The sequence below is a fragment of the Puntigrus tetrazona genome, chromosome 11 (genome assembly GCF_018831695.1).
Source record: "Puntigrus tetrazona isolate hp1 chromosome 11, ASM1883169v1, whole genome shotgun sequence".
Taxonomy (NCBI): domain Eukaryota; kingdom Metazoa; phylum Chordata; class Actinopteri; order Cypriniformes; family Cyprinidae; genus Puntigrus; species Puntigrus tetrazona.
In genome coordinates, this window is record NC_056709.1 from 15054665 (window position 1) to 15166177 (window position 111513).

A 111513-nucleotide genomic window follows, 5' to 3' on the forward strand; every position below is an offset into this window, starting at 1 on the left:
TTCCACAGTACATGTCTGGAAAATCATGGTATTGCCATACTGTCTAATTTTCTATGTGCCTAAAAGCATAGATGTCAAGATCTAGAGAGCATTACTGAGGTCTTGAAAAAACTATTTTTGTTTTCGCATGTCATTAGCTTAAAAAAAAGCAAACAAAAAAGTACTAATGCATGCTTTACACCTTTGGATGGAGGACAAAGAAGGGTACCCGTCCTGCCCGTAGAGTGACGCTGTGCTTTAAATACTAGAGTTGAAACCTGCACTGCAATAATGACCCACAGCTGTACAGAGCCGCTCTAAGCAAGGACAAGCCCGGACTTTAAAGAAAACCAATTAGTCTTCAGACCTGTCTTCCCTCGTTATTATTCCTGCTCTACAGGGGAAGATGAAAAGGTCAATTACACTTTGAAGTCGTGATTAAACACCATCTAGGGAGTTTTGAGATGCATTCTTTGTGCTTTTATTCAGCATTCAAAATTATTCCATTTTTTAGGCACAGAAAAAAAAATACTTTTAGAGTTTGAATGTCAGAATGAAATATCAGCGTGTGCCAGAGGAACGACAACCGGCGTTTATAGTGTTCTTTAAACAGCGGATCTGGTTTCCACACACACACACACACACACACACAGTCCATGAACACCTTCACACACGCTACATCCGTTTTAATTGCTGGACATTAGGTCAGTTTCTGTAAAATTGTCCTTGTCCCTGCATGCATCAACATTATAACCAATTAAATCATTTGCCTGTTATGTGCACATAAATCAGCTTCTTGCATATCTGATGAAGCTTAAGTCCGAAGAAAAAATAGACCATTGTTCTATAACTGCTGAGAGAATCGTTAAGATTGAAAATATGGGTCATTCTCAGAATACGTGTGTCCTCTGATTTACTTCTGATATTCAACTCCATCACATTATTTGATAAATTGGATATTTAATTGTTTCCACCTGTTTTAAGATTTAGGTTATCAGTAATTTAAAAGGAAATTGATCATGAAGACTGGAGTGTTATTGTGATTTCTTTCTTTATTAAATTATTTATAATAATGTAGGCCAGTATATAATGGTAAAATTGAGTATTTATGCATTATTAGCTGTGTAACATTAAATGATTATCGGTTTATTGGATTATCGGCATCAGTATTTAAATATGTAAATATTTACATTTAAAATATACAATTTATTAACTAATGTACATTTCCCCATGCATCGTTACATTTTAAATTTATATATATATATATCGAGCAACAAAGAAAAAACCTTTTACATTTAAATCTTTTTAATTTACATTTCTTAAATCTCTTACATTTTTAATACATATGTTTCCGAGAGTTTAACTCTAATTTAAATAGAAAATATACTAATTTTAAGGGGAAATTACGGCATTGTTTAGTTGTCATCTCATAAATAGTGAGTTGTGGGAAACCATATTTGCTGATTAATGCATTCACAATTCAGAATCCATAATGTTCAACGCTACAACATTTATATTTTAATAACATTAACATTTAATATTTGTTAATTATGTTTTAATCCTGTTTCTACAAATGTGACAGTTTATGAGAGTGGCCCACATATTCTGTGAATTCAGTCAGTACATGAGGAAAATTAATAAATGTGTAAATAAGAAAACTATCCTATGAAAGACTTAGCCGCTGAAACATGACTGAATTGAAGATCACGAGCGCAGGGGTGATTTATACCTGAACAGGCTAATTGGTCACCAGACCAAATTGCAGGATTAGATTACAAAAAGAAAGTGTTTTCTTTTTCTTTTCATTTCTTCCTGATGATTCTTGCTTGTCGATGTATCAGGCATGTTTTTTTTTTTCCCGAACTGTTTTAAATGTGATCTCCTTATCAGCAGTCAATCGTTTCAGTGGCGCAGACTTAACAGATTGCCACATCTTTAAAATGGAGCTCATGGATCATATCTGATGCTAAACGTGCACAGATAAAGCGTTCTTAGAAATGCAGTAAAAGGGCTCAAATCAATGAGGTATCCCACTTCTGAGACGGCACGTCTCGGAAGACGAGGTCGTTTAACCTTGACGTTAAACGCTAAATATCCAATTTATGTTGGGAGGAGAGCGCAGCAGCGGGGGCATCGTAATCCTCTCTGACTGAGAGATGAATGCTAGTGCAGCTTTAGTGTGGGTTCAGGGGTGGCAAAGGAAATCAAATTCAAACACCTCCCTCTCTCTCTGAGCGAGAGCTTGTGTCTTTGAACACTTTTAGAGTGATTGAGGTTTACAGCACAGAGAAGCGAGCCTGTCACTCAAAGTCTTAATGTTGTCCGGAAGGAGGAGGGCAGCGTAGCGAATGTGAGGAAGATTGTAATGAAGTTGGTGAAGTGCAACAAGTCGTCACAGATTGCTAGGGCCCGGTTAGTGCTGCATATGCAAACTGTCTCAATCTTATACACTTATCAGCGGCAAAAATTGATAGGTTTGTGTGCGGACGGAACAGAAACAGGCTGCATTGCTTTTACAATTATTTGACCAGAATATCAATAGAGAGGTTTGCTTTAAAGTTTACAAAATTCGCCATGTTTTCAGCTCATGTTCTTTTTATGTGATGTAGAGACATTAAGAAGATTAAGTAAACCAGTGGTCACAGAATGTATTGATTTTAGGAAAAAATGCACTTATTGGAGGATTTAAACCCCTGACATCTGGCAACCACAGCTGTAAAAGCTTGTGGAGACTTATCAACAGTTGTGCCAACTTAGCAATTTTGTTGCTAAATTTAGCAACTTTTCAGACTACCTAGCAACCTTTTCTCCTAAAAGCACCTAGCTACAAATGTAACAATTTTTTACAATTTATTCTCAGACTTTTAGCAACATTTGATGAGTGACTCATTGCAGTTAGTTCATTCAAAAGGCACACATTTTCCACAAAAATAGGAAACCAAAGATGCCAAGCAGTACACACATCATTGCAGCGGCTTATGTATTTGGTATCGAACAGTATCTTAAGCACTAAAAGGTGAATTGGCACCCAAAGTTTTGCAGCAGTGTGTACTTGGCCATTGTCGTGCTTCCAAAATATATCAAGACTCCCCAAGACCTCTGAACCTGTCCCTTGGCATTTCTTGCACATTGCTAGCATTATTGAGCTGAATTGAATTAAACTTATTTGAGCAGAATATATATAGAATCCCAATGTACATGTTTGCCAGTGTTTTTTCAGTGAGTGCACTTGCACGTGGTTGCCAGGTTGGGAAGATCAAGTGAACCAATGGGGAGAAAATGTATCGATTTAAGAAAAAAAGCTCTCATTGGAGCGTTCAAACTCTTGACATCTGGCAACCACAACCATTACAGCTAGTGGAGATTTGTTATATATGTGAGATAATGAAAATGCCTAATTAAAATGATTTTTGCGTTAATAACCAGCAGGCGGATCACGATTAAAATATGAAGCCCTGTCTGAACTGAACCAACACTGAACTGACTTGAGTTAAATAACAACTGTTTTACAGCAGAATCTGTAGCTGAGATAATAGTTTCTGCTCTTTTCTTTTTATCACTGTGAAGCTATTGACATTTCCTTAGATTTTATAGCTTGCGTGGCTGACTGCTTTTTCGAAAGAGTAGCAAGATGGCAGTTTAACTGCTTTTAAATAATCAGTAAAGTCTTAGTTTTGATTGACCGTCTGAGTTGACGCAGGAAAAACAAAGAGAGAGAGGAAAAAAAACCTCCACTGACTGACAGACACTCACATTATCCAGAACAAAATAAGCATTCCCTAGTCGCTGGTTTGTTCATTTTTATGGTCAGGTGACTGGAGAATAGGTTTTGCAGGTTTGACAGGTTTGTGGCACAGAGTCCAGAGGGAGAAATTACTCCAGTATTCTGGGTCTCAATCGTAACAGCTCAGCACTGAGCAGATCTCCAGTTAATCCTGACAGGACAGGAAAGCTCACGGAGACAGCTCTATACAGCACCGCTCACTGCACATACAGTATAAGTGCATTCGCCAACCCACCTACAGACACACGCAGAGCTTAAGGAGAAATCGCTGAGTCCGCCACCCTAGCTGAGTGTCAGCGGTTGCTGGTGTCCAGGTCTGCGCTGTAGGCCTGTCATCCTCCAGTAAAGAAGGGCAGTGGGCCAGGCTGCTGCAGAGAGACACGCCACATACATTTTTCATTACTTTTAGCAGCACGAGGCAAGGGGCTCAGATACCAGAAAGGAAAGTCAAGCAAATACGATCAAAGAAAAATGCAAATCTCACTACAGAAATTAATATTTAACAGGAGATTAATATTAATATGGGCACATTTGTTGTTGGAGTTTTCATTTTGGCTTTGCAGCGGTTGCTAGGAAGGTCTGGTTTTGTGTATTTTTATTTTCCAAGCTATTTTCTGTGTGTGTGTGTGTGTGTGTGTGTGTGTGTGTGTGTGTGTGTGTGTGTGTGTGTGTGTGTGTAAGGTTGGTGGTTTATCTCATATTAAACACATTTTGAGTTTGATTGCTGCTATTTGTTGCTTAAAGGGGTTTTTTTCATTACTTTTTTTTTTTAGGAAATACAGCGATTACATCACCACAGTACAGAAATACCATCCATGAAAAACCATAATCATTTACTAAACACAATGGTTCTTTTAAGGTAGTCACCTGAAAGGTTATTTTATAAACTGTTAATGGTTTTGTATCCCTAGAAAAAAACCCCCACTATTTTGAAACCGTTATGTTGAAGAGTTTATGGATCCTTTACACTGCCAAAAAAGATTCTTCATAGGAGAACTGAATGAACAGAGGGGAGCTAAAAATGGCATCACTGTGAAAACTCCCTTATTTTTAAGGTTGTACTGGACAGACATTTCAAAAATGTGAAGAAAGAAACACTATGATGTGACAAAGAAATATTTCTCTGTTACTGTACTTAGGTCTTTGTTCAAATTTATGTTAGTGAACTTGTGATGGTCTTGCTTCTGTTGCATAAGATGCTCTTTGTTGGAGAACTTATTAAAGCAAAAAGGTTTCAACTTACGATACTGAGAATATAATGACAATAGTTTTATATATACATGTTTAAACACAATGTTCAAAAATCTAATTTTTATGAATTTAATACTTTTATTCAGCAACATTGGATTAAATTGACCAAAACTGATGGTAAAGGCATTTTCTAATTTGAGAAAATTTCAAATAAACACTTTTCGTCTGTTTTCAGAATTGATGATCATAATTATGATAAATGTTTGTTAAGCATATTAAAATTATTTCTGACGGGTCATAAAGGAATAAATTACATTTTTAAAAAGTATTAAAGTAGAACCAATATTTTAAAATTGCACTAATATTTCTAATACTAATAATACTACTATTTTACTTATACTAATACTATTTGAATTATTTTTCATTAAAACATTTCATTAAACAGCTTTATAATGAGAATTCCTTATTTGGTGGCTGTTTGCATTGGATTAGAAGAGTTAGAAGACAGAAAATGAGATTTTAATACAAGAGCGAATCATACCTCGGCATCTGATGAATAATATTTCAGTGTTTCTTTGCAAATTATGAGGCACACATCTGTGAATGATTAATTCTTAATGTCTTTATCTCACAATACAGAGCGTATACAATCATAAATCTGATGTGAACTGAACATGGCCCACTAATCACAGACTGTCTTTGAGACTTCATTTGAATATGACTGTTATGTACTTTGTAAACAGTGTTGTTGGCAGGAAAAAAAATATGCTAGTCACTTACTTGGCTGTAAATTGCTGCTCTGAAAGTAATTAAAATAATTGCATCATCAAACATTTTGTTTCCCATCTTTCTCAGATGTTTTGACACTTAAATGAACACATCTAACATAATGAAATCCTTTAATGATTTCTTGTAAACTTTTCAACAGTTTCTTTAACTAAAACATCATCAAATTTCCCCCAAAACTATCATTTAATAAGTTATATGAAAGGAATGCTATGGGTTCAAAACAAGTTAAGCTCTATGGACAGCATCTGTTACAGAAAATCATTTTGATTCATCCCTGAGTTTGCAACAACAACCAAAAATCACATTTATAGAAACTCTATGGGGCAAGACATTCTACAGGGTTTAAAAGCAAAAACATGTTTTACTATTATAAGCTTTAAAATGGCCTACAGTATGTGTGTGTGTGTGTGTGTGTGTAGAGAAAAAAAAATTGTGTGTGTTTTCTATCTATAATAACTTTTCTATAATCTAAAACTTACCTAAAGATCTTTTGAAACACAATTTTCCTATTATTTTATATTTCAGAATTTATTTTGACTGTAAAATGTATTATTTTGTTTTATTTTTACTTTTTGAAATGCCAACACTCTTAAGCATAATATTTAGAACAAAAAGATATATAGATAGATAGATATTATATATACACGCCATAGTCAAAGGCATTTTATATTACATTATATTGCACCACCTAAATTTCTTATAAATATTTAGTAAATTCAATAAGTAAAATTCCATTTCTCTTTTCCCATCATGTCTGGGTCAGAAACCCAACCTTGACCCTGCGTCTGGTCGTCTGAGCATGAGCGTCCCCAGGGCCGCACTCCCGCACCCTTGAGGCCTGACCGCAAGGCTCTGTGGCACATTCCTGTATGCTATCGCCTTCCACAACACGTCACAGTAGCTCCAAAACTGCTGGGAAAAAGATTCTCTTGTGCTTTCACCCCACACCAGCTCCACCCAGCCCCCTTAATTCAGCTCTAACCAAACACCTCCACACTTCCCCCTCACCCATTCATTGAGGGCGTCACTTATTTATTTTCATTACATCTCCAGTGACAGCTGAGCTTTGATCGGCCAACACCGCGTGGGCCGGCGCGCCCGTGGTGCCCAGGTGCTGAGTGAAGCCATTTCCTTCGGGTCTAATTTCTTACCCCACACAGCCCCGTTTTTGTTGAGACTGGACTTCCAAGCCCGACTCCATGCAGAGTGTCCAAATGTCCCAAGCCGGATTGTTGAGAATAACTGATGGTCGCATAAAAGTGCTGGGCTGAGATGGAGAAGACCTCTTGCCTTGGTTGATCCATATGTGACTCCATTTGTGTGGGATTCAGATAAGTGTTCGTAAAAAGTTACGATTTGAACTGCATTCAACAGCATGCTACTACATGAATATTTGAGATCCACCGCAATTGCTTTTAAAAACCACGTCAAGAAGTTCTGTGTTCAGTACAAAGACTCGTATGAAAGATGTCACTTAAACCCGTGTAGCAAAATCTGTACCAGTAAATCAGACTTACTCTTGTGGTCGTCTAAGTGGCTTATTTCTCCTGACCGGGCGCCATGACTTCATTCTCATGTGACGTTCTGAGCTGGAGGTCTCCACGTTTCCAAAGATCATAGTCAAGGTCTCTCAATTCATCCGGTCTCGCTTTTAAGCCAGATTTTCTTCACACATCTGTCCTCGGCTTTGAAAGCAAGGTCAGTTGCGTTCTTCGGAATACAGAGTTGATGCTTTAGAACGTTGCACCGTTTGACCCAGCTCTTCAAACAAGCAACCTGGTAAGCAGTCAGAGACTCACTTACCCTTTTCACAATTAGTTTCACAGGGAAAGCGGCAGCAGGAAAGAAATACTTCAAACTCACTGGAACACGCCATATTCAATCATCCTTAACCGCATTTGTAATCTGGGAATGAGCTTTCTTGCTTTTATAATACCTCAAGAGAGGTCTTTTGTTCGAAATTATTGAGGGGTCTGCTGGGAAGGTGAAAGCTAAGCTCGCTCAGAAGGGACGACTCTTGTCGGGACCACCGCTGCGATTCTTGCCAGCCTGTTTCGTCCATTAGCTCTGCTGGGCCTCCACCACGGGAACCTCGTGTTGCATTTACTGCCGTTCTCACCACGGGTCTCCCACCGGACCCCGGCTTCCACCCTGACTCTCCTTCTGCTTCAGGAAGGGGGTGGAACGACGTTCTTCTGTAGATGTTATCTTTTCATCCCAAGTTTTTTCCTTTGACCCCTTTCTCTTCTCTCCAGCTGCGAAAGTGTTTATATTAAAGCGTGCAGAGAGCTCTCCCAGAGGTGTTGTAATAATTCAGTGTTACAGTGGGAAAAGGGGATATTTAATGTTTAGAGAAAAAATTAAAGACAGAAGGTGAAAAGCATGAAGATAAAGGGGTGTGATCAAGTGATCCAGAGGAGCGAGGTTGGTTTTTCTTGAGTTAGGCTTGATGAAGCAGCAGTACCGGTAGTTGAAACAGTAGTTTGATTACTTTGTCGGGCAGAAGTTTTCTTTTAAGATGAAGCGAGCAATGTTCTTTCTCGGTGGACTATTTTTCTTAGGTTACTGAAGTTAATGTGGTGTACAGGGGTCGTAATACGGAACCTAATGTAGAAATAATCCAATATTTTGTCATGTTGCACTTAAAAATGCAAAGCTTGCATATAATCACTATGTTTGGGATTTTTTTTTTTTTACATAGTAAGCAAAGTAGAACACATTATGCAGCAATAAATGTTTTGCATGGCCTGAGCAAATTGTTAATTCGTAGAGTGATGTCCAGTTATCGTATTAGAAACTGTTAATTACTGTGACTTAGTCGTTAAGAATTAACTGTTACTGTATTGTACAATGCAAATACATACTGTATCGTATACTACAAATGGTTTTGGCAAGTGCGGCAGGTTAATTGCCCTTCAAAAAATAAATAAATAAATATAAAAAAATACTAATCCAATATTTTGGTCATGTTTTCCAATTTGAATATCTCAAAATCTTTGAAACAGATTTACACGAGAAGCAAAGCTGCATTAGATATTAACACCATAATAGGTTCATAGATCATAGACTGTCTCTGAAATACGAGTGCATTTTGTCTTACTGTACTGACAGATGCATTCTCTAAAAAAATAAGTCTTAATATCTTAGTGCTGCTTCTGAAGTAGCTAAATGTGTTTGTTCCTAAAACTTTTAGGCTTTTAAACTGGGGCAACCAGTAAAGGAGACTAATTAAAAACTTTAGAAGTCATTTTTCGTAGTAACTTTTAATAGGTACTATATTCAATGCCTGATTAGAAATCCTGTTGTCTGAACCGTCATTAAAACCTTATGTTTTTAAAATCATGTGGTAGTATAAATGAAGACCTCCTTTGATAGTTCAAAAGCTTACGTATGGCATAAAATATATAGAACTTTATTTTTCATTCACGTTATTTTTTATATAGTTTTTTTATGATTATATTATTGTATTATCTATTTATCAATATTGACAGGAATGGAAATGCTACTGTTTTCCTGGTGTTATAAACCGAGTACCCCCGAGGTAAACATTTGCATACAGCTTGCATACTTCCAGGGGTGTATGTGCTAGTTTGGGGAAGTTCGGCTCCTTGGGTCATCTGGGTATTCTATTCATACAGAACATTTGCATACTGGGCACGGTATATATGTAATGCATATGGTGCTATGCTGTTCTAAACATCGCCAACGAATCCGTGTGATTTTCTTGTCAAGCATGCAGTTTGTTTTTGTAAAAACGCAAGCGCTCACAGCACAGCGCATATATATGTGTGTGGTGATTTTCTCTTTAAATACAAGTCCGCTCACTGCTGGTGAATTCTCTCTCAGCTGCTGTCCTTCAAACAGCACTGTTGCTGCTTGTTCAGGTGAACAGTGGCTTGGCTTCTGCCGGCTGAATATTAGATCCTCAGGCATTGGGAAGTGATCCTATTAAAACAGGCCGTGGAATGTGCCAGTTCTCCACTGCTGTCTCTTCCCCAAATTTGACTGACAGCTGGTAGGGCCCCTTCGCTCTCAGATGCTTCGAGCTGTCAATCAGCTGTCTGTTTTGCCCCACAGGTCGCTTCCTGTCTCCTAGGATTTGTGTGTAGTGCTAATGTTAATGCTAATGTTAAAACAAAGGCAGCGTATTGGCTTCTTATTTTCAGCACAGTGTAGCCAGCGAGGAATTTGGATGTGCCAATATTTTTGTGTCTTTTCTGAAAGCAGAAAGACCATCCGATGACAAATACACATCCTTTTTCAATTAAAAACGAATGCAATACTTTATATCTTTTGCAAAGGCTTTAGAAGTGAAATACAGGTTAAAAATAACGTGAACACAGATTTCATAACCGCAAACATTAACAACACGAACTTTCATGACCACTTTTTTTTTAAAGCTACCGTGGCATAAAAGCTGCCGGATGCAGTTTATCAAATTAATATCATTTTTCATGTAATTAAAAAATATATATATATTAAATAGTATACTGCTCCTGAGAGAGAAAGAGGGAAGTAAATGCAAAACTTTGAGAATTATTAAAAAATAGTTTTCGTTTGACTTGAGCTCGGATTTTGTAAAGTTTGTTGCCTTGGGGACAGCAATAGTAGGCACACACAGGAAGTGTAGAAATCTCCAGGTGATTGACACAGTGAAGCATTTCCTGATGCATGAGGTGCCATACGCCAGCAGTGTGCCAGCATCCTTCAGACTAAAGACATTTTTATGAGGCTGTGTTACATGTGACCTGCCCACATACTTAACATGGGCCCACAATGCTGTTTCTCCCTAAAGTGCACTGCCTCGGCTGATGTGTATCGATATAAAACACCTGATTTGAATATGTCAGCAGCATTGCCGTCCTGAACGTAATTTCAAGATGGCAACAGCAAATTTGAATTATTTAACTTCACACTTTTGCTTGTATGATAACCTTCTTTCACGTTTTGAGCTTATTAGTACTTGTATATTGATTGCATTTAAAGGAAGCTGGAATCCAATCAGCCCTCTGCCACATACCAACCATGAACCATTTCCTCTATTGTTCATTCCTATTGTTGATTCTTTCATAGAAATAGCCATGTCTTATAAAGTGCTTCTTCCTTTGCCTATTTGCTTGCCTTCGGTTTATGACCATTTTGCGTGTCTTGTTAGATTACTGAGTGTTAAATTTGCCTCATTGGATGGAAATCTTTTTACTATTTAGCTTGCCTTCTTTCTCAGCACCATTTCTGACCTTTAAGATTTATTTAACTTGATAAACTTAAAGTTTACTAAACTTCCCATCTTTGGATTCTGTCTTTGCCTCCATGTTGAATCCATCACACATATTACTTGGCTTGATTTATTTAGTAAATTGTTGACATAGTAACAATTATGCTATGTTTTAGTTTATTTTTTTCATCGTTTACTAAATCATAGAAGATGTGCATCCCTATCTCGTTACCCGATAACAATGACACACGACATTCTATGTCATTTTACACTTGTTAGAATATTATGTGCTAAACTAGCAACATGCTAACATCACACTATATTAAAGAGTCAGTTCACCAAAAATTGAAACTGACTGAAAATTTAAAAGCTACTTGTTGAATAAATATTTTTTTGTTTTCTTTAAGCACAAAAAGTATTTTCACAGCTTCATGACATTTGTCACTGATGTCACATGGACTATTTTATATCCAAATACTACCCTTTTTGTTGCCTTGAACGTGGTAGTTGTTTTGCTGCCTATGCGGGGTCAGAAAGCTGACAGATTTCATCTAAAATATCTTCCAAAGATGAATGCAGGAACAACATGAGGTTGAGTAATTAATGGCAGTTTTTTAGGTTATTTTGGGTGAACCATCCCTTCAATATCAACCGTGTCCCAGTTGTTATGCTAACATTCCCATTGTTATTTCTGAATGAAAGTTTTTTTTCCTCCTTCCAAGGTTAATGCAACATTTCATTTTATTACTTTGCTAATATTGTGGCATTTCCTTTAAATGTCCTCCGGACGTTCTGTATCAAGTAATAGCATAAAAAAAATACAAATAAAAAACATGTCTATCCAAACCTACGTAATGTATTATGTATTAAGTGAAGAGCACTAAGGTCTAAACAACATCGCACTGTGTTTCCTTTTACTGTTTAACTGTCTTTAAACACAGAAATTTTTCAAAATATCTTCTTTTGTCTTCCACAAATGAGGGAAACTCATAGAGGTACAGAACATCACGAGGGACAGTCAAGGATTTTAATTTGAAATGAACTGTGAACTGTCACGAGTGTACAGTGCTGTCTAAACATAGTGCTCCAAATCACTCACCGACTGTAGGATGTTATAGCAGTTGTCTAGATTTTGAAAAAAAGCCATAGACTCGAGTCAGGTGAGAACGCTGAAGTATGCACTTGTTGCATCTGTCATTTCGCTCGTATGCGACCTTTTCAACATGCGCCGCGGTAATTAGCGACAGTAGCTAATGCAGCGTATTCCGTATCTACTGTACGACTCTTTCGGCTAAAACTGTATGTACGTAATGCTAATGTTGCTCCCTTCAAGAGCCTTAAAGCACCGCTGTCAATCACGGTTCCCTTTTGATGCAGAAACTCATTTGGATGGTGTAAGGAAATCTCTTCGAATTTGTTATCACACACACACACGGATAACTTTACCTCAGCGGGACACTCCAGAGGCTTCCAATTACACCCGCTCTCACCTCTCATTAGGATGCATTAACAAAGAGTCCAGACTTCGTTTAAATAAAGCAGATCCCGAAGCGATAAAGGCCGGCCCAGCGTCCGCGGCCTGTGGGGCAGGTGTGAGGCCTGATCCCAGCGCTCCTCGTGGCCTCTGTCACCTCTCCACTCTCTCCTCCACAATGGAAGCCCTCGGACGGCTCTGGGGAGCAGCGGAGCGCTCAGCAGCCATTGATCGCGTGAGGTGGAGGCAGCCGTGTGTGTCATTATTGGAATGCAGTATTCCTCCTCCTGCTTTTCATGTCTTCACACTCGCCGAGCACGCCATCGACCATTCTCTCAGCCGCATTACTCTCTCCAAAAGAAAACCAATGTGCCGCCAGAACTAAACTTGAGGAAGTTTCTAAAGTCCACCTGCCTCGCTCATGCTTACCTTCCTAGTTATCCATCTCTGCCGCCTTTTTCTCCCTTTGGTTGTTGTTTAGTTTGAACTGCTTGAGGCGGTGTCTTGAAAGATGTTCTATTTGTTGTGCGAGTGTTCAGCGTCTTAAACTCAGAGCTGACTTAAAGTGAAAGTACTTGCCACCCATTTTCTTAGATTGTGCTGACAAGTCAAAATGATAAAAAATGCTGTTCTTTTGCATTTTGTTCGTTTCTGCTTCATTTGTGAGCAGCTTCACATATTCAAAACGGTGGTATTTAAAATAGGGCTAGCTAATAGCCTACTATAACTGTATAAATGTTAACACTGTGACCTAACTAAACGTGACAGCACCTCAACGTAATTTTTCACGTTTGTCTGAGTTTTTGTTCTAACTTGCCAGGACTTTCTTATTTAGAAACAGTTTCTATTTACACTATGTCGTGGCTGGAACAACATGCAAAGTATTAGATAAGGTGATTATAGGCTCTATTCAAAGATAAACGTGTCTAATATGAGTTTAAATATCATTTTTGGTGACTGTATAGCCATTCTGACAACACATAGTTTACCTCAGATCTTAAAAATAAATTAAAGCAAAGATGTCCATTAAAACAGTGAACTGCGAACCAACAAGTGTAAATGACAAATATGCTATCAGTCAGTCAGTATGTACTTGTAAAGATCTCAAAAGCTTTAATGTTTATGAATTAGACGTATATTTGTTGCTTTAAGAGAGAGCCCGCCCCCACACTCTTCTGATTGGCTGTGATATTTGATTGATTTTGTTGCATCATGGAAAGACAAAATGGTTGTCACTGGAATCTTGTGGTGTCGCGTGTAGTTAGAACACGGTGATAGTGAAATTAAGATTGTATTTTCCAAGGCATGAGAATATTTCTCATTTTTATTTTAACTTGGTAAATCAACTAAAATTACAAAAAGAAATAAAATTACACAAAAACAGCAAAACTACTAGGATTTTGTTGAAAATTGCTACTTTATCATGGAAGCATAAAAGATCTAATTTAACTTATAAACAAAACCATAGTAGTATCTCAATGATACTAACATGACACTTGCTGAAATGGAATCAGGCCTTTTTAGAATTTTAAAGTTAAAGTTTTGCATTTACTTTTAGTTTTAAATATTTTACTACATCAATTTAAAACCGAAAAATGAAATTGTGAATATTGGAAACGAAATAAGATTGTGACGTTTCACTCACCTTCCATTTGTTCCAAACCTGTATTCATTTTCTAAGCAGATAGACACACACACACACACACACACTTCCTTCAACTATTTGGTTAGCAATATTCTTCAAAAGATCTTCTGAAACTCGTACAGGTTTGGAACAAGTGCAGGGTGAGTAAATGATGACAGAATTTTTATTCTTGGGTGAACCATCCCTTTAATATTACCACAAAAAAAATCATAAACTGCTTGAGAGCCTTGTCAAAACTTGTCCAAAAATCTGAGAATGTTCCCCATCGGCTGGTTAATACTATGGTACCGAATACTTCTACTATACTATGCACTGTAGTATTTATTTGAATCTCCAAAGTACCTCAAAGAGCCCTATGGAATTATTACAGTGCATGTCAAAAAAACTCTACTTCTATTTTCTGTTAGTGTTAGCAATTCCCACCCATACAGAAAAAAAACTTTTCCGAAAGTTTTAGCGCGAGTGTGTGTTTGTGTATCCCTGAGTGTATCCGAGTGCTCATGTGCCAAACCTGCCTGAATTTTCCTGCCGGCGCTGTTGTCTGATACCCCATAAACCCTGTCAGCGGAGGCAGCAACCCCCGCCCGACCCCCTCCACATGGTATTTTTTAAGACTAACTCTGCACTAACCCAGGTGCCAACTGCCAAGGCCTGCCGCATTGCACAGTTACTGCACAAACCTACTAATGATTCGCTTTTTTTCCCGCCAGAGCGTTTCCTCCCTCCATTAACCTGTCAATTAGAGCTCAGCTCCAGGGCAGCCCAAAAATCAGCGCCGGTAAACGCACACGTGGGAGAGGTGGGTGAGTGGGGGGGCTCGAGGAACCGACTGTGATTGAAACCCACTCGTCCCCCCCCTGCTCTTCGGACCCGTCCCGCTCTGCTCCCTGGGCTCCGGCTGCCCTAACAAGCTCTGACACGCGGCGCTGAGCACAGGAGCAGGCCTGCAGGGCAGGGGAGGAGTAGCGCTATGCTCATTGATAATCAGGTCTCGTCCCTTGAGCAGCGGTCAAACAGAACAGAGCATCTCGGCCTGCATGGCTAATCCCACCCGCGCGGCTCCGCTGCTACACCTGCCTCGTTGTCAGAAAAGCGTCGGTTTTGTAGCCCGTTATGTCTGCTGCTCCGTTTAATTGGTTTATCTGTTTGCCGAAGTGCATTAGCGTTCTGAGCCTGTGCACTCTTGCGGATGGCGAGGTTTTTGTTTGTCTTCGCCGTTATAATGGACTCGCATTTTATCTCATCGCACCGAGCCGTTTTCGGCTGTTTTCTTTGTTCCGCTAATTGGGAGAAGATCTGATTTATGTAGGCCAGTATCCAGATTGGAGCTTTGATTATGGCATTGCTGATTATTAAAATGCGCGGCTCCCAGCAAGGCAAAGCCGAGCGCGACACCTTAGAATGATAAACAAGATGACATTCACTTAATTCCTCATCCATTTCGTGAGCTTTTGCTGATAGATACTGTGGTTAATTGGCTGCGTCTGATTGAAGTGTTTATTATTACAGTAATTATTAATGCTTGAATTAACTTTTATTTGTACTATATTTCCATTTTCTTTATAATTCAAGCATTTTGTTATGTGGTTTTGTCATTTTTCTATTCGTTTCGGTAATTGTAGTACTTTTTTCAGCCTTATTTCAGTTACCTATAATGATTCCCAATTGATTTAGAATGCAGTTTAACTTTCTGATTCTGTACTTTCTTATACAATGCACTGAATCGAATTGAAAGTTCATGAAACTGCTTCCAAAAGCATTTAGTGTGCATGTGTTACAAATTATTCTTTCGTAAATAACAATAAGTTTTTAGGAACCTTACCATTTGACATTTTATAAATAGTCACAAATAGACCATTGGCTGATATTTGAAGAGACTTGACATTGATGCTGCCTTTGTATTTTTTTTCCTTTCCATGTTGGTCAAAACATATAAAGATACAAAGTCATATTTTAAGTTTTCTTTTCAATGTTCATTTGTAAATGATTTAATTGACTTTGCAAGGTAACCTAAGTTTTCAGGTTTAAGTAGTTTTTGTTTTCTTAATAACCACACTTTCTGCTTCCTGCACTTTATTCTAAACCGAGTAAATCTGAGTTTTTTTTTTACTGTTTATGAAATACATGATTGAGTATGCAGGTGTGCAGTATTTTTCACAAATATCATAAAAGATTAATTCATGAATAACATTACATTTTTTAGAAGTCACACCATTTGACATTTCACAAGCTAAACTAGTTGACATGTTTTAGGCCATACTAACTTTGCCTTGTTAAAAACCAAGCCAAATATCTCTTTTTTTTCTTTTTTTTTTAAGCCTTATTGACCTTCACATTGATCTTGCATGTTTATTTCTTTGAAATAAAACTTTTTCGAATATTTATAAGATATGCTTTACTCCTTATTTGGTTATTTTTTCCAACATTACTACTATTTCTAATAAAAATAGTTCAATTAATACATAATAATATGTAAATAATTAAACACTTTAAATGCAAAGCAGTTGTATTTCCCAGTTATTTAGTACGTTAAGCCCTCCCAAAAATGTCAGGATGAATTTTAGTTTAAAAAGAAATGTGCCCATCAAAGAAGTGATATTTTATAAACTGCATTTCTATTAGATAAATTAATGAATTCAATGAATGAAAGGACAACAAAACTTGTCCACTGTTTGCACTGTTTTCTTCAGAATCTGATCAGAAACAGTATGTCATCCTATGCTGTTCATCATGAACACTGAGTTTTCGGATGTCCTTCTCGTTTGGCGTACTGCTATTCGTTCTATTTAAGAGGACGGTGCACTTGTTCGGACGCATGGATTGAAGTAAAAGGCCCTCCTCGATGTGTTTTGAGCCAAACCGTCACAGACTGTGACACACTGAAACATACATGTTGACAGACAGCTCATAAAACACACACACACACACACACACACTGCAAAGGTATGATCAAGGTTCAGCCTTGGATGTTCAGACAGGTATGGAAGCAGGAGCTCTGGTCCCCAAGGCTTGAGGAAATCTGGATGTACTTTCTGAATTATTGATGCAATGTAGACTATGCATAATGCAAAATACATGTGCTGGGGAGACCTGGGGCAATGCTTTGGAGGCAGGCAGGCAGGCTGTTTTCAGCGCAGCCAAAATGGGCACTAGATCCCAGTTTAGAAGCCTCACCTGACAAGACCTGCAGCACTAAAGTGAGTACAGCTCATTGTGCTGTAGAAAGGTTTATGCCCACTGTACAGCTTCACACTCCAGCCATTAGATATAGCATAGAATACATTTGTGGTATGGTTCCGGCCATCAGATCATTTCTATAGTTGGCGTTTTTTGTTTCTGTAAGAGCTTGGGTTTTGTGAACCAAATCTGAACAAATGAATATTTCAACACATGACTTAGTGCTTCTCTAGACAGCAATAATTTACCAGGCAATTCTGTTCCATTTGTTCCATTCACATCGTTTTGTTTGTTGTCCTTGGCTGCTTTATTGTATCATACAGTCTGTTGGGCAAATCTCAACTTTTTAAAATGCATCCAAACTGTAAATCATTCAAGCTTTTATTGGTCTTTCTTGAAGTTGCTTATACTATATATTTCAACAGACCCTATATTTGAAAGGAAAAACTAAGTCCGAATGATTGGATTTTTGGCTCAGCAAATGATAAAGTGGGTGGGAAAAAAAATGACTTATTGAAAGAGATTTGCAGGTGGGATTTTTTAACCACATAGCAACAACCAACAAAACATAAATTGTAAAAATTCAAAAACCTAGCTGCTGTTTCTGTGATTTGTTTGGAGTAAAAAAAAAATGTATCAATTTTTACTTTTACATTTCAGCTGTCATTTTAATTTTAGTTAAAAGCTTTGTCATTTATAGCTGTGTTCCTGTTCTTTTTACTCATTTTTGTACTTAAAACTACTTAAAATGACAAAATAACTTGTTTAACTTGATGTGTTAAAATTCAAACGAAACCAAATCTGAAACAAAAATGAGTAAACACTATATAGACAACAAAAACCGATAATGGTTTACCTTATGCTTTTCTATATCGTGCTTCTGTAAAAACACCCATCATTTGCGATGACAGGCACTGCTCGGGTTCGGATCCTGATTGTGTAAGAAAACAGCAGAAAGGGAAAGGCCAGTGGTGTTCGTACACTAATTCATGTCAAGCACACAGGGAGCAGACGCACATGCAGACAGTATTAATTCCAACCCAGAACTGTCTATGAACTTTCTTTGACCCTCTCCATTTAAATGCACACAAACCCAGACAGACAACGAGACCATCTCCCTCCCTCTCTTCCGGCAGACGCCAGCGCTTTGATTGCCTATCATGAAAGCAAATATGTATACCTTATAAAGACATGCCCAAGGTCGGAATAACAACACATAAGGGTCCGATCTCCATATCTGATAGATTATCTTACAATGGGGCATTTCACTTCAAACCTAAGATATACATTTATCGAAGATGCTTACAGGGCTATATTAAGTCATATGTATTGATTTTTTTTTTTTTTTTTTTTTTTCAAAGATTCGTCTAAGAAGCACGTATATAAGACGTGTTAAGAGTAGGAAATGTCCAAAGATTGTGCAGAATAAACTTCTTCAGGTTTTTCTATAGGGGTATAATGATTTATATTTTCATTTAAAAGCATTGCGGTCCTTCCAGTGCGGCTGAATTAATTTTGAAATGTTAAAACGTTTTTTTTTTAAGTAGAAACACTATTTGAATATTAATCATTTGTAATCCAAAGGTAAAAACGAAAATAGTTGTTTTTTTGATGTATTTGTAATCTATAACAATGTTTTTACATTTATATTTCCCAACTTCATTTTCATTTTTATTTAGATGTGTTTTAAAAAATTTTATTAGTTTATGTAGTTTTTATTAGTGCCAAACACTTAATTAATCACATCCAAAATAATCATTTCTGTTTATATATGTATGTGTACTATGTATATATAAATACATACAGATGCATGTATATGTTTAAGAAAATGCTTACATATTAAATATGTTTCTATATAATAGAAATTATATGACTATAAAATGTTTACATATAAATATACGTAAATATTTTCAAATTTTATGATTCATGTTTTGTATTTATTTATACATAATACATATATTATGTAAATAAAAACTAATTTTGGGTGTGATTAATCGCAATGAATCTTTTCTCAATTTAATCAAGTTTTTCATGCATTTTTTTATATTAGTATTATTAAGTTGTTGATTTTTAAGTTGAGATTCTTTGCAAGTGAACCTCTCCTTTCAATAAGTCGGCAAGATTCATATAAATACATATCAGAATAAAAAATTGAGCCCATTCTGAACATGGTTTCTGAATCAAACTTAAAAAGAATCTGAACTGTGAATTGAATCAGTTCACTGTTGACACAAATATTCAGACAATCTGCTTTTTTACATTTGAGAACCATATCAGAAAAATAATGTGGGAAGCTTTGATTAATTCTTTTCATAAAATAATACCACACTAAAAGTAAATGCACTCAGTTGTAATTTTTTCGTTTCAATGCATTTTAAAGTAAAACGATTCAAACTTCAAATTCAAACGACTGAAAGATATCTTCATGATCCAAGAATCCTATCTCTACCACGGACATTATTAATCATCATTCTAAAAATGAAAAGATGTAATGCAACTTTTTTTTTTTTTTTTTACCCGAGAAATATGAAAATGAGGAAAGTTTTTTCAGCTGAAGAAAAATGAAGAAAAGTTCCTTCATTTGTCTCCCCGCTAAGACCTGAACAACCATACAGCCATATTGAATTGTGGGACAGGAATGGCATACAGCAGCAGAGAGCAATGCTCTCATTAGGGACGGAATGTAATAAAAAAGATGATGTCTGCGGGGGAAAAACAAGCCCTGCTGGTCGATACGTTCCAGCGAGCGAGTGTCCCGTTTCGGTTGATGGAACGTATTACGATGGAATACAATTTTAGCTCCTGCATTTTCTGAGCATCCCTGGACGCCGAAGGTGAATGCCGATGTCTGTGGAACAACTGAAGTGTTGGAATCTTCAGAGCTTTGACGGGATACCCGAGCAGGTCACATCCTGTTTGTCAGATTCAACGCTTTGCCCTCTTGTGCAGCGGGACCTCTGGGTCCCAGGCTCTCAACTGGTGCGCTGCAGGCGGTCTTGAACAACGATGAAAAACAAAGCTCAGTGCAAGCAATAAAATTGGAAAACATAAGCAGAATAAATAGGACGGTCAGATTTTAAATTGTATGCAGTGCATATGTGTGACATACCCACCTCTGAATGTCAAGCTAAGAAGGCTCCGAGATGATGCATCCAAAGAAGTGCATCTTAAAGGGACAGTTCACCCAAAAATCTCAATTCTGATTAATCACCCTCATGTCATTCCAAAGACGCGGGATCATCGTTCATCGTGAGAACACAAATTAAGATTTTTTTCCATTTAATCCAAGAGCTTTCTGATCCTCCCATAGACGGCAGGTTCGCCCCAAACCTTTTTTCTCAACCAAAAAGTATTCTGGTTACATTCCGACTGATCCGTATGGACTATACTTTGACAATGTTTTTGGTATCAGGGATCAGGATCAGAAAGCTCTCTGATTAAATCCAGAACATCTTAATTTCTTAGTTTCGAAGATGAACGGTCTTGACGTGAGGGTGAATAACTATTGACAGAATTAAAAGTTTTGAGCGAACTATCCATTTAAAAATCCCAGCTTGGACTTACAAAAATATGCATCTCTTTGCACTTTTCATTGCAGTTTCATAGAGAATTTTTTACTACAGTAATATAGGTAAATATGGTTGTGTTTTTATTATGTTGCTTCAGAAGCGTATTGCAACAGTTCAAAATTTAAATATCCGTGGATTGTCGCTAAAAGCTGCTCTGTCGTGTTGGAAATACGCCCTTCACCAAATCCAACCCTAAACCTACCTAGTGCTAACAAATTCAAAACTGACATAAAAAGGCAAATATGCTGATTTGATCCGTTTTGTAGAACCGTAGTTACGCAGGATTCAAACCAGACCTCCTGGCCTCTCAAGTACATCTCTGTAATCCGTGAGCCGCCCAACAAACCTGCCGTCTTTGAAAACCCATAGATATGAAGGTGGTTATGTGTGATGATAACATTCAAAAGCATCAGTTTTCAAATCTCCCAGAATATTAATATTGTTGTGAAGCCATAACACAATATTCTTCAACGTGACAGTGCAGAAATTGCGCTTTATTAATCAAAATTGTGTAAATTTGTGTGAAAAGAAAGTTTTACTGCCTGGTCATTTCTTTTGGAAACTGTGATATGTACTTGTTGGTTTGTATATCGTGTGTCACTAAAAAGTGCGCCCAAGAACGCCATTAGACCAGGTAGAAAACTCCAGCTAAAGGGTTATTGTTCTCTATACATGTGACCAGTTTTATTTAGCTTTATTTCAAGTCCACGTTAGACATTCTACTAACTATAAGTAACTTTGTAACTAAATGTCAACTAGCTGTCTTTAGCATATTAGTAGACCATTTTTATTTTCATGGTCCCCAATATACGTTCTGAGGTAATTGCAAAGTTACTAAAGAAGAAGTTAATAAAACTTATAAGTTAGTTAATATTTGACAAATGGATTAATAAAAGCAACTGTTTTTTTGTGGGGGTTTTTATGCAGTTTGTCGATTAAAAAAAGTGATAGCAAGAAATTTAACATTACACATTCTAAAAATGTATGAAATATCAGTTTGAAAAATATTTTACTCATTCAGTTTGTACATTTGAACAATAACCATGAGCAAATCTAAGTCTTCCAATAAACGTTCTGGTAACACTTTATTTTAAGGTTACACCTATTAGTTGCTTATTAGCATGCATATTACTAGAATATCATACATTTTTAGCGCTAACTAAGCACATATTAATTCATTTTTCTGCATGACTTCATTCTAATCGTACCCAATACCTAAACTTAACAACTACCTTACTATTAATAAGCAGCAAATGAAAAGAATTTATTGAGAGAAAAGTCATATATAGTTAAAAATCGTTACCTATCCTAAAGTCTTACCAAAGATCCATTTTTCTTTCTCAAAGGATATTTCAGTGATTTACTTCTTAGCGTGAAGAACATTTCAATAATCTAAAGAACATTTTCTTCCACTATAAAAGTCATTTACGCACATTTTCCATGAATGTTAAAGATTCTTCACGGAACCGTAGATGCCAATAAAAAAGCCTTTCTTTTTAAGAGTTGACCACAATGTGTTTCATGTGGTAAATTACTGACTAATCACTAAAATTCAAACACATCAAAACCTGTTAATAACTATACATACTGTTGAGTTTATATAGCTCATAATGCTATATGTAATGAATTGTCCAGTTTGTTGCTAAACGGTTTTGATAGCGTGTCGAGAATCACTGCACTAGTTCACATTTAACATCCTCCCATCCTCTGAAAAACAAGTTGAGAACATAAAAAAACCGAAAAGCGAATGTGCACCTTTACACATTTTGATGAGAAGCTTTTTTTAATCCGCAGCATGTTGTTATTGGAGGAGGATATCAGATGGACGGCAGCAGCTAGAACAGAGGTGAAAAAGTTACCCAAACAAAAGCAGAACCTCATAAATGTGTCGGCTGCCTGGCAGCAAAGTTCAAAGAAATTATGAGTGTGGAGAAAAGTCATTTTTTCTCATACAGCCCATAAAGCTTTGCCGATGCAGAGATTGCCTGCAATGTCATGCGCTACAGACGTTGGTTAACAGCATGAGGATAAACAGTAACACTCAAGGTGTCAGAAGAAGAAAGTCGACCAAGAACGTGCAAAACATATGCAACTCTGCCTTTTAGCAGCTGATGGAACGTTCTTGCAGTCGAAACCTTTATTTAACGATCATCTTGATGTAGCACCTTCGCCACGTATCTCACGTAAGCTCAGGCCTTAGACTGGAATTCTGTGGAAAAACACGCTGTCCTCATCTCACATGTAGAAATGCACACTCTCAACCCACATACAGACAGATGTCCTCTTTGATACATCGCTCATAATAAGTGTGGCTCATTCAAGTGCGTCAAACTTTTAACAAATTAGAGAACCAGAGCAAAAGAACACTTCATTTCCCAGAATGCCCTGTTGAATTTCTGGAGTTCTGGAAGAATTATTCTCCATATGAGAATAGATTTTTAATCATAACTTTAAAATATTTACAAAAGTGAAGGTATTTTGAGCATTGAAGATGTTAACACTCAGTGTGTGTGTGTGTGTGTGTGTAGTATATCATTCATTCGTAGCTGGTTGCATTAGTTCTTGGTTTAGAATTCTTCAACAAAGACTATTTTATATGAAAAAAAATAAAAATAATGAAAAAAAAACTTTTATAACCAACCAAAAGTGGGCAGACATTGTTGCAATTGACTAGAATTCAGTAAATTCCACTTGTTATAATTCATGTAGTACGGGACCATTACAGTTATGGATGATAACTGATAAAAGTTGTTATAGTTAACTGAAGGTAAAATGGAATAACACTGGTCTAAATTATATATATATATAAAAACATAAATAACTAAAACCAAAAATTCAGATAAAAGTATTATAATGTAGTATGAGGAATTTGTATTTATTTTAAGTGTTTTTAAAAATTTGCAATAAACAAAACTCTCTGTGCATATATACTGCATGTCAAAAAATAGCTTCGCTTCCTCTGTATTGAGCGAAAATAATAGACCAGGTTGATTCTAAACATGTCCTTTGCAATGAAAGAGCACTTTCTGAGCAATAAAGTCCTCTGGGTCAGAATGTCCATTTAGCTGTGAGTAATGATTCACACCGATATTGTTGTAACACAAAGATACTTGGTTGACATTTCAGTATGTTTTCAAGAAAGCAGAGAATCGGTTGTCACCGTGCCATGCTTTCATTGATCCTCAGAGTACGTGTCCTAGTGTCCTGCTGCGCTCTCTCTCTCTCTGACAGCAGATTCTCTCTGTGAGCAAGTGACAGCCGTCGACTGAAAGCAGATGCCGGAACATCTTTCCGCTCTTGTTCTAAGTCACCTTACCCTCGTCGTAACAGATTCCGCGTTCCACTTTCCTTTATTCACTTGGCTCAGATCATCCCGGGATGGCAGGCCGTCTAATGAATGCATAAGACCCCTTCAAAGGCATTAAGAGAAAGCCGTGCCTTTACGATATATTTTACTGCCAAGCCTATTTGGAGACATTCCAGAGGCCATTTTCCCACATTAGCTGAAGCTACAGCCAGATAGTTTTTTTAATTTCTCTTTTCTTTTTTTCTTTTAGCACCATTTGTCCTGATTGTTAGGTGATGATAATGTACTGGCTGCAGTTCAGGTAATTAGGGGTAATTTAGCTGAGACACTGCCCGGCAACAATGCAGAGTTGTTGTTTTGTTTTTTTTATCCAAGAAAACACATCTATAACAGATGTTGTAAATAAAGTTTTGGAGAGACTAAAAAAAGAACAACAGTGAACGTCTGTCCTGATTGGTGATGAGATCATATCATTAGATATTCGCCGTCTTTGCCAAGACCACCAATTCTGAAAGACTGAAAAACAAATGAACGTTCTGTCTTCATTTACTACTCCTCAGGTTGCTCCGCAGCTGTACAGGTCTCTTTTTAATGTTCGCAAAAGATTTCAAGGCAGTTGCTGGTCCGCATTGACTTCCATAATATGAAAGAAAAATAGTATTTAGGTCAATAGGGACCAGCGACTACTTGGCTACTAACTTATAAAAATATATGTTTTGTATTTTGCAAACGGAAGAAGTTTGTGTAGGTATGGAACAACCTGAGAGCAAGTAAATAATATCCTGGTCTCTTAAAAATACAGTACCTCTCTGCACTTGTTTCGATGCAGAGAAATGTCCACTAAACCACGCAAGTTCAATACGTTAACCCTGGCACGTTTTTGTGACGTTGATGTAGGCACATATTGCGGTTCAGGATGCAAATAGCCATGAAGTTAATCGTGTTGGAAATATGCCCTACATCAAATCTAACCCTAAACCTACCAGATAGTGTTAACAAATGCTCGTATCAAAGGGCTTTATTGATGCAACCGTGCCATTTCAGCGGATTTGGACTGTTTTGAGTCATAGTTACACAGGGATCAAATCAGAGCTTTTCAGAGCTTCGCTGAGCAAACCTACCTTCTATTAAAACCCATAGATATGAAGCCGGATGTTTGTGATAACATACATAACATATAGTCATAACATGACAGTCTTCAAGTAATTGTGCGAAAATCATGCTTTATTAATCGAAACTTTGTGTGAAAAGGAATAAAAGATGTTTTACTGGCTATGGCGTTTATTTATTTCGGAAACCGCACTGATGTGCTTATTAGTATGCATTATGTGGCTCGCTAAAAAGTGCACAAAGGTATGTTAATGCCATGAGAGCGGGTAGCATAATTGAATTTCATTTTCTGGTTAAATATACAAGTTTTACTTTCCCTCAGATCCTTGGAGTTAGTCAATATTTCGGGTCATTTTTGAGGGTCATTGTGCTGAAAATTGTGGTGAAAAGTAGTTAAGTAAAAAAAATAATTATTATTTATTTACATTTAATGGCATTTCGCTTAATAATGGTGTTCATATAGCTTCTCTTTAGTACTGTTTTGTTTTTAACAGTATGTGATAATGGTACAAAATATAAAAGATTATTGGGTATACTTAAAAAAAAATTATTAAATTATTATTAAAAAAAAGTATTTATTCTAAACAGCAGTGCATGCACTAGTAACACTAATTTTATGAGTTCAGTTTTGTAAAAAATATGAAGAAAATTTCTGGTATTGCAATATAGTGCCTTTTTTTTACTGTAGTATCATTACAGTTTTCCTGTCATAATTACAATGTTTTGTACAGTCTGCTGTGCATTTCATGTGACCTTAGCAACATAAAAACAAAAAAAAACAGTAGTTGGTTGTGCACCGGACAGTCTCGTCCTGACTTCCTCTTCAGGGCTATAGAATAGGCTACCAAGAAGACCACATTTTAACAAGCTAAATCCAGTTTGTTGCAATATAATCAAATATATTTCTTTAAACAAAAAATCATATAGATCACTCACATTTAGCAAACAAGCGGAAGACGCTTCAATTCCAGTTAATCGATTCAATGGGAAAAGAATCCTTCTGGTCAAAATGCTCCTTTCATTATTAGTCTTCCTTAAAAAATCGGTATGCCTGTAAATACTGACGGATGTGGTAGGAATAAGTGTGACGTGTTCAGAAGAGCAAAGCATCTCTAGGGCCTGAGAGTTGGAGTGATTTTAAAAGCATGCTAAAACTCAGCTAAATGCGGCAATCAATACACCGCTATACATAGAGAGAGAGAGAGAGAGAGAGAGAGAGAGAGAGAGTGGAAAAGAGGGACGTGACCTAACTGCTCTATAGTCCAGAGCTCTTCCTTTGATTCACTGTTTTCCCAAAAGTGCTCATGCGGAGCAGGAATGATTATATGTCTACTGATTGCATTACAAAGGCACATCTGACTTAATGTGTACCAAAACAATCTTCTCACTGCTCCTCATAAATTCTTCAGCTGGAGAGGTAAACAACCTCCAACCTTTACTGTTGAGAATATCGCTTGTATGTTTTTTTTTTTTTTTTGGACAACAGTTGGTGAGAATCAGGAAGGAGACATTTTATTTGGGTCAATGGTGAGATGCGCGTGATGTCAAAAAGGAAAATTAGTTTACCATGTATGACAGCTGTTTGGAAGAAGCAGCTTAATGTAAAGCAGCGCAGCTGTAAAGTAGGAAGTTGCAATTCTTAGAATTGTTCTTTTAATAATGGTATAATATTGATGTAAAATAGTGAATGAATGCTTTCTGAAACTAATAAAAAAATATCTCACTAATTACTCTTCTGAACTTCTGAATGTTTTTAAAACAACTCTCTAATGCTTACCAAAGTTGAATTTGTTTGGTTAAAAACGCTGTAAAAAATGTTTATATTTTTGGATAATTAAAGTAACACTTTAACTCGTACTTTATTATTATTCACAATGTTATGGCAGATCTGAATTTAGTCTTTTGCTGTCTTGTACATAAATAATAAGAAATCATTTACGATGGAATGATTTTCATTTATGTAATTATATTCAGGTTTTTTTTTTTTATATAAGTACAATGTAAAAACATGTATGTACACAATATGTGCACTGTATAAAATTATTAACTTTAATGTAAGTACATGTAAAACTTACTGTAGCCTAAAACAAGTTCAGAAAACAAGAAAGCCATGTTACTTTGTCAATTTTACGTGAAAGGCATCAGTACATCATTTCCTGAAGTTTGCATGCATTATTTAAACTTTATGAGAAAAGAGCTATTGTTTAGAAATCATGTTTGGCTGTTGGTGAGAAGTAACTTGAGCTGCTGCAGATGGTTTCTTGGACTGCATGCAGGAGGGTGCTTGAACATCGCCCGTCCTGTGCGTTAGGACAGCAGAGGAAGTGGAGGTGTGACGTGGGAGTACTTGGAAATGCTGAATCGATTTTGGTTGGAAATCTCAAGAAGTATTCCGGATGAGTCGTTAAGGTTTGATTGCTTACTCCAGCACTGAATTGCAGTAGTTAAAATGAGACCAGGAAACAGACCAGGGCCCGCACCAGAATTTGAGTAGTTTCTCTGGTAGGAAAAGGTCAGAAGATGTTTTGCAGAAGGAGTCTTGATTGTGGCCAGCGTGATCTTGCGGTTCTTTCTTTGCGGGTGAGATGTTTGAGTTGTTTATTAAAACGAGAAGGTGGTTTTGTCTGAGATGGACGTAATGATGGGCGTTCATCCAGGTAGAGGTTCTTGCCAAGCTACTTTTATTTGTGATGATGCCTATAAATGTAAATCTAAGTTTGTCAGACACTTAAACTCCAAAACAAATTACATATCTGAATCTGGAATGCGCTTTCCCGGGGAACCGAAGCACGACTGCAGTGTTCATAATTAATTGAGCTACTGTCTACACATGAATGAAAGTAGAACCCGTGACACAGTGGCAGATGAGACGGTACTTACAAGACGTAAATAATAAATTAACATGCGGGTGAACTGTCAAAAGCGGCATGGGGTTGTCAAAAAGGTCGATAACAAAGCTTGTAGAGGTACCTGAGCAGTGACGGACAGAAACACATGATCCTGTCGTGCTCTTGAGTATGTGTTTGCTGTAAAGAGCACAGGGTTCGAATCAATTGGCTTAGCTGCAGAAGAGCTTGATGTGCTATTGGCAGTGTCAGATCTCCACGCGCCATCAGGGAGAGTCAATAACAGTCAATATGCAACTTTCTCAAATATCCTGTATATGGACGCGTGGATTATTTTTAGATATTGAATACTACTCTAATTAAGATATGCATATGTATACATTTTAAAATTAATACCAGACATGACATAAATAAATAACGACTAATGATGAGAAACTTTTAAATGAATATATATATATTATATATATATATATATATATATATATATATATATATATATATATATATAATATGTGGTAATATATATACATATGTGTTTGTGTGTGAGAGAGAGAGAGAGAGAGAGAGAGAGAAATAAAAAATAATAATTATTAATATTTAATTATTAATAATAATGTTACTGTTTTTAAAATGAGTTCACTTTTTTTGTCCTTTTAATGGCCATTAAGTTATCACTTGTACCACCTAATATTTTGAAATGTATACAAATAATAATAATTCAGAAAATCTTCACATAAAAAACACTCACTATATATATTGATAATCCAAAGACAAAAATGTAATGTCAGCGCTTTATTGCTTTTATAAAATGGAAACTAAAATAAAAAAAAAAAACACAACTTCTAAATAAATTGATATTTTAATATCATTAAACTGACCATTAAGTTGATATTGTCACGTCAGTTTCAAGTGTGAATCTTCCACTTCAATTTGTGCAAGGGTAACATTTGGCCTTCATATACTGAACATATGTTTTGCATCATAGCTGTAACTATATTGTGCGTTTTAGCATGACGCTGCGTCTGAACTATCCATTTCATAAAAATTAAGCAGCCCTATACAGTTGAATTTTATTGTGCTACGAAGGGATCCACTATTTCTTTTAGACAAAACTTGGCATGTTTATATGATTTATATTATTTTTCGTTGCGGTGGGAAAGGTGTTGGATCAAAATAGGCCTCCGTAACTGTTTTTCCTGACTCTGTGCTGCCAAAACTATTAGTGAAGTTCTGGCCTGTGGTGGGCCTCTGGGGGCCAAGACAATGAGATACAGGAGCTGTCAAAAAAATACCAAGAGGCCCTCAAAGAGAGCTGCGTATGCACTTATGTGTCCTCGCTGAATTAGTATTCCAGACCTGGGTGCTGATAAAACTCTCCCAGTCAAATGATGATGGCCAACTTTTCAATATAATAAGATTACATTTTTATTGTTTCATCTATATGTGCCTGCTTGCTTGTTTTGCCTTCGGGATAAACTCTAATTTGTTTTGATACACTTCTGAATATTTCTCAAATGTGATTTTAAAAAAAAAAATATATATATATATATATATATATATGAAGCCGTTCTTTTTTATCTGTCACATCATTTAGGCACTTTTATCCAAAGTGACATATCACTCGCATAAAGCGATGTTACAACATTATGTTATTCATATATAGGAAAATGTGTCTAGCACCTGTACAGCAGCTGGCTGTATGACAGACCTATGATCTCCACATGAGAGCCACGGCAGAGGAATTTATACAAACCATTCCCAGGGAGTTTCTCACTGTTACTAATTTTAGGATACAGTAATTATGAGAGGCTTTTAAGCGCAGCCAAGTACCCTGGCTATTTGAAACGTACTCTATTTGTTGAAGGTTTGTGGTTCATTGGCGAACAGATGTTGCAGGGCCCACATGATTAACACTAATTGTTCCAGATGAAGAATAGTCTAAATAAATGAATGCGCGAATAAAATAATCTCCTAAATTCAAATGGTTTGTGTTAGGAACAGAAATGAACTTTTCCATCGAGGGGCCCACTGGAACTGATTTTTTTATGAACCTTTGTAAGGGTCATTTTTAGTTATTCTGTAGGTATGGAATATTAGACTGTAGAATAACTTGACTGGGCAAGCATTTAATGATCTTACGCTTTCCACGGATGATATGCATACGTATGAACTCATTTAGACCATTTAACTTAGTGATTGATATATGACAAGACTTTCAAACAGCATAAATCTACCAAAACACCTAATCACTGGCTTTTAAATGTATTTGTGTTTTTCATCAAATGCTTAAACTGAACCATCAATCAACTACTAAACTGTAACCAAACAAAAGCCTCCTTTCACTACATAGATGGAACAGAAGCTGCATTTATGTTTACTCACAGACTTTTTAATTCTGCTCTTGTACATGTCTTACAGTATGAATGAAAACCGGAACTAATTATTATACATTCCTTATTATTATTGTTTTTTTGGGGGGGTGGGGGCATGCAATGTTCCGACTACAGAAAAAAGTGATTAAAATGATTTGTTTACGGCTTTTTCGAAGTCTAATGGAGAACAATGATTTAGATGCGCAAAAAAGTTTTGCAAACCTATTTTCCTCATTAAAGTTACAAGAGCACCTCTGAACACGCAATCCAGGGAGCCGTTTGACTGCAAATGTTTTCATATTCAAGATATGCACTGATGGCACATCCATATTAGTGTCCAATTGAAAATAAAAATGTGTTGTGTGATTTTGATGCTGAAACTATATAAATGCAAATGGGCGCAGGTCCTGATGGGTGTTTCCTCTCCCTGAACATCTTTCAGTCTGCCTGACTGTTGCACTGAGATTCGTGAACAATTTGAACAACCAAATTGATTCTTTTATTATTTAATTTCCATCTGCTTTTAAATGGCAGTCAGCTATTTTTCCAGAACGAGAAAAGTCTGATATTTTAGTTCTCAGAAGAAATGAATTTTCAATATTATAATGGCCTTTGAAGAATTAGTCTAAACAGCAAGAAAATTGTCTGAGCCCTCCATGTATTAACTTGTTTATGAAATAAAAGGGCTAAAAAGATCCTGTTACACGCATCTTCCTCTGGGGGGCAGACTGTAACTTATCTGACCATTAGCTAGAAACCCCTCTTAAAATGAATAAACAGAACTATAAATAACGTACAATGTAAATACTGCTATAAACGTAAACACGTTGTCACTGAATGTTTCAGTCGATGTTTGATGCATCTGTTGGTTCTTGTTTTTCAATGGACTCGACAATGAAATGCATCCCCTCATATGCATCTCCTTTGGTGATGGGAAATGGCAATGCATTTCTATTACAGCCCCAGCATCTGTTTGCAGTCAGCCTCAGGTGCCAGTGTTTAATTTAGTTTACCACTCTGTATCTATTTATTCTGCTCCCGTAGCTGGAAAATTGATTTCCTTGCTTTGCACTGTTCATTATTCACCAACCAATGAGTCTAAATGTGCTGAAATAAAACATGAAACACTTGTGGAGTTTAATTAGCTCTCTTTGCACTTACCTTCCTGTACAAAGTGACAGACCATTCGAGAGGAGAGAGGAGAGGAGAAAGGAGGAGGGAAGAGGAGAGGAGAGGAGAGGAGAGGAGAGGAGAGGAGAGGAGGAGAGAAGAGGACAGTGGAGGAGAGGAGAGGAGAGGAGAAAGGAGGAGAGAAGAGGACAGTGGAGGAGAGGAGAATGGAGGAGAGGAAGAGGAGGAGAGGAGAGGAGAAAGGAGGAGAGAAGAGGACAGAGAGAGGAGATGGAGAGGAGAGGAGAATGGAGGAGAGAGAGAGGAGAGGAGAGAGGAGTGGAGAGAGAGAGAGGAGGAGAGGAGAGAAGGAGGAGAGAGAGAGGACAGTGGAGAGGAGAATGGAGAGAGGAGATGAGAGGAGAAAGGAGGAGAAGAGGACAGTGGAGGAGATGAGAAGAATGGAGGAGAGGAGAGGAGAGAGGAGAAAGGAGGAGAGAAGAGGACAGTAGAGAAGAGGAGAAAGGAGGAGACGAGAGGACGGTTGAGGAGAGGAGAATGGAGGAGGAGAAAGGAGGAGAGAAGAGGACAGTGGAGGAGATGAGAATGGAGGAGAGGAGAGGAGAGGAGAGAGAAAGGAGGAGACGAGAGGACGGTTGAGGAGAGGAGAATGGAGGAGAGAAGAGGACAGTGGAGGAGATGAGAATGGAGGAGAGAGAGGAGATGAGAGGAGAGAAGAGGACAGTGGAGAGGAGAGGATGGAGGAGAGGAGAGGAGAATGGAGAGAGAGAGGACAGTGGAGGAGATGAGAATGGAGGAGAGAGAGAGAGAGAGAGAAAGGAGGAGAGAGAAGAGGAGTGGAGGAGAGAGAGGAGGATGAGAGGAGGAGAGAGAGAGAGAGAGGAGAGAGAGAGGACAGTGGAGAGAGAGGAGGAGGAGAGAGGAGATGGAGGAGGAGAAGAGGAGAGAAGAGGACAGTGGAGGAGATGAGAATGGAGGAGAGGAGAGGAGAGAGGAGAGAGAGAGAGAGAGGAGAGGAGAGAAAGGAGGAGAGAAGAGGACAGAGAGGAGAGAGGAGAATGGAGGAGGAGAGAGGAGTTGAGGAGAGGAGAATGGAGGAGAGGAGAGGAGAATGGAGGAGAGAAGAGGACAGTGGAGGAGATGAGAATGGAGGAGAGGAGAGGAGAATGGAGGAGAGAAGAGGACAGTGGAGGAGGAGATGAGAATGGAGGAGAGAAGAAAGGAGAGGAGAAAGGAGGAGAGAAGAGGACAGTGGAGGAGATGAGAATGGAGGAGAGGAGAGGAGAGGAGAAAGGAGGAGAGAAGAGGACAGTGGAGGAGAGGAGAAAGGAGGAGAGAGAGGAGAATGGAGGATTATTGCATTATTATAGGATTTTGAGTTTTCTAAATGTGTTTTTGGGATGTGTTTTGTATTAGCAGTGTATTTAAACATATAAAGCCTTGATGTATGTAGATCATGATGTCAATTAAATAACTGTTGTTTCCAGTCACTCTCTTTGACATGTCATGTAAAAGTAATTCTGGGTAACACTTCCAGTCCCGGCTGCCTTTAATGTGCTCTATGAATCACCACCAGCAGCAAACATTAAAACCAGCCCGAGTCCCATTTACAGGTGCGACGAGTCCCTCCGTGTGAGCAGTAAGCACGGTCTGTGCTCCTAAAATGTGTGAAATATTTTGTATACTTGGATATAGTCCCTAATTTGAGCAAAATCCTATTGTGCTTTGTGTTTTTTGTTTAATCATATTTTATTCTTGCCATTCCAGCTCCATCATGGCACACAGACCGACATCAAAACATTCCCAATTTAAAAGCTCAAAAAACAGCCACGGCTTTCCTCAAAGCATACATGAATCGCCTCTAATGGACCTCACACTCATTTACAAAGCTTGTAAAACCTCTGGAGGGATTTTCTGCATCAAATTAGCCCGCGCAATTTGAGGCACTTACAGTGGTCTGAAAATGTGGTCATTTACTTCACCGAATCCCAAACAGATGAATCACCGAGGGTGATAGGCCTTCAGAGCCAGTGAACTTACAGTGGGTAATGTCTTTAATAACACACTGCAGTCATTTAAAGGTCTTAGTATTTCCAGTCTGGCTTCAGGAAGCAAAAATCCTGTTAAGCAAAGCATATTTGGAAGTGCAGGAGGAGTCCGTGTCATAATTAAGGCCATGTCTCGCTCTCTCTTTTCCCGCTCCGTGTGCAAGAGTCACGCAGTTTACGGCAAAATCCTCAGCAGCTGCCACTTAATGGGAGGATTTTATAGGCTTCTGTCTCTACCAAACATAGCTGTATACATTTCAGGTTTCGGCTGCAAGAGGGTCTGTGGTTTGGTGAATTCAGGGGGTGATGTAACTTTTTGCTTTATGATTTATGGTGCCTCATAAACACATGCATGTGGCTTTAAGTACACACAGGAGCGTTTCACGCTGCACTCCAGAAGCTGAACCAAAGGGAGCTGCGAAGCACTCTCCATGTATTGGTGTTTGCTTCCATCTAGTGGTCGAAGTACAAATTGCACATGAAGTTAAAGATACACTTTATAGTTTACGCTTTATAGATAGTTAGCCCAAAAATTCACAAATCTTTACTCATCCTCATGTTGTTTCAAAGCTGAATGAAACTGTCTCTTCTGTTTAAGACAAAAGAATATATTTTGAAGACTTCTGGGAACCGAGCGGTTGGTGGTAGCCATTAAATGTACAGTAAAGAATTTCTTTTAATATGATTTTATATGATTAGCATTTTTAGAGCGCAATAATGAACCTCCACGGCAATACAGAATTACAGGACTGGTCATATTACAAAAAAAGCAACTGATCTGCTTACTGATGCAATTTCGTTCCCTTTACAATAATTATGTATAATAGCAGTATACAATATAACAGTATAATTATGTCTATTGCTTTACAGAATATAGAAAGTGTCCAGCTTTTTACAATATTTATACTATTGTGTATTGTGATATCATATGGACTATTAATTGTAAAAAAAATTCTAGTGCTACTTTTTAGTCATATTTCATGTCTTGAAAATAATTATTGCGTTTTAATGTTCCTGACTACATCTATTTGTAACTATGTCCATTTCCTCAAAGGCAGTTGTTCGGCCGACACATGCGACCTCCAACCTGGATGTTTGCTTCATGGGTATTTGTGTGTTTATTTATGATCCAAATCCCCTCGGGGGAATAATTCCAGACTGAGATTCCTTCCAGCAGCAAACCGGAGATAAACGAGAGCCTAAATAAATATATTATCGATCAACAGGTACCTGCATGTGTTCAATAACATGTGCTGCTATGTTATTGAAATATTAAAAGAAAATGTTATATAGTAAATACTTTAGGTCAAAGGCTAAAGGGTAACAAACAAGTCTGCTGATCCCTGTGATAGAGCACTAAATGAACATTAGAGGGCAGCAGTGAGAGCAAGTTTGGAAGTATGACAACCAAAGCTTACTAAAGCTGCGAAATTGGACTTTAATTATTCGCACCTTTTCCTTGGCTGATACCTCATGCTGCTTTTGCCGCATATCTAAACCGTAACAACCGGTAATGGGGTTCCTCAGGGGTCCGTCCTTGGACCTCTCCTCCTCTCCATATACGCTATATCGCTACATCACTATCCAGCTGTTCATTATATCACCGTCCTAATGTCTGATGACCAGCTGACCTACAAAGACAGCCCTAGATCATGCAGGTTAGCACTGCACAAGTTCAGAAAGATCAAGCCCTTCCCGATGGAAATAGTGACCAGGCCCTTGTCCTTTTTGCAATGCTCTTCTGCCTGGAATTCTGTAATGCGCAATCAGACCTCTACAGCAGAATGACTGGTCTTCAACGAGCCCAAAAGGACCTACATCACAGCTGGCTTTAAGATATCGATGCTCGCTTACAGATTAGTCACGGGTTCAACCTTCTGCCTCCGCTCACTCTATATCCCCACTTAAGATTGGTAAGTGAGAAACGTCTCATGTTACCATCGCAGAGAGGCGCAGAACAACTTTTGAAATCATTTTCATTTACTGCTCCTCGCTGGCGGAACGATCTTCCCGCCCTCATCCAAAATGCCAACCTTTTGGATTGAAGTGTCTGCTTGATTAATAAATGCGAATCTAAATATGTCGGTGTGCTAGTAAGTGTGCCTCGTGTCTCTCATAACAGCAGTGTCTTCTGTGGTGTGCATGCTGTCCATACGGCTTCTCTTGATTGAGCTCAGTTCAGTCCTAAGGGTGACTGCACCTGTGAACCATACTTGACAACATGTAAATATACACTAGGTGACAAAAACACAGTTAAACATGGGCTTTAATTAAAAAAAATGTAAGAAATCGGCCTTAATGTGATGGTTATGGTATGTTGCTATGCTATTGATTTTGAGAACCGCTGTCTGATTCTGAAAATGTATTAAAAAGAAAATATCAAGATTTCAGAAACAAGTGAGCGTGATTTACTGAATAGCCAATCCTTGGAGCCATATAGACTTCGAAGTATTGACAGGTGGATCGCGATATTACACATCTAAATTTGTTGATTAATGATAATGTTAATGCCGGGATTATTCATAATAACAAAATTGCATATGTATTGTAATTTAACAGAATATTATGTGGCAAATCAATGCGGGTCACCACGTGTTCTCTGGTGCAAACTCAGTTTGCTTAACGGTGTAAGATCCTAAAATAGCGGAGTTACACTTAATAAATTTAAAAATCTCTGGGACAATTTATGAACTGTTCATTTTCTTGACGTGGTTGTTATTTTTACATCAGTTATTGTAGCTCAACTTTCTGTACTTTCAAAAAACAAAAACTCCACGAAACAGTTTGTAAACACTTAATATGGGACGTTTATACAGTTCTGGCCATTTTTTTAATCAATTGTCCCACAGATTTGGTTTATACCACCAGCAAAGCCTCATACAGCTAGGACGAAACTGAAGGTCGGAGCTGTCCGCGGTGCTGAAAAGCATCCCCCAATAGTGGGAGATTCCTAAAGTTTTAAAGCCGTTTCAAAGCTTTACAGTAACTTAAATAAATCCAGTCAATGTTAAGACCGGTTCGATTGGCGTTTTCGATTCAATTGAAAGAATCGGCTCATTAGACTCGTTCGCACAGGAATCGTTAGCTGCATTGTAAGGTCGTATTTACTGAACAGAATCTGCTCTTATGTGTGCTTTGATTTACTAAAAAGAAAATAGTCATTAGACATCTAAGCTCTAAAATCTGAAAAATCACTAATCACGGTAATTAATTTTAAAGAACCGGTTCATTGGAGTCAATCTCTCGTCGGTCGACGCCGGTCACGCCAGAAGACGATGAACAGCACGCTCGACAAGCAGTAGCCTATTTCTAAATAAGAAGCAATTCTCAGTTCCCAGCCCTAGTGATAGCAGAAGCACATTCGTTATTTTGATTGAATATTGCGCTTCCCAATTGCAGTGCGCAGTGAAAGCCAGGGATTGGGAGAGAAGCCGAGAGGGCGTGTGTGTGTGTGTGTGTGTGTGTGTGTGTGTGTGAGCGTGTGACAGACCCCCTCCCTTTCTCCACCCCTTCCCAGCACAAACAGCAGTGTGATATTTACATTTCAAACGACATTTACTCCATCTTCATCCCGCTAATTCACAATGTTCAGCTTTTAGAGAAGCGTCCGAGGCACGAGACGCTGATCCGTTGTTTTTTTTTTGCCGTTCTGGCGAGGAGCAAAGCAAGGAATCGCCCATCGCCCTGTCGCTTGTGACATCGGGAATCGCAGGATTATGATGTTTTCTTGACTGTTGTGTGCCGTGGGAGGTTTTGGTTATGAGATCTGTGACGCCCGCCCGAAGCTGAAGAGCCACTTCGAAAGCGGCGTCTTTTATCGTTCCGACCGAGATTATTCCGGCAAACCGAGCAAAAATCATAACGCATCTTCTCGTGAGCGCGGAATATCGATAGGTCAGTTGAAATAGGCTGAATTCGGACATCGGCTCCGGCCCGAAGCAGTGATGCTCCAGTGTCTGGACTGACTTTTAACATGCGCACTCAGACGGAAATGGAAACCTGGACATTTTAAAACCATTGATCGCTTGAAACCGAATCGTAAGCGTAAACTTGCAACCCTATCACAGGTCAAGCTGACACCCAGATGTGAAAGCGATCGCGTGTTTTTTGGGCTTCCCTGATCTGAGGGATTACTTGTATTCGTTATAAGAGCAGAAGAGTGTTCGGAGGGTCCATCATGCCCACCTCTCGGTCCGGCGCGTGCTCGGTGGAATACTGGGTCGATGGCTCGCGCCGAGATGCGACAGTGGAGGATTTCTATAACATGGGCCCAGAATTAGGCAGGTAAGTGCATTACTGCATCCACTTTACAATCATTTTGATGACGTTGTGTAAATACGTACATTCACACTACGTACCTATGATTTTATTTTTGATTACATGCCGATCTGTATTGTTTTTATGGCAATGCCGGTTCATACAAGTATCTGTTAAGTGTTCTAGAACCGATATTTAATTGTATAATTGATATAGTGCTTTTGGGCTAAAGAAAGAAAGAAAGAAAAACATCATTGTAGCCCATCGTTGTCAGAAACTGACCGATTATCGGTTTGAACAATGTTTATTTTATTTTATTTTAATTTCGTGCAAATATTAACACTTTGTACTTAGTTCTCCTGCAACGTTAGCGGGACATGTGAGCATCACAAGCCTAAAATGTATTATTGCTAAAACATTCAAAATTGATATATTATGTTTCTTATGTTCAAGTAGAACTTGTTATCGTTGTTGTTGTTGCAGGAATAAAACAACTTTAAAAATCTGAATAAAGAATAATGGTTAATACGACATGTGTTTGCGTGATTAGAAATGAAGAATACGTTAATAGATACTCATGAATATTAAGAAAAAATGTAGTTTGTACCGATTATTGCTATATTGAACATATATTTAGCTGCTATAAAGTGCTGCATCTGGCATTATTACTATTGTAGTTGATTGTAGACATGTGACATGGATGCACTAATGTAAAGTACTATTAACATTTGTGCTGCCTATGAGCCAACGTTCAGGTTTTGTACAGTAATCAAGGTTATTTTGAACTGCTAATGAGTCTTTGTTGTGTGTAATTGTCACAGTTAAGGATGGTCGGTTTCTAAACTAACCGATCTCAAATTTAATCTCCCTTAGTAAACTAATTAATGAAGCACCCAATCTTTGCAAATGTCACCAAGTGCTCTAAAATGTCATCATTACCTCCCAGGATGTAGAATGCAAAATGATGAGCGGTAGATGTCACCTGATTTTAGCCTGGCATCATGGCCATACGATATCATTCAGAAATGCGCAAAACGTTTTTAATGTATGGAAACCTGAACGAATACGATTTCCATTGATGCATGATTTGTTAGTATAGGACAATATTTGGCTGAGATTTGAAACCATTTAAAAATCTGGATTCTGAGAGTGCAAAAAAATCGAAATACTGCGAAAATCAACTCTAGTTGTCCAAACTGAGTTCTTAGCGATGCATATTACTAATCAAAAATGAATCTTTACATTAGGAAATTTACTAAATATCTTCATGTAACGTGATCTTTACTTTATATCATAATGATTTGGGGCGTAAAAGACAAGTGACTTAATACAGTTTGTGGTCCGGGGTCACATATTAGCAATTTGCCATAGTTTGAAAACATAATCTTCAATAGATCTCCATTTTACAAGAAAAAAGGTTTGAATAACTCTGCCCCCAACCACCAGAATACAGAAATAGCTTTTTAAGTAATGTTCTTTGTCGGCGTGTTTTTGTCGTTTCGCAGTGCAAGATTTGTTAAGATCTTAAATCTTCTTAGAGTTCACCGAAGAAATGGATTGTTTACCCAAAATGCTAATTCTGCCATCTTTTCGCTCACCCTCATATTCCTCCATTTTTTTTATTTATTTATTTATTCCTTCTGTTGACAACGAAAAAGAAGGATTTGGGAAACCAACCAGTTGCTGGCAGCCTTTGACCTCTATAGTACTTTCTCCCTTTCGACCACCAGCAACTATTCGATATTTCATCGCCCCACATTCTTCAAAATATCTCATTTTATGAAATAAATTCATACAGGTTTGGAATAACTCGAGCAAACGATGACGGAATGTTATTTTTGATTGAACTATACTTACGAATGCTTTTTTGATTAAATCAAGAACAAATATCTGTTAATGGGCTGAGAAACAAAACTAATTAAAAACAGATATCTGTGGTTGTTTTAATCACAAATTCATTTTTTATGGTGCGTGCCACGTTTAACGTAATGACGTTGTTCATTTAAGACTTTCTGCTCCGGTTTTAGGCCTTAATTTGGTCAAGGGCGAATTAAATGTTTATAAAAACCTGCAGACATCCTGTAAATGTGCATTTACCTTCTTGAAGAGTTTCTGTTCTCAAGGACGCTGATTGTTTTGACTCCGTTGCCATGGACATAATAGTGGTGACGGGTGAGGAAGAAGGTAGGTAAGGACCTCCGTGATTAGTTGAGCAGTGGAGGTCAAATCTTTTCTTTCTTCAGGCATTTTGGTTTTGTTAGCATCTTCCAATCCGTTACTTTGCGCATGGTAACTGCTATCATGCGCAGTTGTCGAATTTAAGATCTTTATTTAATTACTGCTATATAAAGATTGCTTTGTGTTAACCGCCAGGGGTGCCACATCCGTTGTGTTTCGCTGTGAAGAGAAGCAAACCGAGAAACCTTACGCTGTGAAGGTCTTGAAGAAAACCGTAAGTTGAGTCGCGATTAAAGATATTTGCATTTTTCCTAATATCCCCCATTTGAGGCCATGTTCATTGTGTCATCGATTCAGATCGACAAGAAAATTGTGAGGACAGAGATCGGAGTCTTGCTGCGCCTGTCTCATCCAAACATTGTAAGATATTGACGTGCCCGGCGACATTACATCGTTCACATTTCGTTGTTATGAAATACTTCACATTTTTGTGTTCTGTGAGAATACGGACGGGCTCGTTCGGAAATGACCGTCTTTTTTTTTTTTTTTTTTTTCCCCTTTAGATTCGTTTGAAGGAAATTTTTGAAACCGAGACGGAGATCTTTCTCATCCTAGAGCTGGTCACAGGTGGAGAGCTCTTCGACAGGTATGAAGTGCTCCGTGAATGAAAGGCAATTTAAATGTGAAACAGGATTTCTGACATTCATCATCGCCTTAAAATAGTTCACAAGTTCTGTCATCATGCGATCACCCTCATATTGCTCCAAAACTGCATAGCTTTCTTTCTTTTGCAGAAAGAAGATATTTTAAAGAATGTTTTGTTTGTCCATACAATGAAAGTCAATGGCGTCCAAAACAACTTTCACTGTACAGAGGAAGAAAAAATGATTCTTTGTTTTATCATTATTCATTTTTTAATAATTAATTTATTTATCTTTTTTTATTTTTATTATTAATTTGTTAATATTTCTAATGTTTAATGTTACTATTTTTCTAGTTTTAATTCTATTCTATTTTCTATGTCACCTAAGTAACTCCAGCATGTTTATTTCCATATTTAGTTTTCCATCTAGAGTCATTTTTTGGAATTAAAAATAAAGTTTAAATATTCATGTGTTGAAATTGAAATTGTTAAAAATGATCATTTACCAAAAAAAAAAATGTATGGTGATGCTAAGTCTGTGTATGAAGCGTTAAAAAATTAGTTTCAGTGCATTAATTATCCTTCGTAGTGCACCTTATAATGTACTTAAATGTCATTAATAGTTGTAACCACAGTTAATACATTATATTTATAGCATTATACATTATAATTAAAATGCATTATACCCTTTTAACACCGTTTACAATGCATTATATAAAAAAAGGCTTTAAGTAAAGTGTTACCAAAATCATTTTTAATTGTTTTAGTTACAGTTAACCATAACAGCACCCCACAGAAGAAAGAAAATCCAGATTTGGAACAACATGAGGGTCAGTAAATGATGGCATCACGAAGCAATGTGATTTACTGCTTGGAGATTATCGAGAGATGATCTGCCATCATGAAATGATACGATGAGGGCCAAATGTTTCTCCTTAGATCGTACGGTGGTCCCCAGTACAGGAATTTAATTTATTCTTCATTGTCAACACCTCCCGGCTCAAGGTCTTACAGCTCAGTGGGCTTTCTGTCTGTTCTTCTACCCAGCAGTGAGACGTAATTGAATAAAACAAGTTCCCGATAATTGGTTTAAGTGGGTTCGGTGCAGAGCAGGAGCAGGATGTGTTTGCCTACACACATCCACACGCTGCTAAACAGAGCACTAAATGCTGCCAGATCCACACACACACGGATGCCTAAACATCAGCTGTTCATGTCTGAAAACATACGATAGCCTACGTGAGTGCCGTGGTGGGTTTTTTTTCTGTTGAATTTGCGGTGTGTTGTTTCAGGATTGTGGAGAGGGGCTACTACAGCGAGAGAGATGCGGCTCACGTTATCAAACAGATCCTGGAGGCCGTGGCGGTAAGACCAAATGAATCACGGGGTATAAAAATGTGCTTTTCTCCCGCACTGAGATTTGCTATTCATGTTTGAAAGGCAATAACGGTAATGTGGATGTTTGGCCTTTAAAGAGGAACGCGAAATGGCTCTTTTGAAGTCTGTTGTCTGTGGCGGACGACTAGACGTACAGCGCAAAAAAAAAGCTGCTGTCGGAAACCGCCATGGTTTTAGCACTAGAACTCATTAACATGCCTGTGTCTAGGTAATATTCATTAACATGGACTGCATCAAAGAATGAAAGTGCAAATTATGCATGGGGATAAGTATATAGATGATAAGTTCGACAATAAGAAAAAAGACTGTTTACATAGAGGAATATTCTGATGTCGTCATAATGTTGATTCCCATTATAAAAAATAATAATAATAATTAAATCTTAGGTACTTGTAGTGGGAGTGAATGGGAAAAGTTTCGAAATGTTGAAATATTACAAAACAAATGCATATTAACATAACTTCTATTTCTTACCTTATTTCTTGCTGTTTTACAATTTCGTTGAAATGTCAGCAAAAAGCCATACGCCCTGAAAAATCACAAGAACCATTTTATAGCTAAATACATGGGTTTTAAGAGAAAGATTTACGCGAGTGCTTTCGTAAAACTTGTCCAACGTTTCTGCTTCTACGTTCTTGAAAAATATTCTCAGCATTCACTTTCATCGTAAGTGCTTGGTGTAAGCTTGACAAGTGATTTTCTTTAAAGGGGTCGTCTGATGCAAAAAAAAAAATTACGTGTCGCTTGGACATAAACGTGTTTTGGCACTTTTGATAAGGAAGGGATGACAAATATGAAACAAAAATGCACTCGGTGTGCAAAGAGCTTAATTTAGACCGCACTTCTAACATGTACTTTGCGGTGTAGACCAATCAACAGCGGGCTAGGCCGGGACCAATCAGAGCAGAGTTGGCTTACAGAACGAATAGGTCTGGAGGGACTGAATTTTAGAGCTGCTTCGAATGAATCGTTTGAGAACTCGAGAGAAAGCATGTTTTTTATGTAAACCTGTCGAAACTCCCAAAACAAAATTAGAAACATTAAGAATGGCGTAAAAGGAGCACTTTAAGTTCACTGCAGAACATGCTTATATATACAAATTATGTCATTCGCAAGCTTCACGGAAGTGGGCGGAGTGTCTTTTTATGCTCCTTGCCAACTCTGATTTGTGGAATTTTCTGTGCAGCATCATGGGTAATGTAGTTTCTCACCACAAATTCGAACATGTTTACGTCCAAAAAATCAATTGAACGAATGCGAAATTGGCAAATAATATAACCAACTAGCATGATATGATGATACATGTCATGAGGGACGGCAGTTATTTGAACGCATTCTCAGCCGAAGGATTATTGTGTATGTGTTTGCGTGGCTGAACACATGTCCAGCGATGGGCTGACAGCGGAGGGGTTTGGAGATGTGGGTCAGTCTTGTCGTCACTCAAAAGCAAACGGTGGAGTAAGCGGATGTGTGCGCAGAGCTGCTAGTGAAAAATAATCTTCTCAGGGGAAAAAAAAAAAAATAAAACATTGCAATTTTTTTTTCTGGCTTTTAATCTCCCTGAGCAGGAGGAATGTGGGCTGGCGTTATGTAACAGCTCAGCAATCTGACAATGAAGCAACAATGCGGAGGCCACATTTATGTGTTGAATGTTTGTGTGTGCCGATCGGATCTGCTTAATCCACGTTGTCTGTGATATAATATGTGGGGTTTGATTGTGACATACGGTTTATGTATGCGCATATATGACAATTTTAAGAAGTCTTTTGTCTCTAACCTTGGTTCATAGGGACTCATGAGCTCAGATAGGGCGGGCCGATATGTCCAGTACTTTCCTAATTTTTGTTTCATGAAATCCATTATTATTTTTTCCTATATTATGTGTTTTACATTTACGTTTCTTTCTGTGTTTTACAATTTAAAGGGACTCCTGAACTGCCTTTTGTATTATTTCATACTGAGGTTCTCTGAGGTTCACTTCATCATAATAACGTCATATTTTAAAATCAAAACTTAGTAATAAACATTTACTCATACATACTCAACATTAGATAAAACACACAACCCTAGAAAACATAACCCCAGATAAGAAAAACTAAGAGACATAGCGATTTTAAATAAAAAACATCAAATTCAAGCAAAATTTGAAATGCGATGCAGGGAATTTCGCTGAACATCAATTTACGTTAATTGTAAATTTTACAGGAATTTACCGTTAACCATTTAGCAGGTTTTTACTGTAGCATTTTCACAGCATTTTTTTTCTGATAAAATCATGGCCGTTTTTTACAGTGTGCTTCAGTCTTTCTGAAAGTCCTGCATGGAATCGTGCTTTGTTTGTAAAAAAAAAAAAAAACTCTGCGGTAAGATTAAGTAAACAAAGGTCCTTAATGATGTGGTCTGGAACTTTTTATTAAAAACAAAGTTTATCCACTGTTTTTAAATCTTGGGATCAGAAGGAAGGCAAAGCAAAGATCGTTTTTTTATACAGCTTGACATTACAGAACATCTTCTTACCTTCGACACCATTTTTATTGTTTGGTTTCTACATAGACCTGCTTTCACCTCTCGTCTACACTGTGGGGGCTAAACAGGCAGCGGTGTGGAAGCAGGTGTTGACTTTCTTCAGTGAAGGATATTACGACATAAATTAGCATGTTCCACAAGCTGTCATTTTTGCAAACTGGCTTCACTATAAGCTGTTTTTTAGACCAATGAGAAAGTGTTGAGATCTGAAACTTGATGTTTTTACAGTATAATGACCCCTTATATGTGATTCGAGTTCTCGCTTCATGACCTCTTTAACTCAACTAAATAGATGCAATTAATTATTGCAGCATTTACAATTTAAATGAACGAAAATACAATAATTATTTACATTTTTGTTAAATAAGATGCCGGAGTACAGAACTGCATGAATGATTTATTCTTCGTTTAGCTCTTAACTTTTACTTTGGTGGTTTGTCCTGAAGATCTTTGAGTGTCAATGTGTTTGACGGTGTTTTTTTCTCAAATGAATCGGCGTAAAGCTGGTGAAGTGACTCTCAGAGCAGCTCTGGAGATGAAGTATTCACGAGACAGAGTCACGTGTGTTTGAGTTTTTGATGAAACCAGCCACTTATTTACACAGAGACGTGCGCTGACTGACCGTCACGTTCATTTCTGCTGGATTCATCCATATCGAGTAAAAACTTTAAAGCTTATCATTGTCATTGACAGATTTTATTAAAATCTCAGTAAGATATCGTTACAAAAAAAAATATTTTGACTGGCAAACCAACTAGCAACCACAGAATCTAGCATTGTTTATGATTTCCAAAATGATTTATCCTGGTGCTTCAGCGTCAAATAAAAACACCACCATCTCCACCCTGTTCAGAACTTCCGACGGAGTATTTCGTTACATGTTTACGGCGTAATAAAACTCCAAAAGCTTATTTCGACCGAGCGCAGAGCGTAGTAGGACTGACTCACCTCCGGTTTTCGCACCAGTCATGTGCTAAAACACAAGAGTGACTCCTGCCGCCTTCAATTTACACTCCGTCATCTGCCAAACACTTTCTTCACTTCTGTAGGGTTCTGCTAGCATCACATTTACCAGGAAATCATTGCCTCCTTGCCGCCGTGATGTACTTTTATATTTTTGGAACTGTGTTAAAGGAGCAACATCTGTCTTGTGCCTGCGAACGCAAAATTAATTAACACGGGCTGACACCGTATGAGTCATCCCCGCACTTATCAGACGGCAGATCACAGACGCTGATGCTTTGATAATGGAGAACGACCCCGTGATCTCAACAGAGTGCTAGAAAAACCACTTCGGGGAAGGCTTGAAAGGTTCAGGCATTTCTCATCCCAGAGACGGTCTGCGATCTGCAGCGTCTGGAGCCCAGGGATGATTTGTCAAAAAAAGCAGTCAAAAATGACAATTTAAGACCGTCTTGATAAGTATAAAGTGATACAAATGTACATATGTTGAAATTATAGCTATTATAGTTTATTAAAACTAAAACCGAAACCAAATATCCCATAAGCAAACTTAAATGACTTTTAATTATATTTATATATATATATAATATATATATATATATATATATATATATATATATATATATATATATATATATAAAATAAATAAACAAAAGAAAAATAAACATTTAATAAAAAACTAATAAAATAAAAAAACAATAAATATAATATATAAAAATATAAAATTGAGAGTGATTTAAAACTATTACAGTAAAATTACAGTATTATCTGTTCAGAAAACAGATCCATTTGTTCAACTCACATATTTTCCAGGAATTAAATGTCTGTTTAGTATTGAAGTGAATATGCTTTATGTTTTTGACTACGATTTTTCAGTCTTCTGATGAAACTACACCTGACTGAAAGGTCATGTTCGGATATGTCTCCATCCAATCAACCACCGCCGTACAGAACCAAATTCAGTGTTTTCTGTCGCTGCCTCAGAAGAAGGAACTTCATTTATTGCGAAATGCATGGAAAACGCAACAAGGGCATTCTTAAGATGTTTTCTTTTATATTCCACAGAAGCGAGAAAGTCATACAGGTTTGAAATGACACGAGGCTGAGTAAATGAGGACAGAATTTCCATCTTTCAGAGAACTATTTCTGTGAAGTGAGGAGACGCTTCATGACAGCTGTTAACGGAGAACTGCTCCAGACTGCCTCACTGAACTCATCTTCTCCACCTACACTCCATCAGGACTTCAGAGAACCCAGGATGTCATCGACAGCCCGCACAAACATTTTCCCGTATAATAAGTCCTAATGAATTCGATAAACATAACAAATGACGTATTAGAGCAGCTCTGCTAAATGAGGGGTGCTGGGGCTGATTACTCCATCAGATGAAGACAAATTCCCTTTTTTTTTTTTTTTTTTTTAAGGTTGCTGCAGTCACATTTGGCAGGTTTTCACCGTTGATCCAGTTAATCCATGATGCTCCTTCCATGATTTAGTGAAATCCTGCAGAATCCACTGAAATTCACCAAGGAATTTTTTTTAAAGGAACAGTTCTAATCCCGTCTGACTTGCTTTCTTCGGTGGAACACGAAATATATTTTGAAGAATGTTACGATTTCTTTTGTCCGCGTAATGGAGTCGAATGTTGTTTTGGACCCCACCGGTGTTGGGGGTGGGGCATTTTAAGGAAATGTTACTTTTCTGAATCAGTTTTCTAAAACCATGTCAGCTTTTGCGTTGCCATGTTGAGAGAAATCAGGAGTAAAGGTTCTTGCTCACTGAGTCAGAAATGTTCATATTCATCATACTTAGCTGTCAAAATGCTTTCTACTGATGCAAAAATGCTGTTTTTTATGATGAAGACTGTGTGTAAACATGATTGACTTGACATGAGGTCACATTTTATTTTTTAACGTGTGAAGTTTTTTTTTTTTAATTTGGACACAGTATGCAGTGACATTGTTTACTGTAGTTCTAATAACTAAATATGAACAGGTGTTTACTCACCTGCACAAAAACAGATTCAGTATTCTTTAAAATGCATAAAAACAAATGCAATCTCAGAATATTACACAATAATATAATAAACATAATTCAATATGTTAAATAAGACAAATATAATTTATGTATGTAATCTTATTTTATTAACCAATGTCTTTTGCTAGTGACCTTCGATGATCCAATTAAACCATACTAAACCAAAATGACATTTGTTTCATTTTTGCTATTGCAGTTATTTCTGCATCATATTCTTCATGCAATTTGTTTTAGCTGTGCTAAATTTACATTTTTTTAACCCTAAGGTGTATTCATTTCACTTTTATGAAAGGGCTTTTGCCTTTTGCCCCGCCCAGATATAAAATGTAACTCGAAATCAACGTAATGCATTGCTTTATTGACGTTATTGTAATGTTTATTAATACTTTGCATTAGCTTTTCATTTTTTTCATTGTTTTTATTTTTCATTTATGTCGTAAGTTAACTTTTTATTCAGTTTCAGGTACCATTTTTTAGTTGTTGTAAAAACCCTGGTTGTGATACCCCTGTTCTGTTTCTTTTGCAGTACCTACATGAGAACGGAGTTGTTCACAGAGACCTCAAACCAGAAAATCTTCTCTATGCTGACTTGTCAATAGATGCCCCTCTTAAGATCGGTAACAAATTGAATACTCATACACAGAATCGGTCGCCAGTGAAATCTTTCATTAATGAACGGCTTTTATTGATTCAATCTTTTCTATAACATCCACAGCGGACTTCGGTCTTTCTAAAATAATCGATGAGCAAGTCACGATGAAGACGGTATGTGGGACCCCCGGCTATTGTGGTGAGTTAACATTTAAGACATTATTTGTGCCGTTTTAACCCCTCTATTACCGATTTCCCTATTTTTACACACGTTAAAGCTATTTAGTTGTACACAAGCAAGCGAATGACTAATACATTTTCATCAGGCAATTAATTTGCAATAACTTGCCTATGTTCTCACATCCAGCTCCTGAGATCCTCAGAGGAAACGCTTATGGTCCTGAGGTTGACATGTGGTCAGTGGGAGTCATCCTTTATATTTTGTGAGTAATACGTTCATGTTTATTCACCCAGGGGATGCATGGACTGATGCAAATGTGATCTTGAATTAGGGTTATTACAGTGAGATTTCCTTAACGTTACATGTACCGTCTGTAAGCAAATTCCAGCTTGTGACTGATAAAGTTTCATCTGCAATCATTTGCCTGTATCCTCACATTCACTCAACATGTGCATAAAAGTGATTGATCTTAAGTCGCTCGTGTTATTAGCAGCTTCACAATAGTTTTTTTCCAAGAAAAATATAAGGCAAAGGCAGAGCTTTGCGAAACTAGTTAGAATGTACGGTATATTATAAAAAAAAATATAATACTTTTATTCAGCAAGCAGCATCAGTTTGATCATTGACAGTAATGACATTTATGTTGTTACAAAAGAATTAACTAAACCCTTCTTCCTGAAAAACATTTAGCAGCACAATTGTTTTCAACATTGACAATTGATGACAGTTGTTTCGTGATTTTTTAATTTTTTTATTTGAGATTTATACATAATTTGAAAGCGTAATTCATAAGCTTTTCATTGGTATGGTTTGTTGTGATCGGACAATATTAGGCTGAGATACAGCCTATGTTTGAACATTTGGAATATGAGGTTGCAAAAAAATAGGGTATCGACTAATTACAATAAATTAAATTAGATTAATTAAATATTGATTAAATAACATTTAAAGCAGTCCTTAGCCATGCATATTACTGATCGGAAATGAAGTTTTAATATATTTACGGAAGGAAAGTAACATGATCTTTACTTAATTTCCTAGTGATTTTTGGCAATAATTTTAAATCATATTCATTGTGTTTTTGCTACAAATATACCCATGCAACTCATTATGATTGGATTTGGGCCCCAGGGTCACCTATGATTTCTGAAGGATCAAGACTGAAGCAGCGATGCTGAAATTTCAGCTTTGCCGTCATAGAAAATATATATATTCGAAATATATTGAAATGGAAAATTTCACCATTTGACCGATTTTTCCTCTCCCTCCTGTTTTTTCACTTTAAGTGCGTCTCCCCTTCACTATATAAACTGCATTTTCTCTGCTATCTGCCTGTGTTCTTTTTTTTTTCTCCGCCCCCAGGCTGTGTGGGTTCGAACCATTTTTCGATCCAAGGGGGGATCAGTACATGTACAGTCGCATTCTGAACTGCGATTACGAGTTTGTCTCCCCCTGGTGGGATGAAGTGTCTCTCAATGCGAAGGATCTGGTGAGTGCTGTGTGCTCACACATCATTATCGTCCTGTTTGTAACGCTGCTGATGACTGATTTCAGATGAGATGAGCGAGAACAGCATCTCCATCAAAATATCAACAGCCGACTCAGATGCTGATTTGATTATTCAGTCACCTGACCTTTCCCCCGCTCCTTGTTTATTCACCATCAGCTGTTGGTTATGTTTGTTTGATGTTGTCTGTAGGTTAGTAAGCTCATAGTGCTGGACCCTCATAAACGGCTGACGGTGAAACAGGCTCTGGAGCACCCATGGGTGCTTGGAAAAGCAGCACGATTCTCCCACATGGACACAACACAGAGGAAACTCCAGGAATTTAATGCTCGGCGCAAATTAAAGGTCAGCCGTTAATATCTATTGTAAATAAATCATTTTGAAATGTAGTCTACTTGCGAGATAAATGTTTTCTTTATGTTCAAGGCGTTTGCATATCATTTTCATTTGAATAAAATGTATAATTCAACCTTTTTAGGCTTATGTTTTATTCTTTAAATATATTTGTCAAGATAAAAAGTATTGGGAATAATTAATTTATGGATATGTATAATAAGCAACATTTTATATTGTTGTATGTTAGCAAATGACTTTGATTTGGTGGACAAAATTGTTATTATTATTTTGATAATTAAATGTATTAATTGAACGCTTATAAGCATTGAAGCACTGAAAGACAAAATAAGATAAAAAAAAAACTGCTTATACGATCCGAAAAGCTCATAAATTTAAATGAACTGAGCCTAAATTAAATCTGTTATCATATTCATATTAATTCATATCGTATTAAATAATCATATTTCTTTACAAGACTTTTATTAAACAAAACAATTCTTATAATTTTTTGACGCCATGACTTCTTTTCAATTTAGAAGAATTTGTTTTAGGTTTCATTAAAATTATTAATATACGTGGGTTTGCGAAGACATGGGACATTTTTATTTCTCTTTTTTTTAATTAGGCTTTTTTTCTTTATTATTATATGGGTCTAATCTATTTCGTGCCAAAAATAATTAGGATATTAAGTACAGATTATGTTCAGTGAGAAAGTAATTTGGGCAACTTTAAAAGTCAAATATTTTCCTAAACATCAATGGAAATCTTAACTGTTCAGCTTTCAGATGATGTATAAATCTAAATTTTAGAAAATGACCCTTATGACTGCTTTTGTGGTCCTGGTTTGCAAATATGACAAAGAAATAGTATGGAAGTCAATGGCTACCATCAGCTGTTCTTCAAATATCTTCTTATCGTCGGGAGGAAGAAACAACTTGAGAAAGAGTAAATGATCCGGGCATCACATGATTTAACATTTCTTTTGCATTTGATCCACAGGCTGCTATGAAAGCTGTGGTGGCCACAAGCCGGATGCACGAGGGCTCGCGGCGGCGGACGGACAGCTGCGAGATGCCCAACGCCGACAAGACCTCACGCCAGAGCAGCATACAGAAAGACAACACGCTGGATTCCCAAAGAGAGCCCGTTTCCATTAAAGAGGGATCGGAGCAGGTCGAAGGCGGGGCCCCGAGCCCCTCCAGTCCGCCCCTCCACCCTACTCATAAATCTAAACCTTCTGCGCTCTCCGGGCCCATGCCCACTCGCCCGCCCCTGATAGCAGAGGACACAGGCAAACCTCCGTCCTTGCCAAGGCTCCGGTGGTTCGGCCCAGGGTGCCCAAGAAGAGCTGCTCGGTGGATCCCGGAGACAAACACGAGCCTTCGCCGCCGAGCGCCACCCCACCCAGCCCCAAGAACCTCAGTAATGGTTTCAGCATGAGCGTGGAGGCGGGCGGCAGCACGGCAGAATGCCAGTAGCCCGGATGACCTGTAGATTTGGATTCACGCGGAAGACAAAGGAGGACACGCGCGATGCTTTGACAGCACACTCTTCTCCTCTTCCGTATCTGTCATGGGATATTTTGATACCGGACTGATGTGTGATGAGCACTTCATATGGAGGCGCGTGGCTTTCGTGGCGACTTTAGGTTAGCGGCACAGCGAACATCGTCGTTTTTCTCTTTGCACAAGCATTGTGAATAAGATTGTCTCTCATCTGAACTAAAATTCATTTTGCTCTTTCTTCTCTTGCTATCATATGCAACTCTTCACACAATCCTATTCTCTCTCTAAAGGTAGTGAGGATCATGTATCTGTGATGTTGTGATAGTATATATTTGTTTAGGAATGATTGCTAAAAGACCCTAAAAATTTATAAATAATATATGAATATGAATATAAACTATTCAGAAATTAATATATATATATATATGTATGTATATATATATGTATGTATATATATGTGTGTATATATATATATATATATATATATATATATATATATATATATATATATATATATATATATATATATTGTTTATATATATTATATATATATATATATATATATATATATATATATATATATATATATATATATATATATATATATATATATAAAATGTATCTTTACATGTCTTTCCCCTTTTTAATTCAATCTTTTATATTAGCACATTACAAAAAAATAATGGGAGGATATGATGTAATGCCACAGTCACAGATAATGCTTTTCCCGGCTCATCTTTGGTGGTATATCGCCCATCATATCGAACTGATGTCATTCAGGGTTACTGCCCCCTTCTGCTCTCTTCAAGACCTGGGAAGGTTTTGCTGAAAATCGCACCTAAACTGCCACTGTACTATAAGAAATCTTCTCTATGAGGTGGAATTAATATAGCTAGTACGCTTCAGCCACACTGTCTACCTCTTCTACTGTACAGGGGCTTCCAACTTCTCAAATAGAAAATTGTGTAGAGATCTACTCTTAGGATAGCAGGCATGGAAGAATATTTTTCGATGTTGAATGTCGAAGGGCTGTTTTTGTGAACTTTACGTAGGCTCGATTTATCTGCCTCTATGAACATGTAACAGGATTGCGAAATGTTTCGGGATATAATATAGTTGCTTCTTTCATTCTACTTTATTTTGATCTTTGCCAAACAATAATAATGCTTTGTACATACTGCTGACATAAACAGTAGCCTAATTAGACATCACTGGAACATCATGGTTATGTACGAAAAATATTACTATTTTGCAGGTAAGCTAAATCACAGAATCCTGTGTTCAATTGCAAGCCGGTGTAGATGCTATTTATGTTTGAGCAGAAGTATCCATGTTTCCAAGATTAATAAATTGTGCTATCAGATGCTTTCTACTTTAAGTGAGTTTATATGCTTTTTGGGAGCTCATATGCTGTTGGTGAAAATTGTTGCTATACTAATAGAAATTCTGTATTGACCAAAATGCTTTTAATATTATGTGTCTGACTGGCAGTACAAAAAAAGTGAAGACACTGAATCTATAAGCCTATATATACATACATATATATATGCTGTTTTGGTCATTATAAATTGTATATTTTATATTGTATTATTTATAGAATAAAAAAGTTTCATTTTATATTAGTGCACAATTACGTAGAAATGTACTATATTTTCATGAAGTTAGAAGATGACATTGTTATACCATGCATATATGATCATATATTATTATATACATTTAAGTAAAAATAAAATTCCAAGAGTATAATAATAATTAAAATAAAAGATGCCACAATTTTGTAAATAAATAAAAAAAGACATAAAACGCATGCTTTTGATAGTATATAGTTTTTTGTTTTTAATTTTAATTGCATTTTTTTTTTTAATATAGCCTTTGTATACTTTGTACATACTGCTATATATAAAACGTGGCGATTCTTCAAAAAGATCTCGCGCTGTGCTCAAATGGGGTGTGACGCCGCAGCATCTTTTCCTCCAGACGGGAGGAGGCGTGGCTTCACTTCCGCTTGAGCGCGAGACACCCGAGCGCACCCCCGTTTTGGTCGAGATCGCGCGTGCGAAGTAGGTAGAGCAGATCTCCGCTTTGTTCTCTTCACCATCTGTGACTCGCTCTACTACAACGACGGTCGAGGACAAAGGAAACGGAGGTATATATGCATTTGTGCTTGAAAATCGTGTCGTTCATTTTTTATTTATTTTTTTGCTAATGTGCGATATTTTTCAACGTGCGGACTGCGCGCCCTCAAACGTTCCCGACCACGCGCCGGTAGCTTCGAAACTGGCGTACAGGCCTCAAAAGAGCGGCCTAAAGCGATAGAAGTATTGTTATAATTTCCAGAATGACCTTAGGTATTACAGTAACCACTGTATGTGTGGCTATTGATATTATTGCGATGTTGTTAATATTTGTTTATTGGTAAGGTTAAGTGTTCGCACTATTCGCGCAACCTAGCTTAGCTTAGTTAGCCTAGCCTAGCATACGTTTAGCCAACATTACTATTCATTGTATTGCGTTTGGGTTTGGTGGTAGAGGAAATAAGTCGACGACTAAGGGTTTATTTCATTGTAAATTGTAGATTTGGATGATTTTTTTGTCCCCGCGCTAGTGAAAAATGTGTAAGAAAATAACGTTAAATAAAACGGATACTGTTTGTAACGATGCGGTGTTCGTCTTGGCTCTCTAATAGAAAATGTTTCTTTAACAAGCCTATTTACGATAGCTTCTTTTCTTTTCCAGACTAAGATTTTGAAGCTGTAAGGTGTCTACATGGCCGTCAGAAGAGGACACATAAGGTATTTAAAAGTAAGTATTTACAATCTACTCTTACATTAATTTCTTCAGTGAAATGGTGAGTTACCTTAAAACAATTCAAAATGTTAAGATATTCATGTTGCCTATTGTGCTATCGTCGTTTTGGGCTTTGTTTACTCACAAAGGGAAGAATTTCAGAAACGAGTTTCAAGTGGTTATGCACAGACATTTTAGCAAGGGAATAATCATTTGCAGACTTTAAAACTTTATGGCCGAAATGGAGTTAGAGGGCTGAAGTTATCGACTGAAACAGTGGTGTTTTAGTAGTGCTTCTCCGGTGCATTTGAACAGTTTTAGCATGTATTAGTGAATAATGTGCAACAGCCAAACATTAGTTAGTAGATGCACTTTACCATGGCCACAACTAAAAAGTAGAAAAGCACGTTCAGTTAAAAAACATTCAGTATTTGATTTAGTTTCAGCTTTGTTTTTTTTGCACAGCGCCAGTATAAAGGCTAGGAATTACAGTTAGCATCTAAACAAAAGTGAAAATAGCTATATATTGCATGGTGTTGTTAGGTATATATTTATATCATGTTGCAACCGATTTGTTGCTGCAGGTTTGTGAGGTTCAGAACCAGGGTAATGACAGAGACTCACTCAAGGGTGGCAGCTCAGTAAAGGTAAAATTGGCCATTATTTTTGTGTGTAGACTAATGTCGGATGTTGTTGGTCATGCTACTTGCTTTTTTTTTTTTTTTAATAGGTTTTAGTCCGCCAGTGTCAGATTTCTTGGTTTGGTCACAATGCATAATCTTTTCTCTAGCAGGAAGTATACGACATGCCGAACGGTTACGAGGACCACATGGGCGATGAGCCGAGTGATGCGAAAACCAACCTGATCATCAACTACCTGCCCCAGAACATGAGTCAGGAGGAGCTTCGGAGTCTCTTCAGCAGCATCGGAGAGGTGGAGTCGGCCAAACTCATAAGAGACAAGATGGCAGGTACGTCTCAACACAGTGAGTGATTTTCCAGAGTCTTTCTCTTGGGTGTTTGTTTTCAGAACCTGTCCGTTTCAAATGTTTTTTTTTTTTTATTTCTGACACTAACTTTTTTTTAATTAAAGTTTTATGCACTTATTTTTCTGTATTTTAAAGTACTGTTTTTATTTTTTTTGTTGTAGTTTTTTTTTTTTGAGCAAATCTTTGCTTTCTTTCGACCAGTTTATTGAAGCTTGGGTCAGATTTGTGGCAGCATTTCACTGTCCACTGTGGTATGTTTTGTGCTCCAATAAACATTTTGCTCGCACATTTTCGTTGGTTTTTTTTTGTTTTGTTTTTTCCTCTCCCTCTATTTGAAAAGGTGTAAAGATGGTACTGGTCCGATTCAATATCATTGAGCGTTTGATTAGATTTTGAGTCCTCCCACAATGTGCTAAGTTTTTTTTTTTTTATTTGATTTGGAAGTCAAGCACATTTGTTTTTCTTTAATGTTTTCTTGGTGTGGCGATCGCAAAAACTCACAACTGACATTGAGTTGTTGTTTTTTTTATGACGTGGACATCCTGTCTTGTTTTGTGCAAAGTGTACAAACAAATGTGCTTTATCCTTTGGGTTGTTGTTTTCGTTTTCCTATTGTTTTTCTATTTTTTTTTTTTGAGGACAATTATTAATTTCCAGTTGTATTATGGACTACCTGGAGAGGCCTATTGATGTCAGTCTGGTGCCATCTTCATGCATCTATGCCATTTAGCTTTGTTTGGTAATCTTCAGTTTTTTTTTTGTTTGTTTTTTTTTTTGCCCAAAGCATCACACTATCTATGGAATTCATTATACTTAGACATATGATGTATAGTTATGTTGAATGTACATTGTATTTTATTTACCTAAACATTTATAAATGCCTACTAATGTTTTTGTTTTTATTTTTAAGGAGGTGAAGGAAGGTATTGTTTTCGGGGGTTTTTCCTAGAGACTATTTTATGAAGACTTTTTTTGATGTTTGGATTAGATTTCTGTATCCTAACCGTTTTCTTGCCTGATGTCAAGCTTTGTTTTTGATGAACGTGTAACTATTTTGTTTTACAATTGTCATTCACAAGAACAGCTTGCATTGTTTCTTTTATGCAGAGAGAATAGTCTGCAGGATGTGGACGAACGTTTGTTATTTTTATTTTGTTTGTTTTCCCTTTTGTTTTCTCTAGGCCACAGTTTAGGGTACGGATTTGTTAACTATGTTAACCCTAGTGATGCAGAAAGGGCAATCAATACACTCAATGGCCTGAGACTACAGTCTAAAACTATCAAGGTAACGTGCAAAGAGGTGTTTTTGTATCCATGTGTTAAAATTATAGATGCCATATTGGTAACTAGCATCAAAGCAGTTAGGACAGCGTTCCAGTCCTGCCTGCTTTCTATAAGGAATGAACAACTTCATGAGTTTCAACAATTGTTCCTTTTTTTTTTTTTGTTTTATTTTTATTTTTTCCTGACATTTGATGTCTCAAGATTTTTGCTCTTATCTGTATGATTGGCTGCCTTTGATTAAGCATGGTTTAATTTCGGTACAGAATTATACTGAAGTCAGTGACTTTATTTTGGAGTTCTTTTTTTAAGATGAAAATATGCTATTTCCATTTCTCTTGCGTGGTTGTGGTGTAAAAACCGAGGCTTGAGTATGAAATTGTGCCGAACAGAAGCCCTGTGCTGAAATCCCAGACATTTTTATTTTAAATTTTATTTATTATTGGAATTATTTTTTTAATTTTATTTATTTTTTTACTTTTGAGCATTGTAGTTTGAATTCAAATTGAAATTTGTCTGTTTTTGTTGTGTGTGCGTGTATGTGTATAAACTGTTTTATACCTATATGAAGTAAACGATATCATTGTAGCTTTTTTTTGGTTGTTGTTTAGGTTTTAATTTTGTTGGGATTTGTTTTAAATTTTTTGTTTGTTAATCTGTGAGAATATGCTTTGGTTACACAATGGAACTATATTGTTTCATCAGTAATGGGGGCAAACATGACTTTTTTTGTTTTTTTTTTAAAAACAATGCCTTAATGAAGTGGTTTTTAATGCGATATTTCTCTATTAAATTAGGTCTCATATGCCCGGCCAAGCTCTGACAGCATCAAAGATGCCAACCTGTACATCAGCGGTTTACCCAAGACTATGACACAGAAGGATGTAGAGGACATGTTTACCCAGTACGGGCATATTATAAACTCCCGCGTATTGGTCGATCAGGCCTCGGGTAATAGTTCTCTCTCCCACTTCAATTTTCCATTTTGAATATATTCTGGTTCGCAACTTATTTTTGGGTTCTTTCTGATCTGTTAGGTCTGTCTCGTGGAGTTGCATTTATCCGTTTCGATAAGAGGTCTGAAGCGGAGGAAGCCATCAAGGATCTTAATGGATCCAAACCAGCTGGTGCCTCTGAACCAATCACAGTGAAGTTTGCTGCCAATCCAAACCAGACCAAGAATTCCCAGCTGATCTCTCAGCTGTACCACACTCAGTCCCGTCGATTCGGAGGACCCGTTCATCACCAGGCGCAGCGCTTCAGGTGAGAAAGCTAAATATGCTCCCTGCAGATTCCATGTCTGTTAGTGTGTTGTAGTTGTAGTGTTGCTGCTTGTGAAGAAAGCGTCAGTGTTTTCAGCTAATCACAGACGAGATTAATGTAGTGCCAGACTAAAGAAACATGTTTGAGCTGTTCGAAATAGACACATTTTGAAAATGTCAGAGCAAAATATTTTTGTCATTGTTCTGTGTCAAGATTTACTCCTGAGATTGGGTCATGTTATATTTTTTTTTAATAAATTATAATCTCTAAAATATTTTCTGTTTTCATAGATCATAGACCATCTACAGATGTTGAATCTTAAAATGTTATTGCTAACACTGCGTCTTTCTAGGGGAAATGCAGCAATTGATTTATAGTTTGTTTTTTTTTTAAAGCTTCAATGTTTAATTCTAACAAGTTCTTGTTAAAAACTAACCAAAATTTTAAATATTTAGCTTACAAGTTCTGCACAGGAGAGACCTAATAAATGGGAATATATCTGCATCGGTATTGGCCAAAATTACTGCATTTTGAAGCAATTTAGAAATGAAGGCAGCTTGACTGATTAATGTCTTGCTCTGGCAGGTTTTCACCCATGAGTGTTGACCACATGAGCGGCGCCTCTGGGATGAACGTATCCGGCAGCTCTTCCTCTGGGTGGTGCATCTTCATCTACAACCTGGGTCAGGATGCGGATGAAGGCATCCTGTGGCAGATGTTCGGTCCGTTCGGTGCTGTCACCAACGTCAAGGTCATCCGTGACTTTAACACCAACAAATGCAAAGGGTTTGGGTTTGTTACCATGACAAACTACGAAGAGGCCGCAATGGCCATCGCCAGCCTGAACGGATACCGCATGGGAGACAGAGTCCTGCAAGTGTCGTTCAAAACCAGCAAGTCTCACAAGTAAAGGGACTGGGCTTGTTTTTTTGTTTTTTTTGTGTGTGTGTCGTAAAAGAGAATCTGAAAGTTTATTGCAGTTTATTCTAAAGCTTTCAGTTATTGTTGACTGTCCACATAAACATAATTCATACATCTGTTTTGGGGTGAAATAAGTTTGTGCTAGTCTTTTACTCACTGGGGTTGAGCAGATGCTAGAATGTTGCATTAGCGATTTTTGTCCCTGGTGCCTGGCATTTGTTTAAACCCTGGACAATTTAAATTTCAGATATATATTGGAAGATCTGAGTTTTTTTTTTTTTTTTTTTTGTAAACAGTTACGATGCCTTAAAGATACCATGGCATTGTTGCTTTCCTTCGAACCCCTCTTCCCTTCATCACTCTGAACTTAATGGTCCCGTTTTCTTCCATTTATATTAAAATGTGAAAGCTTTTAGCTTTATTTTGCCAGTAAAAACTACACATCACCTGTTCTAGATCTTTGTAAATAGTGAGTAGTCCAATTCTTCAGTGCTCCAGCTCACCTATCTGTAAGATAAAAAGAACGTTGGAAGGACCAAAGAACTTGGAGTGTAAAGCGTATGCCTTTAAGTGTTTTAGTTTTCCTGTTTGGAAATTAAAATCTAAAACCACAAGTATTCTTTTTTTTTTTTTTTTTTTTTTTTTTTTGGTCCACCCCCTCCCCATGGTTTTTTTTTTTTTTTCTTTTTTTCATTTGATATTAAAGTTAATTTTGCATTTAAACACATTTATTTTTTCGTCTCTCGTTTTATTTGAAAAAGTGGTTGAAGCATTTTTAAAGTTCACTCCCCACATCATGTTTAAAGGTCTGGGAGGTTTCAGGATAAATTGGATTCTGATAAAAGCAGGGTTGTAGGCCTGCAAGCTCAGTATAGAATTGGTTAGATAAGTGTTCAGTTACACATTTGCTTGCTGAATTAACATTAATATACATTTTAATGTAGTGTTTTACTCTGTACTGTACGATCCTAAATGCAGCTTTGTACATTTTAATGTGAACATTCAGTCTGCTTTTTTGAGACGTTGTCAAGTCATGTAAAGCCACACAGGTGAAGAATTTAATTTAATTGTTCTCACTCAGTACTAGTACCCATCCGGTTTGCAGACCAGCACTATACTTGTGCATGTTCATTTGTCGGTAGGATTGATTTCAGTAACTGTACACATTATGCTTCGGGTCTTTGCTGGTGTGACCTGGGGTCCTGTAGCAGGGTGTTCTGTCTTTCATTCAAATAAATGCCATTGTTTTGTCGTAAAAAATGTTGTTACCTTCATTATTATAAATGTAAAAGACCACTTAGTTTACTGTGTGTTCATAATAGGTGAATGTTGAATTAAGCTGCATATCTTCCTCAGTATTTTTGTCCTGTTTTCCTTGAATTTGCTTATATCTTCAGACATGAGTCCATAATTTTATTTTTTTTCAATTTCAGAACAAAACTTTGTGCATTTTGCTTTATAATGATTTAAGAATTTTGACATTTTAAATTGGGAACACATACTAAGGATGAATTTTTTTTTTTTGCAGTCATGATCAGAAGGGACGGTAAGGTTATTTTCATGTTTAAGTGAAAAAGTAATAGTTATCTGTTGAAAGGTGTATTTTCAAAATGTAATATGTTGCATAGTCTGGTCCCAAGGCTTTTACATTAACAGAACATGGTGATGTTTTGTTCCCTTTCATGTTCTTTACTTTGTCTTAAAAAGGTCTTTTAAAAACTTACCTTTTAAAAATGATAGAAGCCATGAAATACTTTCGTAAACGTATTAAAAGAAATACATATGTTTAAAAAGTTGGAATTGTGCAAATGCTGTAATAATTGGGTCAGCTGTGTTTTGGAACAATCGTCAAGCATCTGTTTTCGTCTGCTGAATTAGTTTTGGTGGTCATAACCTCCGAATGGCTAATTTGTCATTAATGTTCTTTGGGCTGATCAACCTGAGCTCTTAAACCAGAAGCAAGCAGCTCTAATTAGGCGTAAGCTCTGCTTGGTTTCTCCGAAACCAAATCCGATGTTAACCATCTGTCCTCACGTGCATGGTGTTTCTCATAACATCGCTGCAAAAACGCATTACGTCCATTTGTATTTTTTCCATTTTTTTTTTATTACAAACGTTACAAGTTCATTTCACAAATACGCAATAATGCAGATGTAAAAAAAAAAAAAGAGCAAATCAGTCACCCGTGTTATTGCACGTGATGCCAGATAATTGGCTTTTGACTGTATTTTAAAACGTCACTCGGGTTCCTTCCCCATTTTCCCCACCTTTAGGAAGTCATGTCCGTGTTTAGACCGTAACGTCAGCCTGAACCTGAGTGGCAAAATTCCTGAATGCATGCCAGCATGCAATAACTGCTGTACCTCCAGCAGCAGAGCGAAAAAAGAAACTAATTTGGCCTGTCCTTGTAAATAGAAGTATTTCCCTTGCATAAGGAAAGGAGTGCTGCCCAAATGTATTTAGCTGTATAAAACAGCCAATATTAGTCTGTTTCAAAAAGCAGAGACGGAAGAACCAGAGAAAGTGTTCGTCAGTTCTTCTTTATGGCACAGTGGTAGAAAGGAGGTACGTTGAATTTAAGGCAATCGTCTGGTGGCTCAGACCTGACATATATTGTAGTAGACTGTGGGTCGTTCAAAAACTGTGTCTCCAACCACCTCGAATATACAGTCTTTGCCGGCTAGCAGCGGTACTTCAGTTAAAGGCACATTCTCCACGTTTTGAGCCGCCTGGCTCTCCTGCGTAGTTCCATTTGCTTTCGCCTGACAAAAACAAGACCATTTAGCATTGATGAGTTTCTTGTATTTAAATATAAAATAAAGTTTCAACATGATCTTAAAGGAGCCAAAATTCTACTTACCCCTATGTCGTTTTAAACCCGTAATTGCTTTCTTTGTCTTTGGAATTGAAGATATTTTAGCTGAAAATCAGGAGGCTTGCATACAAAAAGTATTCTCGTGGCTTCTTAAGGTTATGGATGAACCACTGATAAAACACGTACTATTCTGATGATGATGATGATGTCTTTCATACTTTTCTGGACCTTGACAGTGTTCATTACTTGGAAGTCAATGGGACAGTCACAAGACCTCCTGGTTTTCACCCAAAATATCTTAAATTGTGTTCCGAGGACAAATAAAGCTTTTACTGATTTGGAACGATACGTGATTGATTTTGAACCCTTAAAAAAGCATTTATAATATACTTGTATAAAAAAGATCTGTAAATGGATCAATGACATGTAAGGTCTTAGGGGCATTTACATATAACATCACCTGTTTATGCACCGTTTATCTGCTTTAATTTGGTAAATTTAACATCCATTCTCAGCATGCTGCTGAAAATATCACATACATGACATCACCTCCATATAGCATACGTGAGTCGCCTCAGATCAATACAGGAGGAGCTGAGGAAGGTGGAGGCTTTCTGTAGCCAGGCTGCAGCTGAAGCAGCAAGCACTAGTCATATTTGAATGTTGAGCAGCGAGCTTATTGGCTACTGATACAGGAGAGAACCAATCAGATGAGCCACATGATGATGACGTCATATTCCCAGTTTTCCAACAAAGAATTTAGTTAATGAAAAGTTGCTTTTATTATGATATCAGGACATACATGTTCTTTCCTGCGTGTCCCCTGAAAAGATCTAAATAATTGAGAAATGAAAAGCATACATCATTACAAGCATGCTCAGCAAGTCATTACGTTTACATTTACACCCTGGGAATCCAAACCAAGATCCTGGCATTGGGAGAACCGTGCTCTACTGTTTAAACTACGGAGCGGTTATATGTATAGTATTTGTTTTTGATTTTTCAAAATAAAATCATAGATACAGAAGAGAAAAAAATGAGATGTCATTGACCCAAATACTATAAACAGAAAACAGATGTTAGCTTACCACTCTGTCAGGTGGGAAGTCTTTTCGACACAAGTGACCAATGATTCCAGCTGCCAGAGCATCTCCTAGCACGTTGATCATGGTTCGAAAGCGATCTCTTTAAACCAGAAGGAGTATAGTTTATTCTTCATTCTGTTTCACCGTTTTGGTATTTATTCTTTTACTATTTATTCGTTTACATGATCCAATGATAACAGCTGTTCGCAACTATTGCAGATACAAATGACAGTTATCTCAACTTACAAGATCCAATCAATGGCCACAATCAGCGTGATGTCATCCGCTGGCAATCCGACGGATGTGAGCACTATCACCATGGTTACAAGGCCTGCCTGAGGGATCCCAGCGGCACCTATGCTGGCAGCGGTCGCTGTTATGCTGGAGAGATCATTATGATTTTAACTTCTCATGCTAGGTGAGCTCATCTAGTTTCTACTATGTATTCATTTTAAAGGGTTACTCCACCTCAAAATAAAAATGCATCCCCATGTCGTTCCAAACCCATAAAAGCTTCGTTTATCTTCACAAACACAAAATATATTTTTGGCCGGTGACTGTCCCACTGACTAAATAATGAACAATGTTAGGGTAGTCCAGATACCTCATTTGCCATCAGTGGTTCAGTCAGTATTTTATGAATTATTAAAACTGTATGCTGTTCTGTGTCAGTCACCGCACACGGATACATGTATTTACGCTTTGAATTGAACGGAAAAAGCATTTCCTTGTGGCACGGCTGACACAGAAGAGCGTTCGTAGTTTGTGTCTAGCGCGTACTCTCCAAAATGAGACTACAGTGATGTGGAGAGGCATACCGATGCATGACAAAATATTACTTTTTAGTGGAGTAAACCTTTAAAAATACACGCAAATGCAGCATTTTCGGAAATTACATAATATTTACTAATTGTTAATTATTACATACGAAAAAAATCCATATTAGAGAATTATTTAGATGGCAACTTCTTGAACCTGTAACTGTTATAGTGCTTTTAACAAATGGAAATAGTAATCGGATGAAGTGCAGTACAGTTTGAATGGAAGGATGTAATGTTGCACAGGCGCTCAGACAGAGCGTTTATATGTTTCCATAAAGCTACATATGCTTAAATGCATGCTTAAAAGGATCTATTTTACAACGTTTACAAGGTTAGTGAAATGAAATGTTTATTAGATATTCAAACACTTGTTTAAATTAAATGCACGTTTTCTGAATTCGGCCTATTATCGAAAATGCTACAATACTTTTTGTAAACCCTTTACTAACTTTGTTTAAAGGTTCTGTGTAATAACTGATTAGTAAGAACCGCTGAACAGGAACAGGAGCTGTGTTACGTCTTTAACTGTCCGCAAGTACCTGATGGTTACCAGCTGTCCGAAATCCAGTTCGTAGTCATTGACCTGGGCGATGAAAATAGCAGCGACCGCTTCATACAGCGCCGTTCCGTCCATGTTAATGGTGGCCCCCACAGGCAGCACGAACCGGGCAATCTGCCTGTCCACTCGGCAGTTCTCCAGCAAACATTTCATTGTGATGGGCAGCGTTGCTGAACTGTGAAAAAAAAGAGAGAATATCTTAAGTTTACAAGGTCATGAGGCATGTATCAACTTACGGTAATTTAACGTAGTTAAAACAAGCCACTTACACTTTATTTTTATTTTTGGGAGTTAATTTAGGGCACTATGATTTCCTTTTTGATGGATAAATTGAAAGTAGGCCAGCGCACAAATCAAAATCTGAGGCCTCATTTATAAAGAGTTGCACAGAAACCATCTTAAATTCTCGAATATGCATACATATGATTCATAGTATTAACGTACAAACAGAAAACAAGTAATGGAACAGTTTGGTAAAAATTTGAATTTGAGAGGAAATTGTTTTTTGTTTATTTTTTTACTTTTAATAAATTGTTGTTAAATTGTGTACATTTCATAATTTCTATTAAGCAGACACACTGTTAATATAACCATCAAAACGGCGCATAGACAAATTAAACTAAAAAAATGAATACAGTTATAAAAAAATTTATTTGAGGGGGGAAAACTTGAAAATTCAAGAAAAAAATAAAACCGATTTTGTAAGCTCCTAGTTCTTCATACCTGGATGATGTGGCGAGAGCAATGACCATGGCTTGCAGAAGCCCTCTGATGTACGTGAAAGGATTTTTCTGCGTCAGAATGAAATAGAAGAAAGGAAGCAATATGAGGCCGTGCACGAACAGGCCTGCCATAACCGTCAGCCCGTACCAGCCCAGCTTCTTCCCAAGTGTGGAGGGATCGCTCATGTCCAGGATTTTGCCAGCCACAAGGAAGATGATCCCAAAAGGAAAATACCTGTTGAAAAATACAGAGGAGCTGGTAGGAATTAATCAAACGATTCTCCAAATGTGATGACTTTATTGTTAACAGTCAACATGATAAATTGCTCTCCTGTCATTAATTTTCCACATTGTCGTGATTTATTAACCCCCATGTTATACATTTAACTATTAGACTATTAAAAATTTGAAGTGATGATTTTCGAGTAGAGAAAATTCAATGCACAAAATGCAAGAGGGTACTTTTTGTCCATTGAGAATATAAAAAAAGCATATTTATTAAATTAATGATTTACAATTATTATCATAATATACTGTTTTTATTACAAAAACTGTATTTGAATAACATGCAGCGATGAATCGTTCACATTAAGAAAGTATATGTATTAAGGGACTAAACAGGGTTCGTTTTGATTTCAGTCACTGATTTGGAGTTGATATGAAAATTACGTGCTCTCTATATTAAGGCCTAAATATAAATTTGTCCTATCATAGAAAATTGCCATCTGTTTAGATTAGACAATGTTAACCTATCTAATACATCCGTCAGTCATACGTGAAATAGTTTAGCACTAATAAATGCAGTTTAAATAAACAAAAACAGGTATAAATATTTATAAGCAATGCATTTTCATACAACTGAATATCATTTTCACAGCTAGCCATATTTTAAGGTATGCAAATGGACCCTTTACGTACAAACATATCCCTTTTGAAAAGGTATTATTATTACCCCAGTGACAGCTTTTGAACCTTTATTTCTGAGACTTAAGCCATGATTTTTTTGAATGCAGAAATACTTGTATCATTGCTTAGTTAATGTTAAAACTGGCCAATCCAAATACATGAAATTTTGCATGCAGTTCAAATGGGATGAATCTATAATTTAGGCCTAAATATTTAGCGATGTGTGTGACAGTGCTTTTAGCTCCTCAGCTTTTAAGCGCAGGTGATCCATAATCCCTGCATGTGCAGAACGACAGTATGGCTTTAACACCCCTTCAAGCCGATGGCTGTTACGCACGTGCCAGCTGCATGCTCAAAAACTTTCACTCAGATCCTCAGCAAATGCTATCTGAGCCCCCCAGCTATTCTGTAAATACTACTTCCTGATCTTAATATCAACATCTGTGTGGAACTGCCAGATGTTTGAGTATGAATGAGTGCTTTCTCTCTCTTACCATACGGCCGCATTAATGATCTTCATCACGCACTCATTGATGCACTGGCAAACGTTCACCAGAGGAGCTCCCCGTTCACCCATTTTTCCAAGTAAGAGACCTAAATGAAAAGCCCTTTGTTATAGTTCCATATTTGATTGTGATTTTACTTAGTGAATATGTTTCATAAGATGAAGGCAGATGTTTTACCCATCGTGGCTGAGAAAATAACAATGCCGAGGACGTTCATCTGTTGACTGCTGCCTGGATGGGTCTTGTACTCGATGTCTGGAGGTGGTGTTAGCTCCAGTTGCACCGTCCGACCCTTTGGATTGTCTTCATCGGGCATCAAGTAGACAAAATTTGGGCGTCCTGTGTTCACTGGTGTTTTTATGATTGGAATAATTTCTGTCTTATACTGAAACAACAAGATATAGGTTTAGGTTTTTGCTGGTACAAATGACAACACTGGCTTTTGTGCATCCCTAGTGTTCACCCCATAATGATAAAAATCCACACAGTGTGTTTTTTTTTTTATCTACTAAAATCATTACCCATTTCTTAAATCAAGCCGTTCTCAGCTTCCTGTTTGTGCGACGTCACAAAAGTTTACAGTCTCTCGGAGAGCCGCTCAAAAGAGAGGGGCGGGTTCGAGCTCATTAGTATTTAAAGTGACGTGCAACAAAATGGCCTGCTCTGAAAAAAGCAGTTTTGGGCAATATTACTAATTAATTTCACATACATTTATTAAAGCCATCCAATCGCATTAACTTATTCTAACCATAATCATATTTAATAGCATAATTTGTAGTGAAGCTACATTATATATGACGCTATACCGTAAATTCCATCAATCAGAGCGTCACAGTGAGAACTAGAACTACCGCCAAAAGTGTTCTTTAGCCCCACCCACTTCCATAAAGCACTGCAAATGATGTAATTGAGTCCACTATGAGAATAGTTCAATATTTGTATGTAGATTGTGTGTAGATACATAGATGGATAGATAGCACTATTTCAGAAGAACCGCTTCCCGGTAGCTATGTTGAGCATACGACACCATAACTACTTGAATGAGGCAATACAGAAATATCAAAAACTGCTTTCCAAACATAGTTACTTCAAATCTGCAACAGAACCAAACATCCTATATATGGCTGCCAAGTGAACCGACTCGCCTTGAAAAGGATTTTGCTATTATTCATGCTCGTAGTACAAACGCTTTAGTTTTAAGCTCACTTAACAGCTGCTATGTTAAGGTGTCTGTTCACTCACCTGCTGAAATGTGGCTTCAATGAGATTGGAGGGGATCATATTCCTGAGGATGGAAATGAAGAATAAGTGTAAGTACATAGAATAAGAATAAGTATATGATGCCTATTCATTAATTGTGTCTTTATGAGTATGTTTTACACCACGTTTATACTTCATATGACATGACATAAACACTGCAGACTTGAGGTTAGCTATTATCAAGTACAGCTGCGCAAAACTCGCTGTGTTTATGGGCAGAGGGGAGTGGGAGGGTCCTGCACTTCTTACTTGGCGCTTTGTGCAGATTACTAAAAATACCCTAATCACTGCTTTAATAGGATTGCACTATATGGGATGGCCTAAAATCCTCAGACATGGGCAACTCCTCCTATGACTGGCATTTGCAGTGTCCATGGGACTTTTTATGTCTATCAAAATTAGGAGAATTTACCTCAAAAGCATATTGTTTTTAGTCATAAAAAAATTTATTTAAAGGGGAAGTTCACCTAAAAATTTCAATACTAGAATCATGTGCTCAAGCTCACACCATTCAGCTCTTTTTCATCTGTGTGAAAATACCTTATAACTGGTCTATCTGATTTTTGTCTTATATGCCACAAACTCATAAGTAATGAAGTAGCTTGTGTGAAGAACATACTGTTGAAGTTCATTAAGGCTGATTTTGTGAACTGTACTGATTAACTGAAAAGATCTAACTCAGACAATTTGCTTTCACATATCATGAACATGCTAAGTAAAGCTACGGTGAATTTGATTGGGTTCCTCGCACAAAGCCATCAAATGGCTTCTGAAGACATACGTGCTATGAACAAATCATTTTGTGTAAGTCAAAAAAGTGCTTTGAAATTGCATGGAAAAAATATTCTCTTCCTGTGCCACAAAAAAGCCATACAGGTAAGAATTTAAAATAGGACTGTCATGTTTGGGTGACTTTCTTGTCCAAGTGGTGCATGTTCCTGGATCAGCAGCCCTGAAACCACTGAACCATTAATGACCTGCTACACTTTCTTTTGGACAGTCATACCTGACCAGATCCAGCAGGGCATCTGCGGACGTTATGACTTGTCCACCTCCCAGTCTGCCGTGCTCCACGTGTGTCCCAAAGCCAGGTTTGATAATGAGAACTAATACAATGCCAACCACTACTGCGATGAAAGTGGTCCAAAGGTAGTAAGTGACTGTCAGCACCCCCATCTTGCAGCAGGCCTTCGACTCCATAGACGACAGTCCAGACATTAAACTACGGGCAGACAGTAAGAGTTGAGATCTTCACACTCTGATTATTTGGTTTTTCTGTATAAAATATAAAAATAGAATGAGTCGAATCTCCACCTGGAGGTGATCAGGGGAAGAATCAACATTTTAAGTATCCTCATGAGCAGCTCACCGGGGAAGGAGAAATAGATTTTTGCCTGGTTACAAAAAAAACAAAAAAGGGCTTTTCAGATGATGAGCAGTTTTACTAGTGTAGTAAAAACATCATCAATAGCAACAAAAGAGGCTAAAGGGGCTAAAGTTTAGAAAATGGTAAAAAAAAAAAATGTCATCTAGTCATATTTTTTAGATTTTTAATGTTGCTGAAAGAACTCTTTATGTTACATTTATTTAATCAAAGCTAAAACAGTGAAAAAACAGTAATAATTAAATAATAAATGAATAATAATATATTTTAAACGTAATTTATTGTGGTGGCAAAGCTGAATTTCTATCAGCCATTTCTTCAGTGATCCGTGATGATTTGTTAATAGGGTTCTTATGATACATTTTTGAAGACAGCTTTTGTGAGAATATAGTGTATTTTTTGTATTTTCTAAAGAATTATGTGACACCGAGATGTGTATAATGTATGTGTATATTACTAATGTATGTATCTGTGTATAAACTCATGTATATAAACACATACATACACCTAATAATTTCTCTACAAATACAGCACTGATTATTCAGAATTCTGATGCCAGTACGGTATTTGTTTTTTTTAAGGAACAAAAAAAACTTTTTGGTACAAAAAGCATTGGGTACATTAGTATAGAATAAGAGGTTTAAATTAACAAACTAACTTCAGAGCTCAAACTGTTATTCAGCAATTAGCCTAAATTTCGCATTAGTGCTGTGTATATTTATTATGTATATATAAATACAAACACATATATGTATTTTAGGGAAAAAATGTATATGTCATAATATGAATATTATAAATCTAAATATATACTGTATATGTGTGAATTAATATATACATAATAAATATATGCAGTGCATATATATATATATATATATATATATATATATATATATATATATATATATATATATATATTATAGAAACAAAACTGAAGTGTATGTTAAAAGTGCAAGCGGCTTATATTAAAGTATATATGTATTGACGCTTGCGACTAATGTAAAGGCCCGTTCACACCAAGCACGATAATTATAAAAATAACGATAAATATACAGTTCAAAAAATCGTTATCAGTATGGAAATCACAACTACAACGATAAAAGCACAAAGAAACGACATCGTTGGAATCTCGCTGAGGAGCGATACAAACATTGACAGCCAATCAGAATCCACCCCGTTCTCACGCGCTCGATAATTTAAAGCGGCAGACGCACGCGCGCGCGCTTGGGAGATTTCGTCAAGCACGCTGGTGCGGGCGCCGACATCGTTATCTTTATTGTTATCGCGCTTGGTTTGAACGGGCCTTAACTGGGAAGGAGCCCGTCTGAGCTGCTTTCCCCAACTGTTGCCATTTGCTGTTCATCAGGGTCACTCATGTCAACCTGAATTTGTCTCGGCTCAACTGCTGTCTGTGTGGGATTAGATCTCTGAGCACGGGCGCCCTTATGCCTTTCCTAACATTCAAAAGCGACAAATAACGCTTTATTCCATCACACAACAACAACAACATCGTTCTCAGGTTTTATCCTTGCAATAGTGAAAATATAATGAAACTGAATTAATGAAAATGTATGTCCCCTTTTGATTAAAAAAACTACAACGATTACTAACAGCTTTCCAACTTGTTAGTTCACTTTCTTCCTTCTGTGCATTTTCACTGACACGTCCCCGGTCGTTTATTTTTTAAAAGGTCCCAATGCCTTACCTGTGTGGAGAGACCCAGACCCCTCAGCATGAAGCCCAGGACGCATCCCGTGATCACGGCGAGAACCGACAGCGTCAGCAGCCCGTTTTGCCTGATGTAGTCCTTCACGTAATCTCTGACACCGACCGAGAACGTGCTCGACATGCAGTCCTTCATCCTCTCCAGCGGGGTTTTCGCGGGTCCCGCCGGAGAGAAGCAGACGGCGGGCTCGGGCGGCGGCGCCTCCTCGGCGTCCGCGGGGATCAGTAGCTCCTCCATGGGCGAGAAGCTGCGAGTAACGCAGGAGGGCAAAGCGTAACCTCTTCTAAAGCGGGATTAAGCCATCGTGCATCCATCCAGCATCTCAAGACCACGGTCGGGAGGAATTAAGAGGCTAAGGAGATTAGGATGCAGTAATAAAATCTAACACTTCCCTGTTGACAGTGGCTCTGTGCCATACTTCTGGGTTTTTGGCGTGAAGCGATGTCAAATGACCCCCCGCTTTTTGTGCATTTACTACCGTGGCAAAGGGCAAGACAACAGCGAATAGTGCTGTTTGCGAAACTAATCCATAACGAGGACAGGTAAACGATCTCGGTCACCTAAAGCCGCGAGGAAAGCCAGCACGTGCCTTCACGTGATCTCGTTACGACTGATCGTCTCTTATGTGCGGGCTCAAATTTAAAAAAAAAATCCTGGAATAAAAGTTAGCCTACATCACTAGATATAAACAGAATCCTAAAATGATGAACAAAAAGGCAGAATTGCCAGATATAAACATAATTCAGAATTCTGATATTTCATGATCCTCTTTTCCTCAGAATTTTGAGTTTATATCTTGCCATTCTTTTTTTTCCTCACAATTAAGAGTTACATCTTGCAATTCTGGTCCCGTGATTTTGTAATCCGGTATAATATCACTTAAATGTCTTTGCCATTGGTTAAATCTTGCATTGAACTGTTGTAAACAAGGTCAGGTTTTCTGGACAAGTGTGTTAGCTAATGAAACCTTGGATATACCGGTAATCCAATCCGGCCATAATCCCGTCACGACAAAAGGCCGTTTCACGTGACAATGGTGTGTAATCAGTCAGTGTTAATGGGTCTGATGGGTCGGGACCTGTGTGTGTCAGATTGTGGCACACTCCAGGTTAAAGGAACAGACCGATTACATGGTGATCTGGAACACTTCCAACTAGGCTATAAGTATTCAGACGGTAAATAAGAGAATCCAAAAATCACAGGAAAATCACTTTATTAAATAGAAAAATTAAAGATGATCGATTATTACATTTTAAAAAGGAATTTCGCAACACTGAGATGCTAAATCTTATTGACACAAGGAAAAGAGTACAGGCAGGAATTGGCTACAGATTGAGATTAAAAATCTTAGATTAAGCCTCCACATCAGAATCCAACCTCGGATGCAAGATCCTGTCTGAAAATATCTGGTACCCAAAACCTGTTAGCAGTAGGTTTTGTCCCAAAATCAATGTTTCACTACCCAAAGCTGTATTAACAGTCTTCTCTCGGCAGGCACAGAAAGCCAGTGGGAGCAGAAAAAAAGGAGATGAAGTGACGGTAAATGCGTTTCATTCTTTTCAATGCTCTGTCCAAACATTATTACCACAAGCAATATCAATGGAAGATTACTGCTCCACAAAAATGCCCATTAATAAAACAAAACCTCTGTCTTATCTTTAACATGTCTGCGAGGAAAACAACACAACAGATTAAAAAAACTCAAATCATATAAAATGACTGATCAATGAATTAAGCGTATTTGATTTATAAATAATAAAGCAGAATAATAAACTCACCAAACGATTAAAAACGCAAAGAAAAAAAAAACGAACGTGTGGCAACACGCACGGGTTGCCACAAAGAGCCCACAAACACCTAAACAATGAAAAGACTAAGAATCTCCCTGATAGGCTTAAAAGTATATCACCGTGAAAGTTCATAAAGCTGTAAAAAACACAGGAGTACAAAACAAAGGTTGTTCAAACACGAGGAATACAAGGTTGTTACGTCTTAACTTCCTGAGGCTCACTCTGGGCAATAGCAATGCATGTCGTTTTCATAATGCGGGATTCAGCATTTCTCTTCATTTATATATTTATGAATACAAAATATTCATCACACTCAAACTGAGCCTAGCAGCCAAAATCAAATATAGCTTTAAAGTAACAATGAGCAATCTGAATTATGCATAAAACTATACCAGCAGATGAAACGGTCAACCAGCAAACCCAGCTTGCTCAAATACATTCACCCCGTTCTGCTTCAAAACACCATCTGTCTGTCAGCTCGCAGCCAAAACTGAGTCTCTGTCTAGATCGGGAGTATTTCCCCCCCAGTGACACTTGTGTCAAGTAACCGAAACATGTGACGGTCAGACTGAACTCAACTGCATTACGATGAATGTGAATCTAAATCAGGAACCTCACCGCAGTTCACATCCTACGTGTGCATTCAGCTAATAGTATCTACAAGCAAATCCTTCAAAACAGCCTTTGTAGTACTGGTACATATTGACTGTGATATTTACATAAAGGATAAATAAAAAATAAATAAAAAAACTAGCCTGAAATGTATCAGATGATTTGAGCAAGACGTAAAAGGGTATAATTCAAAAGAATGAGGCCCAGGGTGTTCATTCACGTGAGATGCTAATTAAAGGAATCGTTTACCCCAAAATTAAAATTATTCTGTGATTTACCCGCCATCCTGGGTGTATATGGCTTTCTTCTTTAAGATTAATACAATTGGATTTCTACTGAAATATGACCTGGCTCAAGCTTTATAATGGCAGTGAATAGTGGCCAAGATTTAGAAGTACTCCGTCATAAACAGTACTCCACATATACACCTTAGGATGGCTTGAGGGAAATTCAAGGGGTCACTTTCATTTTTGGCTGAACCCTTCCTATTAACACTATTTTTAATATTATGATTACCTCATTATTTTTTCATTTCTAGTTAGCCATTTAAATATGCATTATAATTCCTTTGTACTAACTGTACATGTAATATTTGGCCTTAGTACAGTAACAAAACTAAAGTTAGCTTTTGGAAACAATTTTTCTGGACAATATGACACTTAACATATTAATCACACACACACACACACACACATACACACACACACACACATATATATATATATATAAATAAAAATAAAGGTCAAACAGTTTGAAAACACTTGCTCTCTAAAATACCAAACGTTATTCAGTAGATTTAAAGAAACTGTTGATTATAATGTTTTAGAGATGGTGCTCTAAAAGAGCGGAACAGTTTTTTATGTTACATTTTGAACCCCTTTTACCATTTGATGAAGACAAGTCCTGCTAATACACTGTAGCCCAGAGCAAGAAACAGCACCTTCAGTAGCCTGTCGTGTTTATCCTCCAGCTCTCGTGAAAGGATCTCAAAGAACGTGATGAAGAGGGACGTGCCGGCTGCCAGGCCCTGGAGCACTACTGATAAAATACTTTCCGCCAGGTGCTGGACTGTCTGAATACCCATTCCTATCCCGATGCCCAGAGGAATCATTAGGCTCACTGTTACGGCCAGTTTACTGGCGTCCCGTAAAGAGACGCCCGCCTTGGCTATATTAACCCCCAGAGCCACGGCTGCCAGCGTCTCGTGGATGGCCACTCCAATGAAGAGGGTTCCCAGTTCAGCCCCCTCTTCCTGAAGGCCCAAAGCGAGACCCTCGAACACAGAGTGAGCGGAGAGCGCTAGCACCAGGCTAGCTAACCTCAACGGCCCGGCGTGCGTCAGCTCCGAAGGGTGGAAGTGTCCGTGGTGATGGGAATGGTACTGGTGGTCTCTGGAACCTCGGGCGGGAGCGATGAATGGAGCATCGTTCTCTGAGTCGCTCCCCGCTGCCGAGCCGCCAGCGTTAAAAGTCTCCAGGTCGATAAATGAGGGCTTCTCTTTGCGGAAAGTGAGCACGGCCTGTTCCACAAATACTGTGAGGAAAAACCCAATCATCATCATCGTCTCTGCCAGAGGATAATGATTGGGAGTTTTTAACGTTTCCAGGACATCGTCAACCTGAAAGCAAAAAGGTAGGAAGTCAAGGGTCTGTAAATGTAAACTGTAATTAATGATTTTTCTTAAAGGGGTCATATCATGTTACTAAAAAGAACATTATTTTGTGTATTTGATGTTATGCGATTTGTAACAATTTGTTTACCGTTTCTCCTCTAAGCTACACCTTCTAAAAAATCAAGGTGTGCTCGGATTGGCCAGCAATTCCGTGCGTAGTGATTGGCTGAATACCAATCATCTGATTTCAAAGTTATGCCCCTTGCCGTAACGTGATGTTCCGGCAAAACAATAAAACCCACTGCAAACCAGGCATTTGTTGCATCTAGTGGGGACATAGTTATTGATTATCATGACTTAGCACTGTCTTTTTACGTGTTGCGTTGCATCGCGCCTCATAAACATAACACGTCTGAATTTGTGATCAGAGAAACTAAACATTTGGGTGGGGTTTGAAAATAAATCCACTCTGTAATGTAGAAAAGTGTTTAAACGAGTCGTTTTAGGGGGGTGTGGACAAGTCATAACTTTCATAAAGAATATCTCTTTGGTTTTGCGACTTTAGAGATCTTATCTATGCACAGCATGCGACACTCCAAAGAGAAAGGAAAATCATATGACCCCTTTAAAGCCCAGTGAATTTCCTGATGGTTAGTTAAAAATATATTTTTAGACAAGTGTATATATATGTATATATATATTATATATAGTTTATATATTTAACACATCAGGCTTTTGTGGCTTGTAAAGTGATATAGTGAAAATATGAATCTCATACTCTTGTTTAAATAAAAAAAAAGTTATTCAGATACTAAAAAACTGAGAAAATATTATTTCATATTACAAATTATTAAATTCAACTGTATACAGCTATACCAAATGCCTCAGAAGCCATATAAAGTATGTTTTAAGCTCCCCCAATTGCACATGCATGAAAAAATGCAGCCAGAATGAAACAAATGAAACAAAGAAAGAAACCAATGTGGCTTCGGAACAACTCTGCAGTGATTAAAAAACGTTATTTTTGAGTGAACCTAAAGACCAAAACCATGCTTGATGACATACCTTTGCTCTAACCGCTGGTAAAAGGGCATTGAAGCAGGTCGCCAGGAATACACCTCCTCCAAAACAGTTGCTTAAAGCAACCACTCTTCTGTACCTCGTGATTTTATCATACTCCATGTGCATCATCCGCACAGGAATAAGAATGCCCCCTAACATCAGGGCAAACACCCCCAACAGGCACAGGATTTTGGCTACAGCTATCTCCATACTTAGGAGATGGCCCGTGATCCCACTTTAGCAAAGCATGTGTATCTGGAAAAGAAACACTGAAGCCAAACACACTTTTTCTTCAGGCCGACTGGTCAGGTCATGGACAGCATCCCTGAAAAATGTTTTAGAAACATGAGTTTCATAATTAACGCGATTAACATATGAAAAACGTCAGTATTTAAGCAACTTTAAAACAGCTTCAGTGTGGCAACCGTTGTCAGGCGTGTGGGGTAAATTAATTCACATCTGACAATCTTTTCCGAGGCGTTATCATATCTGAAAGGTGAGTGACGAGGTCGGTGTACAGATTAGCATGCTAACTCTAGTGAGCTGCTAGCTGTCAAAGTTGAAATACCCCTTTTTATCGCATACGTCTTTATAAAACGTTAACAATTTCTATTAAAACGTGCAAGCCTATTGTTTCACGAATTTCTAGTCAAACTGGAGTCGCTAGCTGCAATTCTTAGTTCAAATGCTAAGCTAACAAACGCTGCACGTCCATAAAAGACTATGTTACCGTTTTTAATACGCTTTTTGTGACGCTTCATCAAACAGTGAAGTATAAGGAGATAACAATTCATATAATTATGCATGAAATAAAGCGTTTTACCCGTGTTTGTGCCAGTACTTCCTGCTGCTGAAAGCTGCAACGCCTGTTTAGCGGCTGCCTCTCAAAACCTAGCAAGCTGTCCAGCAAGTTTACGTTGCTAGGCAACATAGGTACGTTCGGAACCTCATAAAGTCGGATATGAAAATAAAAATCGGATGAAGAAAAACAGAGCAAGCTTCAATGTGTTAAACCTTCCTACTTTTAGAAGCAATGCATTGAAATATTGCGTTACTCTCCCAGAAGGAAACGACTTACTTTACTTTTATGGAAAATAACGCGTTTCGTTACTTCTGAAATCCGAGCAGGGCGTGCTTTTTTGCTTTTAATATGAAGTTATTTTACAAATGTAAAAAAAAAAAAACCTTTTCACCCCAAAAGTAGAGAAAGCAATTTAAAGAAATGGTTCGCCCAAATATTTAAATTACGGCATATTTTCCTCCTAAGTATATAACTTTCTTCTTTCAGTCTTTTATTTTTGTTATCCTGGCTCTTCAAAGCTTGGTAGTGCTCGTGGATAGCGGCCATTATTTTGAAGCTCCATAAATCGGGTATATCCGTCGTGAAGCTAACCTATCATTTTTGGGTGAACTATTCCTTTTAAAAAAAATTGCATGAAAAATGAGACACAGGAAATGCAAGTTCAACATTATTCAGCAATCACAAAAATTAAAAACACAAAAGTGTCATTTTTTCCTTGTTAGAAATGTATCAAAGGTCAGTAGCAAACGACATTGGCTAAAAAAAAAATGAAATTATATTTTTCTTAACATATTTAATTGTTGCAGGTCTGTATAATCTTCTGATTTTGCATGTTTTGAGGAATACTGAATCTGGCTTTGTGCATGCTATTACTAAAGTAACATCACAACGCCTCTGCACTTACTGATTTACTTGTAATGTACACTGTAGCTTGCTAGGTTTTGTGACACCTAGTGATGTTACAGATGACATGTTCATTTTAATATACCATCACGCATACATCGGTTCTCCAAAATGGACAAAAACATCCATTTCCTTTAATCCAAAAGTTCAGAACAAATTAAGAACCACACTTGTTAAGTAATGGTACCTTCTGACATATCGCACTGGTTGCAAGCAATAAGTGGTTGTGAAACATGAAACCTCAGCTGCAAAAACACAATTCCTATTCGAAATCTGACATTTAATTGTCAATGTTGAGTTTGCACATGTTCCTTGTCAACCCCTTTCAGTTCAGGCAGAGACTTATCATTGGACAAGTGAATCGCTGAGGTGTTACAGCAAATCTGCATTATATCCATGTAGCAGCGCTTCATTAATAGTCACAGTCCAGTAACATGGATTATTACTCGGGGAATATAGTGTTAACCCAGTGTGATATTTCATTAGATCAAACATTTGCTGAAGTCCAGTGCCCAATTATGATGTGTACGTGTGCACTGATGACCTCTTCCAACCGGCAAGGCGATGTGGGGCAGTGGGAACTCATGCGGTTTTTATAGATGAATAAATTCAGTCTCGTCCCTAGAGTTGGAGGAACAAGGTATATCTTAAAAAATAAAAAAGTAGCCCATCTTCCAAAGGTCCACCAGGTTGAGAATGAAACTGTGCACAAAACGAGAGAAGTAATCTTAAGTTATGAACAGATATTCTGTTTAAAATAAGCAGTTTTGAGCAGGTAAAGCTCAACCACAAAGTTTTTTTGTTTTTTTTTAAATATTAGGTTTAAATATGCAACTGAGGCACTGCGTAATTAATAATTATGCACAAACATGCATCCATTTCCAGAACATAAATCTGATTCTGAATATGATTTTTTTTTCACTACATGATTTTGTAGAAAATTTGAGGAAAAAAATATTATATAAACACATGAACAAACCACCTTCAGAATATAGATAATAAAACTCTAAAGATTGGATTATGATAGCGGTACTGAACACAATAAAAAAATAAAAATATTTTTGAAAAAAATGGCCTATAGGTGGAAGAGGCTATTTACACACAGTAAAAATAGCACATTTTCTTAGATGCTATTTACACTAAGTGCAAACAGCAATAAATTCTGTTTACACTAAGGGAAAATAGCAGTATTTTTAATAATATGCCATTAACACTAAAGTGTAAATAGCAATAGATTATATTTACATTGTTAAAACAGCAGGATGTTTGGCTATTTATACTACTTATTGCAAACAGTGGCAATTATCTGCACCTCAGTGTTCTAGTACACTATAAAACAGTATCCAAAAATAACTATAAATTACAATTCTAATACAAATTATTAAATGGATACCATCATATTATTAGGAAAATAATATAACACCCCATCCTAAGCCTACATGGTTTTCAACCTTTTGATTTTTTCTTCATTTTTATTGAAAATAAATACCTTTCCAGTAAGATAAGATTTGAAATTAATTTCAGCAAAAGACTGTGCTTTACCATCCATGCCGCTGGAACTTTGACAAGCATCTTTTGCAATGTTGACTAGCCCAATCACAACAAAAAGCAGGCTATTTGCACTAGTGAAAACAGAGAACCCCATAAAATGATGCATTGTTACCTAAATCTACATATGTAATCAGATAATGCGCAATATAAGCATTTTGAATGTTTACACTATTTTAAAACAAGATTATCAAGAGCCTAAAATCTCAAAATCAACTAGTGCAGTATATTTGCCTTTATTTCTGAAACCCATTTAAGCTATGTTCCGGTCTTTTCACAAAAAGAAATATTAGAGAGATTTGTGGTACCATAGGGCGGTGTCAGTGTTCGTCGTTGCCAGCACTACTTGGAGGTCGACTGCGCATTTGACTCCTCAGCTGCTCAATTAGCTCAGGGTTCTGCTGCTGCATTTGCTGTGCAAACTGCTGACCGCTGTGACAGAAAAACACGAGTTCAGCCCCTTTAAACATAACCTGAAATTTCCTCTTAGGAAGTAGAGCCAATGAAAACCACTTACGCCTGTATGAGGCCGGAGAGATCATTGGCACCACCACCTGCACCTCCTACACCTACACCTGCACCTACACCTGCAGCTGCAGCTCCTGCTCCACCTCCAGCCGCTGCTCCAGCTGTTGCTCCAGCTGTTGCTCCTGGCGAGGTGGCTGCCCCCATAGGGCCGTAAGCCCCAGACATCATACCTGACATCCTACATGGGCACAGAAACAGCTGATATACATTTCTGCTGAGAACACAAAGTCTTATGTCAAGTTGGAACAACTGCCCCGAAAGAGTGATGCATCGAAAATTTAGTTTCTTTACATAAAACCAGTGCAATTTCTATGTTTGTAGTCAAGTCCGTTTTTAATTTAAGAGTTGATTATTAAATACATATTTAATTAATTATACATTTTTTTTGTCGTTTCAGTTTTCTGGCCAAGTGCATCCTGTATGAATTGTTATTTTGGGTCTTCACTAGAAAAAAAAAAGTACTTCTTGAAAAGAAAACCTTATTAAATGTTTATGATCATTTTTACGGTTATTTCAAAAAGGTTGGTTTCAATCTGTATTCCTACCTGAAAATCTTTGCCCTGTAAACTAATGTAGTATGATGTGACCAACTAAGATACACAAAAACCTTAATATATCACAGAAACATTATAGAGATGACCACCGCAGACCCTCATGATTACATGTCAGGTTCAACCATTTTCTTAAATCAAGGCTGGACATTAAGCGTTAGTAACAATACAAAAATGTATTGTTTCGCAATATTTTTGAAGAGCCAATTTACTCCAAATTAATATTCTGATGAGTGTTGTTCTGGGGAATTTTTTGTCTCCGATTATGGTCATGAACGATATGAAATGATAGGTCTACCAGAGAAAAAAAAAAAAAAAGATTGGAGAAATGAGTGAACTCTTATTGCATGTGCTGTGAGTTTGGTGTGAGTATGGAAGCAAGTTCTTAAATTCCATAAAAAAATGTAATTAAAAGACATGATTATGATTTTTGGCCCAAGCCCTACATTTTTGATGGTTTACAACATTAAAGTTTTCAATGTATAATTTGCATATGATGTGTATAATAAAAGCTTTGCTTATGTTTTGTCTACTCACAGTTGCTGCACTTGAGGGTTGTTCATTAAATTAGACGCCTAAAGAGAGTGACAGTGAGTTAGTGAGAATAAGTAAGCATTAATGATGAACATACAGATTAGTTTCTACTGACCATGTTCATGAAACCAGGGTTACTCAGCAAACCGGCCAGGTCGACTCCACCCAAACCCCCTGCCTAACAAAGATAAACACATGGCCTTTAGCACAACTCTCTGTTTCCCACAGAGAGAAGAAAGCTCTTATCGTGGTGGTTCGGTGCGCTCACTGGGCTGGGCTGTCCCTCCTTCATCTTCTGTTCTGCTATTTGCAGGTTGGCTTTGTAAGTGTCGTTGTCGGGGTCCAACTCCAACGCTTTCTTGTAGTAGCTCACAGCCTCTGAGTATTTGTTCAAACTTGCAAGAGCAAGCCTAGTTTATGAGCAAAACATAAAAGAAAACTTATCCAATGCGGGGGTTTTTAAAAACTAATTTAAGAATTTTTAAAAAACCTTACGAACTGCACATACCAAAAATAATACAGTATGTCCATTCAGAACATATATCAACTACCTCATAAGCTTTTGCTTAATTAGACAAGCTGCAGCACAAGTTCAGTGAGGATTTAGTGTTGCTCAGAATCAACTTTGAGACACTTTATTGAGTAACCAAAATACCAATAATAACTACAACAAAAAAAGTATGCATAATGCATAAAATCTCTGAAATACACAAGGTCTCTCATTTTTAAACATATCTGCTTTGCTAGTTTCAACTGCTCATTAAAAGAGATCAGATATATGTCATGCATTTTTGCAGCCATCTACAACATTTTACAATATAAACATTGTTGCATAACGTAACAGGAGATATAAAAATACATGCATGTTCTACAGGCTTGCGCTTGGGCGACAGGGCTGCATTCAGACTTTGAAGCGCGCAGCGAGCACACACTTAAATCATAACCTTTCTAAAAAGTTTAAACGATTGGCATCCAGTAATTTATCTGTGCTTACAGAAATGCGCTGATTATGCTTAAACATTTTAAGGGGGAAAAATAAAATAAAAATTACCCCATCCGTCCATATGCTTTACTGTAGTTTGGATCGATTCCAATGGCTCTTTCACAGTCTTGCACAGCTCCAGCATAGTTCCCCAATTTGCTGTAGGCTGCAGCTCTAAAGATCATTTATCATTTAAATTTAATTTTCAAATAAGAAAACCAATTCTCCTTATATATATATATATATATATATATATATATATATATATATATATATATATATATATATATATATATATATATATAAACAGTTTTTTAAATATATTTATAAACCAGTTTTATGAAACTTTGCAAGTACCTGTTGCAAAAGTAGACAGCATTTTGAGGATTAAGCTGGATTGCTTTTGAGTAGAACTCAACAGCTGCACTAAAGTTCTCTACCTTCATCTGATCATTACCTGCAGATACAAACATGCAATACTTGGAGTGAGAAGGCCATAGGAAGCAACGTGAAATGGTAAAGGTGTGATGGTCCTACCATCTGTTTTAAGACACTCTGCCTCTGCTAACTGCTCCTCCGAAGGTGAACCACTGGATGAATTGGTCTTAGCTTGAGGTGTCTGCAACATATAACAATGTCTTAAGTCCATTCAATGCTATTAATAAACATTACAAAACGACATGGTTTAGATCTGGAGATTTCAATCTTTTAAATGCCATGGACCACTAGATTATATATTGCGAGGGACACCCGTCCTAAAATTTAGAAGACAGTCATCACAGTATTTACTTTAACAATAATGTTTTTATTTAAATAAAAAATTTTATTATTTGTCTTAGTTTACCATTATTTATTTTTTACACCCCTGACCCCAGTTTGTAAACCCCCCGGTTTAGATTTTACCTGTTTGGTTGCAGAGGCAAATATCTCTGGCAGAGGTTGACTGACTGCTAAACTCTGGTCCTCTACCGAGACGCCAAACGCTGTCTCCAGGCACTGGATGGCAACTAGATAAAAGAGGTAAATAAAAAAAGGGAATTACCAAACTGTGGCATAACAGTGTCCATCGCTGATTCTAGGACTAAGGTCTTACCTTCTAAGCTTTCTTGAGCATCTGATGACAGACTCCCAGAGGACAGCTGATCATGGAGAAACTGGATGATGGAGAATGCGAGACGCTTTGTGTCTGCCATTCTGTCTTGAGGCTTAAACCTCACCAAATAAATACGTAAAGGAAACCTATGAGACAGGGACATGTGGTATTATCACCAAAGGCCATAAAATAGGCAAAACTGTTTGTTAATGGTTCCCAAAACAGAAAAATCTCAGTTTGGTACGAATGACTTGAAGCAGAATTCGAATGTTACAATGTATTTATTCCATTTATTTACTGTTCTGGAGATAATACTTTCACTAAGCGCCCACAGTTATAAACTCAGTATCCAAGATTTAAACGCGAAAGAGCAGATTATGATAGACTTTTTCAAATAAAATTTCAGATAACTGTTGTGTAACCGTTACTGTGGAACAAGTGCCAACCCATGAATACGTTCGTGAAGTCAAAACAGTTATTATCAGGGATGGAACGTTCTAGTTCAAACTAGCCGTTAGCTGATGCTAACAGTTTACACTGGTTTACAACGGGAGTGCTAATTCTGTTAGCGTTAGCTACAGTTCGCTCATGTGATTTAGCCTAAATACAAAAGAGGATTTAACGAGGATTGAAAGTCAGCTAGTCGACATTTGCCGTTTTACTCTAAAAGCGTTTGTTGTGTTATCTGGTTCTACACGCTCTAAAAAAAGTGTGTTTAATTCACACTCACCAGTTGTCTCCCCTTAAAGATCTCTAGCCACTAGAGTGTGATGATTCCTGTGCGTGCGTGCGTGCGTGCGTGCTCGCTCACGGCTGTCGTAACGCGCATGACGTCACACGCCGGGTTCCCGTTGGGTTCGACTTAATTCGCTGCTTTTTTTAATCGTATTTATTTTATCTATCAAACACGTACTTTATTTGTACATTCTGACATTATGCAAAACATAATTGAATGAAACATAATTTGACAAGCTGATACCAGCATAGGCTATATGAAACCATATATGAAACCATATAGCCAAAAAATAATTTGGTCACCCTCCAGGATTTATTTATTTGTAAATGCAATTTAGTTGACAAATATCAGTTTTATCGGTGCTGTAAAATTATTTAATTGAAATAGTATGAACTCATATTAATTAACTCAAACTATAAAAAAAATTAAAAGTCTTAAAATACATTTTCTGTTGTGTATTTATAAATTACTCCTCCATTAACACGCAAATGTACCGTAGGCCTAAAACACAGATCAAGCTCTAACTATACAATGAACTTGGTGTATATTTATAAAGATAACACTAGAGGGCAGCACAGTTTTATCTCATCAGAAATGTACAGCATAAATGTGTCTTAATTTGATTCAAAACGCGTAGTCTTAGTGAAAGATTTGTATAGTCAAGTCAAGTCACCTTTATTTACTATATGGCGTTTTTAACCATTGTGTCCAAGCACTTTACAGTATCAAACAGGACAATTGTGTAAATGTAAAATTACAATATTAAACACAGGTAAAAGCATTTCATTATCAAATTGAGTGATGTCGTGGTCCAGCAAATAGTATCTGTGCAATCATAGTATTAAATAACTTATTATTATAGTTACTTACTTATTATAATAGTTCTTTTAGATTTTTGGACCTTTATGTAATAGATTTCTATTTATAAATGGCAAAACTGTTGATAACGCTGTTGATTTCTTTGAACTGAGTTATCTGTTAATACTGATAATATCATCTGAGAATGTCTTTGTTGTCATTATTGCCCCATAATGAGCATCAAAATGTTAAACAGCAATCAGCATGACTGCAGATTAGAATTTTCCATGAATATCCGATTTTATGATTAAATTAACAACAACGCAGCCACCCTGCTGTTCGCCTTCACCAAGCAAAGATCTGACTTTCCTTTTTCATCACAATGCCAAATTAAGAGAATTGCATTAAGAAAGAATCGGTCTGCTGAACATCAGTTTGTAATTAAGTCACTTCGACTGAAGTCGTATCATGTAAATATTTGAGTGTAAGTAAACGTTAGCAGTTCTACCCGTGTGTATAACACATCGCAAGTCTCCTCATGGCTCAGTCATGCGCATCATTTTCTGATACCTGGAGGATTTGTTTTGTTACTCCCTGAGAAGCTCGATATACTTAAAAAGGTAAAAGGCTTAAATCCTCTGCCACCCGTCAGCCATTTTCAGGCCAGAACCGAGCCACTGTTTATAGACTGTCACATACACTGTTAGTTAAAAAATTAGCTACTAAATCTGACTGGATTTAATCAAAAGGAGAAGTTAGTCCGGTCACCCAAGCTGCTCGGGAGCCAATGATGCTGAATGCACCGGGCTTCTATCTTGAATTTGATTCAAAAGAAGTTAAAAAATGATCATACTGTGAAGCGAAACGCTGCATGCTTGTAAGAAATAAATTCAGAATTTCCTTAAATTTTGCATGACACACAAATTCAAAATCTATAATGGTGCTTCCTCCAAAAACAAACATTAGCGGCGTTAACGAACGAGTCATTGCTTTAATAAGTAAATAACTCACTTTGTCAAATAACTCTCTTTACACCATGTACTTGCTTCACTATTTTTAGCACGTGCACTACCGTCTACAACTGCAGAAAGCATGGGCAGGCTTTGCAAATGTCATAAAACAGCAGCAGGAAGTGTGTGGGTTTTTAGGCGTCTAATACTAAAAGCAAGCTGGGCTTGTAAAGCAGGGGTGGGCCAGTGCATTCCCATCCCTAATCTCTTTGACAGCCTCATCTCTTGAGCGCACTATGTAGTGGAATCCAATAATTTGTGGGAGGTGTGAATGTTCCTTGAGACGTTTATCATCCTCACGAAGCTCACAGAGAGATCATAATGATAACAAAGCGCTTTTCACAGGAACCCATAGCTCATAACCCTTCTGTGGACTTGACAAGAGGCATGTTTCCTTGTAATTTCCTGTGAGAGTTTTATAGGCCAAGTTGGCTTCAAATAGATTTTCTCTTTCTAGTCAAGGTTTATTGCTCCCAGTTATGGTCGCCTGTCACTCTTAAGAAATCACACTCAGGCCATCCAAGATGAGTTTTTTTTTTTTTTTCTTCTGGACAGATCTGGAGAAATTTAGCATTACGTCACTCGCTCACCCTTTGCAGTGAATGGGTGCCGTCAGAATGAGTATCCCAATGTGACTCCGCTCCATCAGTTAACATCTTGTGAGGTGAAAAGATCTGCGTTTGTAAGAAAAAAATCGTCTCCTTAGAATTATAAGGTTCCATCTGCATTCTGAGCAGTTTTAGATATTGAGCTCCAAAGTTTTTCCGTTCCATAGACTCGTGTCGATTGCTTTCTAAAACAAAAGGCACAGCCTACAAAAGAAACATCACAATAAAAATATGAATAACTCCATTTTGAGTTAGAACCTTACAATTCCAAGGTGACGAAATTAATCATTAAACGTTTTAACTCTAAGGCCACAATATGAATCTGCAATCCATCATAATAATGCCCTAGTGAAAAAGTTCATATTTGTTAAGTCCACCAAAGTTAACTTAGATTACCTTTTCTTTTTCCTATTTTCCTTAATATACACCTATTTTCCTTATAATATAATATAATAATATAATATAAAGACATTAATCGATGATCTACAGTAATGTGGATTAATTTGGATGTTTGTATGCGTTCAAATGAGCGTTTCCATTCCTAAGCTGTGGTTAAACTTTGTGGTTAAGCTCCCCAAACAAATCACTGCATTCAAGTTGGTCTCGCGAATTTGACACATTGACCAACAGAAAACATGTTTGGTTAAGTGACTTCTGAGTTAAACCTTGTTTTGTCTGCTAAATTCTGCCAATATTTTTCTAATGTGGCCACACATTATAGATTGTCCTTCGCATGCCCATGTTGATATTTGTTGGGAGTCCAATTAGCCCAATGCAAACTGAAAAGATTCAATAAATACATCCATCTCTGACTTAATTGACTATGAATCAATTTCGAAGCAAAAATAGCAACAGCTATCCGACATGGATTTAATTTTTTCAATAAAGTGATTTATCTCTGGCAAGCAAGGCCTTACTATAGAAAGTTCATTCGTATATTAATGATTCATAACCTCAGATATTAAAAGGAACACTCCACTTTTGCAAATGGCTAATTGCACACTATGTACACTATATGCTAAATACCTATTCTTAATTAAAAGAAAAAGTAGATTTTGAAATAAGCAAGTTTTGTCTTTGTTTTGTTTAAATTTATATACTTTATATATTTACATATTTCACATCAAAACAAAACTGTCTTTTTTTTAAAATAATAAATAACAAATAATAGCAAAAATATAATTTTACAGACTAAAAAAACAAAAACTTTTTAAATTATTGTCAAGAGTATTTGTTTGCTAGATTAATCCAACTACAGAGCAAAATCGGCATTTCATTTTGTTTGCACTCAGTAGATCTCAAAAGAACAATTCTGCCTTTTTTATTTCAGTTTTTGTTTCCTTTTATGACAAGAAAGCTCACGGGGGAACGTTTTTTTCAGTTGCTGCCAAACCTAATGGTTTTTGGCAGACATATTACTCTCTGCTGACTATTGCTACAAATACTGGTCTTCGATTTAATTTAGTTCCTTTTAATGTGGTCCATCATAGTGTTTCAAAGCAGTCTACCAGTTCGGTTCCTAGAGGAATTACTAGTATTTTATAATCTCTACCTAAAAATGATTATTTTTGCATTAAATCAAGATAACACACTTTAGTTCATTTAACAAAACACAAAGAATGCGGTATGTCGAATGTTGTAATTAAGTTTCATACTAATGTTAAAAAGACTGTAATAAGCTTATGAAAGGTATATAAAGAGTTGTGTGTGTCACAAAACTCTATTCTACTTCAAGGTTTTTAAAATATCTAATACCAGGCATCTCATACCTCATAAACCTTTTTAGACTAAACAAATAGATGAACTTTGACCTGAATCCACTGTGGAAGCAGCTAAAAGGATGGAGCAGGCTGCTATGATGGACTGCTTTGCAGTGTTTAAAAAAGGAAACAATTACTATTGTTCAAAGGCCCATCGTGCACAAATGAAGGTGAACACTATTCAGACTCTTTTTAACAATGATTAAAGCCATGCTGATCTCTTATAAATAATTTATAGCATTCTTTCATCAACGAAGTGTTACTGACATAGTCTGCCGAGCACTTCGTTTTTGTTCTGTTGTTAAAGAGGGCATAAAAACGGTGTCCTTTCTTCCCTATTGTGATGGAGGCTACATCTGAGTGAAATGGCGTCTTGAACGGGAGAAAAAAAAATGGGTCAGAATTTATTGTATTGTTGTCATTCGCTAATTGCTTCACAGTTGTCGGTCAATTTGCTGCCAGTCAATTCTGATTTCACGGTGAATGGGACTTTAATGTTTTTTTGAAAGAACAAAAATTAGAGCATCATCTGAGACGGAACGCTTTGACAAGGTCAGAGAGGTCAAAGCAGAGGGCAAGGCCATTTTACAAATATTTTCTGCCAACAGCTTTGCTCTTGAGATGATGACGATAAAAACAATACTGATGGGAGAGATTCAAAAAGGTGCGTACCTCGCCCTGCTGTGTTTGTGTTAAAGAGAAGAACAATGCAGCAAATCATTCAGCTTGTACTGGAGAGATTTGCTGTTTTTATGGTCTGGCTGTCAAGTTATGTGGGATTTGTAGTCTCAATGTCTGCCTCAACTTGAAAAAAAGGCTTCGATCAACTTTGGAAGGGGCGAGGATTAACTCAAAGCATGAGATTCTTCATCACTGAAACAATTTATTTTCTGCAACAATTCGATCATCATTTGCTCATTTTCAGTGTTTTCCCAGATGCTTAGCATTAGATGTTTATTCTCAGATGCTTAGCTTAATAACCTATACAAACAAACAAACCATACACGAACATGATTGTATGAGTCACTACACATAGCATCATTTAAGATCATTTAAGCATTTAAACAACATTACTGGAATATTCACAGGTTAGATTTTAACATAGTATGCCTACGTTGTATATAGCGTACATTGTGGCTTTTCCCGGTTGTCCTTGAACAAACTCAAGCTGCTTATACCAAACAGAATTTGCACTTCTCTTCTTTGGTTTTTCAACCAGTAATAGCTTGGGTAGGAATGGAGAAAAAACTGGAGAAGCACATCCACAAACACTCTCTGCACACTGATAATTACACACCTGATCCATGTGACATCATGTGCAGTTCCGCTGACCAATCAGCTTCCTTGCTCTTTGTTTGCGCTCACAACCAATAGTTTCACTTTTTTTTCCTTTCAGATCTTAAACCTCATTTTATCTGACAGATTTGTGTCTTTTTTTTGCACAGTGATGAAATATATATTTTATTTTCCTTAATTGCATTTGGTTTAACACCTTCCACTTGAGCTCCTGGTCACATAGCTAAAAATGTATGTCTTTATTGCTCTTCAATGGGAATCAAACAACCAAGCGTCTAACATTCCCATGAAGAATCGTAGCTGGAATCTCGCATGGCTAATTGTGCAATACAACCTGCTGGTTGGTCACCGATGTTTACTCTGGTGATTGCATACTCTCCTATTTCCTCACTCTGATCATCTCTCCATAGAAACTTATGTAGATGCATTTCTCTCTCCTCCAGCCATACAGAGTTATACCTAGACCCAGCATAAACTCCTCTCCTGAACCTCAGAAGGACAGCTCTGATGGGATTGAGAACATCTGGGCCTTTCAGAAAAAGATCATTCATTCAGCTGTTACCATATTAGGCGCACTGGAGTAGTAACTGAGTGAGGATTTGGTGCAATCAAATGGCTCACATACCATACAGGTCCGTTCCAGCAATTAATTACATCTTCAGTAAGCTTGATTGCTGCTTCTTGCTCCACCATTTCATGAACTTGAGCTGCATTAGCAACTTGCCACTCTGATTCCCATAACAAAAAAGCTCACGGGCTCTTTCTTTATATAGATATAGATATATTATATTATATAGATATAGATAGACTTCTTTGAAGAAGGGGCCTGGTTTTGTCTGTGTTTTTCTGTAGTTTTCGCCTAATGTGTCATAATTTGATTCGTGAAATAAGTCATTACTCTATACTCTGCTTGTTTCTATTAGCTGTCCAGTCTCACCAGATTGTGGACGTGTTAATGTGTAGGGTTTCCCTGTCATTTGTATTGTTAAAACATATCGGACTCTTCTTTGTCACCTTGCCTTCCTGTGGATTAATATACATGCCAATTCACGACAGAAGTCTAGACCAAAACCAAAGTATAGTGGTTTTATACACTATTTAATATACATTTGTTTGATTTTGAGTTCAGTGCAGCGGAGCAGGGGGAGTACTCCCTTGAGGACCATAAATGGGATTTTTTGGACCTTGCACTCATTTCCCAGATGACTGCCTGACGACATTTTATTACATAGGAAGGCTAAATTATGTGAGGAAGGTCCTTGAGGGAGCCTTGTTGCTTTTGTCAAGCGGGTGCTTTTGACCAATGATTCACCACTTCAATGCCAATGAGAGACTCATCAGCAAAACTCCCAAACCAGTGAAACCCACCCAAGAACCTCACCCATCCTCTGTCCTTCTCTCAATCCCTAGTCAATTATCTCTCTATCCGTTTCTTCATTCTCTGCCAGCTGCAACTTGTGTCACGCCAGTCCATCACCTCTTCGCCCTTCTTCCCACGGCTTTTCGTCTTTGAGAGAATTAATTCTCTATTACTGTGTGTGTGTGAGCAAGGTATGACAATTGTTCTAGTCCTTTTCGCCCTGCAGGTATAGTTTCAGGTTACTCTACTAACTCTGTAGTCTTTCATTCCTTATATAGACTTGCTTTGTCTCTAGTCTGCTAGTTTTGTGAATCTTCAACCCATATATGGAGTTGTCTTTTGTGCTCTCCGTAGTGGGCAGTTGAGGCATGTCCAGCTATGCAATAGAGGTCAACGCCCCATAAGGGCTATATAAGCTGATGGTTTACTCTCTGTGTTAAGCTGCATTCTGAATAAACCAGATTTGATTTCACTCGTGTGGTTTGTTTCGACTGCTGCTTCCAGGCGCCTGAATTTGTTCTGTACTGCTGATGAACGGACACAGGGGACGCATACACTGAAGAAGAGAAGTTCTTACAGTTCTGGGGCTTGTCCGGGATACATCTGACCAGGTAAGAGAAAGTATAGTTTCACTACCTGAGTAGATGTATCCGCGTAAGTCAATTGTATCGTGTTTGATTAAATTCAGACTAGATTGACTTGTTATAGTACGTGTCCGAGTCATCAGTGGTCAGAATGGGACAAACATATCCTAAACCTGAACCCTCTGAAACACCCAAAGCATGGATGGAGATGCAGTTCCATATCTTGATAATTTGGCGGGATGGACAGCGGGTACCCAGTGGCGAGATTATCCGCGTGAGGGCACTTTCGACCCAAGTCATATGAAAACAGTTTACAATTTAGTATATGGAGGTGAGGGCGACCCTGATTGGGATTATATTATATGAGAGGAGGATATGACGTGTGGTATAAAATGGCAGAGGTTTGGAGGAAAAGACGAACGCGTATGTTCCAAAAGCAGTTTTAAAAACTGTACCAAAACCAAAGAAAATGATAAAGACAAACCATTGACAATGTCTAAACTGTGTGACGAGAAACCGCCGCCTTATGTTAATCAGATGCTCGCGCCACTGTCAATTAGTTGGGGCTGATTATAGATTCATTCTGCATAGCAAATTAGGCGCAGCCTACGATGAGAACGCTGTAATTAAGGCAGTACCTGTTCTCGCACCGAAATTTGACGTAGTTAGCGCGAGGATTTAACAGAAGGAATCGGGAAGGAAAGACCAGCAGGAAAAGGACAGTTATTGAATTTGCATGGCGTGATGATCCGGAAGAAATGATGAGCCAACTGAGTGTACAATTAAAAAGTATCTTTTGGATTTGAAATCTTCCAACCGTGATCTGTCACAAGTCACTAACTGTAAACAGGGCAAGGATGAGACTGTTGCATGTTTTTTCACCCGTTTTTCGGACGTGTGGAAGGTTGTGGGCGGACTGGAGCTGGACATTAATGAGCCCAACCCGATGTTCATATCTACCTTTATGTCCAACTGCCTTCCAACCCACAAGGATGTTCTGAAGTACCATCTGTGTGACAGACATAACCTGAAGGTTAAAGATGCGGGGGTCAAAATCAGAACTTTAGAGAGTGATGGTATGTTCCCTGAGGTAGGAAAACGCAACGTTGTATGTGTGTCTGTAGCTGGTGGCTATGCACCAGGTACACAAGGAGGATTTAAGAAGGGCAGAAAGCCAGGAAGATGTAATTATTGTAACAAGCCTGGGCATTGGGCTAGAGAATGTAACAAGCGCAGGGCCGATGAGCAGGCAAGGGCGGGGCAACCCCGGCCCCCGAGAGGGTCCCCACAGATGTATGCACAGATGTATGCACAGCCTAGCAGTCAGCAGCAACAGTCTCAGGCTCCTTACCAACCTAGAGGCTCGGCGCGCAGCAGCCTGTCTACCGTCCTCAAGAATAGGGCAGCCCACAGAGTTCTGACCCCACTGAAGTTGTAAATTCGCACTTTTATCTCTTTGTTTTGCTTCCCCCACAGGGCGTGACTTGCCACTCATTGAGTTACATGTGAATGGGCAAACGTACCCCTTTCTGTTGGATACTGGGGCTACGTTGTCTTCTTTGGGGTCTATGTATAATGGGCCTATATCATCATCATCTGTTAGCTCTGTGGGAATCGATGGGGTGCCCTTCAGGAGTCCTATGACTCCTCCCTTTGTTGTCTTTTGTGTGGATGATCCAAATTGTAAATTTAAGCATCGTTTTGTGTTCATGGCTGACTCTCCTTTTAATTTGCTTGGTAGAGACTTGATGTCCAAACTGTGTTTGTCTCTATCCTTTGCAGGGTCACAGCTTGTGGTTGAAACTACTTCCTCTCCCTCAGCGCCCTTGGTTGCTGTCCAAGGCCTTATAGTTCCTCATAATGTTTCTTGTGTTCACAGCAGCGGCCCTGACTGTCCTTCCCTTACAGCTCTCCCTGACTCGCTATGGGCCTTACACAAGGATGATGTTGGCCTCGTGTCCTGTGTACCATACGAAGACTTAATACAGGCCTGTCGTCTTCCTAGTTTGTTGTCCATCATCAAAACTAAGGGCCATTCTGTCCTTGATACCCTTGAGGCTAGAGGTAACACTTTAGCTGACCATGCAGCCAAAACTGCTGCAGCATCTGGATTGATGCCATCATGGTTGTCTGTCTCTGCTGTTTCTACATCTGTTATGACTAGTAATATGTTACCTGACATAGATATTTGTGCTATACAGGCGGCTGCTACAGAAGCGGATGTGGCATTTTGGATCTCTGAGGAGCGTCAAAGAATAACGACGGTATTTTGGTTGACTCTTCCGGCCGTGTGTGTGTGCCAGCCTCCTGTGCCCGTTCTTGGTAAGAGAGTTTCATGGTGTCACACACACGCGGCCGAAGAGGGTATTGGATGAAATGACCAATTTTTGTGCATCCAACATTTAGCCACATATGTTAATTCCACTTTAGACAGGTGCATGGTTTGTGCTATGAATAATTGTTCTAAACCTTTGGCGTCGCATCAACAGCTCCCTCTGCCAGAGGGCCCATTGCAACAATGGCAAGTAGATTTCACACATCTACCTAAGAGGGGCCCATACAAATACCTATTGGTGTTTGTGGACAAATTTTCTAGATGGGTGGAGCGTTTCCATGCCCAAAGGAAGAGCGCCCCACTGTGGTACGATATCTACTCAAAGAAATAATTCCTAGATATGATATACCACTCGCCATAGACTCTGATAAGGGCCCTGCCTTTGTGTCTAAAGTACTAATGAACCTAATGAAAGAATTGCAGATCACGTGGAGACACCACATTCCATATCATCCTCAATCATCTGGTATAGTCGAAAAGGGCAAATCGTACTATCAAAGATAAATTCACGAAAAGCAATGCAAACGGTCGGTACCAAGACTGGACCTCACTGCTACCCGTTGTCCTGGCAGAAATGAGAATGTCACCCCATAAGGGTCTCAAAGGTCTATCACCATATGAGATGGTGATGGGACGCCTTTCCCGCGCCTTGGAGAAAGGGAGGGTGTGTTTTGGGAGATGGGGATGTGATGTCCATATGAGTGAATATGTGCAGTTACTGATTGAAGCTCTCCACAAGAATTGGAGCAAAATGCATTCGAGTTCAGCACCTATGCCAATTGACATGACACACCCTTTTCAAGTGGGTGACACAGTATTAGTGAAACAATTCTTAAAAATGGGAGACCCATTGGACAAAACAAAATATAGTGCTCCTACCAAAATTGTTGCTGTAACTCGAACCCCCGTACTAACTGATTCTTTTCCACAGTGGATCCATGCAACCAGGCGGAAAATGCATCACTCAGCAGTATGAATGTCTAATAGTTTTCTGACCAGATTGTTATTAGCCGTCCAACACCTGAACAAGGGGCCACTCTTGTAGGATCATTGATCACTACTGTCACGGGACGGAGGGGCTGGGACGGTGCGCATTACTGGACTGACGACCTGACGACTTCTTACGTAGATTGGTTGCTATTGCACAACAGAGGAGCTGAACACGCAGCGCTGTTGCTGACATAGAAACTGACTGCACATATCCTTTGATTATATTATTTAATTATTATTTGATCAGAATGCAGCTTCTGTTAGTATTCATGATTTTTGTATCATTACAATGTGTGAACTGTGTTTTACCTACTGATAATTTGTTCTGGCAATATGCCAATTGGACAGCTAGACATCACACCAATGAGTCATGTTATGTATGTCAGCAAATCATGTCATCAACTGTATCAGTGTCCATGCCTGTCATGCCTCAAAACAATATAACAACTGTATGTAGATTGCTTAATAGCTGGAAGCCTGCCGTTAACTGTGATGGGTGGAGCGGCTCAATGACATCAACAGAGGTTCCTTTCCTGAAGGAACATCTTGGGATAAGGCCAATGTTTCAGAGTTATCTTACCCTGTTCAGATATTCCAGCATACCTCACAGCATAAGAAACAGTACCACAGGTTGAAGAGATCTGTAGCTGATGAAGTCCCTGAGGAACATCAACTCTCAACTAAATGGCACCGGTTCTGGACCTCTTTGGTGCCCACGTATGGTGTCAGTGATCTGTGGCATCAGACCAAGTTCTGCACTACCGTCTGGCTAAATTTGTTAATGACACCACAATTGGATTAGACGGAGCGCGGAGGGAGCTGGGTGCTCTGCGTCTGATGACCACACAGAATCGACTAGCCCTGGACATGTTGCTAGCAAAAGAAGGCGGAGTATGTGCTCTGGTTGGTGACCAGTGTTGTACGTACGTCCCAACTGAGGACGAACCTGCTGGTGCTGTGGGCCATGCTGTGAAGGAAATGAAAAAGGTTGCAGAAGACTTGTATGATGATGAACAAAAGATACAGGACTGGGGGTGGGGTATTTTACATCACCTGTTTGGCTGGATGACTCCTTTCTTTACTATGCTTGTACCAATTTTAATAATCGGTTTTGCTGTATGTGTTTTTGGACCATGCATTATGAGATGTTTGATGGATCGTGTGTATGCCACAATTGACAGTATGACAGGTCCTCGTTATACTCCGATGGCCAGAAATTAGGCTCTTCAGCCTAAAAGAGGGGACTGAGAGAATTAATTCTCTATTACTGTGTGTGTGTGAGCAAGGTATGACAATTGTTCTAGTCCCTTTTCGCCCTGCAGGTATAGTTTCAGGTTACTCTACTAACTCTGTAGTCTTTCATTCCTTATATAGACTTGCTTTGTCTCTAGTCTGCTAGTTTTGTGAATCTTCAACCCATATATGGAGTTGTCTTTTGTGCTCTCCGTAGTGGGCAGTTGAGGCATGTCCAGCTATGCAATAGAGGTCAACGCCCCATAAGGGCTATATAAGCTGATGGTTTACTCTCTGTGTTAAGCTGCATTCTGAATAAACCAGATTTGATTTCACTCGTGTGGTTTGTTTCGACTGCTGCTTCCAGGCGCCTGAATTTGTTCTGTACTGCTGATGAACGGACACAGGGGACGCATACACTGAAGAAGAGAAGTTCTTACAGTCTTAAGCCTCCGTTGCTCCAGCTCCACCATGGTCAGCACCACAAGCAAGAGCATTCGGTCAGATTACCTCATGTCTCATTCAACGGTGAGAAAACATTACAGTACAAAGCACATAATACTATAATGATAATAATGCCTTCCATCCTCGCTTGATCATTATGCAATCGTATAATGGAATGTGCTGATGACGTATTGTGTCTGTGCAAACAGATCGTAGCGCTCAGACCAAAAGATATGATAGGACGAGCAATTTGTGACCCTGGACCACAAAATCAGTTGCTAGTCACTTGCTAATTGTAGCAATATCCAAAAATACACTGTATGATTTTCTTTTATGCAAAAAAATCATTATTTGATTATATTTGAACATTTCCATTTTATGTAGTATGGAAGTAGCCATATTCGGACACAGCATCGGTTTCTATTTCTGCAGTCTTGAACTCGGTAGACATGTTCACTAATATCTCACTAAAATCTTGTTGTTCCTCAAAGCTGCATCATAAATCTTGTGCCTGGCTGTGACTATGTAAAGCCACATTGCTGCTTTCATTGTTTACAAATTGCTTGTCGTGGGAATCTTATCGTTTTGCGTCTGATTATTAACAATCACACAATTATGATTTGTTTACATTTCCCACACTTTCAAAGAAAGTTGGTGCCAACATCTGGCCAGGGAATGATGAATAAACATATCTCATTCCAAGTTCCAGTATCAAAGTGATTTCATTCCTTCTAAAAGGTCAGCTAAAAATAAAGTCTATTATTTCCGAGCAACAGTTCCCAAAACCATAAAAGAAAAAGAACAAACATAATTAAGGTAATGTCACTGTTACAGAAAGCTAATGCATATAAGCAGTTTTTGCATGCATACGATATGCAGTTTTCCCGCACATATGATATGCATCTATCCCACAACTCTAACCCAACCCATCACATTTTTTAATACCACACATTTTCGTCTTCATTCGACGTACTATTCATATAGACATTCATTAGATTGGGTAGGCAGATCAAACACAGAGATATCCCGCCCCCCAGTCAAGTCTTGACTGATGGAATGTGAAGGATATAATTAATTAAAAATAACAGAATGTGAGAAAAAAGCAACCAGCCTCATTAGAGTGTGAGATTGAAATAGGGCAGTATACAGCTTTGATGCAAGTGAAGCAGCAAGAGTTGAGTAAACAGAAAGGCCGACCTTCTGAATGCCCACATTCATATCTGCGGAGCAACCATTAAGTCACAATGGACCTGCTCTCTGCCTTTGTCCATCTGAATCTACACATCATTTCATGCAAAACAGCCACAGAGCTTTAATTGTTTGTGTTGTGTTCGTGTGAACATGTTCCTCTCCTAAGATACAACAGAGGATACAAAATGCTACGCAGACCTCTGAAGTGTTTGCCCTGCGTTTGGTCACTCTGAATAGTAAAGCGTGAGTAAAGCGTGAGCGTTTCAGTCTCGCTCGTCACACTGCACTGTTGTCGGGGCAGACTGTAGCCAGTGATGCAGAAATGATCTCCTGCGCACTAGAGACTTAGAGGTGAAAGCAATCAGAGAAGTTTGCCAAAGTCATTAAATGTCAAATCTGCTATCAATTCAGCTCATTATGTACACACTGATTGGATTGCAACAGTAATTCTTTACTAGAGGAATACTTTAAAATAAGGATATACTTTAAAATAACAAAGAATACTTTTCAAAAGATGCTTTAAAATAATATAGAATAGATATATATATATATATATATATATATATATATATATATATATATATATATATATATATATATATATATATATATATATGTTTTTGTTTTTGTTTTTTTATTATTATTATTTTTTTTTTTATTTTTATTTTTTATTCCCACTGTCTTGGTAACCTAGATATATGAAGTGGCTTACATATAAAAGTATAATTAGACATGAAGCCATAAAAATTGTGTAAATTATGTGTAAAGTATGTCTTAATACATATACAGATAAAATTATAAACTCTCACTACGAAAATAGAAATCATATAAAATAACTATTTTGTTGACTTCTCACTTTTAATAAAGTTTGGATAGTGATGACATTAGAGTCAAATACTAATAGTCTGTTAAGACTATTAAATGATTATCAATCAAAGTATTATTTGTATTCAAAATGTGTTTTGTTTTGAGTATTATGTGATTGATTACACTAGATTGGAAATATGAACGGAGTATAAAATTACAGCATCCAATACAGTAATTGTGATGTAAAAACATCAATAACATTCCATCATATTATAAAACGAATGCAGAAAGAAAGGGTTAAAAATATAAAGCTCTACGAGCTGTGTCACTCAGCAGTAATATGTCCAAATGCATGTTAGAAATCCTGTTTACTTCTTTATTTTTTATCAAAATATTAGTGAAAATGACAGAATTCTCCAATCCCTGAATCGGTTTAAACGCCGCCCATTAAGTGCTACGCCCACTTCTCAACGTCCAATCACCAGCGAAGCATAAAATCCCCTCGCTTAAATTTTTCAGCATGATTTCAAGTGTCTGAGTCTAGAACACACTTTCACGCAAATGGTCCATCGATGATTCCATCAAGATCATTAACTGTAATCAAAAGCAACAAAATCCGTTGAGAGGGAATTTGATTTACTCGTACTCACAAATGAACAAAGATTTCACCTCAGTGATAGAATGGAAGCTTCCATTGCTGTTTGTCCCCTGAAATAGTCAATATGAGTAAATAGAGCTAGGTTCTGTGGGGATGATTCAGACAGTAATGGCATTGTCGAGACGTGCCATCCAGCACAGGCACAGTGAATTCTGGGCACGCAACCCACTGGGGCTCTTGTGCCGCACACAAATGGATGAACTGGCAAGACATTCTGTCAGGGCCGTTCTTTCAAAGAGCTGTCAAAGCCCATTGAAGTGATGCCTCTAAACCCAGTAGGTCGAGCCATGTCTCACCTAAGCCTTCTGTGCAGGTAAGGAGCGTACTGTCTGTCTGCTCTTCAAGAGTAAACAATACGCCTGCTTTCAATATTATTAGCGGTTATGTTATTCTTGGTGCTTGCCCAATTTCAAATAACATCTGTTTTCATCACTTATTCTACTTCAAAGAAGATTATGGTTTTTGTTGCCATTGGTTACTTTGCATTAAATTATGCCGAGAAGTGATGCTTTGGGGGTGAACGGTATAAGGCTTTAATGCCATGAAAAATACAAACTGTCAAGTTTAGTTATCTCCTCCGTGAATGGGCATAACCTGTAATCTCATATTTCTCACGTGATCACAAGTGCAGCGTTACACGGCAGTGTAATAGAAAACAATGTGTAGTCTGATTCACAAGCAAATGACTCCTATGATTCAGGTTCTTTCATTTCAGTGCATTAAATCATTCTCCTTTACTGAATGAATAATTTTGATTCACTTACTGAATTTATCTACTTGGTCTCGTAGCATAAACGTACCTTGGTGCAGCGAGACATAAATATGCACCAACAAGTATATATTACTGCAGTTATATAGGAAATGAACACTAGAGGCAGTAAAAGTCTAACACCTTTTATTCCTTTTTTACACAGATTTACAGGGTTTTGAATAGTAAAACGTCATTTTCACACAATTATTTGAAGAATATCGTGTTATGACTTTGACAAAAGAATATTAATATACTGAGAGATTTGAAAACTGCAAATTGATTCGTCGCAGTATGTTAATATCACATCACACGTCTGAGGTAAAACAGCAGCGCATATTTTTGGCATATGTATGATTTCTAAAACAGTTCTGTAAACCCAGTTCAGCAGCAAGCACAAGTTTCCAAATGACAGAATATTACAGCACATAATGTGCTTATTCATTGTTTAGTGCTATAAAAAGAGCACACATGTGTAAAAATCATGGAAATGTGTATCAGATGTAAATGTCATGAAAAGCAGACAGCAACACATTGATTGTATGTTGTTTTATCTGGATTCTGTCTGTTTTCTCTCTCTGGGGGACTGGATGTGCAGGAAGTCCTCACAGCTGCTACATCATTTGATGCAATATTGCTGTGAAGTAATGCCAAGATGAACAAGGAACCGATTATTACTATCAAAGCCCCACAAAGCTGATTTTATCTTCTTTGTCATTATTATCTCCCGATACATTAATCAACGAAATATAAACCTTGACTAATCTCCGAATGACGTTTGCATAAGAAATGTCTGTTCAGAATAATGATGCTATGCTACAGAGAATCGTGCGAATTGTAATATTTTTATTTTAATAATTTGTTGCAATACAGTGTTGACATATAATGTAATAACAATACTGATCGTCTCAATTTGTTTATTCTGGATCAAATCCATGTATTCCATGCAAGCCAATCCCAAACGCTAACATAAAGCTTTTGGAATTGCTAAAAAAAGCAAATAAAATGAAAATAAAAAAAGTAAAATATTTACATATTTGCCTACCAAGTTATTAGAAACGGACTACATTTATTCATGTTGGTTCTGTATTCTTTCATTTTAAAAACGAAGTGTCTATTTACGTTGGACCTGCCTTGTTGGCAGAGGCTATTTACACTAACTGCACCCACCAACATGTGATTAGGCTAGTCAACATTATAAAAAACATTATTGTACCAGTTAGGAGGTATCCATTTTAATTTAAATGTAAATTGTAATTGTAACTGTTCTATAATGTACTACAATACTGAAGTGCAGATAACTGCCACTATTTGCCAGAATAGTTTAGTAAAAAATATAGAAAAACTGTAAACAAAAACTGCCGTTTACCAACAGGAAAAATTGAATGTAACCCAATAAATTCAAAAATGCACACTGCTATTAAAATTAGTTTTGTTCCTTTAACATACTATAATAATAATGCAGGTGAACTGACTATCATTAATATGCACTATTTATACTTATACTACTTATTAATATGCACTAATATATAGAAGGTGCACATTTATGCAAACTCAAAACACCATGATGGTAACACACAAGACACTTAAATAAAGGAAACAGAGCTTGTTTTTCCATTATATACTCTGCATAAATGAATGAATAATGCATGAAAGTCCTAAATAGCCCTACTAATCCATCATTAAATGTCAAAGTCTTACCATTTGTCAAAGTAACACCATCGCCTGCTGATGTCAGCAGCCTATTTTTTTTTCCAAGATGCCTCAAACATGAAACTGTGAAGCATGAATAGCTGGCAGAATGTTAATAAGACAGTAATATCCTCAGGAGAATCGTGCTTAATGGATTTCAGTTAAGAGAAAAAAAGCCATTATATCTAAAAATTAAAATTTGTCATCTTCTATGTGAACTATAGTAACAAATTTAGCACAATGACAACAACCAGGGTGGAGATGGTGTGTTGTTTTATTTGACACTTCTCTCCTGAGAGTTAAGCTAATCAAAATAATAAATACGTGAATAAAAGACATCTCTTCTCATTCCCATCTAACTCCCACTGCCATCTCAGGGGACATACAACATTCAACATTCAGGTCTTATTTGGCTTGCTTTAGCCTGATTTGAATTATAATGAAAATGCACACAGTCTAGAAGTTAACCTTTTAGAATGGCTTCTGCAGTTCTCACAGTGATGCAGTTTATTCACATATTAAACCGAGTTTAATACCATGAAATGAACTTTTCTGGTAAGTGCTGCTCCTACTTATTTATTAATCTATTTACCATTGATATTCACACACATCAGTGTCACGTTTCATAGGTTCATTGTCTCATCCTTGCATTGTATGTGTACTGATTAGTGGGTGTATCTCAGCGTGGGCAAGCTGACTGAGATCAGCTGTGGCTAATTCCTGCTCACCTTCTGTGTTGTCTCCAGTCCGTCACACTCGGTCTCCACAGTCTTGATCTCCTTTCCGTCGTCTGGCTCTGGCCCTGCTTCTCCGAGTGGACCCTGAGGATTGACGCCTCGCGGATACCCTTTGCAGTCCCTGCATTTCCAACTCAGAGACTCCTTACATATTGAGGCTTTACTTTCTTAATTAATAAACACTGTTATAAATCACTTGAATCCTCTACTTCTTGCGGTGATCTTAGGAATCGATCAGTATGGATTCAGCGGAAACTGCGGATTTGTAAAACTTCCCGGTGAATTCCACAGGTCGTATGCATTGCCAGGATGGACAGATATTGGATACAGAACGGGTGGTTCAGGATTTGGTGGCACAGGTGTCCGAACTCTCTTTACAAAACTTAGCAACTCTTTTCAGCAACTTAGAATACCCACTGCACCGCCTACGTCATCACAAGGACCATGCCGGATTTACCATTGTCCGAACCTCATCTACCAACTCCTGAGAGGATTGGTGAGGAGCAAAATATCCTCAGAGCATCCTTGACAATGTATTCCATGTTTTTCTCTTTACAGTCACATACATTCACTATTGAGGAGTGGCGACATTGGTTAGAAGGTTTGAGGATTCCTTTCATAGTCTCGACAGACTCGACTTCAGGGCACCAAGGCTGAAGCTGATCGCTACCGATCAAAGCCCTCCGTCAAGGTGGCAGTCCAACATAAACTTCCTCCAGCATACAAGTGAATTCATCTGGTGTTCCATGTATCCGAAATCAAACCCGAAATCAAACCCGTAGATGGGGAACCTACTTATTCTGTAAATCGTATTCTGTATTAGAGGCGAAAGGGACGCGGATTCCAATACTTGGTGGACTGGGAAGGTTACGATCCAGAGGATTGAAGCTGGGTTCCTGCCAGGGACATATTGCATCACTCCCATATTGATGATTACACTCAATGGATAAGACGGGTTGGGAGCGGCAATAGGCGCTCCTAGGAGGAAGGTGTACTGTCATGTTTCATAGGTTCATTGTCTCATCCTTGCGTTGTATGTGTACTGATTAGTGGGTGTGTTTGAGCGTGGGCGAGCTGATTGAGATCAGCTGTGGCTCATTTACACTCACTATTTATTGTGTGTGTTTGGTCTTGTCTTTTTTAGTTCCTCCTGTGTTGTCTCTAGTCTGTCACACTCAGTCTCTGGACTCTTGATCTCCTTTCCAACCCTGCTTCTCCGAGTGGACTCTGAGGATTGACGCCTCATGGATACTCTTTGTGGTTCCTGGATTTTTAACCCAGAGACCCTTTACACCCTGAGGCTTTATTACCACACTTGAATCCTCTACTTCTTGCGGTGACACATCAGTACCAACATACAGTAAACTCCATTGTCTTTAAACTTTAGACTTGTTTTTCTTCTATTCAAATAAGGAGAAGCAGTTTAGGGTTTGTTCACACTTAGTTTGGGTCTAGTCCTTTGGGTCCAGACTAAATAACAAAATGCTACACTGCACCATTCTGTTCTCATTCTGTTCTTCATGGTATCACAACACATGCGTTTCCTTTCCCCATGAACAAGGTGCCCTACATTGCGATGCTCTTCAAAATTGCAGAATGGTTGAGTAAATTTATATTATGTAAAATTATGTAATTTGTTTTAATTGCACAAAAAAAAAGAATTCACGCAGCATCACAAAACTGAAGTTGAGCTAGTGATGTCACGTATTTATTGCGTTTCTGAAGATGGGAACAGTTGTGTTGCTGTCTATGGAGGGTCAGGTGGCTCTCCGATTTCATCAAAATTATCTTAACCCTTTAACACCAAACCTACAGAAAACAGAACTTAACAAACATCCACAATAATGACTTAAATAAATGCTAAATGCACTCCTTGTGTGTAAATACTGTACTAAAATTGATTGTAAAAAATGTATATAAAAAATAGTTTTTTATAAAGATAAATTGGGAGAGAAGGGGTTGGGGTATAATGGTTTTTTTTTGTTTCTATGCATTTGGTCCGTTTTAATTTGTTTGGTTAATTTCTATGCCTTTCGTCCATATTGGGTTCATATTTCAGTCGACCGCAGTACAGTTTTAAAATGCACACTACAATGTGGTTAAGCATGTTTATTTAAATAACTGTGGTTTTATGCTCTTAATATTCACACAACATGCATATTGTGGTTGGCACAAACCATGTTTATTTCCATTGTGAGTGATCCCTTATTTAAAACCTTGGTAGTTTTGTTCTTGCTTTTTGAGCACAAGGGCATATCACGGTTATGCACCTGATCATTTGGCATCTGGCTGATTTGACTAACTTTTACCAGTTCGATTGAATGCTTGACCTTTTTGCCGTGAACAAAAAGGATATGTGCAAACTATTTCTGCTTGCTTTAAGATGATTATAAGCCTCTTCAATTTTGCCATTCCTTTTATGCACAATAAATGTTTCTATTTGCACAGTTTGTTCCCTGCTATCTACAATCAGATTAATTTCTGTATTCCGGCCCACCAGCAGAGAGTCACTTGACCATTTGTTTACTTATCTTTCAGTAATACAGAGGATATGCCCGTCTTTGCTGTTTTCAAGCAGCCAGGTGTATTCAGTCTCTTCATTAATAGGCATATAAATCATCCTAAAATCACTATTCATGGATGGAAATGTCAATTTTCAGACTTTCAATTGGTCTGGCACCACTCAGGATGTTTATTATGATGTGTGGTTTCCTATTTGATCGATGATTGGTTGAGCCTGGGTCGTCTCCAGAACTTCTCCATCGGGAGATGACTTACCATTTCATGCAAGAGAAGCATGGGATAGATTGCTTTTGTTGCTAGACTGCAGAGCTGCTATGTAAATGAAAGCAGTCCTCTAACACAAAGCACTGCTGCCTGCTTTGACAAGAAACCGAAATAATGTTGACGCCAAGTATTCTTAGCCTGTTGTCATCTAGGGTATCCATGCGAGACGATAATTACAATCAGTAACATTCAGATGTGCCAGTGTAAGTGGTGATGTGATTCACAGATTAACATGTTATACTTGAATTCCGGTGGTTTTGGCACCATTTTAAACATATTTCTTCAAGCTGAAGTGTAAATAAACAGTAGCATATTTACTGGCTGAGCAAGGAGAACAGTACCATATGGTACAAGCTTTTTCCAGAGATCTCATCTGTGCCTGTCTGTTTTTGGGCAGAACTCTTCACACCTCATACGTTGGCATCCATTCATATCTGTCAGACTTCCATAAAACCTGGAGGAAATACTGTTATAATGCACGTTTATAAGCTGCTTTAATGGTGCATCAAAACTACTTAAACGAAAAGCGCAACAGGAAAATAAATGAAGCATTTTTTTCTAGCAAACAAATGCCAGAGAGATTTGGATCGGAGCAAATGAACCTCCAACTTCATTGAAGTTGTACAGAACACAGCTGGCACTTGCTTTAAACAAACTCAGTCAGTGATTAATCAAAGCAAAAAGCACTCCACATGTTGTCTAGACATGCATGCTTTGCTTATGGTGCTAGTTTTACAACCAAACTCTAATTGGTTTAATCATATTCAACATTAGTTTCTAAAGACAGTACCACAAACAGTACCACTCCTATAAACAATAAGACCCAGCTTGGTATGAATCTGGGATGATTTAGACTCATAGGCAACAGTCTATAGCTGTAATGTAAACAGCCTGTGAATGCTCAAGGTTTAGTTTTTTCTTGAATGAAAGAATGTGCTTATAGCACTGTAGGACACTTTAGTCACACTTAAATATCCTTGGATCTCATAATGAGATGTTATTATTTAATTATTATTTAAGTTCCTTTTTTTTTCCATTTTTTCCATTTATTTACTTTTACCCAAAAATTTCAATTCTGTACTTATTTACTCAACCTCACACCATTTCAAACCCATATGACTTTTACTTATTTTCAAAACACAAATGAAGAGTTTTTAAGGAAACCTAAGAGACACCTAAAAGTCAAAATATGACTGAGATTAATAATTTGACAGTGCTTATTATATTATATTGTATTATATTACATTATATTATACTTTTTTTAGAATTGCATAATATTTCTATTTTCATTTTACAGTTTTTCTTAATTTTCATTACCATCAATCCAAGAGAACATCCTTTTTTTTACTAGCATTATGAATGCATTAAAAATACAAATTTTGAAATGTGACGTGGTTTAGAAATGTATAAATCTCGCAGAAGAAGCAAGAAAGTTTATTTCTCCATCTAAAATATAGAAACTATGCAGGAAACGTAACATATCCCACTGCACGTACCCATCTATTTGTGATGACTTAAAAAAGCTCTCATTACCTGTCCATATTCTGTGTGTGTGCCACACTCGGTGTGTGATCTCTCTCGAGTCTGAGCAGGCCATTAGCTACATCCTGTGTGAAGAAAAACAAACATTGACAAACAAGACCTCTCCACATCATCACTCAGCGGGTCACTGGATAGATACTGTTACCTGGTGAGATGGCCAAGACCATCACAGCATTCAGTGGTGAGAATTAGTAGAGAGACACTGAAGCGGCGTTTTCAGATACCGCTTAAATACAGCAGAAAGAGCGAAACAGGATTTAAATGTGAAATTCCGTCATCATTTTTCTACTTTTTTGTGTTAAGCAAAAGGAGACGTTTGGAAGAATGTACTGGTCGCTCGTTTCTGTGCAATCACTTTAATTCATCGCCACTGATATTTAGGAGCAGCGAAAAATTTCATTTCGTATTATTTAAGATGGAAAGCTCCAATACCCGTTTACTTTATTTAAAATGGAAAAAAAAAAACGCTTGGCCATTTTCTTCAGAATCCAACTTCTGTGTCGCATGAAAAATGGAAAACATGAAAGAAACAAGTTTGAAAGGGATTCAAATGAGGTTGAGCAGAACAAATAACTTTTGTTTGATTCTTGTTTCGGTTTGATTAAAAATAAAATGCCAGGAATTTTTTGAGAAACAAACATTCAGGCTTATCTCAACCTCCCACATTTAAAACTCTTAGCGTAGGATTTCTAAACCTAATATCTAAAAATCTTATCTGAAGAATTATACTTATCACAGTTATTAAATGCAATGACGAGCAGCACACAGATTATATAAATAATGGCTGACAAGACTGAACTGAGTTTTTGAGAAAGAGACAAATGAATACTCCAAAATGCTCCCTTTAAAAGAGTGAATTACAAACAAGTCATTTTATCTGCTTTCAATCCTAGAATGTTAAAAATAATATTAAAAAATTACATCCCCTAATATGCAAAATCTAATGATTGACCCCACAGTTTATTGACTAACTGTGTTCAGGAAACAAAAGAAATAACACACCTAACTGATAACTGATCGATAAACGTGTCATAAATGGCACTTGTGAAATGTGAAGTAATGAATGTACGATTGTTGTCATGTTATAAAAAGCATACCGTGACAGGAGATATGATTTGTGAAAGTTATAAAGTCAGAGGCTCGACAAAAATAAGATTCATATCCTCCGGCCCTTATTAATTATTAAAATGCAGTCATTTGTACTGTAGGAACCCTCCTACTCAAATTAGCCATGTCTCTTAAAATATAAAAAAAGAAGTAAAATACATTTATTATTTATTTATTATTATTAAACTAAAATGCTAACTTAGTTTATACTACTTAGTATTTTAGATATACATAAAAAATAACATTTTATTCAAATACACATTTTGCAGAATGTCCAAGCTGCTCTTTTCAGATCTATTATTCTTATAATTTTACAGCGCTTGTTATTTCAGAGGCAGTCACCGAACGACCAGAATGTTCTTTAGAATTCCTCCTTGCCAACAAAAAGAGGGTGAGTAAAATCAGCCTTAATGATTCAATATTGAATGTGCAAATCTTTAGGATTTCTGTGTCCCTCGGCATTCAGCCGGCGTGAGAGTTTAGAGGACGATGAATTCAACAGGAGCTCCGACCTTGGAATAACCGTGGTAAACCGCCACAAGCTGCCTTTATTAAACAAAGTTTGTTCACTGTGTGATTTCGATCTCTTGGCCTGAGAGGACGACGTGAGATAACCATCAGCCCAAGCAAACACTGAAACAAAAAATTTAATCTGCAGGACATTTGCCTTAGAAATTGCTCTCAATATCATGGTTGGTGGGGCTCGGTTTTTATTTAAAGAAAACAAATTTTGTTATTTACATAAACCCTAAAACACAACATAATTAGGTGCTCTGGTTTTTATTTAACAGAAAACAAATTTTCCATATGAACGTAAGGTGGCTAAAGAAATGTGCAGTATTTTTTAATGTAACACACCTGTAATTCCACACAATATTGATTCTCAAACCCAGCGATATGATATTTGCAGATTTTTAAAAATTTTTAATTCAGTACGATTACAATTCAATATCAGTCGATTTATAATATTATATACTTATTTTAAACAACTATATGTTTTATAATTAACTGACAAAAGCAAACCAAAATATATAACATGAAAATAAATATGATTTTTTTTGGGGACATTACGACACTTTTTTTAATAATTAAAATAATTATAATAAACAATTGGTAAAACAATTCTGGCTGCTACTATGGACTCAGTGCTAAAAATATTTTCTACCGATAACCAAATTACAAGAAATAGCATAAAATAAATAAAATAAAGCAAAGACACAAGTTCAAAAACAGTGCCTTTCAGGTTTTTCAGCTGTCTAAAACTAATTTTAAGATAAAATAAATTATATTATAAATATATTATATTATACATTTCTAAAGCATGATAACTTTGTCTGAGAAACTCAACAAAATTGTTATTTGCTATGTGCTGTAAATCTTTATTATATTATTATTATATTCAGCCTTTTTTGATTATGAAAGAAATAGACAGATTTTCTAATTTGGATCTTTTAAAGCTGCATTACGTATTTAAAAAAAAAAACAATTTTATACAAATGATCCAAAACCAACTGTACTTACGAAATATTGTTTCAAAGAGAACAGGTTAAAGAACGGCTTAAAAGAACAATTTCTTTTCTTTTCAGTAGCATGATTTTAAACATTTTCGTACGGTTGGTCAGAACAAAACCGGCAGACTTACTCAGATGTTTATGTGAAACTTTTTATTTGAGACACACTGTGAATCTGTAATTCCATTCATTTATTTATTTTTGTTATTTTAGTGCTGGATGCTGATTTTTAGGCTAACTATGCCTTTAGGTACATTCACGTTCATTTGGAGAAACCTTTACTTTTACATTCTAAGTGTAACTCCACTTGGAGAACTGGCACGCACTAGGTATGACTCATACATATCTTACAGTAATACTAAGATATTCCAAGCAATTATAAGTTGAAGATCAAAGTCCAGTGTCCTACTTCACCGGAAGCTGGACTTACACACTGGACTTACAGACATACATGCGCAACATTATGTGTCATCTGAGTGTTCATATATTGGTGAAAAAAAAACAGCTTGATAAAAGAAAAAGTTGTTTGTGTTCTTTTCTCCAAGTTCTGTATTTTAAACCTCTTTAGACTCCAAAGGGTGATTTATAGCCTTTTATGTGCAGTGGACTGATAAGAGCTTTCTTTGTTAAAAAAAAAAAAAAAAAAAACAACATAATTTGACATAATTTACTGGCATTAAATTGGTGGGTGCTGAATAAAAAAACACCTGGATAATTATGGTGTTCAGCAAAAGCCATCAAAATTTCACCACGTGAACTTTACACTCTACTTTTTTTTTTTTCCTTCCTCTATTGAGATTTTATAGCTTTTATCTCACTCTTTATTTTCGATGGCCATTTCCTTTAGCTGCTGTGCCTTTAAGGCTCCAATTAATTCGATATTCCATTCCACTTAATATATGCGCCTCTGCTTATTACAGGCCATTACTGCAGTCCATTTGGAAAAAAACGACCTGAAAATTCCTGGAACAAGCTCAAATTGCGCACCGCCTATGGACACCGCGCACATGAAATGTAGCACTCTAGAAAAACACTGAATGACGTCGGGCAAACACAAAACCAATACCTGCCTTCTCCGTGGTTTTTATTCTCCCATAAGACCAAAGCTCCTCTGACATTCATGGCATATTGAGGCATGCACAAGAACAATTGTGAGCCCCTCGTCTACACTTTTCAAAGATGAACCCTTCTTAAATTTTGTCTGGCAAATGGCTGTTGACTTGCTGCCCAGGAGAGTCTTAAAATGAATCTCTGTTCCTCTTCTCAGCAACTTAATACAATTTCGTTTTGATTGAGGAAGGAACCAATAAGCGTATAAAATCCTTTCTGATTAAATCTGCATTGCTCTTGATCCTCACTTGTATTTATGAAAAAATATTTAAAAATATTATTATATTTAAAAATATTATATGAATAAAAATCAGCAAGGGCCTTACTTTTCAATGTAAAAACATACTATGTAAGAATATTAATATTGAAATCTAGTTTTGATATTCCATCCGCATTTGCATTTAGCCTAGACTACTTCTTTCCCCGAAATATATTTTGAAATATAGTTTGCTCTATATATTATTTATAATGTTTTAAGACATATATATAGAATTTATTTACAATATGTTTCAGCTGGAAAACCTAAACACGTTGCCATATGGGGTTACAGGCACAGTAATGAATGGCAAGAAAACATCCTGTTGTAAATTCATGATGTGTGTCTTGTTTATAAGCAGCCCCGCTGTGCCTCATTTGTACCCCGCTGATGGCAACCCTGCTTAGCATGACTGCTCAAAGGGGAATCTGGCTCGAAACATCTGATTTTCTGTGGTCACAATAAGAACTGCAGCACGCACCGGGCTGTTTGTATGTGATAGAGGCTTTTCAGGAGGGCTTTATTGAAAGACCACTGCGTGGACAACAGCCAGAAGCTCCTGTCATCCATGAAAAGCGATTGGCTCATATAATCAATTCTACTCAACATTCATGAAATCTAGAAGTGTGTGGCGGTCGTAGACGTCATTCTGCCTTTCTTTCTCTTTTTTGTAGATGGAAGGAGAAAAGACATGAAGAATGACTGGTATTTTCATGCCCTTTATACAGAACACACACAACCAGAAATTTTCAGATTGATTTTTCTCTATGCCATTGTCTCCATTATCTCTACTCTGAGCTAACGTTCTTTTCTACCTGCGCAAAGGAGAATGGTTTTCTTTTTCCCTTCCCTTTTTTCACTGGCTCTAAAGAGTCTTCCCTGTAAGCACATATCTATCTATCTATCTATCTATCTATCTATCTATCTATCTATCTATCTATCTATCTATCTATCTATCTATCTATCTATCTATCTGTTGTGTAGCCCAGACATAACTCAGTCATTTATAATAATTGCTAAAAATATATGAATATAGAATATTAATATGCACTGAAAACCAATAAATTTTTTTAAGTAATAACTATTTATGCTATATATATATATATATATATATATATATATATATATATATATATATATATATATATATATATATATATATTCTTAATTTTAAGTATAGGTTTAGTCTTATTTTTGTGCAATTTTAAGTTCTCAATCACATCTGAGCTATGAAAAAGTGTATCTTTTGTAGGTTATAATTTAAGGGAGCGGTACAATAATTCCTAAGAACTATTACCACACCCAAATATTTTCTTGATACCACTGATACCTTCCTCTGTTTGTGTTTTTATGCACGCATTAGTATCTAGCTAAATGATTTACCACGAGAATCAATATTACTTAAAGTTCAAAAC

At 37.4% G+C, this 111513-nt stretch overlaps 5 protein-coding genes across 13 annotated transcripts; 2 read left to right on the forward strand and 3 right to left on the reverse strand.

Moving 5' to 3' along the window:
• The first annotated feature begins 37108 nt into the window (after positions 1–37108).
• On the forward strand, positions 37109–52152 carry si:ch73-60h1.1 (calcium/calmodulin-dependent protein kinase type IV). The gene is given in 12 exon segments (XM_043252925.1): positions 37109–37921; positions 40268–40346; positions 40430–40492; positions 40636–40718; positions 42008–42080; positions 48166–48256; positions 48355–48429; positions 48598–48673; positions 49774–49900; positions 50111–50263; positions 51254–51539; positions 51542–52152. Coding segments are annotated over 12 exon segments (1404 nt in total). The 5' UTR covers positions 37109–37814; the 3' UTR covers positions 51733–52152.
• Positions 52153–53751: 1599 nt separating this feature from the next.
• Positions 53752–59437, forward strand: elavl1b (ELAV like RNA binding protein 1b). Of its 9 annotated transcripts, none has more exons than XM_043251581.1 (8): positions 53752–53905; positions 54496–54561; positions 55131–55193; positions 55337–55532; positions 56717–56820; positions 57614–57767; positions 57854–58079; positions 58665–59437. In XM_043251581.1, the coding sequence occupies exons 2-8, from the start codon at positions 54526–54528 to the stop codon at positions 58987–58989; spliced, it is 1104 nt and encodes a 367-aa protein (XP_043107516.1). In that variant the 5' UTR covers positions 53752–53905; positions 54496–54525; the 3' UTR covers positions 58990–59437. The 9 variants fall into 9 exon arrangements, with proteins under 9 accessions (XP_043107516.1, XP_043107518.1, XP_043107517.1 ...); XM_043251583.1 differs by having other exon boundaries at positions 55337–55517; XM_043251582.1 differs by having other exon boundaries at positions 55340–55532.
• Positions 59438–61107: 1670 nt separating this feature from the next.
• Positions 61108–71840, reverse strand: slc1a8a (solute carrier family 1 member 8a). Its single transcript, XM_043251580.1, has 11 exons — positions 70761–71840; positions 68989–69068; positions 68681–68896; positions 67657–67699; positions 66592–66799; positions 66403–66502; positions 65004–65237; positions 64261–64455; positions 63147–63281; positions 62904–63000; positions 61108–61762 (listed from the first exon to the last, which is right to left on the reverse strand). The coding sequence occupies exons 1-11, from the start codon at positions 71016–71018 to the stop codon at positions 61598–61600; spliced, it is 1731 nt and encodes a 576-aa protein (XP_043107515.1). The 5' UTR covers positions 71019–71840; the 3' UTR covers positions 61108–61597.
• Positions 71841–71977: 137 nt separating this feature from the next.
• Positions 71978–76928, reverse strand: LOC122353710 (zinc transporter ZIP3-like). The gene is made up of 3 exons (XM_043251591.1): positions 76681–76928; positions 75861–76182; positions 71978–74801 (listed from the first exon to the last, which is right to left on the reverse strand). The coding sequence occupies exons 2-3, from the start codon at positions 76065–76067 to the stop codon at positions 74064–74066; spliced, it is 945 nt and encodes a 314-aa protein (XP_043107526.1). The 5' UTR covers positions 76068–76182; positions 76681–76928; the 3' UTR covers positions 71978–74063.
• A 732-nt stretch (positions 76929–77660) lies between these two features.
• Positions 77661–83648, reverse strand: sgta (small glutamine rich tetratricopeptide repeat co-chaperone alpha). The gene is made up of 12 exons (XM_043251590.1): positions 83529–83648; positions 82799–82944; positions 82609–82712; positions 82243–82324; positions 82063–82162; positions 81775–81879; positions 80992–81133; positions 80839–80901; positions 80727–80764; positions 79628–79816; positions 79419–79542; positions 77661–78264 (listed from the first exon to the last, which is right to left on the reverse strand). Exons 2-11 carry the CDS (start codon positions 82896–82898, stop codon positions 79431–79433), a joined length of 1035 nt encoding a protein of 344 aa, XP_043107525.1. The 5' UTR covers positions 82899–82944; positions 83529–83648; the 3' UTR covers positions 77661–78264; positions 79419–79430.
• Between the last annotated feature and the right edge of the window lie 27865 nt (positions 83649–111513).

Coding starts and splice junctions, on each gene's coding strand:
- elavl1b (XM_043251581.1), top strand. CDS start 54,526: ATGGCCGTCAGAAGAGGACACATAAGGTATTTAAAA. Junction 54,562..55,130: donor GACACATAAGGTATTTAAAA/GTAAGTATTTAC, acceptor TTGTTGCTGCAG/GTTTGTGAGGTTCAGAACCA. Junction 57,768..57,853: donor ATTGGTCGATCAGGCCTCGG/GTAATAGTTCTC, acceptor CTGATCTGTTAG/GTCTGTCTCGTGGAGTTGCA.
- slc1a8a (XM_043251580.1), bottom strand. CDS start 71,018: ATGGAGGAGCTACTGATCCCCGCGGACGCCGAGGAGGCGCCGCCGCCC. Junction 68,897..68,988: donor CTTCCCCTGATCACCTCCAG/GTGGAGATTCGA, acceptor GTCTGCCCGTAG/TTTAATGTCTGGACTGTCGT. Junction 63,001..63,146: donor GTGGCCATTGATTGGATCTT/GTAAGTTGAGAT, acceptor TCTGGTTTAAAG/AGATCGCTTTCGAACCATGA.
- LOC122353710 (XM_043251591.1), bottom strand. CDS start 76,067: ATGGAGATAGCTGTAGCCAAAATCCTGTGCCTGTTGGGGGTGTTTGCC. Junction 74,802..75,860: donor TACCAGCGGTTAGAGCAAAG/GTATGTCATCAA, acceptor TTTTGCTTTCAG/GTTGACGATGTCCTGGAAAC.
- sgta (XM_043251590.1), bottom strand. CDS start 82,898: ATGGCAGACACAAAGCGTCTCGCATTCTCCATCATCCAGTTTCTCCAT. Junction 82,325..82,608: donor TTGCCTCTGCAACCAAACAG/GTAAAATCTAAA, acceptor TATATGTTGCAG/ACACCTCAAGCTAAGACCAA. Junction 82,163..82,242: donor AGAGTGTCTTAAAACAGATG/GTAGGACCATCA, acceptor TTGTATCTGCAG/GTAATGATCAGATGAAGGTA.